We start from the raw sequence: 144,179 nt of genomic DNA on the forward strand, positions 1-144,179 counted from the left end.
AAGTGATGAACACTTAGAAAAAAGGTGGTACATACACATGGCTTGCTTGAATTTTCTGAATTCTGAAGGAGTAAACCAGCCAGACATGCAGCTTCTCATTTACTGGTTTTACAGTCTTGAACACCTCACTCCAGCTGTTCAAGACTTGCCTCTTTCAAACAGGGTTACCCATGTACCTCATTAGGTTTTAAGAATTAATTAAATGAATACTCTGACAACACCCAGCTGAGTAAATTTTGTCCTAACCCATCCAAAAGTTGCAAGGCTCAGGGAGCTAAGCTCATCTCATAGTTCTTCCTGTTCCCTGAAGCCCTTCTTCCTCACCTTTAAGCCTCACCCACAGGACTAGGATCAAATATTTCTTCCTAAGTCCCTCCATACTAAAGATGCCCTCCCCTCCAGACGCTTTCAAGTGTATTTCTGATATTTCAATGTAGATAACATCACAGATCTACCTCAAATACATCAAATGTATCAAAATTACTTAGAAACATTTTTGCCATGACATCAAAACAGTAAGTCACCACCTCCTAGTCTCTTCCAATACCTACCCACTTTGTACACAGAAATCACCATGAAGTTATAAACTGCTCAACTAGTTTGAGCAGAGAAGGGATGTAACGGATAGATGCTATCTCATTGCTCCCTGTGGAATCACCCAGTTCTAATTCTGCTAACACACGTCCACGTCAAAAAAGATAAGCACACAAACCACTGAATTTTTTTAGGGAAAGAAATACAAAACATGTTCCTAGTTAAACAATGATTTTATTGCTTGAGTACAACATACAATTTTATGCAACCAGGGCAGAGGCTGTGGATGACTCGCTGAAAAGGAAAAAAGCGGGGGGGGATGAGAAGAGCTAGATTAATAAAAGTCCTCCATATTCATTCCAAGAATCTCCAAAAACTATGAGAGCTATTTCCTAACAGCTAAAATAAACCCCAAATATATAAATGCACCAAACAGCTCAGTTCCTGAATCAGTTCATTATGATCAAGCATAATATGAAGATGATCACTTAGACATCCAAAGAAGAACTGGCCAACATAAGGAAAAACCTTTCTGGTGTAAACTCCGAATGTCTGGAAATTAGTCATTATAGTGAGCAATCTATGCAAAAATTAAGACAACATAAGCACCTGGGAGCAGAGGTAAGAACTGAAACTTTACCCACAATCTAAAAGCGATTCAAAGGGCTTGCTTGTGTTCTAAATCAGTGGTCTACAGAATTATGGCCCTTTGTCTTTGTAAAAAGTTTCAATGGAACACAGCCATGTCTACCTGTTTATGTATTGTCTATGGCTGGTTTCTTGCTATAATCAGAGTTGAAAGAGTAGTTGACCATAGAGCCACAGTCTAAAACATTTACTGTCAGGCCTTTTACTATAATTATTACTATTTAATATCTGGCCAACTCCTGTTCTTGTTAACAAAAGGGGTCAATACTTACTATTTCCAATTGGGGGGGAGGACTCGTTTGGTCTTGTAATATCGAGCCAATCGGTGAATACGGCTCTCAATCAGAATCAGACGGAATTTGGCATCTTTATCCTAAAAATAAAAATTGACAGAATTCAGGAAAACCACTCAAAACTAAACACTATTTTAACAGTAGAATATACAGACACCACGTACTTTAATGAGAAATTACCCAGTGTCCCTTAACAGAACCACAGGCTAGGGTTCATGTGGCTAGATTAAGTCCTTAAGGGAATTTAGGGAGCCAAAGCTCCCCCTGCAAATCTCTCCCGGTGGAACTTTTATTTCAAAGCAAACAGTGTGATTTGTTTGTGCCCTAATCCACCTTGGATAATTCAAATCACACGCATTATATTTTACTGAAATGAATTAGTACAAGTAGTCCTCTTCTCTTACCTTTCTGTTTCTCTCGAGATGCTTTCGAACAGCAACAGCTTTCTTAATTAAATGATAGAGATCCTCAGGAAGATCAGGAGCAAGTCCTTTGGACTTAAGAATTCTCAAGATTTTATTGCCTGTCACAAAACGTACTTGTGCAACACCATGTGAGTCTCTCAGGATTACACCTGAAAAGGGAATAATATAAATTCCCACACCAAACATACAAATTGAAGCATGTGACGTCAAGGCTCTGAGATCAAGTCACTTTCCAAGTTTCCCATCTGTAAAACAAGGCTTACTTTTATACATCAGACACCGACATTAGACTGCATGCAAAGCTCACTCAGACAGCCAAGGAAGGTTTACCCAACACTAAGGAAAACCTTTCTGGTGGAAACTGCGAATGTTGTAAGACCATCATCATAGTCAGCTGTTGCATTACAGGCCACCAAAGGAATCAAGGAGATTCTTCAAAACAGCACCATCTGACTACTTGACAGTCTATTATGTATCTCCTATTGTGTGCAATACCTCCACTAGTCTGTAAACTCCAGAAGACTAAGTTGCCCTTTTTTTGATTACTTTATTCTCAGGATCCAGAATCACATAGCAGGCAAACATTCACTGAATGAAGCCATTTGCACAAAGTCACACACAGCTGAGGTTCAAACCACATCTAACTGTGAGAAAGTGATGAGCACTCTGAGTAGCCAATCCCAATTCCTCCATTAACACCTGTGTGATTTGGGGCGCGTTACACAGCTGCAGTGTGCCTCAGTTTCCTCAATGTGCCTCAGTGCCTCAACTTAACATAAAGAAAGTATTTATTTGAAAGTATGGCTGTCAGCATTAAACAACGTCAGCATATGTAAAGTGCTTAGAACCATGCACCTAGGAGAGTGCCTAGCCCAAAGAAAATACTCATTAAATTTTGGACCACATTTTACTCACTTTACCGCCTTCCAAGTAAGAACCTGAGAGTTCAGCAAATGAAGACTAGGCCTCGGTCATCATCAACAGTAAAGCAAGGAAAACGAGCAAAAGATTTTCAAGCCACGTGTGAGACGTTTGCCCCGAGTCTTCTTCAGCAGGTTACACGAGGGCAAGCGGAAGGGGCTGCATTAAACAAAAATACTCACCTATTTGCGAGGGAGTCAGGCCCTTCTTGGCCAATTTGTAGATCTGCTCCTTCACGTCGTCAGACGTCAGCTTCAGCCACTGTTTATGGTAAAGAAATCGGCTTTAAGACGAAAAACCAGAGATGGAACCGAAACACAGCGGTCCCCTCCACCTTCAAAACCGCGCTCCTGGGATTCCCTGGTGTCGCAGTGGTTGGGAGTCCGCCTGCCGGTGCAGGGGACACGGGTTCGTGCCCAGGTCCGGGAGGATTCCACATACCGCGGAGCGGCTGGGCCCGTAAGCCATGGCCGCTGAGCCTGCGGTTCCGGAGCCTGTGCTCCGCAACGGGAAAGGCCGCAGCAGTGAGAGGCCAGCGTACCGCAAAAAAAAAAAAAAACAAACCGCGCTCCTCATGCACACGTGGTTCTCATCCCCGCGCCGCTTCCCCCAAGCAACGAATGGCACCCCCTCCCGGCCTCTCCCCGGTCCCCGCGCGCTACTTACAGTGGGGACGCTGCGGCGGTAAGGTAGAGCCGACTGGGACAGGCCCTTCCTGGGGAGAGAAGCAGTCTCGGGGTGAGGAAATCCCTGCCACAGCAGCCCAGAACCTAACCCCCTCGACCCGCTGCCCACAGTCTCTCTTTCCCCCCCCCTTCCCGGGCCCAGCCCTAGCAACCCGTTCACAAACCCGAGCTTACCCGGGAGCATGCATACGGCCCATGATGGCGGCGGTGCGGTACCGAAAAGGAGGGAGACGGTGGGAGCGCCGTAGGAAGCCACCCTACACGCCGGAAGTGACCTCACACGTCCTCGCTTCCTCGCCGGCAGGAGGCGGAGCTGCGCTGCGTGTTTCCCGGCGACCGCATGACTACATATCCCGAAAAGCACTTCAACGTGGACTACACATCCCGGCATGCATCGGTGTTTGAGGCGGTGCTAGACTAGAGAAGGGGAAAAAGAGTCCGCCTCCAGCCTGGGCTGAGGGCTAGTTAGAAGTGCTGCTTGCGCCGAGGTTGTTCAGGTTCGGATGCCGGACTGGGAGTGCGAATGGAACAGATACGGCTGCAGAGGTTGGTAGACTTGGTCCCCGCCCTTAAAGAAGGCCGTTATCTGCGCCCCCGCCGCCCAGCGAATTTGGGCGTCAGAAGTTCAGCCCTACACAATTGTTCATCCACTCACCAGTGCCAGGCCTTGCCTTGGCTCTGGATACCTCAGAGTCTGTCCCTGCCCTTAAAACATTCACATGGGGGAATTCCCTGGTGGTCCAGTGGTTAGGACACCGCCCCCTCACTGCCAAGGGCCTGGGTTTGGTACCTGGTCGTGGAACTAAGATCTCACAAGCTGCGCTGCGGAGCCAGAAAATACATACATACAAAAAATTCGCCGGTACAATACCATGGTGATAAGTGCTACATTGGATGTAATGGTAGTGGCTGCCACCTAGCCAAGAGTAACATTTCTTATTTCTAATCCTAATCTTTCAGGGGAGGGGTCACTGACTACAGAGAAGTCAGGTCCTGGCCTCTGTCATCTCAATGAGGCCCTCCCTGAGGAAAACCATTCCCTTTAAAGTAGTTCTTTTCCCTCCCAACACAGTATCCTATTGATTATCCTCATAACATATAGTCTGTCATTTTCCTTTATTTATTTATTTTTAAAATCCCATACTCCTTCCCTCTGCCTTCGCTATTGGTAACCATGTTTGTTTTCATGTCTGTGAGTGTTTCTGTTTTGTAAATAAGTTCATTTGTACTATTTTTTAGATTCCACATAAAAGTGATACCATGTAATATTTGTCTTTCTGTCTGACTTAGTATGATAATCTCTGGGTCCATCCATGTTGCTGAAATGGCATTATTTCATTCTTTTTTATGGCTAACATTCGATTGCATATATAGATATATATATAGATATAAAAACATCTTTATCCATTCATCTGTTGATGGACACTTAGGTTGCTTCCATGTCTTGGCTACTGTAAATAGTGCCACTATGAACATTAGGATGCGTGTATCTTTTCAAATTAGAGCTTTTGTCTTTTCCGGATATATGCCCAGGAGTGGGATTGCTGATCACATGGTAACTCTAGTTTTAATTTTTTAAGGAACCTCCATCCTGTTTTCCATAGTGGCTGCACCAATTTACATTCCTATCAACAGTGTGGGAGGAATCCCTTTTCTCCGCACCCTCTCCAGCATGTATTATTTGTAGACTTTTTGATGATGGCTATTCTAACCGATGTGAAGTGATACTTAATAGTTTTAATATGCATTTCTTTAATAATTAACGGTGTTGAGCATCTTCTCATGTGCCTGTTGGCCATCTGTATGTCTTCTTTGGAGAAATGTCTGTTTAGGTCTTCTGCCCATTTTTTGATTGGACTGTTTGTTTTCGTTAGAGTTGTATGAGCTGTTTGTATATTTTGGAGATTAAGCCCGTGTCGGCTGCATCATTTGCAAATATTTTCTCCCATAGGTTGTCTTTGGTTGATTTGGTTTATGGTTTCCTTTGCTATGCAAAAGCTTATGTTTGATTAGGTCCCATTTGTTTATTTCTATTGCCTTGGGAGACTGACCTAAGAAAATATTGCTATGATTTATGTCAGAGAATGTTTTGCGTATGTTCTCTTCTAGGGAGTTTTATGGTGTCACGTCTGATATTAAGTCTTTAAGCCATTTTGAGTTTACTTTTGTGTACGGTGTGAGGGTGTATTCTAACTTCATTCATTTACATGCAGCTGTCCAGCTTTCCCAGCACCACTTGCTGAAGAGACTCTTCTCCATTGTATATTCTTCCCTCCTTTGTCGAAGATTAATTGACTGTAGGTGTGTGGGTTTATTTCTGGGCTCTCTGTTCTGTTCCATTGATCTGTATGTTTGTTTTTGTGCTTTCATTTTTCCTTTCTAGTTGTTTGTTTGGTTGTCTGCCTCCAATAAATGTGAACTCTTAGATTGTTCATTGCTTTCACCTCCAGCACCAAGAACAGTGCCTAACTAGGCAGTCAATAATATTTTTAAAGAATGAATCTAAAGAAGTAATTTTTTCCTCATGAAGATGTGTAGACTACAAACTTTATTTCAGGAGGCATAGTGGGAAGAGTAAGATTTGGCAATCTAGACCTGGATTACCATACATCTGTGTGTGATTTGGATCAAATCACTTTCTTAGTTATACATGAGGTTTTTGAGTACTCAAGCATTTCCAGAATGATTTGACCTCAGCCCGCTAACTTATCACACTTATGTCTTGTAGTAGAATGATTTGAAGGATATCTGTGATATAACCAATACTAGTATTGGATTGTTTTGAGAATACCACTCTGGTTTAAAAAAAAATCATTTAAAAAAATTAGTTGTTAAAAAGACCATACAGTTTTTCTAATAAGGATATAGGAATGTTGACTCAAATATTTATTCATGGTATAGGAATTATAACTATTGTTTCAGGGTTTTTTGTTTGTTTTAGTCATGTTTAAGCCCTCCACTAGTTTTCAATTCTTTATCTGGCCATGTTTGTATATTCAGTAATAATAAAGATAAAATATGATGTGTATAAATTTTAATCAAATGATATTTACCTTCTATTGCCTTTAAATGTGGCATGCTTTTTGGAGAACTTGTTAATTAAAACCTGATTTTTCAAAGACAAAAAAGGGGAAATTATAATTTCACGATCTAAAAAAATAGTGTTAACACATTTATTAAAGGCAGAGGTTCCATGATCAAATGGTTTCTAAAAATTGATTGTATGAGCTTCTAAACATTTTATTGAGGTAAAATTCACATACCATAAAATCCACTAGAGTAACCATTTTAAAGTGTATAATCCAGTGTCTTTTAGCACATTTACAGTGTTGTGCAACCATCACCACTAATTCCAGGAATTTTCACTAAAAAGCTTTCTGGGCTTCCCTGGTGGCACAGTGGTTAGGAATCCACCTGCCAATGCAGGGGACGCGAGTTCAAGTCCTGGTCCGGGAAGATCCCACATGCCGCAGAGCAACTAAGCCCGTGCGCCACAACTACTGAGTCTGCGCTCTAGAGCCCGTGTGCTACAGCTACTGAAGCCTGCGCACCTAGAGCCTGTGCTCTGCAACAAGAGAAGCCACCGCAATGAGAAGCCCGCACACCGCAACTAAGAGTAGACCCCGCTCGCTGCAACCAGAGAAGAGCCAGCGCACAGCAACGAAGACCCAACGCAGCCAAAAAAAAATAATTTTTTTAAAAAAGCTTTCTATTCTAGACAAATACCATATATCACTTATATGTGGAATCTAAAATATGACACAAATTAACCTATCTATGAAACAGAATCAGGGACACAGAGAATAGACTGGTGGCTGCCAAGGCAGGGGATAGGAGTGGGAGTTTGGGATTAACAGATGCAAACTGGTATATATAGAATGGATAAACAACAAGGTCCTACTGTATAGCACAGGGAACTATAGTCAATATCCTGTGATAAACTATAATGGAAAAGAATATGAAAAAGAATATATATATATGTATAACTGAGTCACTTTGCTGTACATCAATAACAACATTGTAATTCAACTATACTTCAATAAAAAATAAATCTAAAAAAAGCTTTCTGTTCTTTAAGCAATCACTCTTCAGTATCCCGTCCCCCACAGTCCCTGGCAACCACTAATGTGCTTTGTCTCCTTGGATTTGCCTATTCTGGACTTTTCATATAAATTAAATCATACAGTATGTGGCTTTTTGTATGTTGTTTCTTCCATTAGCATGTTTTCAAGGTTCATCCATATTGTAGTATGTATCAATGCTCCATATCTTTTAATGGCTGAATAATATTTCATCATAGGGATATACCATTTTGTTTTATCCATTCATCAGTTGATGGATATTTGGCTTGTTTCTACTTTTTGACCACTATGAATAATGCTGCTATGAACATTTGCGCACAAGTATTTGAGTACCTGTTTTCAGTTCTCTTGGAGATTACATACCATATGAATTGCTGGGTCATAGGGGTAACTATGTATGTATGTATGTATGTATGTATGTATTTTTGGCTGCGTTGGGTCTTCGTTGCTGCGCGCGGGCTTTCTCTAGTTGCGGCGAGTGGGGGCTACTCTTCCTTGCAGTGCGCGGGCTTCTCATTGCAGTGACTTCTCTTGTGGTAGAGCACGGGCTCTACGCGCGTGGGCTTCAGTAATTGTGGCACGTGGGCTCCAGTAGTTGTAGCTCACAGGCTGTAGAGCACAGGCTTAGTAGTTGTGGCACACGGAATTAGTTGCTCCACGGCATGTGGGATCTTCCTGGACCAGGGGTCGAACCCGTGTCCCCTGCGTTGGCAGGTGGATTCTTAACCACTGCACCACCGGGGAAGCTATGTTTAACTTTTTGAGAACTGACAGTGTTTTCCACAGCAGCTGGCACCATTTTACATTCCTACTAGCAGTGTACGAGGGCACCAATTTCTCCACATCCTCACAAACACTTAACTTTTTAAATTCTAGCTATCCTAGTGGGTGTGAATTGGTATCTCAATGTAGTTTTGTATTTCCGTAATGACTGAGATATTGAGCATCTTTTCATGTGATTGTCGGCCATTCTGGAAAAACGTCTGTTCAAAAGTCCTTTGCCCATTTAAAAAGCGAGTTTGCTTTCTCTTGAATTTTAAGAGCGCTTTATGTATTCCAGATACCAGGTCCTTATCAGGTATATGTGAATATTCTCTCCAATCCTGTGAGTTGTCTTTTTACTTTATTAAGTGTCCTTGATGCACAGTTTGTAATTTTGATGAAAACCAATCTATTTTTCTTTTGTTGCTTGTGCTTTTTGTGACATAAGAAACCCTGTCTAATTCTAGGTTACAAAGATGTACACTTATGTTTTCTTCTAAGAATTTTATAATTTTAGTTATGTTTAGGTCTTTGATCCATTTTGAATTGATTTTTGTATATGTTGTAAGAGTCCTATTTCACTTTTTTGCATGTGGTTATCTAATTGTCTCAGCCCCATTTGTTGAAAAAGAACTATTCTTTCCACACTGATCCTGGCAGTCTTGTGTCTTTTCTGGATCATGATTCAAATAAACAAACAAAAAAAACCCAAATAGAAGTGAAAAATACAATAACCCAAATTAAAAACTCAATGAATGGGTCAAACAGTTGAAGAGAGAAGTAGTGAATTGGAAAAGAAGTCACAATAAATTATTCAGAACTGAAGAAAGTTACTGATCCATAGACTTAAGAATCCTAAATAGAAAAAAATAAAGATAACTACACCTAGGCACATCATCATTAATATAGATCAAACAAAATTAGCCCTAAGGTAATAATTGTTAAAGGTGTGTGACAGGATTCATTCATGGAGTTCATTATACTGTTGTCTAACTTTGTCTAAAATTTGCGTGATAAAGTGTTTCAACACAGTAAGGGTAAAATAAAGTTGTTTTGTTTCTGACACAAACTGAGTTTATCAACCAAAGAAACTGGCTCTAATTAAGTTATTGCTCTTTCATGGTCTCTGGCCCTTTTACATGTTATCTCTAGGATCAGAGAACCACAACCTCACTGGTATCATTCCAGGATGGAAGTATGGTATTAAGAGTCTACATTGTCTGTTCTGAAGATAGTATAGTAATAGCCATGCTATAGACATAGTTAATATTTAAGTAAATTACCAAAGGCCAGGGACCGTACTCACAGAAGCATTTCACTTCTATGAAATGGTGATGGGGCTCTAACAAAGTGGCAATCCAGACCTTCCACGAACCACACTTAGAAGTCAGACACTCTATTTGGACATTTTTAGGGGCAGATCACAGGCCAGTTCTGAAATTCAGGATTATCTGAATCTAATAAACTCCTGGGTTGGATGCAAAGAATAGCAGCAGTGAGCTCATACCAGAGTTTTGAACCAAAAATGTTAATATGTGGATGAGGAAAGAAATCATAGCATGGGGACTTCCCTGGTGGTCCAGTGGTTAAGACTTTGCCTTCCAATGCAGGGGGTGTGGGTTTGATCCCTGGTCAGGGAGCCAATATCCCACATGCCTCGCGGCCAAAAAACCAAAACATAAAACAGAAGCAATAATGTAACAAATTCCATAAAGACTTTAAAAATGGTCCACATCAAAAAAAAATCTTAAAAAAAAAAAGAAATGATAGCAGAGTTCCTTTGTTCCAGAAATATTTTAATACAATTGTAGTACAGTTATGAAGTCATATTCAATCCACTGAATATATTCAAGGTATTAATAAAAATATTATACATCTTTATTAACTACCTTAACATAATTAAAGTATTTGGTTCTTACAGATGAGACTAACTGCCATATTTATTCATATTTGCATTGCTAGTCAAACAGCATGTAAGTAAATCCATGGATTATGGTAGTGGGGCTTGATTCCTTTTTGATCTGAAGTCTAAGTATCAAATTTAATGTTTTCTTTTTTAAATGCCACATGAATCCTAGAAAGAACAGTCAACCAATTTAAGGCAAGATATTGAAACTTTTACACAACATTAATTTGAAAAGATGAAAGAATACTTTATCAAAGATCATACATGCCTTAACATTTAGATACCTACAGATTCTTATAAAGGCAGTAATAAAAACATCAGTGCAAGTTCTACATTGGGTTCCTCAGTAGAGAAAATAATAGGTTCTTCGAGTAAACCATTATTTTCAAATCCCAAAACACTGCGAGGGTAAAAAATTCTTTTGGTGTACGACTTAAGCATAACTATTTTTACTCAGTAAAGATAGGTATAAAACACTGTGATTATATATAAAAATTAGTGTCTTGGCTAGTTTGTTTAAACTTTTGTTTCAGATTTACTTTAATGCAAGCTTTAAAAAGTGTTTAAAAAAACATTTAAAAATTTACTGATGGTAAGTAGTGCAAAGAGGCGCCTCTGTCATTTTTTGTTTGTTTTTGGTAAGGGCTGAAGATTAGCGTTCACAAAGAAATAACATATTTAAAATATATTTAACGTGTGTTTTTTTAATGACCAAAGAAGGCACATAATGAGTTAAATTAAGAGAAAGATTACCACTTGTTTTGAACTCTGGTTAACTATACAGAGTGTGTAATATACATTTTTGGTTAAGAAGTCCATATTTCTTGTAATTGGAAAGTGACATCACATTTTCTAACTCTACTATTTGTATAAAAGACACTGCTATAACAGATTGCAAACAGGCAGTATACACTGAGTCCAAGTAACAGTGACCTTTTACCAAGACAGTACTTTTTTTTCTTTTTTTCCTTTTTTTTTTTAACAGTGGCTAAGTGACAATTCATGGAATGGAATTAGGTCTTAAAAACAAGTGAAAATATCTAGTACTTCTTCACATTTGCAAAGCTACTTACACACTTTAAGGAAATGTTAACTGTATGTGGAAAAAGCAAATAAACAGCGGTGTTTTGATCTGCCTTTTAATTAACTTATTAAATAGACAACACATTTTAATATAAAAAAAGACATTCATATATCATACGGGGTTTCCTACAAGTGGACCATTAGTGTTAGGCACCAAAAATTTCAAGTTTTTTTTTTAACCTGTCCCACTGATACATTCTCAACTCTTCTTTGTCTGCTCTGCAGGTATCACCATTTACATTAAACATTTGCACAGTTAATAAAATTCTGTTCTGGGCAACTGAATCGGAGATTGTCCTTCCTTTCTTGGTATTTTTCATTGAATATTTTGTCAGTTATGTCACAGCAACTAGATTGCTACAGTCTCTTACCACTTAAAAGTGAATACCTATTCTAGCCATGAGAATTAATATTATATATACCTATTTATCCAAACTAAACACAAAATTATGTGTGAAGTTGAATGAATAATAAAAGTGAACCCTGTTCTTAATGGTTACTATAGAATGATTTCAATCATGTCCCTTATGATTCTAAATCTCATTATATTAAGGAAAGTAATTCATGCGAATGTAAAATGTTTACAAAGGTATAAGTAAGACAGTGTACAAGACAAACTGTGCCATAAAGGTCTACATTAAAATTTAGTCTGGACCCTAGAGTTCTTGTCCTGGGCCTCTTGTGAAGAGTCTGCCCTACTCATGGAGTTCTTCTACCGAACAGGAATGGACACTTGAGGGAATATTTTCTCTCGTTTAATGAGGGGTGGAGTATAGATATATGGAGGTAAAATTACCAAACTTCAGTTCACCCTCCTGGAAATAAATGTAGGATTATAATGGAATGATGGAATATAGTGTACATCTATGTTGATTACTCTCATTCAGTTACTGCGCAACGAAAACATAAAACAAATGGCTGATGTTTAAATAACTAATAAGTCACACATCTGAAGTACAGAAAATGATCTATCTGTGGGAAAAGCATTAGTAAATTTACATTAATTTCTTGTCTTTAGTAAAAAGGGAGTCAAAACTACTTACTATTAAGTCAGGAAAAAACTCAGAATGAAGTGCCAGAGAAGCATATGAAGTTAAGGCACCATTATTTACAACTTCAGTGATTGGCACTTATTCTGAAAAAGGTTTTAAAGACGTGAATAATAAAAAGCAATGTTATTTTCCCCTACTTCTATCAACTACTTAGTAGTTCTTAACACAACTATTTATTACTTGTGCTTTGCTTTTCAGCCCTGTGAATAGCAGCTGCATTTTATGGTAACACCCTGCACCTTTCCTCTCCTTTGGTGTTTGTGAACATACACAGTGGTAAAGGCTGTAAAAGGTGCAAAACAGGAAAACAAACATGCTATGTCTGTGTAAGAAACAATGCAAAATAGATGGTTGAACTGACAATACTATCAGACCACACTAAAGCTATTACTCAAGAAAGGATTAACTCCTTCACCAACTCAAAGTCTTTTTCAGGACTTATTATATATTAAGTTTAGGATTTACAGCATTCTATACAATGACTTTAAAACAGCAATGGAGTCAACAAATTCATAAAAGTTAAGTAACTGTTGGTCCAACAGATGTGTTGAAATGCAGCAAGTACATTTACTTTATAATTTCTGTCCAGTATAAAAATATTATACAAAGTTCACGTGTGTCTGCACATGTTTATAACTATTCTTGCTTCCAAAGCTCAGAAATTCACTAGCTTACAAATAGGTTGCTGCAGTCAGCTGATACCACTTAACTGTCTCTTTGCTTAAGTTGAAATCTTTCAAAGGCAGGGTTATTCCACCCAAGAAAAAATTCTCCCGCAGAGATTCTGCACTGAGTACACTTAGCTGAAGTTCTCTCTGTCTTAGGGTTTCTTTGCTATATCCACTGTACACAAGCTATAGCAAAGGCAAAAAGAAACAGCAGATTACAAATTATTTATTTGTCTGGTTTCTAGGATTATTTTACATAAAAACGTAAGTGAGATTATTAGTCAAAGAGTGACTACAACTAATGACATTGATTATGACATATCTGGTAGAATATGTCTCATACTTTAGATTCACATTTTGTATTTCAGGAGTCTTGGATTGTATTATCATTCCTCTGAGTGTCTGACAGGAATGCACAAAGCAGAAAATTATTATTAGCTAAAAACTAAAAACATGGTTTTTCTGAAATGGAGGTATGGGGAAGGAAAATTACATGGCAGCCTGCCTTAAGATAATTTAATAGATCATCTTTAAAAGAGAAATGGAAGGAAGAGAATGGAAGAAAAAGAGAGTAGAAGGAAGCAAGTTGGGATAGTGTAATTGTAACTATTTTACAGAAAGTGAGGGACTAAAATTTCCTTTTGTTGTCTTTATTCTGTTGGATTTTATATACCATTAAGTGATAATTTCTGATTATCCATAATTCAGTGCAAAATCACCAATTACAAATGTAGTTTATAGCAAATCTGGAGTGTTGTAAGGTTATTCTCTTTCAAACACTGCATGCAACACAATTTTTTTCTTTTCAAGAAAGCCTCACCATAACTTCTGAGCAACATCTCCTTAATCTAGTTCTCACTGTTTGACTAAAAGAACTAAAAAAATGACCACATTTCAGTTTCTTCAAAGTATAACACTAACTAGAAGAAATGCCTCTACTACTTTTTGAGAATAATACCAATTGGTCTTCTCCAAACATTTTATGTGCTTTTAAAAAGGGCTGAAAGGGTATTCTGTGGTTTTAATAAATTTATAACCTTGATGAAACTTCAGAATTATTTGCTTCCAAATCTCTATCCAGACATTTTTGTGTGGATATAATGTTAATGTACACAAATAATGTGGTTATTATCCCAAACTAGTAGTTGACTAAGGGTTAGCACATTTTAATAGATTAGTAAATTTATAAGTTGACCATGAGTGGCTCAGCAAAGTCACAGTTCTGCTCCCCACTGTTCAGCTGATGTTTCGCTTACTGCTTTCAGTTCAGATCACTCTATTTTGCAAGAGTTGTTGACAGACTAAGACAAATTAGAAGGAGGATGATTTTGAAACTACCTCCTATCAAACCAAGGTAAAGGTCCTGAAGATGTTTCAACAGAATAAAGAGGAAGGGCATTTGAACTTCAGTTATCTCAAGGGCTGCCATGTAGAAGAACAGAGCATTTGTGTGGATACAAGAGGTACAACTGAGACATACAGGTGCAAACTAGAGGGAGTGAAGATTTCAGCTCAGTAAAGAAAATGATGTAAGAGTTGGAGCTGCCCAAAACAAACTGGATGGCCTGGAAGTATTTCAGCACAGATTAGACATCCACTTTTTGAAAGGGTTTAAGCACTAGAAGGGTAGTTGAATAATGGCCCCTAAGATCTTTTTAAAGCCTAAGGATCTATGATCAAAGGTTCAATTCTGCATCATTTTGTTAAACACCATTGGACTGCTAGTGGTTTGCCTTACTAGTACAATAAATAGTTCAGCTACTGATAGCTAAAAAATTTTAATTTAAAGTGCTTAAAATTAAAAATCTTAAAACAACAAATCTAGGAAATTTTTAGAAATGATTTTAACTTACCATTTCATTGAATGTCGGATTCCTAGTTTTTCGTGAAATTTTGGTTTTACGTTTGGATGTTTTGTGGGTATCTGGAAGTAGGTATGTCTTGACATATGGATTTGGGTCAGCCCCATCTTCAGTAACCTGTAAAGAAAAGCATTCCCTTAACAGTAATGTTTCCTACCAAGGTATAGGTTTCCTCTACAATCATCATTATTTGTAATCACTCACAAGATCTTTGATGTGCATCACCATGATGAAAAGAGTGCCATTTCGGTAAGAGACAGATAATTTCACTGCTCCTCCTATTTGGCCTGGAGTAGGACTGAAGGAACCTGCATCTGAAAATATAAATATGTTCATCTTTATTTTATGTTGCTTTCAGTGGTTCAAGCTGCAACAAAAGTTTTTGCTCTAATTCCAGGACCATCACATGTTGGAGAAAAGAAGGTAAGAACCTGGTAGAACATTGATACACACTTCTTTAGTAATCACACTCCATTAGGAAAATTATGTTTATCCAGAAATCAACTGGCTTAGAAAGAATACCCTCCTCTCATTCTCACTGTTTACAGACAGTAACCCACTGTCACTCTACCACATCCATCGAGAAGTTACAGACTTGCAGGTCATAGGGAAGTCATGAATTATCAATAAAGAGAAAAATATTCTCACCGGCAGACCTAGCTACTCCTTCAGCTTTCTCATCACGAAGTAAAGGGTGGAAAAAGGTACAAACAAGATCACACTAAGGTGGAAGAGGAAAAAAAAAAAGACTCATTAATTTAAATACTATGCAGCACAGAAAAGTATGTTATTATTTTTCATTTAGGATAGTCACCTCTGCTACATCCGTTGAAGCACTCATCAAACTCTGTAAATAACTGTTTAACTCAATTTTTCTTTTGGCTGCTACATCTTTTATGTGTGTTCTCCCTAGAACCATCCTATTAGGAAAGCTACAAAAGAAAAAAAGGAGTGGAATTTAAATTATTTCATCTGGGAGTATTTATAGCATCAAGTATAATACTTAGAAATATTCTTTTATACACTTAAATACAAAGTGGAGTCTTAATTCACTATAAAGTTATTTTTGGATTTCTTTTCCAAGTACTAGAGACGAAACAGTTCAAGTATATATTATCCTTTTATGACCTTGGTACAAAACGTACATTGCTAATATGCATATGTATTACTTATTTCCTACTTATTTCTACTCAAGATTAATCATTCACAAATTTGCAGACCTTATCCTCCAAAATAATCATTATGCAATCAGCCACAGCTATCATTGATACCAGTAAAATCCACAAATGCCACAGGGCTCAAATCAAGTTCATCTTAACTCTGCTTATTTTGGTGGCAGTGGTGAAATGAGACTGCACATGGAAATAAACTCTGATACCCACTTTGCTGCCTCATTTTCAAAATCTAATCTTGAGAAGAATGGGAGCAATTCAACACAGGACATCTACCGGTCATTAGCTACCTTAAAAACTGAAGGTTTCCAAAGGGTAGCAAATACAAACCTAAACACTAACATTTTGATTAGTGATCAGTGCCTCAGTTTATTGTTTTTCAGAGGAGCTCAATATGGCCGTAATAGATTATTCCTGCAGTGATTTAGAAAGCTAGAAATTTACACAAACATGTAAACTTAAACATATTTTAAGTTTAAGATCTTAATCATTCATTCAAGAAAAACTCAGTTCCTTATGTCTAGTACTGTGTCAGGCTCTTGTGATACAAAGGAAAATTAGCTGCACACGGTCCACAGTACAGTATCTTACACTAGCTTAACACAAAGCTTTTGACCTATACTTGGTAATAAATTGTTTCCTATAAAACAAGATTAATGTACAAGGATGAGAACATACCCTGGTAACTTCCAAAGTGGAAAAATAATACTGAGCTTATTGTGAAGTTCCTGAAACTCGTCAAATGTCCGGAACACAAATGATGGCTCAAGCTGTCCTTCCCTCAAAATTCGGACTACGTAAATCTGAAAAGAAATCACACCCCTGACACATTAGATTTATAATATAACTTTTCTTGATAGACAGTTTTCAGCTTGACCATTATATGTACCAAGTGCTTTTCACTTTGCAATATATATGTCACCAACAGGAAACAGCAAATATAAAAGTCAAGGTATTTATAGCATATCTAACTACATTCTAAGAGTAACCTTAACTATTGTCTAAATAAATAAGAACTGGAATGTGAAAGTCATTCTATTTCTAGGGTTAAATATAAATGTCCTTCCAAATTTGTAAGTGTAGTGCATTTTCAGTGAAAATATTAAGTTAATTCATTTATGAGAGCAAATGAGAAGGCAAAACTTAGGGCGACTGGGAGATGGGGGAAAACATGTCTTACTGGATATTTACACTATCAATATATTATAAAGTACTTAAAGAGTAAAATGCTGGTGCACAGAGAGTCAGATATATCTGCAGAAGACCAGAAATAAATTCAGGGATACAAACTTACTTTATTTAAAGGTGGCATTATAAATCATTGGGGGGAAAGAATGGACTATTCAGTTAAATGGTAACCTAAAATACTCAGTAAACATAAAAATTTACTAAGAATAGGTAAAAATCAAAATAGTGAAGTCACTTTTAAAATCTAGCAATTTGTCAAAAATTTAAAGGCTGACAGTGCTGTAAAGTTATCCAACAAAAATATTAGCACAAAAATAACAGCAAAAAAGATGATAATGCTATACTATTTGGGGCGGGGGGAGCACACTAAAGATCCTGTTTTTGTTCAAAAAACCCAACTTTATGTGCATGTTTTATAATCATCCCTGGTGAGTGGAATGAGAACTTAGATTTTTACTTTACGTGCTTCTATATTGGTTGAGTTTGTTACACTGAGCAAGGTTTACCTTTGAAATTAAAAACGAAGATAAGGAAGGAGAAAAGCAAAATAGCACCACCCTTTCAGTCTTGTCTCTGAAAAGAAGAGTATCGTTTGTCCTTCATGCTTCTGGAGCAAATTTACCAAGAAATAAACACCAAAAAACAATTAGGGATGCTCCAAGTATACTTATTAATTTTTGGACCATCCATGGAAGAAAGAAGTATGAAAAGAACAAATGCTTGAACTTTAGCAGAATCCGTGAAGTAAGTAGGAAAGGACAAAAATAATGCACGCATGAGTGTCTACAGATACAGAACCAAACTTACATAATGTTTATCTGGGTTGTACTTCTTATGGTAAGTGAAAACAGAGACTTCTTTGATTCGACCATCTTGTCTAAAGGAGTATGTTTTGGGTGAAAATGAAAGGATGGGCTCATCATTGGAAGGAAGACCAGAAAAACGCAACTGAGCAAGGTTGTGAATGAAGAAGTTAAACTTTGTGGCAATGCTTCCCAAACTTGATTCAATCAGCCTACAAGATAATCAGACAATGTGTTAACATTAAAGTTCATAAGAAAACATTCTCAATTATTTTAACAATAAAAGATGAAAAACACTTTTATTCATTTAAAAATATTGAGTAGATTCTCACTTTGTCAAGGAATGAGAATCAAAAAGACAGTCAAAAAGTAAAGGTCAGGGAACCTCACACAAAGGTTTTTGCCTTGCTATGGAACTGAATGTTTGTGTCCCTCAAAATTCAAATGTTAAAGCCCCAACCCCACAGGGCCTTTATGGAGTTAGTGTCCTTGTAAGAATGACTTTCTTCCTCCTTTTTCTTCTCCTCCCTCCTTCATCTTCAAGCTTGAACCCTCACCAGGAAGCAAATAGGCTGGCACCTTGATCTTGGACTTCCCAGGCTCCAGAACAATGAGAAGACTAATTTCCTTTGTTTAAGCCACCTTGTTTATGGTGTATTGTTATGGCAGGTCAAGCCGACTAATACTTACATGCCTGCTTTATAGTTTTGCCCAGGGGAGCCAACAAATCTCAAAAAAACAAAACAAAACTCATCAATACCTAAATTATCAGGATTAGTTTGGAAGGCTATATAAAAGTCAGCTTCCTTCAATTCAATTCAGCCCAGACTCTTGAGACTAGGGAAGTCCAGTCCAGTGTTTTCTACCTCTTCTCCACTGAGAGGAAGAAGGCAAGAGAAAAAGGAAAGAAAAGAATATGAGCTCATGTGCTCCTCCCTGCTGTGGCGTTTAATGATGTGGTACCACTGGTCTGTGACCAACCTGGTCACCAGACCTTTAGAACATATTTGCCAGGAAGATCTGCTTCTAAAGTAATAATCACAAGTTCAAATGCCACTTGTTGGTACATGTGTTTCAAGTACTACATCATATAACAACAATTTACTACAGCAGTGACCCAGAGTTCACTGTTTTAAGCACTTATGGTATCCATGAAAATTGTTATGGCAGAATCCTGAAAAATACATTAGTAGAGATACCATTTTAGAAAAAAACCTTGTATGTGATACTGTAGAAAATATGTTTTGCAGAAATGATTCATAAATGTCATGTTTAGAATTGAAATCATATACTAAATAAAACTTGAGATCTTTTTTTTTTCCCCCCGGTACGCGGGCCTCTCACTGTTGTGGCCTCTCCCATTGCGGAGCACAGGCTCCGGATGCGCAGGCTCAGAGACCATGACTCACAGGCCCAGCCGCTCCGCGGCATGTGGGATCTTCCCGGACTGGGGCATGAACCCACGTCCCCTGCATTGGCAGGCGGACTCTCAACCACTGCGCCACCAGCGAAGCCCCAAGATGATTTTTTTTTTTTTTTGCGGTACACGGGCCTCTCACTGTTGTGGCCTCTCCCGTTGCGGAGCACAGGCTCCGGACGCGCAGGCTCAGCGGCCATGGCTCACAGGCCCAGCCGCTCCGCGGCATGTGGGATCCTCCCGGACCGGGGCACGAACCTGTGTCCCCTGCATCGGCAGGCGGACTCCCAACCACTGCGCCACCAGGAAAGCCCCCAAGATGATATTTTGAGAGAAGTAAATTTTTTTTTTTTTTGGCCGCGCCACACGGCTTGCTGGATCTTAGTTCCCCAACCAGGGATTGAACCCAGGCCACTGCAGTGAAAGCACCGAGTCCTAACCACTGGACTTCCAGGGAATTCCTGAAATAAATGTATTTTTTAAAGTGCTATTGCCGATGCTTCACATTTATTCAGTAAATAAACTTTTGATAAACCTATTTGCTAGTACTGTGAATCACAATTTTTTCCTATAAATCAGAATTTTGATATATAGCATTTGTTTAAACTAAGGAAAACAAATCAAGGTTAAACAGTGTGTGCCTTCTCTAATATACTTAAATATACCTTACCTAGTAAAGAAAATTGTAGCTTCTGCATCTGTAGTTTGGGGTTGAAGTGCATCTCTAACATATTTCAAATCTTGAATACTTGTAAGTTCTGGTAACCCTGAAGGAATCATCTTTAGAAAGGATAAAAGGTTTGTGAGTTAAATTTTTTAAAAGTCTGTTCCTCACCCCTCCCTAAAAGCTGGCCAAGTAATCAGAAATAAAGCAAACAAACCAAAACAATCACAGTTTTAAAGAGTCTGTTAGTGTTTTAGGGACTGATTCTCTCATAAATAAGAAAAATCTTGGCCAAGAAGATCAATTGTTGCAAGTCACAGCCAGTTTATGGAATAAACGCTGTGAAATCCAGGTCTTTTGTGTAGTCCTCTGTTTCTACATCAATTTCAGTCACAATAATCATAGAGGTTTTTTTTGGTTTGTTTTTACTTAATATACAACCAGAAAAGCACGGAAATCTTAAAAGCACAGCTTAATGAATGTCCAAAATTTGAATACATCCAGATTAAGACATAAAACATTTACCAGCATCCCAGATGATACTCTCAGGGTCCCTTCCAGTTACTATTACTGCTCATCCCCAGGGTACCCACTCTATCTAGTGACTTATTTTTTTATTTTATATAAATGGTGTCTGGCATATTTCACATGGCAGCAATTTTAAAATATTTCGGTAATAATATGACACTTGAAACTACAATAAATTATATTCCAAAAATCACAAAATATCTATTTTTAGATACTGAAACACAGAACCATTCATTTAAAATTAATTAAATGCTTGTAAAGAACAGAGTTACCAGTGAAAGCAGGTTAAGAAAGAGGTTTGTTTGCTTTCTTATCAAGTTGTAGGCTTGACAGCAGAGGTCCACAAACAACTGGAAACGAATGGTGGGCTTCTCACCCCCATTAATGACATATGCCATATCAGAGGTCAGCACAAAAGGAGCCCGATCCCTATTTAAAAAGAAAGTACATACAAAATATTATTTACAGAAGATATTCAAATAAGTGCTATTGCTATTACATGGCTATTGAACTAAAGCTATCTGAGCCATAGCAGTTTCTAAGTGGGTAACTTAGTATCAGGCAGTTCTGAATTTGCATAATTCTTAAAAATTCACATTTCCCCAGGAAAGCCATCATATAATCTCATTATTTAGGTAGAATTTATATATATTTCCAAGGTGATATTTATCAATCCACCCACAGCCAAACAGAGATCAAATATTAGTTACAAACAAATATAGAGAAAAAATTTGTACTCGTTGCCGTTATATAAATGGGAACATTTCTAATAGGTACCACTAACTAGATAAAATAAAATACACCTTAACTCATTTCAAAGGTTACACACACATACTCATTCTTTCTGTTACATGGTAAAGTCATCTTTTAGAGCCTTTTTCATCCCTAGTTACGCTCAAAGGGAGCTACAAGGCAAAGAACAGCAAGAAAAAAAGCAAAGTTTGGGGCATTAACTTGGTTTTTTTTGAAGTTGATTTTTTAAAATTGTAGTTGATATACAATATTATATGTTACATGTATAATATAGTGATTCACAATTTTTAAAGATTACACTCCATTTATAGTTATAAAACTGGCTATATTCCCTGTGTTGTATATCCTTGTAGCTTATTTTATATGTGTACAAGTATATCCTTGTAGCTTATTTTATATGTAATAGTTGGGGACATTAACTTGTGAAGTAGGAAGTGCCTCTATTTTCTTTACAATAATAACAATATTAGTACCTTTTGAAGCTACCAAACATCTGTGCGTGGCCCAAAAACTTTCCAAAGTCAATGTGAAACATGTGTCCTGTGCTTCGAAGCATTATATTGTCATTGTGTCGATCACAGATACCTAAAACATAGGTGGCTACACAGCATCCAGCACAAGAATAGATAAAATTCTCAGAAGCCTATAATAAAGATACAAAATTATCTTAGGAAAAAGATTATTTTTAAAGGAGGCAGGGTAACAAAGATTAAAGTAATTTATCACTCGTTGAAAACACTATTATAATCCACTTTCTCAATAGCTTGTAAACTGGGTTATGGTAGCAGAAGCCAGTTTTTCAAAAGCAAACACCCTTCTAAAGGTGGTTATTGCCCCTTCTCTCTAGCTTTTGTCTTTCAACAAACAGGTAGAGATCCTGTCAGTCCCTACTTAGGGTACACTCTGCCTTTGACCGTCTTTTAAGCATCATGTTTGTGGAACCCTGCTCTTCACAGGCTCTGCTACTTACCACAAGTGGTAACATTGGGACAAAGATTAATCTAAATAAAGGAATATTTTTTCCCCTTTTTTGGCTTGTAGGAATGGCATGTGTAAAGAAAGTAAGCTTATATCTTTAAACATCCAATAATATAATGAATGTGTCTTGCTGTCCATTTAGTGACTCCTTATGTGTCATCTGCAAGTTTCTCAAAGCTGGAAGACCTTCTTTCACTTTAGTCCTGCCTGTCCTGGGGATTAAATTAATAATATAATATCACAAAGAAGGATACAAGTTGCATACAATGAGTATTTGTAAAGCAAATACTACAGCAAATGCATTTAGTTTATTCTCAAGATACTACATTTCTGAATGGAACAGTCATGTGGCTCTACAGGTCCATGTGATTAATTTTATTCCATAACCCCCTAGAAATCTTTAGTGGTGATGATGATGATGACGATAACAGCATATGTTTACACAGCACTTATCACAAAACCAGGCATTGCACTAGTCTCTTTCTACACACACACCAGAGTATATGTGTGTGCGTATGTACATATTAAACTCATTTAAAATGCCACAACAAAACAATGATGTAAATACTATTATTACTGCTATTTTACGTATGAGAGAAACAAAAACAGAAAGATTATTTGCCCAAGATCACATCACTGTTAAGTAGCAGAGCCAAGATTCAAACCCAGGCAATGAGATTCCACTATGTTATATTCCCTCTTATTTAGCAAAGCACACAGAAGAGCCAAGTGCATGAAAGCCATTCAAAGTATGTTACTTGACAATTATTTTGGGTCAAATAACTTATTCAGAATCACAGAGCCAATATTACTGTAAACAAATATTAGCTTCTTTCCCCAAACCACGAAGAATTAAGAAAAGGGAGAGCTCTTAAATAGTGTAAAAGACCAACAAAGAACAAAATTCCTCTACTTTACTTTCATAGGTCAACAGATAGCATTTGTACGTATCTATCTGTAAATACGATACATTAATGATTTGACATAAACTAGGATCTCATTAAAACTGAGAAAAATTCACAACTTAAACTAAATGACTAGTCACCAGAGCTGGAAAATGAAAGCACTTAAGACCTATGTAACACATTTTTGACAGTAATTTAGAATACAGAGACTAGCTAATCACCTTTTCATATTCCTCTTCAGAGGGATTGTATTTCCTCAGCCACTCTGCAAGTGGTTTATCTTTAAAGGATCCAGTCACACCATATTCCACTTGGATTTTCCTGAGGGTATCTGAAGCAGGAACTAGCTCCACCATGCCTTTAAAAACAAAACATTAAGATATATGAAAATGTCTCCCCCCCAAATTTATAGCTTTTGATGTATGACATAAGATACCAGCTAACAACCAACATTTAAAAAAAAAGTCAACTCTGGCAGCCCACGCTAGAAAATGTGAGAAATCAAAATTATTTTTTATTTTCATAAGTACCCAAGATATAGGGCTTCCCTGGTGGCACAGTGGTTGAGAGTCCGCCTGCTGATGCAGGGGACACGGGTTCGTGCCTCGGTCCGGGAAGATCCCACATACCGTGGAGCAGCTAGGCCCGTGAGCCATGGCCGCTGAGCCTGCGCGTCCAGAGCCTGTGCTCCGCAACGGGAGAGGCCACAACAGTGAGAGGCCCGCATACCGCAAAAAAAAAAAAGAAGTACCCAAGATATAAAACTGAATTTGACTATTTCAGACTTTGTCTGTACATCCATGTGCTACCCACACAAAAAATAAGAATAACAACTTTAATTGCAAACTAGATAATACTGACCTCATCAATAAAGTTACTTACAAGATATATGCTGTCCCATTTTGCACAAAAAACTTTCTCTAGTCATGTACTTGCGCAATATAAGAGTGTTTCAGAGTACATTAAGCCCTTTCAAAGGGAAGAACAAATGAAGATTGTCTTTGTGATATGTTTGAGTCTCAAGTACATGTTTTGTCTTCCTTACTGAAATGTAAATGCTGTGCTTAGGTAGAAAAATCTCAAAAATATGTTTTTAAAGACAAAATCCACATAGAGAACTGTACCTTTTGTTTAAAAGAAAGTATTATGCATGTTGGAATATATACAAAATAGTCTCAGAAAGGGAATTCCCTGGTGGTCCAGTGGTTAGGACTCTGCATTTCCACTGCAGGGGGCACGGGTCCGATCGCTGGTTGGGGAACTAAGATCCCGTGTGCCGTGTGGTGTGGCCAAAAACAATTTTTAAAAAAGAATAAAAAAATAGTCTCAGAAAGCTATGTAAGCAGTTATATTTTGAGAGCAGGCTGCCTAGGAGGTGTGGGAGAAAACTAAGATTTACATTCCAATTTATTCTATTACATGCTATGTGGATATTTTACTATGTGCATATATTTTTTATATATTTTAAAAATTAGTTTTATATATTTTAACAAATCAAGGAGATGCACTGTTATCAAAATAAAAGATACAGACACAGAGACCTGCTTTGAAGACTGGAGGACTGGAAATAACCAAGAAGGCCAAGTCCTCCAGGCCATCCCAAAAGAAAGCATGCAGGGTCAGGCTGTAATCCTAGTAGACTGGTCACACATGGCAGAGTGAACTCATTTGGGTCCTTTGTGTTGTTTTGGTTACATTATCTGGTTTATAGTTCACAGTGACATCCTTTTTCAATGAATACCTGCATCTTGATTCTATGAGTATGTTTAATCAAATTTTTAATATACAAATTTCTAATTTCATTATCAAACATACACATGTAGAAATTACTGTGTACAAAATAGTGGATAAACGTTCATAAATATACAAAGTACTACCACCCCCTGAGGGAACTTAAAATTAATCCAGCAGAGATGACGCAATGTCTGGTAAGTATTAAAGACAACTGCTGAGTCTGGAGAAGGGAGGATTACTATAGACTAAGGTGTTTGTTAAAAACTTCACAAAGGGGCTTCCCTGGTGGCGCAGTGGTTGGGAGTCCACCTGCCGATGCAGGGGACGCGGGTTTGTGCGCCGGTCCAGGAGGATCCCACATGCCGCGGAGCAGCTGGGCCCGTGGGCCGTGGCTGCTGGGCCTGCGCATCCGGAGCCTGTGCTCCGCGACCAGAGAAGCCACAGCAGTGAGGCCCGCGTACCGCAAAAAAAAAAAAAACAACTTCACAGAGGATGTGAATGTGATTTTTCATTTGAAAAATAACGACACAGTGAGATAACACGAGTGAAAAGCTTTAGCACAGGGCAAATCACAAAGTAAGCACTCAACCATTAGAAACAACATAAAAAAAAGAGGGAGTTGACTGCCTACAGAGTTACATAGAATTCCATAAGAAGAAAGAAGAGTTCAACTATATGAAATAAGTATAGTGACAGAAAAACTAATCCAGTGAAATGGTAGGCTCTTGTTGATGAATGAGCAATCTTGCTTGATAAAGTGACTTCCATCTTATAAAACTTATTGTCATGCAAGCATTTATTAGGGCTACTCATTGAGTACCTATATAAAACCAGCAAGAATTCTTAAACTGACTTGATTTCCCTTTTTTTGGCCATACCGCGCGGCACGCAGAACTTCCCCGACGAGGGACGTATCCTATGCCCCCTGCAGTGGAAGCCTGGAATCTTAACCACTGCACCACCAGGGAAGTCCCTGACCTGATTTCGTTTTGACAAGATAAAGTCTGCACATCCTTACCTATGAAAGGAAAGTGATAAGGCTGAGATCATAGTGTACCAGCACCAGGACCCTTAGAGCAGGTGCACTCTGAGCTAAATTCAAGGAATAAAATAAGACATAGCTAACATATTTACCTCGATCTCTGCCAGTTGAGAGACATTTGAAAATTACCATCCTCAGATCTAGCCCTTCTTTAAGCCAGATCTTGTCCATAATCTTTATCATTTGTAAAGCTAACATATCTTGCCGAAGATCTTCACCAACCTTGAAATCAAGGAAACAAAATGAAACTTGTACATTTCCAAAAGACTTAATAGGTTACATATAATAAAAGGGGGGTGGTGGGGAGGAGGGAATAGTGAAAAGAGTAAAGAATAAGATGAACAGAACCACATTTTTATTCTTCTGCAGCATTCTAGAGAAAGTTACTTAACCTCTTCATGTCTCAGTTTCCTGATCTGTACACTTTAAAAGGCTGGGTTTTATGGTATGTGAATTATGTTCAATTTTTTAAAAGGGCAATATGGAAGATCTTTGTGTTGATCGAAATATTTCATATCTTGACTGTATCAATGTCAACATCCTAACTGCAATATTGTAGAACAGTTTTGCAAGATGTTACCATTGGGGGAAACTGAGTAAAGGGTATACAGGATTTCTGTGTAATTTCTTAAAATGAACTACAGTGAACTGCAAACTTCAATATACAATGATCTCAAATTAAAAGTTTACTTAAAAAAAAGTTAGCTCTCCCCAAATGAATTCTAACTGGATCACATCAAGTTTTCATTTTCTTTTTAAATTGGATAAGTTTAAAACACATAATGATGAATACATTTTTGAGACTGGCCAAGAAAATTATGGAAAAAAAGAGGTGATTTGCCTTAACAAATATTACAACATATAAAATTACTGTATTCAAACAGATGATACTGTTTTAGGAAAAGGCAAATACATCAACACAATAAAATGAAATCTAAAACCAGATCTGAGTATATGGGAACTTGCTATAGACATATCAAAGGTGGTTCAAGAGAAGCTATCTTGATGAACCTCCACTAAATGAACTCACTGAATTAACTAAAACTCTCCATTCTTTCTTAAAAGTAATACTAATTGTGATCACAACACACAAAACTTTGACTGGTAATAGATTACTCTAAAGTACTCTACTCCTGCTGCTTCCCACAGGTAAGTCACACTTTCCAAAAAGAGTGCCCCTCTCATAGTTTTGCAATATTGCCCTGCACGTCTCTAGGGCATACCATTTCACCTCCAGGTGAAAGGCATTACCTAGAGCTATGATGTACTAACACTTAACTAGCATGGCCATATACAGCAGCTCTAGCCCAGAGTTGCATTTATTACCAAATCCATTTGGGAACAGTTTATCTCAGTAATAATTTTTCACAGTTATTCAATTTAATTAAATTCTAAATAAACAAAATTACTGTTGCAATTTTGAAAAAGGAATTTGAGAAAAGAATTTTTAAATTACCAAAAAACAAAATCACCTTTCTCTGCTCACCTTAAACATGACATTAATTTCTTCCCCCATTGGATCAGCATTCACCATTGTGACTTTCAGGGGCACAGCATTAGAACTGAAGAAGGAACATGACTACAAATACAATATGTTAAGCATTAGAATGATAACACTGAAATAAAAACTTAAAAAAAATTTTTTTTTGTCCAAGGCATTTCTCCTTTCACTTTTTCCTTTGAATTAGGGCAAATGAAATAACGCACGTGAGCTGCTTCTTAGATTATCTGGCAGATAAGAGGTATATAAAGATACTTTTTGAAACTTAAACATAACACATTGTCTAAGCAGAGAAGCAATACCTTAAAAACTTGAGACAAAAATCATTAAAAATTTGAAATATTATGACACTTTAAAAGTGTTATAATCCTTCAACAAAGCACAAAATTTTGTATATGCTTATCTTTCCTCTAAATCAGTAAGATTTGGAATGAGATCTCTACTTCTATTCATGGTGCTAGTAAAATTGATAATTAGCCATGGGATCAAATAGTGACACTAAATTGAACAATTTCATTAGCAAAGATCAAGTCTAATATTAAAATTAAACTGGCTAAAAAACTAATTTAAGAGAGCGAGAGCAATTTAAAGGAAACAGCAAACAAAATCCAAGGGTAAATGTAACCCCCCCCACCTCCAGTGACATAATTATACAGCTCAAGCACCCACTCTTATATTGAGTTGGCCAAAAAGTTCCTTCGGTTTTTTTGTTTGTTTTTTAATGAGAATGAGCTACTTGCTGTTTTTTTTTAAATTAATTTATTTATTTTGGGCTGTGTTGGGTCTTCATTTCTGTGCGAGTGCCCTCTCTAGTTGTGGCAAGTGGGGGACACTCTTCATCGGGATGCGCGGGCCTCTCACTATCGCGGCCTCTTTTGTTGCGGAGCACAGGCTCCAGACGCGCAGGCTCAGTAGTTGTGGCTCACGGGCCCAGCTGCTCCGCGGCATGTGGGATCTTCCCAGACCAAGGCTCAAACCCGTGTCCCCTGCATTAGCAGGCAGACTCTCAACCACTGCGCCACCAGGGAAGCCCTCTTTCGGTTTTTAAGTAAAGACAAAAGACACATTTTTCATTTTCACCAAGAACTTTTTGAACAACACATTCACCATTTTGTTCCACCACCTTCTGCCATTTTTCAGGCAACTATATAATTCCATCTCCCCAAAACTTTTTATCTTCTTGAGCAAAGAACTGTTCCAGGTGCCTTTTTTTTTATACAATATTTTTAAAATATAAATTTATTTATTTTATTTTTGGCTGCATGGTGCGCAGGCTTTCTCTACTTGCAGTGAGTGGGGGCTACTCTTCGTTGTAGTGCGTGGGCTTCTCACTGCGGTGGCTTCTCTTGTTGCAGAGCACAGGCTCAACGCACCGGCTTCAGTAGTTGTGGCACTCGGGCTCAGTAGTTGTGGATTGCGGGCTCTAGAGCACAAGCTCAGTAGTTGTAGCATACGGGCTTAGTTGCTCTGTGGCATGTGGGATCTTCCCAAACCAGGGCTCGAACCTGTGTCCCCTAAACCACTGTGCCACCAGGGAAGCCCGCAGGTGCCTTTTACAGTCTTCCAGGGAATTGAAATTTTTTCCACTCAGAGAATTTTGTAAAGACTGAAATAAATGGAAATCCGAAGGTGCAATGTCTGGTGAATATGGTGGATGAGTGTGAACTTCCCAGCCAAGCTGTAACAGTTTTTGCCTGGTCATCAAAGAAACATGCGGTCTTGTATAATCCTGATGGAAGATTATGCATTTTCTGTTGACTAATTCTGGATGCTTTTCGTCAAGTACCACTTTCAGTTGGTCTAATTGGGAGTAGTACTTACTGGAATTAATCATTTGGTTTTCCAGAAGGAGCTCATAACAGAGGACTCCCTTCCAATCCCACCATATATACAACATCACCTTCTTTGGATGAAGACTGGCCCTTGGTGTGGTTTGTGGTGGTTCATTTTGCTTACCCCACAATCTCTTCCATTCCACATTATTGTACAGTATCCACTTTTCATCTCCTGTCACAATTTGTTTTCAAAAAACAAATTGGGAAATGGGGATTGACATATATACACTAATATGTATAAAACAGATAATAAGAACCTACTGTGTAAAAATAAATTAATTTAATTAAAGTTTTAAAAAAGTAAGTTACAAAATAGTTCATATAGTAAGGGCTTATTTTTATAAAAACATAGTTCATGTAACTAGAAAAAGCCTGAAAGCATATAAACCAAAGTGTATCCAGTCATTTTATGTGCATGGGGGGGTTATAAATGATTTTTTTGTCAGAAAAAAAAAAAGAAACATTTTCATTACGTTTAAGCAGAGAATTGCATGCGGAAATACAGTCAGGGATTTTTTTCGGACTTCCCTGGTGGCACAGTGGTTAAGAATCTGCCTGCCAATGCAGGGAACACAGGTTCGAACCCTGGTCCAGGAAGATCCCACATGCTGCGGAGCAACTAAGCCCGTGCACCACAACTACTGAGCCTGTGCTCTAGAGCCCACAAGCCACAACTACTGAGTCCGCGCGCCTAGAGCCCGTGCTCCGCAACAAGAGAAGCCACTGCAACAAGAAGCTGCACACCACAACGAAGAGCAGCCCCTGTTCACCACAACTAGAGAAAGCCCACGTGCAGCAACGAAGACCCAATGCAGCCAAAAAAAAGTAAATAAATAAATGCATCTATTAAAAAAAAGAAGATTTTTTTCACTTAACTTAGGTGGAACCCAAACATCAAAGCAATGAACATAACCAGGCTGGTGCAAATGATTTTCAACGCTTGATTTGGATATTTTGAGTATGTCGGCTATCTCCCACGTGGTAGAACGTTGATTGTTCTCAATTACAGTCTTGATTTGATCGCTATCGACTTCAACTGGTCTACCCGACCATGTAGCATCATCCAGCGAGAATCTCTAGCACGAAACTTTACAAACCACTTTTGACACGTTCTATCAGTCACAGCACCTTCTCCATACGCCACATAAATCTCTTTTTGCATTTCAGTTGTGTTTTTACCTTTCTTGAAATAATAAAGCATAATATGCCAAAAATGTTGTTTTTCTTCCATCTTCAATATTAAAATGGCTACACAAAAATTCACCAATTTTGATGTTTTTTTTTTAAATGCTCGCTGATATGACAGCTGTCACAATACAATCTAAGAAAATTGTTTCACATGAAGTTAAAGACAACTAAGTGCTACTAGAGCCATCGTACGGAAAAAAACCAAATGAACTTTTTGGCCAACCCAGTATTTCAATGAAGAGTAGCCATATGTCAATTTAAAAAAATTAAATGTAAGACTCCTTTATGGATAGTTGTACCCTAGACTTTCAAAATCACAGACACTAATGGATGAATTAATTGGCTGCTTTTGCTGAACTCATGTTAGAGAAAAATCCACTATTTGTGTTACTATTAGCCCAATTAAAAATATAGTTAACTCAATTTTGATGATTACAACTACTTTTTGATGACTCTAAGAAGTGTTATAAACCTTGGAAGACTCCACCTGGCCATTCACAAGAGAGGAAAAAAACTGCCTACCTGTGACTGGGTACTTTTACCACTGGAATTACAACATATGCAGCTATTACACCATAGCAAAAAATAATTTCAAGGCAGTAAATAATTTTACACTGCTTTTTCTTTCAGGAATGGTGATTAGATAAGAATATACTGAGATAAATATGGATCTTACACAAACATACATCCATAAGTACTTATAACCAACCTATGCAGATATTATCTGCATTTGCCTTAAGCATACCTGCCCATTTGCCTTCTTCCTACACATTATTTGAAAATATAATATGAACTTATAAGCATTCTATGTCACCTTAATATTTAATTCTTTTGCCACAAGACTTGGATTGAGAGGGAGACGGCATTTATTTCTTAGAAAAAAGGACTGTACTCGTTCCATACTCCTTTGGAGGACAACCTATGAAAAGAAACCGATACTGTTAAGTACATAATGAAAATGAAGACCTTTTTATATGACAACATAAATATGATATGGACCCAATTTTTTAAATGCCCAATTGTCAAATGGTCAAAAAAGTTGCTAAAGAGAGTTTATTTTTACTATAATAATTAAAATTATAGCAAAGGCTATAAACATAGGGGGGAATTACATAGGGTCATATTTAACATATTAGTTAATACTCACTAACAAATAGAAATTAAGCAATAACGAGACGCCAATTTTTATCTAAGAGACAAAAAATTTAAGATAACATCCAGTGCTGGCAACAAGGTGGGAAACAGATACTTTCATAATCTACTGGTGGGGAGGGAGGTGTATACCGGTAAGTTTTGTTTTGTTATTGCAATCTAATATAAACCATTATAACTAAAAATATACAAAGCTCTTGATTCAATTATTTCATCTGTAGGAATATCCTATGAAGAAATACTAGCACTAGTGGGAAGCAGCTGCATAGCACAGGGAGATCAGCACAGTGCTTTGTGACCACCTAGAGGGGTGGGATAGGGAGGGTGGGAGGGAGACGCAAGAGGGAGGGGATATGGGGATATATGTATATGTATAGCTGATTCACTTTGTTATACAGCAGAAACTAACACAACAACGTAAAGCAATTATACTCCAATAAAGATGTTTTAAAAAAAAGGAAAAAAAATACTAGCAAAGGGGCAAACACTTATATATTAAAATTCATCACAGAACTGTCTGGGAAAAGAAAAATGTATAAACAACCTACATAGAGGTAACAGTTCATAATTTATGCTAAGATACCTTGTAATACCATGTAATACCATGTACTCATTAAGAAACATGAAGTGTAACTATATGTACTTACATGAATTTTCCAACATAAAGTGAAAAAGAAAAAAGCAATTTACAAAAAAAAAATCATTGCTGAAAGAAATTAAAGATCTAAATAAATGAAAAGATATCCCATGTTCATGAACTGTAAGACTTAATATTATTAAGAGCAACATTTCCCAAATCGATCTACAGATTCAACACAATCTTTATCAAAACTCCAACTGCCTTTATTGCAGAAATGGGCAGGCTGATACTAAAATTCACATAGAATTGTAAGGGACTTCCAAACAGCCAAAACAATCTTGAAAAAGTAGAAGTTGGAGGACTCAAATTCCTGATTTCAAAACCTACTACAAAGCTATGGTAATGAAAACAGTATAGCATAAGGAGGGGCATACAGATCAATGGAATAGAATTCAGAGTCCAGAAATAAACCCATATAACTATGGTCAACTGATTTTCAACTAGGGTGCCAAGATCATTCAACAGGAAAGAATAGTCTCTTCAGCAAATGGTGCAGCAACAACTGGATAACCACATGTAAAAGAATGAAGTTGGACCCTTAACTCATAGAATATTAAAAAAAAAAAAAGAAACTCAAAATGGATCAAAGACTTTTTAAGAGTGAACCTATAACACTCCTAGAAGAAAACAAAGGTGTACCTCATTGTGACCTTCTATTTGACAACAAATTCTTGGACACGCTAGTAAAAGCACAAGCAACAACAACAAAAAAATAAGTTAGACCATAAAATGTAAAAGTTTTGTGCATCAAAGGACATTATGAAGGAAATAGAAAGATGATACACAGAATGGGAGAAAATATTTGCAAACAGTACATCTGATAGGGGTCTAGTATCTAGAATACATAAAGAACTCCAACAATTCAACAACAAAAAGACAAACCAATTAAAAAGGACTTAGAAAAGAAATTTCTCCAAGGAAGATATACAAATGGCCAACAAACACATGAAAATGTGCCCCAAATCATTAGTCATTAGGGAAATGCAAATCAAAACCACCATGAGATACTACAGATACTACTTTACATCCACTAGGATGACTACAGTTTAAAAAAACGGAAAATAACAAATTTTGGTGGTGATACGGAGAAACTGGAATCCTCATACATTACTAGTATTATACTGGAATTATAAAATGGTGCAGCTACTTCGGGTAACAGTTTCAAAAAACATAGAATTACTATATGATACACTAATTCTACTCCTAGGTAAAGTGAAAACATGTTCAAACAAAAACTTATACACAAATATTTATAGCAGCACTATTCATTAGTGGTCAAATAATAGAAACAAGCCCAATGTCCACCAACTGATGAATGGATAAACAAAATATGGTATTATCTATACAATGGGACATTGTTCAGCCATAAATACACATGCTAAAATATGGATGAACCTTGAAAACATTAGGTTAAGTGAAAGAAATCAGACACAAAAGGCCACATGTTGCATGATTCCATTTATATGAAATGTCCAGAATAGGTAAGTCCATAGAGACAGAAAGCAGATTAGTTCTCACCAGGACCTGGGAGGAGAGGGGAATAACAAGTAAAGGGTTAGTGGGTGCAGGATTGCTTTCTGTTGTGATGAAAATATTCTGGAATTAGACAGTGATGGTGGTTGCACAACACTTTGAATGTACTATCAATAACAGCCAATGGACTGTACTCCTTAAAGTGGTTAAAATAATGAAGTCTAGTTAAAAAATAACATACGTTTCTATAAAAAATTTTTTTTAACTCCAAACATTTGTATATATACATGTATATATGTGTAAAGTCATATAAAATGACCAAGCAGGACATAAAGCAAACTGTGAACAAGATACCTACAGGGAGAAAATGAAACTGGAAAAGTCCTAATTTTTTAATCCATAAACTTATTCATTTGGACTTCTTAAACATTAGCATCAATTCATACTTCTATTACCTTTACAATTACAAAAATGTTAAAAAGCAAAATCGTGAAAAAGAAACTCAAGAGAACAATTTTGATCAGAAAGGAATTAATAAGCATGGAAATGAAAGGGAACTGAGTTAGGATATAAAATCTTTTCCGACATGTTTTAAGCAACTTTTGAATTCAATCTGCCCAAAACAGCATAAGTGTGTTAGAGTTCTATTGGATGTCTATTGAAAAAGAATAACAACCGGGACTTCCCTGGTGGCGCACAGTGGTTAAGACTCCAGGCTCCCAATGCAGGGGGCCTGGGTTCGATTCCTGCTCAGGGAACTAGATCCCACACCCATGCCGCAACTAAAAGTTCGCATACTGCAACTAAGGAGCCTGTGCGCCACAACTAAGGAGCTGGTGAGCTGCAACTAAGAAGCCAGCTTGCCATAACTAAGGAGCCCACGTGCCGCAACTACGGAGCCCACGAACCACAACTAAGACCCGGCACAACCAACCAAATAAACAAATATTAAAAAAAAAAAAACAACAACTTGTCAGCACTGTAAAGATCCTTTAACATCAAAATATTTATGTTCCCTCTATGGGTACATACCTGTCTGGCTGATCCACTAGCCTGCCTTACTTTTTCTGCCACTCCTCCTAAAAGCTGTACAAGTTTTGCCTGCTTCAGAAGTTCTTCTCTGAGTCCTTTTCCTCCTACTGAGAGGAGAGCACCCAAAACATGTTCATATCGGGCACCAAACTGTGCATCATGCAGGGCATCCTTGAGGAGCCTAATACAGCAAAATATTGATGTCAGCCACTTCTGAGAAACAGATTAATGTCTCTCAAAATCAATTTAACAAGTTCAATTTTTGGTATCCAGGAATTAATTTTAAGCTATATAAGCAAGTAAAAACTCAGTCATTATTATAGAGCTCTAACATGCCAAATAATTTTGCAATAGAGGGTTTTGTTATTTTCTGGTTTTATTTCTAAAGACATAAAAATTTAGCTTCTTTATAATAATGACTTCAATGAAACAGCTGGTATCAACAGTAAATAGTCCGAGCATACAGTTTAGACTTTGAGTGTCATCTCTGTAAATAACAGAGACAGAAATAAAGTACTTAAGAAAATTTAAATCTTACCAATATAAATTGTGTGCTATCTGTATATTTCCCAATGCCCTGGACAGAAGGAAGCGCACTAATGAACTGTTCAAGTAAATTTCATATTTCAAAGCCTACATGCAAAGAAAAATAAGAATCACTAGTGGTCAAACCCATACTACGTTGTTAGGATAAAATTATCAAAAGATAAACTATATAAATCAAGGATGAAAGGTGATACTGATAAAAATGAAACAGATGAATTAACTTAGGTGAAATTAATGAAATCAAGCAGAAAAGTACAGACCTGGGAATAACATTCATTAGCTATGTTTAAAAGGCCAATTAAAAAAAAAAATCAAAGAAAAGTTCAAGTCTGGTTTGTTCTGAGAATTAAAACCCGAGAATTAAAAATCCAGGTATATATATATATAGTTAGTATTTTAGTAGGGCAGCTGATAATAGTGGAAAAAATTCACACTAAATCCAAATGCAATACACCTCAACATTCCCACACAACAAAAGTACTTTTAATCAAAACAGAAAGGGGATCCCTTAGCAAAGTCCCTACTCATACAAACTGGGGAGAGGGTAAGGAGGGTAGTAACCTCGTAAAAAACTCACCTGCACAAACTGTGGAAGAAGATCTGTTAGCTCGTCATCACTAATAGCCTCAATCCAGGTCACAGCTAGGGACCTCACTTCCTGATCAGCAAATCTAGAAGCATACCACAAAAATCAAGATTTGACAGCGATTTCTTTCTAATGAAGCTGTTTTTCCTGAAAACACAATCTCAATCTATTCCTGACAAAGAATACTCAAATAGCTATTCAAAAGCAATGTGTTTCTTCTCTTTTTCTAGGAAGAAAATCTTATTGTCCTATACACAAATCCAATTTCGTGACTGTTTAGAAACCTTATGAAAATTAATTCTGACCTACATCATAAAAATATAACAAAGTATTCAAAATTTACAACCTCTCTAGATTAGTTTTAAATGATATGATATCCCTTTTTAATAACCTCAACACAAAAGATGTGTTTATAGAAATATGCATTTACACATTTATACTGAATCGAATTGCTTTCATGTTAAAACAAAGGGAACTAATCCTGCAACATAATATCTTACTGGAAAAACAATAAAACAGAGCAAATAAATTCAGCCACAGTTAACTTACTTTGAATCAAGAAGCTCCAACGCAGTCAGTGGGTGCAATGGAGGCCACTGCCGAAGCAATGAGTAAGTTCTGGCAAGATTAACCCATTTCCAGTTTGGGGCACTTGCTAGTACTTTAGGAAGACAATTTGGGTGTTTGAGGCAATAATAACGTTTCTCCCACAGAAAGGCTTTATCTTCTTTAGAAAGTCTGAATATGTAACAGAATTACATCATTTCTTAGTGATATCATAATGACAGTTATAATCTCAATGATTAAAAATACAAAGAAGAAATTTATTCCTTTTAGGACAGCCACTTCTTGGTAGAATCATTAATACTAATTTGGAATAGAAAAATGCAATGTACAGCAAACACCACTAATTTACCCTAATTTGGGGGATGGAAAGAAATCATTCTGCCTTGATAAAAGAGTCTTAGTTAAGAAAAAGAAGGATAATTCAGCACAATAAAATTTATTGAGCTCCAACCAGATGCCAGGCACTGGAAATCAGAGTTGGCTACGCAGAAGCTACCCTAAGAGACAGCAAGGATTTCATCATTTTATAAAAGTAAAATCAAATGTCATGCCAAAAACAAATGCTATTACAAAATTTTAGAAGATGACTATATAGCTCATTTGAGGAATATTCAAAATAAAAAGAACTTGTCTTGGAAATTCTAATTTACTGTTAATGACAGATGTTTATGTGAATGAAATATTTCACTACTCATCTATCTACCCTTGTGTATATAATCCATGCATTGAATTGAAATGTATTTCACATGGAATACTAAAAAAAAAATCAAGTATTGCAAAAAGGTACACAATTAAGTTTCTCCTTCCAATTCCCCTCCCAGTGGCAACTGCCTAAGCTCGTATATTCTTCCAGAGGTAGTCTATTCATATAGAAGCATACACAAAGGTGTATGTAGATTCTTTTTTTCCTATATGTTAATGGTAACACACTATACACACTATCCTGCTACTTATTTTCTTCATTTAACATCTTACATATTAGTACATATAGCTATAACTTCATTCTTAATAGTTACATAGTACTGTTGGATAAATGTACCATAATTTAACCCGTTAATGAACATTCCCTATCAGTTTTATAATAACCCAAATAAACACTGCAATGAATATTCTTGTCTCCACAAGCAAATATAAAAGGGTTTTCTCTAAAATACACTATAACTAACTGGAAGTGGAATTGTTAGGTCAGACTATGGACACTGCGACCTTTATAGATTTTGCCAAACTGCTCTCCAAAAGCTTTTAGAGTCCTGCCAATAGTATAATTCCCATTTTCTGTATCCCATCAATACCTTATATAATGAGACATTTTAATTTTCAACAATCTGATGTGTGAAATGGTATCTTGTATTAACTTATAATTCCTTGATTATTGAGAGGTTGAACATATTTTTTCAGATGTTTAAAAGGTACTGTATTTCTTTTCCAAAGAATTACCTATTCATATTCTTGTCTACCACTGTGTTGTCCGTTTTTCTACTTATATGAAAAGGTCCTTCATATATTAAGGATACAGATTATAGTTCCCAATCTATCGTTTGCCTTTTGATTATGTAAAAAAATTGACCTGTACAAATTTCTAAATTTTATGTAGTCATATAGTCTTTTTATACAATTAAAAAAAGAAAAAAAAAAAACTTTCCATATCAGGAACATTGCTAAATCATGAACTAAATCAGGGCATTTAATAAACCATTAACTTGAACTTTACATTGTAAGAGATACCCAGGCAAAACAGAATCAAAGGAATGTACCCAAGTGATGAGTCTCTGTGAAGAATATCAAGAAGTTTCCCTTTTACATCATTCTCCAATGTTTCTAAGTTGTGTTGCTGTATAATGCTTCTGTCAACTTGAGGAGTGGTATAAATGATATCAAATGTAGGAGAAGGAAAATCAACCTTAAAAATTAACAGAAGATTAAATTATAGCTGAAAAGTCCACATATTTGCTACATTAACTTGTTTTTGATTTTTCTTAGCCAACAGGGTGATAATACCAAATATTAAATTAATGCTTCTGTCCTTTTATTAAAAGTGATTACCATTACTGGTAATTCTCAATAGCACGTGTACTACTTGGGATTGGTGTAAGTGCATCTTTTACTGTTTCTCAGAAATAGGAAGTGGTTTATTGACATTTAAATTAAATATAGATCCTAAGATCGAAACAAGATCAATTAGGCTTCTTTAGTAACAACCCAGATCATGGTACACATATACTTTTCATAAAGAATTCAAATTTGAACCTTTCCACGTGTCAGGAAGTATCATTACCTGTAACACTATTCTTTCCATCACATATCCTTTTTTGGGGACTGTTCCAGGAACAAGATTTGTATGTGATGAAGTCCAAAGATACAGAAGTTTAGTTCCACATGTTAAAAACCTTCATGAATGTAAACAGAAGAATATTGTGGATTTCATCTTAAAAATTACTTCAAAACTCACAACACACGGTAATGAATTTGAAATGTTAATAATCAAATATTTATTAAGCATCCTCTATATAAAAAGAACATATCAGAAGGAGTCACTCTCCATAGTGTACTTTCACTTCAGTATTTAGGTACTGAAGTATGGGAGTTAGAACAAAAGGAGGGAAGATGAAGCAACATTATCTTGGGAGAATCGGGGCTCAGGATAGAAGACAAGATGGGTAAAGTCTCAGAGTCACCTGTCCCCAAAACAACTTCTATAAATAGGAAGGTGAAGGATAGTCTTTGAAGATCATCTACAGAGGAACACATCTCAAGATGGTGGTTTGGATTTCATAACTGCTCCTTGACTTTTACCATAACAACAAAAACGCATGCCAAGAAAACCAGTATCTACTTTGTGCCAAAGCACTAATCATTTGAGATGAGAAGTTTCATCTGTTTGTGACCAGGGGTCAGCAAATTTTTCTGTAAAGGGCCAGACAGCAAATATTTGTGGCTTTCTGGGCTATACAATCTCTGTCAGAGACTCAACTCTGCTAGTATAGTGCCAAAGCAGCCATGAACAATACATTTCAAAAAATGTGTGCTGTGTTCTAACAAAACTGTATTTACAAAAAACAGGCAGTGGTCCGGAGTATGCTGACCCTTGCCCTAGACTACCAATTTATTGTCTACTGAAATTAAAAACATTTACCAATAAAGATACTGATATATCTTTACACAGAAGAAATTTCTGAAAAATAACATGAGACATAAAAGCAGGAAACTATAAACTTCATCACACTTTGCTTATTTTATTCAAACAGCAAATATCCTTTCCAAAACTAGACTCCAGTCTTAATGTTTTCTCTAGCAGGTTAACAGCCTTTGAATCTTTGGCACAGGAATTCCCTGGCAATCCAGTGGTTAGGACTCCGCGCTTCCACTGCAGGGGGCCTGGGTTCAATCTCGGAGAACTGAGATCCTGCAAGCTGCGCGAGGCGGCCAAAAAAAAAAAAATCTTTGACACATACATTCTGTCTACTTTAGAACCACCCTGACCCTCAACTAGATTATTGGAAGGCAAATTCTGATATTATTTTATCTGCAAATACTTTTATGTATCTCTAAATGATAAACACTTTAATTTAAACATAATTGCAACAGAAACTTCCCTGGTGGCCCAGTGGCTAAGACTCCGCACTCCCAATGCTGGGGGTCCGGGTTCAATCCCTGGTCAGGGAACTAGATCCCACGTGCCGCAACTAAGAGTTCGCATGCTGCAACTAAAGATCCTGCATGCCGCAACTAAAAGATACCGTGTGCCGCAACTAAGACCTGGCGCAGCCAAATAAATATTTAAACATAATTACAACAGAATAATTAAAAATAATTACTCAAAGTTATTAGCTATCTAGTCAGCACTCAAATTTCTCTGATTGTCTCTAAAAAAAAAATTTTTAACAGTTGGTTTGTTTGAATAAGGATACAAGCAAGATCCAACATGTGCATTGGTTGATATGTCTTTTAAAGTATCTTTCAAATCAAGGGTCAACAAACTCCAGACTGTCACCTTGTTTTGTAAATAAACTTTTACTAAAATAAAGCCACACTCATTCATTTACATATTGCCTATCTATCACTGCTTTTGCCTTTGCTTTTACATTTGTGACAGAGACTACATGACCTACAAAGCCTCAACTACTTCTATCCGGTCCTCTTAACAAAGTTTGCCAACTCTTGTTTTAATCCATACATTCTTCTTTTTTATCCCCCGTTATTTGTTGAAGAATCCAGGTCTTCCGTTCTGAGAATTTTCTACATCCTGGATTTTACTGATTGCATTCCTCTGGTATCATTTAGCATGTCCCTTTATCTTCTATATTTTCTGTAATAGATCTAAAGGTTTGATCTGATTCAGGGTTAGTTATGTGGCAAGAATACTTAATACTTTGTAGGTGGTATTGTATACCACTAGTTCCTGATGCATCAAATAAAGAAGCACACATTGGTATATCTCTCCTTCTGTGATGTGAAGATAATCGGTTTGTTCAAGTGCTATCAGTCTAAATCATCCATTATAAAGTTCCAGAAAACTTAATCACAATGGTTTTAAACAAGCATTAATAAATCACTGCTTAAATCAATGTCAACCAAGAATGCTTTTGACCACAGTGGATATTTGGCAATGTCTGGAGACTTTTTTGTTGGCAACTAGGGGGTACTACTGGCATTTAGTGGGCAGAAGCCAAGGATGTCACCAAACATCCCACAGTGTACAGGACAGTCTCCCACAGCAAAGAATTACCTGGCCCAAAATGTCAACAGTGCCAAGACTGAGATTTCCTGGCCTAAATCTACTATTTCAGTAGGGGCTGCAAAACTGTAATATTCTGTCATTCCTTCTGCATCTATTAGCTGGAATTTTTCTGTAAAAAACTTTCTCACGTCAACTATTTGGTAATCCTGAGACACAACTATAAAGGAACAGCAGCTTAAATGCTTGATTCAGTTTATTTAAAAATGAGTTAAGAACTCATTTATCATTGAGGTTGACTGAAATGCCTGTAAATCATTTGGCTTTCATGATAGTAACTTCATCAGGCTGTATGCAGGTTATACCTTAAACATAAATTAATTTTAAAAGAATTTCAAGACCAGGACTTCTGATCACTGTACTACAGTACGTTAACAGACTAAATCATTAACACTTTCTCTATATGTATTAATATAAAATCATCTCCCCTCTTAATTTCTGAGCATTTTTTGAATGTTAAATCCTAACATTACCTAGATTGACTACACTACTTGCCAAAGTCTCAAGATTAACGGCATCAGCTCACTGTTTTAAACAGTAGAGTGCTGGATGCAACTATTTAATTGTCTAACAAAAGTCGGGGCTTCCCTGGTGGCGCAGTGGTTGGGATTCCGCCTGCCGATACGGGGGGCGTGGGTTCTTGTCCCGGTCTGGGAGGATCCCGCATGCCGCGGAGCAGCTGGGCTCGTGGGCCGTGGCCGCTGGGCCTGCGCATCCGGAGCCTGTGCTCAGCGGCGGGAGGGGCCGTGGCAGTGGGAGGGCAGCATACCGCATAAAAAAAAAGTCAACTGCCCTTCCCCTTACTCTTTTGAATTTTGAAAGAATGTCATTCATCCAATAAAAAACATTTATTAATAGTCAAAAAAAAGTTGCAAAAAATGATAGTACTTCTCAAATGAAGTAAAGACTCCTGGTGCTTTCAAGAGCACGAAGGTTTTCAAAACTGACTCATTTATAAAAATTAATGATAATGATATAATTACATTTAATTTTCTCACATAACTATTCCCTGACACTAATTTATCAAAGACAATTGAGGACTTCCCTGGTGGAGCCCTGGTTAAGAATCCGCCCGCCAATGCAGGGGACACAGGTTTGACCCCTGGTCTGGGAAGATCCCACATGCCACGGAGCAACTAAGCCAGTGTGCCACAACTTCTGAGCCTGTGCTCTAGAGCCTGCAACCCACAACTACTGAGCCCGAGTCCCACAACTACTGAAGCCCGCAATCCTAGAGCCCATACTCCGCAACAAGAGAAGCCACCGCGTTGAGAAGCCCGTGCACCGTAACGAAGAACAGCTCCTGCTCATTGCAACTAGAGAAAGCCCACGCACAGCAACGAAGACCCAATGCAGCCATAAAAAAATAAATAAATTTATAGGGGTGGGGGGGAAAGACAACTGAGAACACAATTCTCCTCCTTTATGGGGCCAATATTCTGTTTTAGAGTAGTCATGGATTATATTTAGCAAACGGTTCTAAATATACATCATTAATAGCAATTTCTTTTTTTAAAATTTTTAAATTTTTTGGCTGTGTTGGGTCTTGGTTGCAGTGTGCGGGCTTTCTCTAGTTGCGGCGAGCAGGGGCTACTCTTCGTTGCGGTGCGTGGACTTCTCATTGCAGTGGCTTCTCTTGTTGCGAAACATGGGCTCTAGGCGCACGGGCTTCAGTAGTTGTGGCATGTGGGCTCAGTAGTTGTGGCTCGCGGGCTCTAGAGCACAGGCTCAGTAGTTGTGACGCATGGGCTTAGCTGCTCTGTGGCATGTGGGATCTTCCTGGACCAGGGCTCGAACCCAGGTCCCTCTGCATTGGCAAGTGGATTCTTAACCACTGTGCCACCAGGGAAGTCCTAATAGCAATTTCTTCAACTGCTTTTATCTAGCCTTTGGCAGTTCAGAATTATGTCAGGTGTCAAATAAAATTTGAGCCCAAAAGAAGTTATAGAATAAAAAAATCTTAAACTGCCTCCTCACATATAGGGGGAGTGACTATAAGAAAAGAAAAATGTGTGAATAAATGCTATATTTAAGTACATAAGAAAAGAATATTTCAAAAACAAAACTTATGAAGTCAGTGTTTCAAACACCACATGATTTTTAAAATGATTACTGGAAATTCAAACTGTGTTTGTCATTTAAGAGGAAAAAGGAAGTAGAACTAGATTAGCAGAATTTTTTAACTCTTATTTTTTAATTGTTTTATTGTAGGTTAAATAGATCAGTTATTAAGTCATTTCCCCAAAACTGTCCCATGGGACACAATGTTTTAAAAGATGTATTCTAGAACAAAAAAAGTACTATGGTATCAAATAAGTCTGAGAATGGTAATATAGGATAATGTTAAGAACACAAACCCTGGGGCCAAACTGCCTATATTCAAATCCCACTTCTGCCACTTACTAGCTAAGCGCCCAAGGGCAAGGCACTTTGATTCTCCCCTCTGTAAAAAGGGATAATAATAATACCTACCTTCATAGGGTTGTTGTGGGGTATATAAGGCTATGTATACAGCACTCAGACTAATACCCAGCATACAGTAAATGCTATGCATTTATAATTACAGTAATATTATTATTAAACACAGTAGGCTTCTTGACTGCAGAACTTTAGAGATTCTTTAATATGCTAATGTCCTTTATCATGCTCCAAAGTGTTATCACGTGCTATATCAAACATTCCAAACTTATTCAATTAAATTTTTTTTTCATTTAGGAAAACACTTGATGGTCTCATGGAACATATTATTACTTAAAACATAATCAAAATAGCTGAAAGGCCAGCTACATTATCCCAATGGCTATTAGTAGACACAAAGTTCAAAAGGAATTCCTTTAACCCTAAGGATCAATTAATTTTGCATACATGTGGGACTTTTGAAGATTAAAGGCCAGGGGTCCATAGCAGTAAGGGTAGATCAGTTAGGTAAAGGGAATAATATGCAGTTGTAGACTCTCTTAAACTGGAGAAGGATGGGGAAGAGATGCGAAGAGGGAATTCGCATTGTGGGTTTTTTTTAAATATATCAAAGGAACTTGTAAGACCACGAGTATTATGTCATAACATAATGCTTTCCATAAATTACAATTAAAGAACGAATTGGCTGCTGCTTTTCTTCTGGAATAGTGAGTGGCAAACAATCCTTTGAATACCCATATAGATATGTTCAAACTATAGCAGTACAACTTTGGTTTCCTCTGTGTCTCTGAAATGACCTCCTTTAATCACATCAGAAAAAATTAGGCAACTCATTATCTCATCACGTACGTCACTGTTCCCCACTCCACTCTCTACCCAATTCTCATGCTGCAGGTGTGTCCACAGTAACTCACCATTACAACTCAGTAACACTTACCGTTTAAAGTCAAAAAGAGGTAAAGAAACTTTGCCCAAAGCTTCTGGCCCCTTTCTCTGCTTATTAGAATCAGGGGAACTTCCACTGCTCTGATTTAAAATTCCAAAAAGAGTAAGGTGAAGTAGTGATTCTAATGGCAATTGTGATATCTGGATGGGAAAAATGATTCTATGGGGGGAAAATGTATTAATAGAAAAAACAAATTAGACTGAATATGAAGTTTAATGCTTTAACGAGACTGACAATCTCAGGTATTTTATTTGACTCATCAAATAATCTTTAATCCTGAGTAACCTTTACTTAAGCAGTAAGCTTCGCTAACAAATACTATAAAAATCTTAAATAAATTTCATTATAATTTCAAACACATAACATTTCTCTCTTCAAAAATTTGTTAATACCTTTACTTAAGACTGGCAATGTCAATTTCTAGGCAAAATAATAATCATTTTTATTTCCTTTAGGAAAAGCTAGATGAATGTTTGAGTATTTCTGATTCGAGATTTACGTGTGCACATACATACACAGACAGACATATATGTTTACCAGTGTTTTGTTTTTGTTTTTTTTAAATCTGAAAGGACACATAAGGCCAACAGTGGTCACTCTGAGGAGCGATGAGATGGTTAAGAGTGAAAAATAAAGTGACACTTTCCACCCCACATGCATTTTTGTATTATTTGATTGCTTTCACAGACATGTGCTATTTTTATAATTAAAAAAATAAAAGAAAAATAGGAAACCATTAAATAAATGCAGAAAAAAAGTAAAAAGTTCTGCAATTGCCTCCTTGTCTAAATAATGAAAGCATTCCCTTAGTTTGAAGACAATATTTTAAAAATATTAACAGTGCAAAATATCATCTTGTACATGGATTTAAGATAATTTTAAAAATCTGTTAACCAAGAACTAGGCTTCCTATATACAGTGTTACAGAATAAATACTGAGCTAAAGCAATGTTATAAAAAACCATCTTTGTAGAATTATACGTAACTTTAACTTGACAAAGCCCAGTAAGAATTGATGTCACCTTCTGCAATTTAACAATATGAAGATTTAAAAGAATATTTCAGAGTTTTAAATGAGAATTTCAGTCCATTTGATAGAATTGTATCTAGAAGAGACTTTAAGATATCAGTAAGAATTTAATGAATTTTAATGGAACTTGTAATTAAAACTGAAAGCTGTATGCATAAATGAATAAAAGTAAAGAACACGGCATACTGAAAGAATAAAAAGCCAGAAATTTCACTTACAGTTCATCCCATTTAATAAGATAGAAGAAATTCTTATAAGTGCCAACCTTCTTTGATTGAATAGGTTTAAAAAGATCCTTTCCATTGTAAGTCAGGGAACATATCAAGAAGTATTTTTCATAACTGAGAAAAGAGATTAATTTAATTTTTATTTGATAATACAAATTAGTTAACTAATCAAATATGTATCATTAGCCATTCTTACCTAAAAGTGACTATTATCTGAAATAATTTGGTTACCATTCACTTGAATTTATGGAAAAACATCTAAAATTTAACTATTGCAAATCCTACAAAAATAGAGGCATAGCAAAGGGAATACCGAAGGGAACATATATCACTAGGTGCCAGTCTAAAGGAGCCGTATTGATACCAGCTGGAGAATTTATCTCAATTTTGTGCTCAGTTAGTTACTAGCTTTAGATTTTAGTTAAATGACACTGAATAATTCTTCATTTCTAGGTAAATTCTAGGAAGTAATAGTACAAACATTTATCTCCCCTAGGTGCTATTTTCCTTTGCTAAGCCACTGAAATAGAGTCGGTTTAGCATATTAATGGTGCATGGGCCTGACTTGCACTGAGCCAGTCTTCCTACTCTATTAGGAGGCTTCCATCCAAGGGGACAGATGCTATTGCATTCTTTCACTGGACAGCAATGATTTAGCCCCTAACTGCTACAAGTACAAAGCCGGGTAATACAGTCAGGCAATCTTGTAGAGCAGGAGTTTTAGGTTCAATAAAACTGTATTCTACTAGTACTCTAACTTACTGCTAGGCTTACCCATTAACCATTTTGTTCATACAATCTGTTAATCATTCTAAATATATTTCAAATCTAATCTCACTGGTTCACATAGCTAACTATTTAATTGCTTTTCTCAACCTTCTCCTTTTTTTTTTTTTTTTTTTGGCCATGCTGCTCGGCTTGCATCATCTTAGTTCCCCAACAAGGAATTGAACCCATGCCCTGGGCAGTGCAAGCACGGAATCCTAACCACTGGAACCACCAGGGAATTCCCTCAACCTCTTTTTAAATCAGCATTGTATTGGGAGTTCCCTGGTGGGCTAGTGGTTAGGATTCCAAGCTTTCATTACTGTGGCCCAGGTTCAATCCCTGGTCAGGGAACTGAGATCCCGCAAGCTGTGCGGAGTGGCCAAAAAAAAAAATCAGCATTGTACTAACTTTCTTTCCATCTTAATTATCACTGTGTTGTTTTCTACTGAGTATTTGTTCTCCTCATTAGTGTCGCTAAATTTAATTGTGTGTATACATGGTTTTGTATGGAGGATGTGGAGGGTATTATCTCCGTAACTATTTAAAAGAATGAAATACCTTTAGACACCAATAGTACCCATTTAAATGCAAGTTCCAAGAGGGCAAAGATTTTTTGCTGCCTTGTTTACTGCTGAATCCCTAGTACTAAGAATACTGCCCACAGATGGTGCTCAGTAAATATTTACTGAATGAATTAATATACCACTTTCAAGTCATTATATTATATATTACCTAATGCTCAGTTTATGTTCTAAAGCAGAATTTATGTTTGGTATCTATAATTAGGCTTTATTTTATAGCTATTATATATATATATATAGCTATTATAAAACAATTTCATTAAAAATATTCAATTTGGGGGCTTCCCTGGTGGCACAGTGGTTGAGAGTCCGCCTGCCGATGCAGGGGACACGGGTTCGTGCCCCAGTCCAGGAGGATCCCACATGCCGTGGAGCGGCTGGGCCCGTGAGCCATGGCTGCTGGGCCTGCACGTCCAGAGCCTGTGCTCCGCAACGGGAGTGGCCACAACAGTGAGAAGCCCGCGTACCGCAAAAAAGAAAAAAAAATTCAATTTGGGCTTTTCAGTTTATACTAGTCTTTTCCAAATAAGTTGAAGGTGGCAAACTTTTTGGCATTGACAAAAAAATCAAAAAGGAAAAACCCATATTAAAAATTCAATAGAAGAAATATGCTCTTGCATACTTCAAAGTCTAGCAAAGAGTAAATTGTAAACTACTAAAGAGGGACAAAAATGTGCTACAGTCCCATTACCCTGGTTCTAAAGGAAAGGCAGAAACAGCAGTCATAAATTGACTAATTTATTAACTAGCATTTGCCCTTGTAAGTTTAAACATATTTTCCTGCCTTTTCTATACGTAGTGGGGGTGATATATTTTATTGGAACAGCATCAAACATCTCTGTAATTTTTAGGAAAACCACAAAGGTATCTGGTGGATCACGTATCATCCATTTAAATGCCAAGGTAACAGTGGATGCTGACATTTTTCAAGATTAGATTAGCTTCTAGGTGAAGCTATACATATCTCCTTTTAAATAGTTACTTACTTTGATACCCAGTTACTCGAAATTCCATGTGCAGCAAAAATTGTAAACTGGAGCTGTTCCATTGTGGTCCATGCTTCCTTGATGTTCCTGTTACTGTGGGCACAGTCTACAGAACCCCTACCAGAATTTGCATGGAGTCTGAGAAGATCATAAATTGCTGCAGTTAACTGGTCCATGCTTACTTGAACAGGATTTTCAGGATTCAGTGAGCCTAGGTTTAAAGAAATTGTTAATATAATTCTCTGAAAAAGCAACAATTAGTCCTAAAATTTAAGGAACTTCAATACATACCTCTAGTTGAACTCTTGCTAGTGTCTCCTCCTCCAGACAGTGAAGTCACCTGCTTACATACATACAAATTAGTGAGAAAATCACCCATGAGGTAATATAAAATGTTTACCTTTTATCTCAATACATTCATTAAATTCTATATCAAAGAAATCCTTCATAGGAGAAACTTCCCAAGTGTCCGCAGAATAAAACAATAAAAAAAGACTGCAAAAAGAAAATGAATATCCCAAATCAAATAAAGAGATGATTTTTTTTTCTTTGCGGTACGCGGGCCTCTCACTGCTGCAGCCTCTCCTGTTGCGGAGCACAGGCTCCAGACGCACAGGCTCAGTGGCCACGGCTCATGGGCCCGGCTGCTCCGTGGCATGTGGGATCTTCCCGGACCAGGGCACGAACCCGTGTCCCCTGCATCGGCAGGTGGACTCTCAACCACTGCGCCACTAGGAAGCCCAGAGATGACTTTTAATATGAAGAAAATGCATTTCCATTACTTGCTCTACTATTAGCATGATAAGCATATCCTTAAAGAAACTAGACTCTACTTATTACCCTTTAGTGTCTCAAAAAAAGCTCTTATAATTATTCGAATTGAGCTCTCCTACTCTCTGCTCCTTTATCCAGCAAATGAATATAATGAGTAGAAGCCTCAGACAACATTAGGACCATGGCAGTTTATCACCTCCAAGTGATTTCAGACATATTTTTTAATTTATAAAAACAAGCACATAATAAGAAAGGAAAAAACAAACAAACAAAACACAAGAGATCCAAATTTCTATATACCATAAGAATAGGCTCTCTGTGAGAATGAATGGATTAAGCTAGCTCCTAAACATTTGTTGAGGAACATGCCAACAATATAACTTTTCCTTTCTTTAAATTTATCATGTCTTGTGATCCTTCTCTCATCCTTGCAATCAAAGCTATGAACATCCCTCTGAAAATAGTTAATTAAATCCCGGTGGAAACATCATGGGGAGAACTTTTACTAAATGCAACAGTATGATGTCAAGTGAGGGCTCCTAACCTGGTTGCCTCTGAGGCAATTTAAGTCACTATTACTGAGGCTCCTGGGTCTTTCCAATAGGAAGGAGGTATAGTCCAAAGTAGAACTTCCCCGTTGACAATCATGAACACTTCCATCCAGAGGGAGGGAAATGTTAGCTATTACTATCCAGGTCCTTCAAGCGTAGTATTACCTTAAAACCCCAAACCAACTCATTTTTGCCAGAGTTACTCTCTACACACAAAAAGTTCAGTTGGGCATCCACCTATTCAGTGTCAACTCTCACAAAGTTCTTCAAGGCAGTCCATCTCCTCTTAGGAATTCTCCACCTTACCAAGTAAGTGACCAAATCAGCTCAAAAGTAAAAGCCAAAGTTAAAACGGTAACACTTGGGCTTCCCTGATGGCACAGTGGTTAAGAATCTGCCTGCCAATGCAGGAGACATGGGTTCAAGCCCTGGTCCGGTTAGATCCCACATGCCGCAGAGCAACTAAGCTCGTGTGCCACAGCTACTGAGCCTGCACTCTAGAGCCCACGAGCCACTACTACTGAAGCCTGTGCGCCTAGGGCCCATGCTCTGTAACAAGAGAAACCACCGCAATGAGAAGCCTGCGCACCACAACGAAGAGTAGCCCTCACTCGCCGCAACTAGAGAAAGCCCGCACGAAGCAAGGAAGACCCGACGCAGCCAATACATACATACATATATACATAAATAAATAAAATTTATTTTAAAACTAAACAAAAAAAAAAGGTTAACACTTTGTCTAGCAGTAGCAAGAATCTCCCAGTTTAAGTGATAGATGCTCACTTTAGTACATATTTGCGCGTGATAAAATGCTAATTACTAAAAAATACTCACTTCAGCACTTTTACTCCTTGGAAGATTAACTGCTCTCTTTAGCTTCTTTACTGATTCTGTAATGGCAGGAGTCTCCACACCATCTAAAGCACTGCAGATTTTTCTTACAGCTTTAATTACTTGATCTACCACTCTATGTTGGTTCTTTAAAAATAAAAAGTAAAATAAACATAAGCATATGAAATTTAAAGGATCTATTTCAGAGATGAAGTAAAAAACCAGACATTTCAGATGTGCCTAAGAACAGATATCCTTTACTCTTTTGTGATTAAAAAGAAAAGAAACAAGATAGCTTTTCAATTACATAAGTTACTTTGAAATAGGAAAAAAGCAGGCCTGGTTAATTTTCACTCTGCCTGTACAATTATTCATATGCAAATGCCTTTAATTTCTTATTAGAATCAGAAGCAAAAGCAATAAATCACTAACAAATTATGAAATCACTTAAAAAAGCTAGAGTTCTTTTTAATTTTCATTTTGTGAATAATTTCCACATTAAAAACATCAACACTTCTCGCTCTCCTGCAAAAATCTGGTATCAAAAACCAGGTTGTTCAGAGACTGGTCACAAATTAATAACACTGGGCAACAGTTACTAAGAGTGAGTCAACTTTTCAGCATCATTTGCATCTATACAACCAACACTTTCTAAGTCCTGTCTGATGAAAAAACTTCTGTGAGGACAATCCCTCCTTACTATTCAACCACAGATCATTTCACCATGTAAGTATACATGTACAAATATATTATAAAATAATTTACCTGATGAGGATGATTCAAAAATCCTTCTCCACTCCCCCATCATCGTTTTAAAGTACATATCTCATTAAGAAACAAAAACATTCTTATATAATGGATTAATTCATCAAATATTTACACCAAACTTAAATGCCAAGTACTGTTAGAATGGGCTGAAACTCAGTACTGTACCATCCCTTAAACATTTAAAATTTTCCACCTTTGAGGCTTGGCTACCATAAACCAAATGTTCTCTTCATCTTCACGTGTAAATGAAACCACCTCATTTTCTCAAATACCCAATTACCTTGCAGTCCTCAGATCCCGAAGGTCCCAATTTTTGCTTACTTGACTTGTATTTCTTATTTTTGCTCTTCCACCTTCATGCAAAAACCTTTCCAGTTTTGAGGCTCATGCCATTCTCCTATACTATTCTCCATCATTTTTTATATGCCAGTTATCAATTTATTGTCTATCAGTTCCAAATCCACCCTTCTTTGCTCTACTCTGTGATACAAGAACTTGACCTTACAAACATTTCTCCTTTGCCAGCTAGTACAATGTTAGGTTTTGTCAATAGAGGGCCCTGAAAGGACACTCAAAGGCAATAACAGCAGGAAGGTACTTCTCATCAGGGTTCCAGTCCTCTATTTTTAAATTCAGTATGGAAGCCCAGTGGTCCTCAACTACCCGCTCCAGCTGTACCCTCAAGCCATGCTCCTCCAATCTGACAGCTCTACCAAATTTCTTTGCCATAGGCAACCTGTGTGTTCCTGTGATAGCCATACCCTCTTCAAAGAGGCCAAATTTCAGCCTGGGGCTGAGGGAGAGGCTCTATCATAAGTCCTCAAAGTTCCTTCACTATCCACATTACTCCTCAACTGTAGAATTGATAATTGCGCTTCTTTGCACCTGTTACTTCTGGACCCCTCAGAGCAAGGCTGGCACTTTTTTAAGGCCTGACAGCAAATGTTTTAGGCTCTGTGGGTCAAATAGTGTGTCACAATTCAACTCTGCATGAAAACAGACACAGATAACATAAATGAATGAGTAAGGCTGTGTTCCAATAAAACTTTATTTACAAAAACGGGCCAGATTTGTCATGTGAGCCATAATGTGCCAACTCCTGCTTCAGTCCTCTTTTACCCCTTATAGTAATTAATTACCTTTTACTAATTAACAATTCTTTAAATTTCCCTGTTCAAAAAACTACACTATAGTTTCTGTTGCCTGACTTGGCCCCTGACTGACTGATCTGCCTTGCCACTGACATGTGGTCACTTCCCCTACTACATGCCTTATTTTTGCTCTGGACGTTTATCTCTATATTCTATAAGAAGCCTCAGTTACACAAATGTCCATGTGGGGCTTCCCTGGTGGTGCAGTGGTTGGGAGTCCACCTGCCAACGCAGGGGACATGGGTTCAGGCCCTGGTCTGGGAAGATCCCACATGCCACAGAGCAACTAAGCCGTGAGCCACAACTACTGAGCCCTCGTGCTACAACTACTGAAGCCCGTGCTCCTGAAGCCCGTGCTCTGCAACAGGAGAGGCCACCGCCGTGAGAGGCCCGTGCACGGCAACGAAGAGTGGTCCCCTGCTCGCCGCAACTATAGAGGGCCCACACGCAGCAACAAAGACCCAACACAGCCAAAAAAACCTGTCAATGTTGAAAAATTCACAGCATCTTCAACCCCATAATTGTACCCTATCAGAATCTTAACCACAATACCATATTCTGATCATAATCTCCTTTGCTTCCAGCCCTCACACCCTCATTCTGACCAAACCTGTTCTCTGAGCTCAGAGACTTCTCTGCTTTTTCTACCAGGCAGCTAGTTCTTCTAAAGAAAATCTCACAACCATAAAGATCCAACAGTCTCCAATTTCAGCAGGCATCTGCATGCCATTTAACATTCCTTTTACAAGCCCTGGTCAGCTCTCTTTCCCATTCCCCTTAGAAGATGAAGCCAACCATTATTCCTTGCCTCAAAACCCCTACTTGCCACCCTAACTTCATTTTAGTGAAATAAATTAACATCTTATCCCTAGAAAACTAAGACCAGGAGGGATCAGAACTTTGCAACTTCCTGACCTCTCCCATAAACCTACCTAAGAGAAATCAAGACATACATCCACACAAAGACTTGTACATGAATGTTTATAGCAGCATTATTCATAATAATCAAAAACTACAAACATTCAAAATGTCAGTTATTGGGTAACTGGATAAATAAAATGTGGTATATCCATACAATGGAAGTATTCAGCAATAAAAAAAAATTGTGGATACATACTACATGGACAGAGCTTAAGAACAGTATGGTATGTGAAAGAAATCACATGTAAAAGATTACATAAGGTATGATTCCATTTACAGGAAACCTCCATTAAAGGCAAACCTACTGAGACGGGAACCAGATCAGCAGTGGTTTGGAGCTGAGGATGGGAATGGGGAATGACTGGAAAGTAGTACACGGAAACTTCTGGGAGTGATGAAAATATCCTAAAAGTGGACTGTAGTGACAATTATACAACTCTATGCATTTGCTAAAAGAATCATTGAATTGTACACATCCAATGGGTAAATTTTACAGTACATAAATTATACCTCAATAAAGCTATACAGAGTCACTATTATTTCTGATAAGATGGTCAGTGAAGAGCTCTCTGATTAGACAACATTTGAGCACAGACGTTAATAAACTGAAAGGGTAAGTCATGCAAGTATCTGGGGAAAGAGCATTAAAAGAAGGGATAAGCACAAGGGTCCCAGCTGGGGAGCATACCTGCAGATCAGCTAGAACAAAGAAGAAAGGGGTAGGAAGCCAGATCAGAGAGGTAGTGGGTCAGAATGTGTAGGGCCTTGAAGCAACAATTAGGGATTTGAATTTTACTGACTGAGGTGGTAAACAGTATTTTGAACAAAAGAGTGGCATGATTTAATATTTTTAAGGGTTTACAAATTTTATTAATTTTTTCAAAGAACCATCTTTTGGCTTTGATTTTCTCTTATTTTACATTTGCTTTCTGTGATTATATTCATTTTTTTAAATTTTTTTTTATTTTGGAACAATTTTATATTTACAGAAAAGTTGCAAGAATAGTAAAGAGAGTTCTCATTCAACATTAAAGGAAAATGGGTTAAGTAACTTCTTACATAACCATGTTAAATTTGTCAAAACTAAGACATTAACACTCATTAAATTACTATTACCTAAACTGCAGGCTTTCTTCAGATTTCACCAGTTTTTCCACTAATGTATTTTTCCTCTTCTAAGATACAATCCAGGATACCACATTGCATTTAGTGATTTATTTTTAAAAGATAATTTTGGTTGCCTATTGAAGACAGGCTATAGAAGGACACGTAGAAGCTGGAAGACCAGTAAGGAACTGCTGTTAACTACTATAGCTGACTAGGAGTATAGTTTTGGTAGTGATGAAGGGTGGTCACATTCTGAATGTATTTTCGAGGCAGAGCTGACAGGAATGGGACTGCATATGGGATGTGAAATATCTTTTTCTTGAGAAATAAAATATGACTACAAGGTTTTGGCCTGAGCAAATGGAAGGACAGAGTTGCCATTTATTAAGAAGGGGAAGACTGATGAATAGATATGAAGGATAGCATAAAAATTCAGTTTCATATATCTTAAATTTGAGATGTCAGACACTCATATAAAAATATCAAGTAATAGACACTTGAATCTGAAGTGATGATCAACATATGTAGGGTATTTAAGGACATGAGATTAAACGAGATCACCTACGATGTGAATACAGAGAGAAGAAGAGGTCCTAGAACTGAGCACCCTGGGCATTCTAATGTTCTGGAGGTCAGGAAGATAAGGAGATCATAAGGAGCTTCGAAGCCACAAGTAAGAGTGAACACAGAGCAGACACTGGAAGTAGGAGAACCAAGAATGTGGTATCCCAGAAGCCATGTGAGTGTTTCAAGAAGGAAGAAACGATCAACTCTATCAAACACGATAGAAAAGTTGAGAAAAAGAAAGACTAAGAACTTATTACTGGAATCCTGATCATTGAAGTCCTTGATGATCTTAAGTGCAGTTTCAGAGAACCGTTGAGAATGAAAGCCTGGTTGGAGTGGGTTCATAAGAGAGTGAGAAGAGAGGAAGTATAAGCAGAAAAAACAGATTAACTTTCAAGTTTTGTTATAAGGAGAACAGAGAAGTATAGGGTGATTGCTGCAGGGGGATGTGGATTTTTTGTTTTATTATAAGATGGGAGTATACCCATGGCTCCATCCTTGAACTTTTTTTTTTTTCTCTACCTGCAGTGGTTTTCTTGGTGATCTCATCCAGTTTTATGGCTGCAAAATATTTATATTCTGATGATTCCCCAGTTTATTATCTCCAGCCTGGATCTCCTCCATTAAATTCCACACTCATATCCAACTGCCTACTCAATATCACTACTTGGATGAATAATAGTCATCTCAAACAAAATGTCCAAAACTGCGTTCAGGTCTTCCCCACAAACCTGTTCTTCTCTCAGTTTTCTACATCTCACTAAAAGCAACTCCAAATTTCCAAATGCTCAGGTAGAAAACCTTGGAATTATGCTTCTCTCTCTCTCTCATGCTCCACATCCAATCTATTGGTAAATCCTCCTAGCATTAACTTCAAAATTGTCACAGAATTCAACCCCGTCTCATCACTTCTGGTCCAAGCCATCATTCTCTCTCCTGTGACTAAAAAAAAATCTTCCTCATTCATTTGTTTCCACTATTGCCCCCTTCCTCACTCTATTCTAGCCTAGCAGACCTTATACATACCAGGCACACTTCTCCCCCAGATAACCAGGTAGCTTCTTCCTCTCCTTCTCCAGTTCTTTACTCAAGTTCATTTTCTCAATGAGGCCTTCTCTGATTACCTTATTTGAAATTGCAACATTACCCTCCTCTATGTTTCTCTAATAGCACTTACCACCTGATATAACATATACCTTGCTAGTTTATTTTACTCTGTTTCCTCTAACTAGAATGTAAATTCTCTAAAGAGCAAGGATTACAGTTTCTTTTGTCCCCTGCCACATCCTCAGCACCTACAACAGTGCCTTGAGAGAGAAGATACTCAGTAATATTTGTTGGATAAATCAACATAATTATATATTGATAAAAAGTATAACAGTAGCTAGAAATCTGGAGGTCATCCTACACTATTTCTTCTTCTCTTACATCTCATTACCTATCAAAATCTAACCAATTTTATCTACTAAATATTGTTAATCAGTCCCTCCTCTTTACCTGTACCACACTCACTGTCTTTTACCTGGACTACTATCAAAAACTTTCCTAAGTAGTCTCCCTGAAACCAACCCTGCCAAGTTTAAATTTAACTTCCACAATTTGGCCAGAGTGACTTCAGAGCTCAAGACTAAACAAGTCACCCACCCCACCCCACTCCACTTCCTACCCTCTGCTTAAAACACCTTGAATGGCTACAGGAGGGGTCAACAAACTCTTCCTGTAAAATGAAAATAGTAAATAGTTCAGGCTTTGCAGGACATATGGTCTCTGTCCCAAATACTCAACTTTAGTATTAGAGCACAAATGCAGTCATAGAAAATATGTAAACAAATGAATGTGGCTGTGTCCCCCAAATTTTTCTTTACAAGAATGGGAAGTGGACTGGATATGGCCCCCGATCTGGAGAATAAAGTAAAACTCCTTCACATGAATTATATGGTGGTAATTTATATCTGGCTATTTCCAATTTCATCTTTCAACCTTCACTTCACACTTTGTATCAGAGAAGTGCTTACACTTCCACATATGTATCGCACCTATGTACTTTTGTTCACATGCCCTTCCCAACTATCTTCTAGCTAACTCATACTGTTTAAGACTTGGATCCGGCAGCATCCCTTCTTAGAGGCCTTCCTTGAACCTTCAAGTTGGGAGAAGTGCCCCTCATCAATCTCTCAAAGGACGCCAAAACATACCTCTATTCTACATTTACTATGTTGAAATTCTGTTTAAATCTTTCATTGCTAGTTTTAAGTTCCTGGTAGGTGGGGATTAGGTCATTCATTCTCATAACTCCAGCATCTAGCATATAGCAAGTATTCAATAAATGCTTTTTGAATTGAAGTGAAGGTTCCTCTTAGTAATAAAGCTCAGGTAACTCAAGCACTACTGAGAATTTTTGTTAATATGTTGGGTCAGAAAACAAGTTATCAAATATCAACTTCAAGAATATAGTTTAAATAGTCCTTCTAAAATATTTAATCTAATTCCAACATTAGTATTTAAGAGTGTACAGAGAAAAGAATCTTTAAATCATCAAGCCAAAATGTGAGTTAAGACTTACTTCAATTTGAAGAGCCAGTTCCACTTGGTTGTGATAAGAATCTAAAAGTTCTTCAACAGGATGTCTGAAATAAAGAAGTTATTGTGGCTGAAAGATACCATATGCAAAAATGATTGTTTTATTCACCAAAATAAGTGCATTCACATCCAAAAGTAACGTCTGAAAACCTGAAATTAATGTTTTAGATGCCACACCTTGTCGTGACTTCTTTATAAGGTTTTTCTATTTGATGCAGGTGTTTGTTTAAATCCACAGGTGTTTCATCATCTTCTGCCTAAATAAACATACAGACAAATGTTTACCAAATAATGAAATCCATTCTTTGGTCTTTCTATTGCCAAATTAAGTAAGGTTAAGCGTATGATAAATTCTTGAAATGAAAGTGACTTTTGAGAACCGAGGCCTCTGCTATAGAGAGAGAATGGAGAGCTAAAAGCACTTTTAAAGATGGCGGACAGCCAAATGAAGGTGGAGTGGGAACCAGATGAGAAGAGATCATCTGAATTTCTGCATTTTTTATAATGATAACCAAATTTCCTTCTACCTTACCTTCAATAAATAAGGCACTGGTCTCTTCAACCATAACCCTTATTATTCAAAATACTCAAAAACATCATGCCTTAAGAAACTGAAAACAGAAGTTACTAATGATTGTTAAAATGTACTGAGTTTTGTGAAATAGTTTCCACCCAAGTGAAATAAATTCTACCTAACATAGGAGCAAAACCTAGGAAAATAAAGAAAGGAGAAAGTAGAAATGATTGATATTTTTCCTCCTAAAATTCTACCAAATGAATGATTCTCTTTAGAGGTTAAAAGTCATCAAGTGTTTATACAGTAATAAAATGGCCTAATTTCTTGCATTCTATTTTGCTTTAACCTCAAAAGAAAGTACTATAGTTTTAAAACAGAGAATTAGTTTTCATTTTGTGAAAAATAATATATTTTTCTCAGTTTGGTGCAAAGGTCAATGTGGATCTTTTTCTCCCCAAAACCATATTTAGCATTCAAAATCTTTCTTCTTCCTCATTTCTCCTTGACTGACCCTGATGTTTTCATTGTGTAACTTGTGTAAAACTATTACAAGCCAAACTTTTATAATTCCTCCACTTTGATTTTCAAACATGCCTCCAACTCTGAGTAGTATGCTACCTAAACCTCCATGATTGAAAGTCTCCCCCCGGTCTGCTAAAACTCTCCCCACATCTGCTTTATCCTGTAGGGGATAAAGCGTGCCTCACTCCCAGTCAAACCCAAAACTCTCAGAGCACGTACACATTGCAAATTGGCTGATTAGCAATTATTTAGAATTACATATTAATCCAAACTAATATTAATCTAAAATTAATATTTAATAATTAATATCTAAATTAATCTAAAATTATTTAGATTCAACCAAATGCAATTCAGTTATAGGGTACACACTTACTGTTCGGGCCAGATTTTGGCACATTGCGCTGAAGGTCAAAAGTTGTAGTTTAATCTCCGTGTCCCATTTTCGACAGTTTTGAATATGTTCATGACTTCCAAGACAATGATTACTGTTAAAATATATCAATTATTCATCAGTGTTATTCTCCTCAAACTAGAAATTATACAGGTGAGAGTAAAATGTAAATTTTACTCATCAGGAATTGAAGAGAATGGTAAAATACAGAGACTTTTTTAACCAAGTGTGAGCATTTAAATAGAGAAATAATTCTACATGAGAAGAGTTAAAGCAAAGAAGAAAGAAGATGAAGACAAACAAGGAAAAAAAACAGGGACAGAGCATCTCTAGTAGGTTCAGAAAAAGATTCATATAATGATTATTTCAGGCAACTAAAAGGAAATCACAACTAAACACTGTGTATAAAGTAATACTGCATGCTACAAAGGGAAAATGGAGTCCCTAATGATGTAACTATTGCCTCTCTGCAGAAAGAAAAACAACTTTAAATTCACTTGTCAACCAATTGCCCACCATTCTTCCCATCTAAGACTATCAGCTTCTTAAGGGCAAGATCCTCTACTGTCTTAGACACAAATGTCTTGGACAACGTATATCTTAATATAAGTTAACTGATCCAATAAACCAATTCACTAGGACCCAATGTGGTTTTAGATTATAAATTTAACTTGAAATTTTTCTAATTTAATCCATTAAAATGAAATTTCCAAAAATGTTGCTCAATAATTAAATGAATACTTACTTCTGTAGCACTTCCTCTTGACCACAAACTTTAAGAACATAGCTGCCAACATCTACTTGATTCAAGTCATCATGTACCCAGCAAAGGGCTTGCATTATTATGATTTCTACAGTAGAACTCACTGTAAAAGAGTTAGTCATCATTTTCATTGTATACATTCAACACTAAGTATATACCTATTCAGACTGTATGTCTTACAATCTAAAACAGCACTATATAAGAGAACTATAATGCAGGTCACATATGTAATTTAAAATTTTCTAGTAGCCACGTTGAAGAAAGTAAAAAGAAACAGATGAATCTAATTTCAATAATATATTTTATTTAACCTAATATATCCAAAATATCATTTCAATATATAATTGGTATTTCAAAATTACTAATGGGATATCTTACATTCTCTTTTCAAAGTAAGTCTTTGAATTCCAGTGTGTATTTTACACTTATAGCACATCTCAATCTATATTAGCCATATTTCAAGTAATCAATAGTCTCATGTAGCTAGTGGTTATCGTATTAGACAGGGCAGATCTAAGCTAAGAAAGCCACCTCTGTATTACAGACTCCTCCAAAAAGGATGACATTTAGCAGTGTCTAGCAAACAATTATTTAAACCAAATCATAAGGAAAAAGAATCACCTTAAACATTTGACATTTGCCTGGTAAATTATCCAATGAAGAATAAAAATATAGAAAGTAGGAAGTATTATTCAATTATCATTCTTCACAATAGCTGGATACTAAGATTACAAACCATTAAAAACTAAAGTAACCTATTTCTATACTTAGAGCTTTTATGTTCAACTTAGAAGACAGTGACTACATTCAGAATTCATGAAAATTAACAGCTTGGCAGAAAAGGCCATAAAACCTCTATCTAATACAATAGCTACATTTCTGAACACATTTATATGTATCATAACAGTTATTAAACACACAAAGCACTTCTACTATAAAATGGTTACATTTCTTAAAAGAGATGTACACTATAAATGTGCACATTTATGAAGCACCAAACAATAGGAATTTGATATATTTTTAAATGAATCAGATCTTGATATATCAAGTCAAAATTTGATACAAATCAAAACATTTGCTATCAATGCTTATCCATGCTTATTTCAATCAAGAAGCTTATTGACCTTACTTTCCTTCAATTTTAGTATTAATTCTTACTGCATACGATTCCCCAAACCAAAATTTAAGGTATGTTTAAAGAGAATAAGTCTTCCTTTAGAATATAAAGAATAGGACTATAATTAGCCTTGCTAGCTAATGCTTTTGGGCTTTGGCCAAGAGCCACTGATTAACCAAATTACTCAGCATCTTTCAGAGAAATATGTAGTTATAAAAGTAAACTGGTTTTTCTCTAACCCAAACCACAGAACTATCCATATGAACGCCAATTTCTAGAAAGGGATAACTAATGCATGTTAAGTATTTTACCCCCCCCCCGACACACACAGAGATTTTTAAAGGATACCTAATGATAACTGAGTCAGTTTATTAAAAGAATGATAACATTAACATTTTAAACATTTTCTTCCTAATCAGAGCAAAACAAGATCGTTGGGGAACTATGAACCTACCATCGCATGTAAAGGTAACTGGTAGCTGAAATCCTTCAATTTCAATGGAGACCTTCACGCTAGCATTTTCTCCACATATGTTTCTTTGCACTGTGACTGGACTTAACAAATAGCCTGGATTTGTGCAGTGATTGGTATATGGAAAACTGGTCTTCAATCTATTCACAAAAAACAAGAAATTAAATTCTTTTTTTGAAAGTTGCATTTGAGAGCTCTGAACAAGGCTTTGCATGCTTATAGCCATTCAATTCTGTGTTACTGTCCAATTCTAGAGCAGCTCAGGAGAAATGTAATGAATGGACCCCTGTCAAAACTCCAAAACACCGGCATTTGCCTTTTAAAAAACAGAATCCAAGGAAAGAGATTAAGTACTGCCAGGACCGCTTTGGTAACACTATCAACATCAACAAAACACACACTGGATACACAGCATTAAATGAGGTTCTCTGCTTCAGATTTTTGGCGAAACAGTATAATTTCACAAAATGTACATTTTTAATGAACCACTGACAATACAGGTGATAGACCTAAATTGTAATTGCCAGAGGGATGAAAAGTTTGTTGTCTTTTTAAAATCTTTTTTTCTGACATCCTTTTTCCTACACAGTTTTTGGTTGTTAGCATGATAGAAAAACATAGACAATGGGTTTTTACAGTGCTATGAGGCCTTTATTCCCTCAAAGTGATTTCTAAGACTTAGGGAATGGCAAAAAAATTGCCTGTGAAGTGTTCTTGGTATTCATAGTAGCAAAATAGTTTAAATTTAAATATATAAGGCAGGTGTATGGCTCATCTCCAGATAGCACTTCTATTATCTGAAGACAAAGGAGGATTTGATGCCTTCTTTAAGCCTGTGGGCTTCCCTTAACTGACTTTTTTCTGGAAGTTAGAAGACAAACTCCACTTCTCCCATCTGCTTTTCACAGGGCTATAAACGGAATGAATGCTGGAAGTTTTATCTATTCGCTCTGTAGAGATTAAAATAATCAAGTTATAGGAACAGAATAAAATAGTTTGAGTTGACAATAAGAAAGGTTCTGGAGAGGCAGGCAGCAAGTGTAACTATTTGTGCACTACTGCTAGAGTCAGACTTCCCAAGTTTAAATCCTGTTTGTACTACTTACTAGCTGTGTAATCTTAGGCAAGTTATTCAATCTCCTTGTTGCTTCAGTTTCCTCTTCTATAAAATGGGGATAATACTACTACTAACTTCATGGGGTTGTTGTGAGAATTATGTGAATTAAGTTTATAAGGACACTCAGAACAGTGTCTAGTACATGGTAAGCGTTATAAGCATCTCGTCAAATAAATGAATAAATGAATACATCTGGTTTCTGCACTGTGATCTTAAGTGCCACAAAGGATCCAATATTAAAAAGAAATGTAATTGAAAAAAAGGTAATAGAAAGTAATAAACTTAAATTGATGTTGGAAATGCACCTTTAGATATGGACACATTACCTTCAAATATTTGATTGCTGCCAAGCTTACCCCTCTGTAACACAATGACAAGACCTTCACAGGACCCAGCCTAAGATTTTTTATTGTTTCTCACATACTTGGTATTCTTGTTTCCTATGAAACAAGAAATACCACATGAAATAAGATACTCACAGCAAATCACGTAGCTAACTAATATATAAAACGGTAAAGAACTTTATCTATATCCAAGGAAGCCTTCAATTTTCAGAAATCCTTAAGGATGATAAAAGGAAAATCAGAAATTCCTGATGACAGTTCAGAAAACAAGAATTTACTGGACAAAAATTCTAGTGATAAAAAGTTACATATAAAAATGAGGGTTTTCTTCCCTGGTGGCACAGTGGTTAAGAATCCACCGGCCAATGCAGGGGATGTGGGTTCGAGCCCTGGCCCGGAGAAGATCCCACATGCCACGGAGCAACTAAGCCCCTGAGCCACAACTACTGAGCCTGTGCTCTAGAGCCCGCGAGCCACAGCTACTGAGCCTGCGTGCCACACAACTACTGAAGCCCGTGCACCTAGAGCCATGCTCCGCAACAAGAGAAGCCACGGCAGTGAGAAGACTGCGCACTGCAACAAAGAGTAGCCCCTGCTCACAACTAGAGAAACCCCGCACACAGCAACAAAGACCCAACGCAGCCAAAAATAAATTAAAAATAAAAATAAATTTATTTTAAAAAATGAGGGTTTTTAATTGAATTGACACTACTTTATAAGAAACTTGAGTCAGCGTCATTTAGAATAAAATTAACTAAATGCAGAGGTAAAAACCTACAGGGAATCCTTGGGATCAAGACATTTTTGTAGAATATAAGTATTAGATTGGAACCATATATGAGGAAAGGAAATTAAAGGCTATTCAGAATGACAAGTGTAAAGTGTAGTTTTTCATCTTACCCTAGGGGACCACAAATGAAGCAGAAAAAATTTCCACTGGTATCTAACATTCCTCTGAGAACTTCCTCTGGACCTATTAACTAGTAGATACAGCAAGTTTTGTCAATTATGATGAGTGTGAAAGGAAAGAAATAAAAGAAATAAAAACAAGAAAAATGCAGTAATAATTAAATGTCCCGATTCAAAGTATTTTACAGAACTTTAAACTGAAAGTGACCCTTGAGATCACTAGTGCAACTCCCTGATTTCACAGAAGCAAAAAAAACAAGGCCTAGAAGTAGGCTTAACTGTAAACAAATATCATCCTGACAATCTTATACTAATGTCATAGCTGAATTAAAATAATGAAATTAATCATTTTAGGAGATTTCAAAAAATGAGGCATTTACTAAGAGTATAAACACTTGTTTTTAAAATCTGCACACTGGAAAAAATAGAAAGTGACATTAATTTCTTCAAGACATCAAGACTTCTCCTGACTCCAATCTCCAAGGTCAGAGGGGAATGAAAGAATTTTCTAGAACATGGCTTCAAAAACACCTCTCCCTCTTACTTCTCTGAAACATTTGTTGCAATCCCACTCTAACAGAAATAAATTACAAAAAGAATTCACTGTCTCTAGTTCATCTGAGGTTTTAATATTACAGAAGCCATTTGTGTGTGTGTGTGTGCGCGCGCGTGTGCACACATAAATAAAAATGATCATTTTAGCTTAGTGGCAGAGTTTGTGTAAATAACACTAAGATTCAAATGCAGAAAAAAAGGCAGATCACAGAGAGCCTAATTTCTCAACATGCAAAGCTTAAATGCAATAGTCACTCAACACAGTCTAATAGACAAGGTTTGTTTGGAAAGAAAATTTTAAAAACTCGATGAACACATATCAGATTAATACCAAACCATTAAGATAAAACACATACCAGATTAATACCAAACCATTAAGATAAAAGATTATTTCTAAACTGTTAACCACACATACATAATGGTATAATGGAATAAAGGCACAGGTAATTTCTAACACATGCAATTTGCATTCTCAGTCACCTAAATGTCTCTTCTATTTTAAACGTCTACTGAAAAATATGAGTTTTAAAAACACAGTTAAGAGTAACCTTTGGGCTTCCCCGGTGGCGCAGTAGTTGAGAGTCCACCTGCCAATGCAGGGGACGCGGGTTTGTGCCCCGGTCCGGGAAGATCCCACATGCCGCGGAGCGGCTGGGCCCGTGAGCCATGGCTGCTGAGCCTGCGCTCCGCAACGGGAGAGGCCACAGCAGTGAGAGGCCTGCGTACCGCAAAAAAAAAAAAAAAAAAAAGAGTAACCTTTTCAGGAAAGAAAAAGTGACTCTACTGATATTTTTCTTCTTTTTTTTCCCTAAGGTATCCTGAAGAAAAGGAATGCTGGTTAAAAGGTGACACACAAGAAGATAGAATTTTAATGAAATGTTACCAATAGTCTAGAAAATCTAGTTAAATATAATAAGTCCCATATCATAAAAATGATGAATATACTCGAAAATGATCTGGGAACCCCAAACTCTGCTTTGCTTAAACCACACTGGGGAAAATACTGGATTCAGAATAAATCTCCCAGTAGTGATCTATTTTTCCTTCTTTTTTTAAAAAATAAATTTATTTATTTGTTTATTTATTTGTTTGTTTTTGGCTGCATTGGGTCTTTGTTGCTGCGCACGGGCTCTCTCTAGTTGCCGTGAGAGGGGGCTACTCTTTGTTGCAGTGGGTAGGCTTCTCATTGCGGTGGCTTCTCTTGCTGCGGAGCACGGGCTCTAGGTGTGTGAGCTTCAGTAGTTGTGGCATGCAGGCTCACTAGTTGTGGCTCACGGATTAGTTGCTCCGTGGCATGTGGGATCTTCCCGGACTAGGGATCGAACCTGTGTTCCCTACATTGGCAGGCGGATTCTTAACCACTGTACCACCAAGGAAGTCCCTACTTTTCCTTCTTTTGATAACAGATCTCATCCAGTTGGCCACAATGTTTGTTGTTCCACTCCCTCCTTCCGTGGGATTTTTCTATCTGGTGCTGACTGAAAGGACTCTCTCCTTTCTGTTAACAAGACCATTAGAATATCAAAGTCTAAGCTATCGGTGGTTATATTCCCTGCCTTCAAAACTCCATCTCTAGTAGAAGCCAACATGCATGGTGAAAGGGTCCAGGGAGAAAAGGGAGGAAGAAGAAGAGTCCAAAGGGAGTAGGGATCAATTACAGAGTGTGAATTCCTGGATCTTGCTGTCACTGAGCTCTGCCCCATCCTCCCTCTTTCTGCTATACGGGTTTGTGAACCAATACATAACCTTCCTTGATTTATGCTAGTTTAAGATGGGTTTCTTGCACTCATAACAGAAGTCCTCACTAATACAGTGAAATGATGGAAAGAAAACACACCAAACCAGAGGTAATGGAGACCTCGCTCTGTTACAGACTAGCTGAGTAAACTTTGGTAGGTAACTTCTCTGAGTCTCAGTTTCTTCATGTATTAAGAACACTGGACACATTTAGGATTAAAAGAACATTTTAGAAATGCATTTTTCTAACCTTCAGAAAATATATTTGCTCCTCTAATCTTGCCTGTTATATCATCTCTTAATTCTAAGTAGGACAATATTTTGAATGCTAGAAAGTTTATGGCAAAACTAAGTCTCCCTATAAAGGCAAAAAAGGCAGGGACTTCCCTGGTGGTCCAGTGGTTAAGAATCCGCCTGCCAACGCAGGGGATATGGGGTTTGATCCCTGGTCCGCGAAGATCTCACATACCATGGAGCAACTAAGCCCGCACGCCACAACTACTGAAGCCTGTGCGCTGTAGGGCCCACGCACCACAACTACTGAGCCTGTGCACCTAGAACCCGTGCTCTGCAATAAGAGAAGCCACTGCAGTGAGCAGCCCACGCACCTCAACGTGTGCAGCAATGAAGATCCAGCACAGCCATAAAAAAAAAAAAAAGGCATTTTCTGGGCTTCCCTGGTGGCGCAGTGGTTGAGAGTCCACCTGCTGATGCAGGGGACACGGGTTCATGCCCTGGTCCGGGAAGATTCCACATGCCGCAGAGCGGCTGGGCCCAGTGAGCCATGGCCGCTGAGCCTATGCGTCTGGAGCCTGTGCTCCGCAATGGGAGAGGCCACAACAGTGAGAGGGCTGCGTACCGCAAAAAAAAAAAAAAAAAAGGCATTTTCTAATTCTAATGAAACTTCTATGTTTAAGCCATATTCTCCCTCGGTAATAGACTATCAGAAATCTACTGTCTGACCTCAATTTTTTCTTCTAAATACTCAGAACACTAACAGGTTCAACTGTAGTTTGTGTTAATGTACCAATTAACTGATTGTTTTGACATTTTAGCCACAGGGAGAAAATAGTTAAAACTTAAAAAATTTTATAATTAGTAGCACTAAGCTGGTTAAGATAAATTTTAAAAAATTACTTAATAAAAAATCATCTTTATAAAGAAAAATTCCTTACTTTGTAATGGATTGACAAAAAGCTGCCACTTCCTCATTCTGTACTTCAATTTCTTGTAGAAGAGAACTTTCAGCTGGCAAAGTACTGGTCCCATTTGGGCCTTTCTGTAATGAAAAAGAGTGTTTTTATTTTAAAAGTAAAAGATCCCCAAAACGCTAAATAGCATATAGCACAAACACATTTTTATAAAAACATGTACAAAAATATGGAGGTAAAATAAATCATATCAGTAACAAAGTTTTAAAGTATGGATTTCTATCTTTGTAAAAGTAATGCCAACTAAGTCTTTTTTTTTTTTTTTAATTTTGGCCAGGCCGCATGTCATGTGGCATCTTAGCTCCCTGACCAGGGATTACCCTGCGCCCCCTGCATTGGAAGCGCAATCTTTAACCACTGGACCGCCAGGGAAGTCCCAAGCCTTATTTTAAAGTTCATTGGTTTTACTTGCTCAGAAGTAGAAATAGGCCTGGGAGTCTGGACTACTACCCTGCACCGAGTCCTCCCGCTGCTTTCCCTGCTGTCCGCCCCCCTTGGCTCCGTGATGCTCGTGGACCTCAACAAGCAGTCTGGGCCTTTGAGCCTGCAGGAAGTGGATGAGAGGCCGCAGCACCCACTGCAGGTCAAATACGGCGGGGCAGAGGTTGACGAGCTGGGTAAAGTGCTGACAACCACGCAGGTGAAGAACTGGCCCACCAGCATTGCATGGGATGGCCTTCATCCAGGTAAACTGTATATTTTGGTCTTGACAGACCCGGATGCTCCCAGCAGGAAGGACTCCAAATACAGGGAATGGCACCATTTCCTAGTGGTCAACATGAAGGGGAACGACATCAGCAGTGGCACAGTCCTCTCCGATTATGTGGGCTCTGGGCCTCCCAAGGGCACAGGCCTTCACTACTACATCTGGCTGGTTTACGAGCAGGACAGGCCACTGAAGTGTGATGAGCCCATTCTCAGCAACCGATCTGGAGACCACGGTGGCAGATTCAAGTTGGCGAATTTCTGCAAAAAGTATGAGCTCGGGGCTCCAGGGGCCGGCACGTGTTACCAGGCCAAATGGGATGACTATGTGCCCAAACTCTACGAGCAGCTGTCTGGGAAGCAGAGGAAAGCCAGGAGATGGACATCGTCCCAGAGTTCCCAAGCAGTGTTTCAGTTTAGTGATGCATGTAGATTTCTTCTCTTCCCCCTGCCCTGAGGCCTGAGCAGTAAGATTTAGGTTTAGGGTGTCTTTTCCTTCTGCCTGTCCTCTATAATTCTAGGGGGTTTATGTTTTGATCAAATTTGAACTCCGTTTTGGTGGGGGATACTTTGGTACTAGGATGGGGTCATCAAAATGTTAATATAACAACCCAGACGTTAAAGAGGAAAAAAATTCTGGTAAAAAGACGAGGTCTGCAGTATTAGAACAGAGCATCAAAGAATCTTTAAGGGAGGTTGAAAAAACGAAAAGATTGATTGCCTCTGCCTTTGTGAGCCCGAGCCCAGGGCTGTGTGTGATGGCATCTTCTGGCATTTGTTTTCAGGGCCCTGTCTCTCACTAAGACAACCAGGGGCTGGCATGTCCACTAGCCCCCAACGTGATACATCTCAGGCTGGTTATTGGCTGTCAGTGTCCCGCTCTGGTTCCTTTAAAGAGCAATACTGGAAAAAGCAATAGGGAGAGAGTCACTTTGCTGTTAAAGCTTGGCCATCCAGATGAGCTGCGGGGCTGAGTGAGAGGTCATCAGAAATCCGAAAGTCTGTACGTGTTAAATTGATCACTCGTCGGTGTAAGAAAGGCTGGTCTGGAGTTGCTGAATGTTGTGTTAATTCTGCTACTTGCTTATAGTTGAATAAAAATAAAAACGTGTAGATGGAAAAAAAAAGTAGAAATAGGCTGTACTTTGTATCAGTCAATAAGAATGGAACGCTAAAGACATTTCCATTCAAAATCTTCCAGAAATGAACACTTCAGAAAGTTAACAGCTGAATGAAATTAAAGGACTAGGCTCTGTTTTAAGAAAATGAAGATATCAAGCCCATTTGGGACTCCTCTAATAAACCAGGAATTCTATATATTCAACTTAGGTCTCAAATTCCAAGAAAGCATCTGGTTCTTTATATAAGAGAATGAGTTTTAGGAGTTAGTGGGCATTTTCTACGTTAATAAACTTGTACAAACACCCTGACATTCCTTCAAAAGTTAAGTTTATGTCTGATCAAAATTTGTGTGCAACATTTAGGAAGATAAATTCACTACCCAAGCACAGCCAAGCAGCAGAGTCCATTTAGAGGTGTTTTGACTTACTACGTAAAAATACTTGATTTAGCACAAATTCCAAATGTAAATTTCCTTTAAAATTAAAATGGGAACATTCTCAATTAAAACTTGAGTGAATGAGAACATAGTGTATAAATTTCAAGAGTTGTAATGGATTTCCATAACCATGACAAACAAGAAGGTTTTGTCAGAAAATTAAACTGAAAATTCAGGACAACAACTCCTTTATTAATTTACTGCTTTTATAATGTGGCAGAGCCCCTTCTGCTAGAATGTGATATGTACATGGGGAAGTGGCCAGCCCTGAGTTCTAGAAAAATCGCTACTACAAATAACAGAGCTCATGGGAAAAACAGAGTTAAGGCAGACTACTCAAAAATCGGTGTAATCGGGCTTCCCTGGTGGTGCAGTGGTTCAGAGTCCACCTGCCGATTCAGGGGGCACGGGTTCGTGCCCTGGTCCAGGAAGATCCCACATGCCGCAGAGTGGCTAGGCCCGTGAGCCATGGCCACTGAGCCTGTGCGTCCAGAGCCTGTGCTCCGCAACAGGAGAGGCCACAACAGTGAGAGGCCCGCGTACCACAAAAAAAAAAAAAAAAAGTGTAATCAAAGCCCTAACTAAAACAATAAGTCTTTACAGAAACACTAGTGCAGTTAAATCTCCACTTGAATTTGCACCTTGAATTATGGTCTTTGATCCTCTGAAGCCTCCTTAAACCCTGGAGCTCCTGCTTCCTAATTTGTTATATGGATTCTGAAGGGCATTTGCTTCTAGCAAAGACCAATTTCAATGAAGTTAAAAATATACCCCAGGATGTACACTTCTTCACCAAAGTTCTTAATGCAAACAGAAATGTCTTCTCAGCTTCTCTGTCTGCACTTACTGTTTCATCAGAATGCTTAACCCTGTGGAATGTGGAACTGTTCTTGTAGCCACCATTTTCACTTCTGCAGAACTTTCAGTGTTTTCCTAATATTTTCCTGCATTACTAAGATATTCCCTTTAACTATGAGAGTTTGTTCTAGATTGCTTTGAAATGTTGATATGCTGGGAAAGATTATTTTTGAACGAATGCTACCTCCCCATTATACTGACATCAATCCCATATTTACCAATTACAGAAGTTAATCTGTGTTACATAAACAAGTATCGTAGCAAATAGACCATACTACCTGAAAAATGGATTTTTATATTTCTAAAGAAATCCTCTGGTTTGCCACTCCAAGTTTGCCACAATCTAATCCAATAGTATTTCCCAGAACTTCCCAAGTGAATATTATGTCCAAGTTAGTTTGACTCATATCCTGTTCCTATGAAACACAAACTGAACTATCTTGCCTCTGAATCTGTTTGTCTTCAATGTCTTCCTCCTAACCTTCCCTCACAAGTCAAAGATCTATTAATTTTTTAAGGCCCAATGGAATGCCACTTCATCTACAATGTCTTCTATGAATATTCAGTATGAAGCATTTCTTCCCTCCTAGAATTTCTAAGTACTTAGTCTGAACCAAACACCAGTATCATTACATCCTGTTTTATATTTGTCCTAATGTGAAAGCTCCTTGAAGACAAGAATCAAATTTAACTGAATTTCATATTTTTGTAAAACTTTATATCCAGTTCATAAGGAACCCAACCATTGGTTCAATTTGTTAAATGTTCTGCTCCCTCTAAAAACAAGTTAAAATTTACTTCCATAGAACCAATGAATTTGCCATAGCAATCATAAAACAATGAAAAAATATAAGGCACTATGTAGTTCCTTCAACTGTCTCCTAAAAAGAACAGCAGTAATTTTCATAATTAATATCTGATTCTATAAAATATTTTTCTAATTATTATTATTATTAAAAATAATATCTAAATTACAGTGAGATACCACCTCACACTCACTAGGATAGCTACTATTAAAAACAAAAAACAGGGCTTCCCTGGTGGCGCAGTGGTTGAGAGTCCGCCTGCCGATGCAGGGGACACGGGTTCGTGTCCCGGTTCGGGAAGATCCCACATGCGGAGCGGCTGGGCCCGTGAGCCATGGCCGCCGAGCCTGCGCGTCCGGAGCCTGTGCTCCACAACGGGAGAGGCCACAACAGTGAGAGGCCCGCGTACCGCAAAAAAAAAAAACACAAAAAAACAAAAAAAAAACAAAAAACAGGACTTCCCTGGTGGCGCAGTGGTTGGGAGTCCGCCTGCCGATGCAGGGGACATAGGTTCGTGCCCCGGAGCGGCTGGGCCTGTGGGCCATGGCCGCTAAGCCTGCGCGTCCGGAGCCTGTGCTCCGCGGCGAGAGAGGCCACAATGGTGAGAGGCCCGCGTACCACAAAAACAAACAAACAAACAAAAAAACAGAAAACAACAAATGTTGGCAAGGATGTGGAGACACTGGAACCCTTGGGCACTGTTGGTAGTAATGTAAAATGGTGTAGCCTCTGTGTAAAACGATGTGGTGGTTTCTCAAACAATTAAAAATAGAATTACCATATGACCCAGCAATTCTACTTCTGGGTCTATACCCAAAAGAATTGAAAGCAGGTATCAAAGAGATATTTTTACACCCATGTTCATAGCAGCATTATTCACAATAGCTAAAACATGGAAGCAATCCAAGTATAAACCAACAGATGAATGGAAAAGCAAGCAAACTGAGGTATACAGTGGAATATTATTCAGCCTTAAAAATAAAGAAAATTTTACAATATGCTACAGTATGGATGAAACTTGAGGACATTATAAATGTATAAGACTGTCACAAAATGACAAATATTATATGATTCCACTTATATGAGGTACTTAAGAGTATTCAAAATCATAAAGACAGAAAGTAGAATGGTGGTTGCCAGGGGCCAGGGGGAGGGGAGAATGGAGTTACTACTTAATGGGTATAGAATTTCAGTTTTACAAGATGAAAAGTTATGGGGATGGTTGGTGGTGATGGTTGCACAACAATGTGAATATATTTAATACCACTGAACTGTACACCTTAAAATGGTTAATCTGGTAATTTTCTTATATGTATTTTACCACACAAAAATATATCTAGCAATTACTGAGCGTTTCTTACATGTAAGGTTCTGCTGTAAGAAATTTAGTCATGGATGTATGTGTGTGTGTGTGTATATATATATGTATGTATATATTATTTATTTCTCACAAAGCTCTAGTAGGTGGGTAACATTACTATTATCCCCATTTTACAGATTAAAAAATGAGGCACAGAGAAGTTAATGAGGCACATGAGGTCACATGACTAATATAATCAGAGTTAGGATTTCAACCCAGGCAACCTAACTTATTCACTATGCCATTCTAGTACCTCACAACAAAGTCTCCTGAAAAAAAACCTTTAAAACACGAGAGAAAAACAGCATTGTGACCTTTGCAGGAGCAATGCTATAAAAAATTCGTATTTTTGTTGACCTAGTAACCATCTTTCCTTCTTTAACTCTGTCTGTTTTTCATGTTCCACTTATTAATAGATTTTGAATCTCCTTAGTGGCATTTCTAGATGCTTTTTTTTTAAAATCAAAAAAGTATTTTTTACAGTGCCTTTCATGTATTAGGTCCTTCCTTTCAAGCAAGTTATAAGTTTCAATTGATGGTGACAGAAATAGATTATAATAACTAATTATCTAGTCATACATCAAGGTAATAATAGAATCTGGAAAATTAACACAAATGTTCTGCTCACAAAGTAAAAAACAGCTGGGCTGCCAATGATTTCATCTTTACATTAACAGTAGCATTTTTTTGTTTTTTTCCACTCTTTCTGGAACCAAAAACAATTTTTTAAAAAATTTCACACCTATTCCCTCAACTCTTGCTCCTGATCCCTTCCTCAAACTCCAAACAACTTAAGCATCAAATCATCTCTTTCCTCCACTGATCTTGCACAAACTTTTATGCAGCACTCCCGGCTTTCTATTACATACTGCAGTTATATGCACATACATTTTGTCTCCCCCTTCTAACCCGAGTTCTTTAAGGATGAGGTCTGTGAATGGTTAATATTTGTAGCCCACACATTTTGTCCTCAAATTTTTTTTTATTTTTTTTAAATAAGAGTCTTTCTTTTTTTTAAATATTTAAACATTTATTTAATACTTATTTAAGACCCAGCTTTGCCGGGTCTTAGTTGTGGCATGCAGGATGCTCATTATAGCACACGGGATCTTTTAGTTGCAGCATGTGGGCTTCTTAGTTGTGGCATGCGGACTTCTTAGTTGCGGCATACAAACTATTAGTTGCGGCATGTATTCAGGATCTAGTTCCCCAACCAGGGCCCCCTGCATTGAAAGTGCAGAATCTTACCCACTGGACCACCAGGGAAGTCCCCTCAAATATTTTTCAATGAATGAAAGAGGCAAATGATAATAAGAAAAAATCACTAATGTCATTATCCAATATATGAAACAAAGAGGTTTGTGGGGGAAGATACTGAGTTCTCTAGTAAACATTTTGGGTTTGGAAATCCATGGAGATGTTTGGTCATCATCTAGAAATACTCTATTACAAAATTCTATTCCAGAGCTAAAGACAAAGAACTGGGAATCATCCAATTTCTGCACTTTTCTACAGGGAAATTTCTCTCTGCTAATTGTTGTCAGCATCTATATGGATCACTGACAGAGCAATATCCCAACCAAACGGACTTTGGGTCCAAGTTCCATCAAAAGGAAAGTCTCTTCAGGAGGCTGAGGAATACCTAAGGGACTGCACCTACTGGACATCAAGCTGGGACATCTCTTTATACACATATGAATGGAGAGAGAGAGATTTATTATAAGAAATTGGCTCATGTGATTATAAAGGATGCCAAGTCTCAAGACCTGCAGTCAGCAAACAGGAGACCCAAGAGAGCTGATGTTATAGTTCTAAGTCTGAGTATGGCAGGCTCAAGACCCAGGAAAAGCCAATGTTTCAGTTTGAGTCCAAAGTCAGGGAAAAAACCCCAATGTTCCAACTCAAAGGCAGTCAAGTTGAAGGAATTCCCCTTTTTTGGTGGTAGGGTCAGCCCTTTTGTTCTATTCAAGCCTTCAACTGTTAGGGTGAGGCCCACCACTTTAGGGAGAGCAATCTGCCTTTACTCAGTCTACAAATTCAAATATTAATTTCATCCAGAAGCATCATTACAGACATACCCAGAATAATGTTTGACCAAATGTCGGAGCACCCCATAGCCCAGTCAAACTGACACATAAAATTAATCATCACTGCATCTCAACCATAGACAGCCAAGGAGTCTAGATCAGTAGCTTTCAAACTCTATCTCAGAGCCTCAAGAATAAAGCACTGACCGAGAGAGAACAGATATATTAAAAACAACCAAAAACAAAACCTTGGGGGAGTGCCTATATTTAGAAACTAGACAAGGAAAACAATTCAAAGATTACAGGAGGAAAACTAGGAAGTAGATTTAACTACGGCAATACAAGAGAAGTTTCAAGAAAGGAACGTGGTCAATTGTTGCAAATGAAGCAATAAGGATGGACAGTGAGTATGGTCACTAGATTGGCAATTAGTATTCATACTACCAGAAACAAGTTTCTGCAATATAGTAGGAACAAGAGAGGATGTTGAGGGACTGGAAAAGCAGTAAGTACAAATTCCACTTTGAAGAATAATCGTAAAAAATACTTTGGGGAGACAGGAACAAGAAAAGAGGTGAAAGAGTTAAGTTTGAGAAAAGAGAAGGAATATCTCTTCCCTGCAAACCAGAAAGAAGAGGCAAATAAATCTGAGGTGGGCAAGTGCATACAAAGAATAACCATAACTTCACTATTTAAAAAAAAAAAAAAAAGGTAACTGGAAGTCCTAGCCAGAGCAATCGGACAAGAAAAAGAAGAGGAATCCAAATTGGAAAGGAAGAAGTAAAATTGTCACTGTTTGCATATGACATATGATACAGAGAAAATCCTAAAGATGCCACCAAAAAACTGTTAGACCTAATAAATGAATTCAGTAGGATACAAAATTAATATATAGAAATTTGTTGTATTTCTATACACTAACAAGAACTGGCAGAAGGAGAAATTAAGAAAACAATCCCATTTACAGTTGTGTCAAAAATATTATAATAAAATACCTAGGAATAAATTTAACCAATACAGGTAAAAGAACTGTACTCGGGAAACTATAAGATACCGATGAAAGAAAGTGAAGATGACACAAGTGGAAATATATACTGTATTCATGGATTGGAAAAATTAATATTGTTAAAATGGCCATAATACCCAAAGCAATCTACAGATTCAATACAATCCTTAACAAAATACCAATGGCAGGACTTCCCTGGCAGTCCAGTGGTTAAGACTCTGCGCTTCCACTGCAGGTGGCACAGATTCGATCCCTGCTCAGGGAACTAAGATCCCGCATGCTGTGCAGCACAGTCAAAAAAAAACACCAAAGGCATTCTTTACAGAACTAGAACAAACAATTCTAAAATGTGTGTGGAAACACAAAAGACCCCCCCAATAGTCAAAACAATCCTGAGAAAGAAGAACAAAACTGGAGGTATCATGCTCCCTGATTTCAAACTACCCTACAAAGCTACAGTAATCAAAACAGTATGGTACCAGCACAAAACCAGAAACATCAATTAATGGACCAGAACAGACAGCCCAGAAATAAACCCACACGTACGTGGTGAATTAACCTATGACAAAGGAGGCAAGAATATATAATGGGGAAAAGGATAGCCTCTTCAATAAATGGTGCTGGGAAAACTGGACAGCTACATGAAAAAGGATCAAACTGGACTTTCTCTCACCATATACACAATTAAATTCAAAATAAATTAAAGACTTAAATGTAAGACCTGAAACCATAAAACTTTTGGAACAAATCAGGCAGTATGCTCTTTGACATCAATCTTAGCAATATTTTTTTGAATATGTCTCCTTAGGCAAGGGAAACAAAAGCAAAAATAAATAAATGGTACTACACCAAACTAAAAAGCTTTTGTACAGCAAAGCAAACATCAACAAAATGAGCAGGTGGTCTACTGAACCGGAGAAGATATTTGTAAAGGATACAGCTGATAAGGGGTTAATATTCAAAATATACAAAGAACTCATACAACTCAATATCAAAAAAACAATTTGATTTAAAAAATGGCATTTTTCAAAAGAAGGTATAGTGGCCAACAGACACATGAAAAGATGCTTAACATCACTAACCAGCAGGGAAATGCAAATCAAAACCACAATGAAGTATCACCTCACACCTGTCAGAATGGCTATTGTCAAAGAGACAACAAATAACAAGTGCTGGTGAGGATGTGGAGAAAAGGGTACCCTAGTGCACTGCTGGCAGGATGTAAATTGATACAGCCACTATGGAAAACAGTATTTTTTTCCGCAAAAAATTAAAAATAGAACTACCATATGATCCAGCAATTCCACTTTTGGGTATTTTTGTGAAGAAAACGGAAACAGTAATTTGACAAGATACATGCACCCCTATGTTCACTGCAGCATTATTTACAACAGCCAAGATATGGAAGCAACCTAAGTGTCTACTGACAGATGAATGGATAAAGATGTGGTATATACATACAATGGAATATTACTCAACCATTAAAAAAAGAAAAGAAATCTCACCATTTGGGACAACATGGATGGACCTAGAGGTTATTATACTAACTGAAATAAGTCAGACAGAGAAATACCGTATGATTTCATTTATATGTGAAACCTAAGAAACAATACAAATGAATAAATATAACAAAACAGAAACAGGTTCACAGATATAAAGAACAGAGGGGAGGGACTTCCCTGGTAGTCCAGTGGGTAAGACTCCATGCTCCCAGTGCAGGGGGCCCAGGTTCGATCCCTGGTCAGGGAACTAGATCCTGCATGCATGCTGCAACTAACACTTCGTATGCCACAACTAAGAAGTCCACATGCCACAACTAAGTCCCAGCACAGCCTAAATAAATAAATCTTTTTTTAAAAAAAAGAAGAAGAAAAAGAACAGAGGGGAGGTCAGGGGCGGGGGTTGGGAGTGGGGGAATGAAACAGGTGAAGGAAATTAAGTGGTACAAACTTCCAATTACTAAATAAATGAGTCAGGAGGATAAATGTAAAGCATGAGGAATACTGTCAATAATATTGTAGTAACTTTGCATAGTGACAAATGGTAACTAAACTTATCATGGTGATCATTTTGTAATGTACAGAAATGCCAAGTCACTAAATTATGTTGTGCACCTGGAACTAACAGTGTTGTGGGTCAATTATAATTCAATTTTTTAAAAAGGTAGTGAGGTCAAGGAGAGGTGGAAAGGGTAAATTAAGGGTTTAAGGAAAGTGATGCAGGTTTGCAATAATTCACAAAAACTTATCAGTGCATACTCTATAAAGCAGTTATAAGAATATGGGAGGGCCTTCCCTGGTGGCGCAGTGGTTGAGAATCTGCCTGCTAATGCAGGGGACACGGGTTCGAGCCCTGGTCTGGGAGGATCCTCCCACATGCTGCAGAGCATTTAGGCCCGTGAGCCACAACTACTGAGCCCTGCGCGTCTGGAGCTTGTGCTCCGCAACTAGAGAGGCTGCGACAGAGAGAGGCCCGCGCACCGCAATGAAGAGTGGCCCCCGCTTGCCGCAACTAGAGAAAGCCCTCGCACAGAAATGAAGACCCAACCCAGCCAAAAATTAATTAATTAAAAAAAAAAAATGAAACCATGTCCAAAAAAAAAAAGAATATGGGAAAGCTTTACACCTAAACAACTCCCAGGTTCATGCCATCTTATCCCAGAAATTAGATGGAACACCAAGTTTTCAATAAATGTATTTTAAGCATTAAATATAAACATTTTATCAGCTGCTTTTCAGAACAAAGTTGGTTACTTCGTTACCAAAATTTTATAGAGACTTCAGTAATCTACTCAACTAATGTACTATATTCAGCTAGACAATGAAAAACCACATTTTATTCAACTTTACCTCTTCTTTAAAATTAACGTTAGACGTTGTGCTAATGGGGATATACATGTTTATAGTGTTAATATAATCAACTTTTAGAAAAAGTCAATAGCCACAGAACTTTGCAAAACCATTTCTATGAAAATAATTTCATTCACTACTAAAATCTTTGGGATCTATTCAAAGTAGCTAAATTATAGCTATTAACTAAAAGTGTGATTTAAACTTAAATTGCCAGAAGACAGTTTTAAGTACTATGCCTTTTCCTGGTTTTGAAAACAAAAATTTGAACTAAAGTATTTAGATTATTATGGACAAAAGACACTAGAAGGAAATAGGAAGTAAGACTGCTGAGTGAGAAGAAAAATACCCTTCAGAGTTTTTACCACAAAGCATAAAATTCTTACAGGAAATGAACACTTAAGTATGTAATGTAATTATAAAGAATAGGCATTGCAATCTTATTTCCCAACAAAAAATATGAACCTCAGGGAAAAGTTTTTAAATAGAGATGAATGGTGTGTGAAAAATTAAAAGTTCCACGCCAATGTTTGTGTCACAGACTTCTTAAATCAGCCTATTATTAGTGTTCTGTTTACCTCCCCCTTTTGGTCTAAATCAAACCAAACTTTATCTTCTTGTACACAAACAAAATGATGAAATTTTAGTGTTAATAAAAGGGCTTAGAACTTTTCTTAAAATAAAAATCCTTTTATAGCATTTGTAACAAGTGCACACTAAACCTCTGATTAAAGACCTCCAATAACTATGCATTGACCACCTGAGAGGAACCATTACCAAATGGCTATTTATAAGTTCCTTTATTGATATTTAACTGTATATCTGCCTCTGTGAGTTTTATTCCCCATTGGTCCTTGTTCTACTTTTTGGGACAATGAATTTTAAAACTAAGTTACTAAACTGAATTTCTCAATTCATAGAGAAAAATATAAACAACTAGGACTTGCGTAATTTTAAGCTTTCTATGAAAGGTTATTTTAACTTTTACACCTGCTACCACTTGTCTATTAAAATCTAGCACAGGGCTTCCCTGGTGGCGCAGTGGTTGAGAGTCCGCATGCCGATGCAGGGGGCACGGGTTCGTGCCCCGGTCCAGGAAGATCCCACATGCCGCAGAGCAGCTGGGCTCGTGAGCCATGGCCGCTGAGCCTGCGCGTCCGGAGCCTGTGCTCCGCAACGGGAGAGGCCACAACAGTGAGAGGCCCGCGTACCGCAAAAACAAAAACAAAATCTAGTACAACGTACCATGTAATTTGCACAAAGCAACGCACTTAATGTATTGGAAAACTTAGAACATAACTATTTCACCTTTGTTTTACAAGAATACCATGATTTTCAGGTATTCTACTTCCTGAACTGCTTTGAGAACCTATGTCCCAAACATAAAACTTTAAAAGAAAAAAAGTCAACTTCCTCTTTTACAGGGCAACTTTCCAAACTTTAAATATTATTCCTGAAAGGATCTCAGAAATTATCTAGTCCAACTAACTTTATATTATAGATGAAGAAACTCAGATTCAGAGTGTGAATTAGCTCCAATTAATATTTGCTTCTTCAGGCAAAATATCTCCAATCTTTTCAACAGTTCCTTAAATAGCATAGCTTCTAGATTCTGAACACTGTAGTCTTCTCAAGACACACTCTAGTCTACCACTGGTCCCTTTTAGAATGTGGTGCTCAAACATAATTATTACATGGGGTTTTAAAAGAGCAGAGGGGACTTCCCTGGTGGCACAGTGGTTAAGAATCCGCCTGCCAATGCAGGGGACACGGGTTCGAGCCCTGGTCCGGGAAGATCCCACATGCCATGGAGCAACTAAGCCCATGTGCCACAACTACTGAGCCTGCACTCTAGAGCCCGCGAGCCACAACTACTGAGCCTGCGTGCCTAGAGCCCGTGCTCTGCAACAAAAGAAACCACCGCAATGAGAAGCCTGCGCACCACAACGAAGAGTAGCCCCCGCTAGCCGCAACCAGAGAAAGCCCGCGCACAGCAGCGAAGACCCAACGCAGCTAAAAATAAATAAATAAATTTATTAAAAAATAAAAAAAATAAAAGAGCAGAGTATAACAGAATGATCAACAACTACATACCTCCTCAGCCATGCCACAGTTAAACTCCTTTAAGGAGCCTAAGCCACCTCAATTCAGACACTGTGCCATTTAGTAAAGCTACTCATGTACACTGTAGTAATCTAGCTCCCGTCTCTGATTGATCAGCTGATCAAGTCATGTTATTTTTGCTTACCTGGCTTTGACTCATGTCTCTCGCAACCAATTTGATTACTCCTTGATCCTTCCCCCTGTACTTTAAACAAAATCTAAGAACATGTTTCTGCTAAAACTTGCCTAGAAGCCTGATTCCTGGAGTTTGAACAAGCAGTAATTCTCTGCAACTCCCATGTGATCTGATTTCCCAGATCTTGTTAGGGGAATTCTTTTCTTATCTTTAGGAAACTACCTATCCTCATCAGTCCTGCAATATGATTTCTGAAAGTACCCCAAATAGGGAAAATATCAAGATGATACTGTGACAAATATTAAAAATGAGTAGGAAAAGATGTATGCAGAGAGACAATGAAGGGGATATAAATGAGTATCACAGCCCTGCCCCCACCAAAGGAAGGGGTGGAGAAAACATCGGTTGAACCAGAAGTGACCAGTCTAAACTATAGAGGGCAACAGGGAAAGGAAGCAAGTGTTTTGCAGCAAAAGCACTGGCAATCTATGCCACAGGTTTTAAGTTACAAAGAAACTGAAGAAGAAAATATTAATTGGAGATAAGTCACCCTCTGGATCTAAGTTTCTTCATTCATGAAATAAAGTTGGTTAGACTAGATAACTGTGGTTATCATCTTAAATATCTCTAAAATACGAGTTCATTTAACTAATTACAATACCATTATTACATGAAAAAATTAATAATTCCTTAACTTCTTCACATTTCAGTTTCTTCAACTGTGAAATAGGTATGGGTCACTCTGATCTCATAGGATTCTTAGGAACTCTCTATTGTCTCAGTGATTATTAAAAAAAAGAGTTCAGTTTGAACATTTACAGCACAGATAAAAAGCATGTAGCTCTTAGGTTCTGAGTCCAGTCTTGGATCATTGATAGCAAGTAATTCTGGTAGACCCAGAAACCTCAACTAGTTTAAGATGATAACCAGAGTTCACCTGGAATGGTAATTTCAGCTCATCTGGAATAATCTATTTCCCTTAGTGAATAAATGAATTTCCACTGCTGGGAAAGTTAGAATTAGAGATCCAGAGATAATGAAATAAACCAAAGTCATTTATAAATATTTTATTAAATTCAAGATAACCTATGTATTGTGGCTACAATGCATATATTGTAGAGGTGCAAATGCATACCCATGAAGGTGTGATGCAAGGAGCAGGAGTATTATTTGAAAGTGACCTGGATGCTCACTCTGGGTTGCCTGGACAATCAGGGGCTCTGCCTTCTACCAGTGGGAGGGCTGAGCCTAAACTCAGCTCCCTTTAGGACCAGGGGCTTCTTTTTCCCTGATAGCAGAGACTGCAACTTTCCCTAGCTCCTGAGATCTCCAGTTACTGGCAGCTGCCCTTCCCAAACTACTTCTGATACCCCTAATCCAGACTACACGGTGTCAAACACCATGCCTTCATGCTAAATCCATAAAAAGAAGATCCACAGTTAGAGAGGGATCTCTCTATTGGAACACTGACCCAAATGTGAATCCGGCAGTAACCTGGCCTGAGCAAGATGGGAGGATCAGGGGGACCAGTGTCTTCCTTTAAAAAAAAAAAAAAAAAATGAGGTAAAGTTCATAGAACATAAAAACTGCCATATTAACCATTTAAAAATGTACAATTTGTTGGCTCACAGTACATTCATAATGGTATGTGACCATCACCACTATGGTAAGAACACTGAAATGTTCTAATTCCAGAACACTTTCATCACCCCCCCCCAAAAAGATCCCTGTACCCATTAAGCAACCATTCCCCATTCCCTCTTTCCTCCAACCCCCCCAACAAACACTAATCTGCTTTCTTTCTCTATGGATTTGCCTTTTCTGGACATATCATATAAATTGAATCATACATGTTTTTTTGTGTCTGGCTTCTTTCACTTACAATGTTTTCAAGGTTCATCCATGTTGCAGCATATATCAGGGCTTCATTCCTTTGTATGGGTGAATAATATTCCATTGTACAGACATACCGCTTTTGCTTTTACCCATTCATCAGCTGATGGACATTTTGGGTTGTTTCACTTTTTGGCTATTATGAATAAAGCTACGAACAACCCAATTTTTAAAATGGGCAAATGACAAATAGACATTTCTTCGAAAAAGATACAGAAGTGGCCAATAATCATATGAAAAGATACTCAACACTACTAGTCAACAGAGAAATCAAAATCAAAATCACAATGAGATATCACTTCACATCCATCAGGATGGCTATAATCCAAAAAACTGTCAAATAACAAGTGTTGGCAAGCATGTGAAGAAATGGAACTCTCATACATTGCTGGGGGGAATGTAAAATGATGCAGCCACTATGGAAAAGAGTTTGCTGGTTCCTCAAAAAGCTAAGCACAGAATAACCAGCAGCTCCACTACTAGGTATAAGCCCCCCGCCCACACTTCCTGATTTGGCTTAAAGTTTTCCCTTCTCCTTTCAAATACTTTAGGAAATGACTGTTATTTGTAAATACAAAGACAAAAATCATGACAAGATGACATAGAATATTAAGAGTAAATAATATGACATTAGAATAAATATTTATGATTCCAATTTAAGCTGTGAAATTAACCTGTGACTTTTAAATTGAAAGGTGTTAAGAAATTCTGTTACTAAATTTGTAAACAGTACTGAAAAGCTTAAGAGACCTTAATAACAGGTATTTCTTAGTGGGGAGCGGTAGTCAAAATACATTTGGAAAACACTGCACTGGTTAAGATTTTTCTGGGTTCTGATTGTGTTATCCAAAGAAATCCTCATCCTTTTTTCTTAACCTTCTTAATATCTGCTTTTTTCTCCCAAGACATCTAAAATGGTTTTTAAGAATCAACAATTCAACATAAACCCATCCAAATCATGCAAAATTTGCTTATCCTCCCCTAAATGCTAGTTGAATCTCAGTGCCTAAACAGTAGCCAAATGCTGATCTAATTAGCTGAATGATATGATTCACATTAAGGTAAGAATGAGGCTTAAACATTCCTAGAATCCACAGATACCATAAGAGCAAAATACAAATCTTCAGTGGTATACTATCTATGGAAAGGAAAAGTCTAAACCCTGCTGCTTCTCTTCTAAGAGAAGACATCCTGTCCCAGGCACCCTTAACTAATTTTTCCAGACAGTAAGACTATATGAACTCAGCAACTATGCTATATAGACTACAGTTCTTTTCTTCACTTATATCAATACAGGTGTTTAAAGAGAGTCCTTTAAATGGCTTTTCTCCCATCTCTCTGGGGCCTTCCTTCCTTCCTTCCTTCCTTCCTCCCTCCCTCACTTCCTTCCTTCCCTCCTCCCTCCCTCCCTTTCTTCTACTCATTCATTCATTCATGGTTAAAAACAACAAAACAATATACATGAGAATTTCTATAATGGGGTTAAAAACCAAAATTCCTTATTTACCCTGAAAAATAAAGGCAATAAGGAAAAGAAAGTAGGACCACATATAATGAATGGACAAGGAGAGACAGATAAAAATTATTTTTAATGCCTATGAGTGAAAGCCAGATCCTTGATTATAGGTTTTCAAAATCCACAATCCTAGAAAAGATAATATTAATAGTAAGCAATTTTTCAATCTGCCTGGGACTTCCCTGGTGGCGCAGTGGTTAAGAATCTGCAGGGGACACGGGTTCAATCCCAGGTCTGGGAAGATCCCACATGCCGCAGAGCAACTATGCCCACAAGACACAACTACTGAACCCTCGTGCCGCAACTACTGAAGCCCGCACGCCCTAGAGCCTGCGCACCACAACTACTTAGCCCATGAGCCGCAACTACCGAAGCCCGTGCACTCTAGGGCCCACATGCCACAACTACTGAGCCCACACATTGCAACTACTGAAGCCTGCGTGCCTAGAGCCCATGCTCTGCAACAAGAGAAGCCATCACAATGAGAAGCCTGTGCACTGTGACAAAGAGTAGTCCCTGCTCACCGCAACTAGAGAAAGCCCACATGCAGCAACAAAGACCCACCACAGCCAAAATTTTTTTTTTAATTTTTAATTAAAAAAATTTTTTTTCAATTTGCCTAAACACATTTAATCCTTTTCCACACAATCTAACATTCACAGTATACTTAAGAAAACAAGATTCAACATAAAAAATATTTCTTTTACCAAATAAATTATGTACACAAATATGAATTCTCTGTTACACTAAGTTTGAGAAGTGAGTAAGAAAAGACTATACCTGAGATATTTGGCCCTGGACTTTTGTAGGCTGAGTTGTTCGAATATTTAAAGACTGGCTTCTTGTTACTGTTGCCCCAGAAAGAGATTTTCCATTCACCTTTCTTTCAAGGTGACAACTTGCTGGTGATCTCTCTTCAAGAAGAACAGCATCCCAAGGATCGTCTGCTAGCAAACCTGGTATATTTTTCTCTTCTTCATGGTCCAATACCTCTACACTGTCCACCTTAGGCTTACTTAGAGGATCCAAGTCTAACCAGTCAAACTTACTGATATCTTCAGACTTTGGAGACACCTGTAGATTGCTGATAGTAGCTTTTGAATTTGTTATCTCCAAATCAGTCCTTGCTTTTCCATTTTTTAAAAATTCTGATGTACTAGCTATTTTGTCAAACAGCTTTGCCATGTCAGGACTGACTACTGGACGATAGATAGGTAAGCTTCCTTGTGGATGAAAGGGTGTGGTGGGTGTCAAAGGATATGAAAAATATGGAGACTGCCCTGGAAGTCTTAAATATATAGGTTCTGTGGATGGAAAAGTAGGCATTCTTGGATTGAAGCCATTTTGGAATACAGTCTGTTTACTACTGTAAGTTGACTGGTAAACAGAAGGTAAAGAGTAACTGGAAGGCCCAGATAATCCAGGTGGCCACTGTCCTCTCTGAATAGCAGGTCTAAGATACAGCTGTGCTGAAAATGAAGGGCTCAGAACAGGAGTAACTGGCAATACAGGTGTTCTTCTAGTCTCGAAACTGTCATCCAGCAATAGTTTCTCAAGTTCAGCTTGGGTAAGCTTTTCTACATCAATATCTACTGCTCTTTTTTGGGTATCTGATTCAGGAAACACCATGAGATCATAATCCTGTTTGCTATAAACTTGTGCTTTTTGTCTGGTGCTGCTTGACCACTCACAGCCTCTCTGGTTATCGGTCACCCGTCTATCCTTTTGCAGTTTTGCTAAAGCCTCTGCTTCCATCTGTAATGCTTCTTCTTTGCCCACATCTTTTGTTCTTGTTGGTTCCAGATGTGAAGATGAACACTGCTTAAACCCATTGTTGTTGGATATCTGAGCCATGTCCACTTAAAAGACCAAACCTTCTCCAATCTATTTTTTTTCTTGTAGCTTCCAAAATAGCAAGACCTGCACGTAAAAATAAATATAACACTCGATTAGATTTTTAAAACACGAATTTGTTTTGTTTGTAATCTACCACATATGATTTAGGATTTAATGCCACTTACAAACATACCACAAAATGAAATGAAATAGGGAAAATCTTGGTGAAGGAACACTTTTAAAACACCTTATACACTGTTGGGTTAAGAGACATGTTTAGACATACATGACTTTATCCCATTCCCTGACCTAACAGGAAAGCTAACACAGTAAATGAACTCAAGAAGCTGTCACTTCAGTTGTCACACTGGCTGCCATTAACCAGTTGCACTTCTGGCAGAATTGTCGGCATAAAATGGCTTAAGTGCTAGTCACAAATTTTCAAGAGTTCAGACACAGTTTACTGTTATGCAAATAGCAAGTCAAAATGGTTTCAATCTTTTACTATTTGTAAAATTGCTCAAAAGCCAATTAGCAATAAAAGTATTCAACACCTAGTAAATAAAATCAAGTAACTATTATTTTATCAAATCATCGTATAAAAAATTTAGGGCTTATAATATTCTAGAAATTTTAAAAATGTATACTGTAACATAGATTAGAATAATATGATAAGTGTTAAGGCTATAAGAAACTGTAATACTGCACTCAAAGGTTAAATTATGGCTGAATCTGTCACATAGTTCTGATCACACTTCTAATTATCTGCAGTTAAATCAATAGTTATGATACTAAAATTTCTCCTTTTCCAATTGCTAAAGTATCTATTCATAAACTAGAAGATAGTTTAGTAAACTTTCTCATGATCAGTTAATAAACATTTATAGTCCTCTATTTAAAATAAACACTTAATTCAGATCAAGACTACCCTATGAAGCAAAATGACCAATTAAAGGGTTAGTTATCTACTGTGCAACAGAGGGCATATTTCCTGCTTCTAATCAATAAGATACAGGGACTAAATGTGGGTTCTGGAGTCATATCACCTTTATTTATGATGCTGTAAGGCCTTGGGCAAGTGATAACTTTTCCACATGCCTAGTTTCCCAACTTTTAAAATATGAGAAAGTATCTATTTCCCAAATTACAAAGAATTAAAAATGAAACAATGCAACTAAAAGTGTCTATCATAGGCCTTAAGCGTAAGCATTAAATAAATGGCATCTACTGTTAATCTGATCTGATTTGAGATACACCTAGTTTGAATATAAAGCAAGAGAGCTCCTGTTTACATCCTTTTTCTAGTACAGTGCTTATCTACAATATGTGCTCAATAAATGCTTAATGAAAGTATGTAGGGAAATTCCAAAGTGAATTCAAATTAATGTAACACAAATGAAAATCCTAAGTGTTGAGGTATACTAAGTGAAAAAGTTATTAGTGATGACATGAAGAAAGGCAGTCAAGAAAGACATCATCTGCAATTCTTTTATACAACTACAGTTGAGTTTCTGAGGCATTGCACTGAAAAGCTATTCCAAATTTTTCCCTTCCCTGGCAGGCTGCAAAACTAGGTATGATGTACACTTAAAGTCTGTACACATCACTGTATATAAATGTTTTGTGAAAAGAAAAAACTGAATACTGACTTGCTAAATATGCATGAAGTACTTAGAGAAAAGTACTAACATCTACAATTTATTTTGAAATGCATCAAAAATAAGATAAATTGATAGAGGGATGATACATGGATAAATAATGATAAAGCAAGTATAGGAAAATGTTAATAGTAGAATCTAGGTGGTAGATATGTGGGTATTCACTTTGAAATTCTTTCAGCTTGGCCTCATGACTGAAAGTTTTCACAATAAAATGTTGGGTGGGGGGGAATGGGTACAAATTCTTCCCATTCCCATATATACAGCCGCTCTGCAATGCAACTTTGTTGTTCCTCCCATAAAGAGGTGGGGTCTATTTCTCTACTTGATCTCAGTCGGCCTTGTGACTTGCTTTGACCAACAGAATGTGAAAGAATTGACGTTGTGAGAGTTCTAAGCCTATCATAAGAAGCCCAACTGCTTCAGCTCTTCCTTACCTGAGTGCAGCCACTGCCATGTAAATGCTCACATAGGATGAGAGAGCACAAAGAGAAAGAGATCCAGCCAACAGCCAGCATCAACCACCAAGCATGTGAGTGCAGACACCATCTTAGACCATCTGTCCACAGTTGAGATGACCACAGCCACCTGAGTGACCCAAGGCAAGACCAGCAGAAGAAACCACCCAGCTTGAGTTCAAGTCAAACTGCTAACCCACAAAATCATTTTGGAATGGGTAGATAACATACACCTTTTCTTCTTACTTTTAGAAAACAAAACTGAAGTCACTTACATATTTAATAGAAAATTTCTGTTTTAACCTCCACAGTTACCACTACTACCTTCCTTCACACATCCTCAGAGAATGAATAGCCCCTTTTCCTTTCTAAGGATGCCTCCTCCACTTATATCCTTAATCCTATTGAATTCCCCTTCTTTATCAATGACTGCCTCCTTTGTATTATCAATCTCTCCTTTACTTGCTTCTGCTCCTCTACCACAAAAATGCTCAAGTTTTCTCCATACTGAGGATAAAAAATCTAACATTCCCCTTTAGACTCCAGTAGCTTTCAATTTAATTTTCTCCTTTCACTGCCAAACTTCTTGAATGAGTGACCTAGAAAGTCCTTTCTTTACTTACTCTGCCTTAGAAAAATTCTACTTGTCCTTTAGGGCCCAATTCAAAATACAGTCTCCTGTCTGAGGCTTTACTTAAGCAGCTCCTACCAGAATTTATCTTTTTAGCTCAACTAAAAATTTTTATCTTTACTTTGTATGCTGTTTTTGCATGCTCAGCATCCTTTCTTCTGGTAGTAGAATCTATAACTTTTGGACACCACTTATCTTTCTTTTGTTTCATCTACTTTGAATTAAGCTGGACTATCCTTACTCCCGCTCTATCCTACCCCAACTCCAGAAGATCCAAGTCTGGCCAGAGCTAACTACAGAATTTCTGGAACTATTTGGAAAAGAAGCTTATCACTGAGGTTGCTAAGCTGATAGGATGTAAGGCTGGAGCTGTTTTGGCCATCTTTGCCACCGCTTGAGGAGATATTACCTGAGAATGAACCCAAGCCAGAAGAAAGCTGAGCTAAGATAAATTAGATAAATTCTAGCTATTACATTAAACATCTGGATCCAACCCATGTCTAAGGCCAGTCTTTTCATTTATGTAAGCCAATAAATCCCTCTCCTTGCGTAAGCCCGTTTAAAATTACTTTTTTCCATGATAACCAAAAGTATTTTGATTAACACAGAAATCTCTACCCAGACAGACTAAAATAAGCTTCTTAAGCAGGGAAGCCTAGTTTGTTCATTTTTTTTTCCCCACTACATTTAAAAGCACCTTGCTTAATAAACATGGAACTTAATTTAATTAACATGTGTTTTAACAGGAGGGAATGAAGGCTATTGGAGTCTTGGAGAAGGGATTTCAGGTGGCACAAGTGTATGGATATATGACAAGAGAAATGAGTCATTTCATTTGTGGTGTTTTTATACAATTGGTGATGTTTTTATACATCACCAATACATTTGCTTGCTCTATCCCTAGCTCCAACTCAAAGTAGTATATGCTTAAGTAAATACAACTCTAAGTAGCCAGTAACAGCTGTCTGTTAGCAGCTAAATACCATATTTTAAAGTTTTGGGCCTTAAAAAAATACCGTATTTTAGTTTCCCAAAAGATTATTATGCATGTATACTCAGATAATAATAAAGGACTTAAACGGTTGTCCAAAAGTAACCTTGTGCCTCAGCTATTTTTCTAAGGCTGCTGCACTGACATGCTCCATTAATTTTTGAAAATAAAACTTCACTTGATGACAAACATTTAGCAGGAAATAACTTCCAACATGCTCATTCAAAATGAAATGTTCCATGCTAATGTTCCCCCAATTCAAGCAGGGAAAGACAATATAACTTGTTTTTGAATGATGATTGTATACCATCTGCCAAAAATTTCCCAACATAAAGTAACTCAGTGCAGATCACAAGGCTGTAGCTGCTTTAAAATTCTTCAAAAGAGGTCAATTAAACTATTCAGTTAAACTTTTGGATACCATTTGCAGACCCAAGTGAATTAATTTAAAAGCTCTTGGCTTCTTCTAACATTCATTTACAATTTAAATTTAAATCTCAGACAAAAATAAAACAAGTCAGTCCTGCTACCCATCTAAATGCTTTCTGATCTTAAAATTCAAGAACCTAAGAAAATGGAAAAACAATTATTTGAGTTCAACAATATTCTCCTTTAAAATGAAAATGAATCTCAAAGAAAAATAAATTATGGTACCTCCATGGATTGAATATTATGCCACTACTAAAAATAAAATTATGAAGACTGCAGTTAAATGTTTGTTAAAACTCTAGAAAATATCTACATCTATCTATACATAGACCTGTGTTTGGAGATATATAGATACTATATGCCAAAAATTGCATATATTTTGCAAAAATTTGCAAAAATTGCATATATTTTCAAAAATTGCAAAATATTTTAACTAATTTAATCCTCACAAATTCTATTAAGTAGCTACTATTATTATCCCTAGTATACAAACATATAATCTGCCCAAGCTCATAGCAGCTAGCAAGTGGTGAAATTAGGACCCAAATCCAGGCAGTGCTAATTCACTACAATATATTTTTATGTTAACAGTTATGTGGAATCAATAAGTGTCTAGACACATCTTATCCTTTATAAATACCAACTTTCTTCCTCAATCCTAGGGTTATTTCTGTCTGCATTAATAAATTTTCTTTTAATTCTATCATGAAGTAGTTAATACTGCTATTTAGCTATAATATGTATCAATTTATCAGTTAATTATCACCAGATGACTAGCAAATTTATAATTTCATTGCAGGCATGAATTCTTATTTTATTTATCCTCTACTCTCAAACTTATACTACAGTTGTTGAATGAATGCATAATGCATCAATGACTAGAGAACTTAAGACACCATTTCTTTTATCAGAGAAACTAAACTCTGAAACAAACAGACTGAAAGAACTCATTTATTAATAATTCAACTAAAACTGAAAAATCACATGGTTGAGTTTAGAATAAACTAGTGGTGGGACTTCCCTGGTGGTCCAGTGGTTAAGAATCCACCTTCCAGTGCTGGGGACGAGGGTTCGATACCTGGTCGAGGAAATAAGATCCCACATGCCGCGGAGCAACTAAGCCTGCGTGCTCTAAAGCCCGCTTGCCACAGCTAGAGAGCCCGCATGCCTCAACTACTGAGCCCATGCACCACAACTAGAGAGCCCATGCACTGCAACTACTGAGCCCACATGCCACAATGAAAGATCCTGAATGCCGCGACGAAGATCTCATGTGCTGCAACTAAGACCCAACACAGCCAAATAAATACCTAAAAAAACAAACAAACAAGAAGTGGGAGAAAATTATCTTGAAAACTAGGAGGGAGAGAGGTGGCAACAGAAAAGTAAAAATAGGAGAGAGGGGCTCCATCTGTGCTTAAAAACAAACAGACAGACAAACTGCATTAGAAAAGCATATTCTATCTCTAATTGATTCATGGAGGGGGAAAGAACTCACATGACCAAAATAATAATAATAATAATAATCAAGTACATTGTTATTAGACACTATACAAATCTGTCAAAAAGACAAAAAAGAAGAATGTCCAGGTTTTGGATGAGATAAGGTTAGAGTAGCATTGTTCAACAGAAATAGAATGCAAGTCACATAGAAATTTAAATTTTTTTATAGCTACATTAATAGAAACAGATGAAATTAATTTTAATAATAAACTTTGTTTAATCCAATATATCCAAAATATTATAAAGAGGTAATCAATGTAAAAAAATGAATGGGATACTGTACTTTCACTTTTTTATACTAAGTCTTCAAAATCTGGTATATATTTTACACTAACCACATTTCAACTTAGACTAGCCACACACCAAGTGCTCAACACAAAGGTGGCTAGTGGACAACACAAGGTTAGACTTTATGAGGAAAGAAACAAAAAGCACGGTGAACAAGCATCATTACTTTCTGGATGGTAAGGAAAAGTTTATTTTACCAAAAGTTGCCCCTTCCCTCAAGTCAATAACATATCTCAATTGCCCATTAGTTATCTTTCAGGAGAAGAAAATTTTTATTTCTTTATGCCCCATAGATAACACACAACCTTTTAACAAAGGCCTTATCATCCCTTGTAACTTTTGTATTTTTAAAGTACATAATTTCCAATTAATCTTTTTAAAACATTTATTTATTTGGCTGTGCCAGGTCTTAGCTGCACCAGGTCTTAGCTGCACCATGCAGGATCTTCGTTGCAGCAGGCGGGATCTTCAGTTGTGGCATGCAGGATCTTTTAGCTGTTGCACACGGGATCTTTAGTTGTGGCATGCAAACTCTTAATTGTGGCATGCGGGATCTAGTTCCCTGACCAAGGATTGAACCCGGGGCCCCTTGCATTGGGAGTGCAGAGTCTTAGCCACTGGACCACCAGGGAAGTCCCTCCAATTAATCTTTTTACAATTAGAAAACTGTTAACATTTCATAGAGAAATGTTTCACAATCGACCACACAGGATAAATTACAAAGAGATTAAATATTTAACTGTTAAAAAAAGAATCATAAAACCAAAGAAACAGAGAATTCCTACATAACACCAGCATAAAAAAGGCTGCTGTAATGTGATTCAAAAACATAGAAGCCATAAGAGAATTCAAGTACATAAACATTTTAAAAAATAACTTTTGTTTGGCAAACAAGCACCACTGAATTTATTCATTTCCTCAGTAAATATTCATTGGGTGTATATTATGAATCAGGCACTGTTCTAGGTGCTGAAAAGTAAAATAAAAATAACTTGACTATTAAAAATGTCAATGAAAAAACAAACTGGGGAAAAACATTTGCTACTCATATCACAGAGAAAGAACTTATTTTAGTAATATATAACATAAAGCCCATAAAGGAAAACAACCCTATGGAAAGATGGACAAAGAGTTTGAATAAGCAATTCACAAGAGTAAAGACACTTACCTTTACTCATGTTGAGGCAATAGCAATTTAAAAGTTATACTAAACCTAATTTTATACTAAACTGATAATAAACACACAGATAAAGGAAAAAAATATTCATCATACCAAAATTTGCTGGATACATGCAACAGTAGATAAAGGAAAATTTAGAGTTTTAAATGATGCTAGAAAACTGGAAAGGTTGAAAACTTAATGAACTAAGCATCCATCTCATGAAAGTAGAAAAGTAACACCAAAATAAAAGTAGAAAGGGAATAGAGACCACAGAAGAAATTAAGTGGCATAAAAAATATACAAAAAATATATAAATATACAACAGAGGGATTCCCTGGCAGTCCAGTGGTTAGGACTCCAAGCTTCCACTGCAGGAGGCCCCAAGTTTGGGGAACTAAGATTCTGTAAGCCATGTGGTGCAGCAAAAAAAAAAAAAAAACAAACAACAACCCCAAAGCAAAGCAAAACAAAACAAAACAAAACACCAAAAATATACAACAGAGAAGATCAACAAAACTGAAAGTTGGTTCTTTTGAAAACACTAAGAAGATATCTTGTGATGCTGATCAAGAAGAAAATAAGACAGGAATAAACAATATCAAGGGACTTCCCTGGTGTCACAATGGTTAAGAATCCACCTGCCAATGCAGGCGAAACAGGTTCGAGCCCTGGTCCAGGAAGATCCCACATGCCACAGAGCAACTAAGCCCCTGTGCCACAACTACTGAGCCCATGTGCCACAACTACTGAAGCTCGTGCGCCTAGAGCCCGTGCTCTGCAACGAGAAGCCACTGCAGTGAGAAGCCTGCACACCGCAAGAGTACTCGCTGCAACTAGAGAAAGCCCACACACAGCAACAAAGACCCAATGCAACCAAAAAATAAATAAATAAATAAATTTATTTTTAAAAAAAAACAATATCAAGAATAAAAAAGGGACATCCAACACATGCAGCAGACATTAGAAAGATAACGAGGATATTATTAAGTTTAACCAAATAAATTTTAAAATGTAGACAAATTCCTAGAGGACAGTAACTTACTGAAACTGACTCAAATAGAAAATATAAAGTTGAATAATCTTATAACCATTAAAGAAATTGAATTAGTTGCCAAAAATTTTTTCATCAAAGAAAACTGCAAGGCCAGATGTCTTCACTGGCTTCATATAATAAACAATAACAACCTTTCACAAACCCTTCCAGAGAACAGACAAGAAGGTATGTTCCCCAAACATTTTATAAAATTACTCTAACTTTGATAACAAAACCAGGCAAGGATGAGACAAGAAAATTATAAACCAATCTTACTCATGAACATAAACACAAAAAGTTCTAAACAAAATAACAGCAAACCGGGCTTCCCTGGTGGCACAGTGCTTGAGAGTCCGCCTGCCGATGCAGGGGACATAGGTTCGTGCCCCGGTCCGGGAGGATCCCACATGCCGCACAGCGGCTGGGCCCGTGAGCCATGGCCGCTGGGCCTGCGCGTCCGGAGCCTGTGCTCCGCAATGGGAGAGGCCACAACAGTGAGAGGCCCGCATACCGCAAAAAAATAAAATAAAATAAAATAAACAAAAATAACAGCAAACCAAACTTAGTAGTAAATACAAAATGCAATTTACCACATCAATAATTAAAGAATTAAATTAGGAAAAGCATATATTCACCTCAACAGATATTCTTAGCCAACTATGAACAGAAGGGAAGTTCCTTATTTGGTAAGTATCAACAAAAATCACAATTAATTGTAAAACCTTTAAAGCTTTCCCTCTATGAACAAAAACCAGGATGCCCACCACCATTTTTATTCAACATTTTATAGACTCCTAGACAGCACAGAAATGCAAGAAAAAGAAATAAGAGCTAGGATCACGTAGGAAGAAACAACATTACATACAGATAAAGTAAAAACTCCAAAGAATATGCAGATAATTAACAGAATTACATGCCAGAGTTCAGCAAGATTGCTGGATATGATACAGAAATCAATTACATTTCCATATACCCACAAGAAATAGTTAGAAAAAGCAGTCTTCAAAAAAGCAATATTTACACTAACACATTCAAACACATGAAATCCACCAACTAATAATACATGTAATAAAAAATTCTGGGGTTTCCCTGGTGGCGCAGTGGTCAGGAGTCCACCTGCCAAAGCAGGAGACACAGGTTCGAGCCCTGGTCCGGGAAGATCCCACATGCCGCAAAGCAACTAAGCCCGTGTACCACAACTACTGAGCCTGTGCTCTAGAGCCCGCGAGCCACAACTACTGAGCCCACGTGCCACAACTACTGAGCCCGCACTCCTATAGCCCATGCTCCACAGCAAGAGAAGCCACCGCAATGAGAAGCCCACACACTGCAACGAAGAGTGGCCCCCACTCGCTCCAACTAGAGAAGGCCCACGTGCAGCAACGAAGACCCAACGCAGACAAAAATAAAAATAAACAAAATAAATTTTTTAAAAAAACCACAGTAAGATACCACAACACACATATAACCCCGGGGAAAAAAATTAAATCTTATAATACTAAGTGATAAGAATATGAAACAATGGGAAAATCTAAGTTGGTACAACTGTTTCAGAAAACACAGATCAGGGACTTCCCTGGTTGTCCAGTGATTAAGAATCCGCCTTCCAATTCAGGGGATGCAGGTTCAATCCCTGGTATGGGAACTAAGATTCCCACATGCCGCGGGGCAATTAAGCATGCTTGTTGCAACTACTGAACCCATGTGTTCTGGAGCCAGCTTGCCAAAACTAGAGAGAATCCCGCATGCCGCGACGAAGAGCCCACATGCCACAACAAAGGATCCCACATACCACAACTAAGACTTGACACAGCCAAAAATAATAAATATTAAAAAAAAGAAAGAGGGGCTTCCCTGGTGGCGCAGTGGTTGAGAGTCTGCCTGCCAATGCAGGGGACACGGGTTCGAGCCCTGGTCTGGGAAGATCCCACATGCAGCAGAGCGACTAGGCCCGTGAGCCACATCTACTGAGCCTGCGCATCTGGAGCCTGTGCTCCGCAGCAAGAGAGGCGGTGATAGTGAGAGGCCCGCGCACCACGATGAAGAGTGGCCCCTGCTTGCCGCAACTAGAGAAAGCCCTCGCACAGAAACGAAGACCCAACACAGCCAAAAATGAATAAATAAATAAATAAATATTTTTTTAAAAAAAGAAAGAAAACGGATCATATATAGAAAAATTGAAGATACCCTTACTTTATGGCCCAGCAATTACATTCCATTGTATATACCCTAGAGAAATTCATGCATATGTGCACAAAATATGTACATAAGAACCTTCAAATAACGTTGCACATATTACCCCAAATAGGAAATAACCCTAATCTTCACCTGTCCGAACACGGATGAAGGAGAATACGTTGATGGTCTGTTTCTACACACATCACTTCTGACACCAAATGTACGGGTTTTTCCACACCAACAACCAGTTCTCCAACTCTCCCAGACACCAAATGGATGTTCACAATTCAATTCAATTCAGACACTACCCAGAGTTAATGTCAGACTCCACAGGTTAACAGGCACAGTCCCGCAAGACTGCTCTCATTGCAGATGCCAGTCTCAAGTACTGGATACCCAGGTTACCCACACTTCTGTCCAACTTGGGTTCAAATCAGGGGCTCCCAGGATCCCACCTCAGGTTTGATAATTCGCTAGTAAGGTTCACAGAACACGTGAAAATAGCTTACTTACCATTACCAGTTTATTATAGAGTAAACAAGTCAGGAACAACCAATGGAAGAAATGTATAGGGCAAAGTTGGGGGTGGGAAAATGCTCGGAGGTTCCATGGCTTCTCTGAAGTACCACCCTCCCAGCACCCCAGTGTGTTCACTAACCTGGAAGCTCCCTGAAACCCATCATTTAAGAGTTTTTACAGAGATTTTATTATATAGGCATGGTTGATTAAAACACTAGTCATTGATTAAAAAGAATGAAATAATGCCATTTGCAGTAACATGGATGGCCCTAGAAATTGTCATACTGAGTGAAGTAAGTCAGAGAGAGAAATAGAAATATCACATATCCTTATATGTGGAATCTAAAAAGAAATGATACAAATGAACTTATTTATAAAACAGAAACAGACTCATTGACCTAGAGAACAAACTTATGGTTACCGGGGGGAAGGGTGGAGGGAAAGTTAGGGAGTTTGGCATCAACTCTATACTCTCCTGTATTTAAAATGGATAACCAACAAGGACCTACTGTATAGCACAGGGAACTCTGCTCAATGTTATGTGGCAGCCTGGATGCGAGAGCAGTTTGGGAGAGAATGGATACATGTATACGTATGGCTGAGGCGCTCTGCTGTGCACTGAAACTATCATTGTTAATCGGCTATATTCCAGGGACTTCCCTGGTGGTCCAGTGGTTAAGACTCCACGCTCCCAATGCAGGGAGCCCGGGTTCAATCCCTGGTCAGGGAACGAGGATCCCACATGAGGCAACTAAGAGTTCACATACCACAACTAAAGATCCTGCATGCCACAACTAAGACAGGGCGCAGCTAAATAAATATTTTTTAAAAATCAGCTATATTCAAATATAAAATAACAAGTTTTTTTTAAAAAGAGTTTTTACGGAGATTTTATTACATAGGTATAGCTGATTAAATCACTGGTCATTGATTAGCTCAATCTCTAGCTCCTCTCTCTTCCCCAGAGGTCAGGGGGTAGGGTTCAAAGTTCCAAACCTGCAGTCACACCTTGGTCTTTCTGGCAACCAGCCCTCATCCAGAAACTATCCAGGGATCCCAGACAACAGTCATCTTATTAACATACAAAAAGACAATGGTCTGGAGATTCCAAGAGTTTTAGGAGTTGTATGACAGGAACCAGGGACAAAGACCAAATGTTTATTTATTACATTGTAGTTCATTCAATGGAATTCTGTACATCAATGCCAATGAACGAATTAGAACCATAAAAAATGGCTAAAACTTAGAAACATAATGTTAAGCAAATGGAGAGACAAAAATACATACAAAGATTCCATTCACATAAAGTTCAAAAACATGAAAAACTAAACTACATTGTTTAAGAATGCTTACATAACGGTATAACTTCAAAGAAAAGGAAAGGATTATCAAAAGTTAGAATAGTGGTTACTCATGGAGGGAGGAGAGATTTATGGTAAGGGAGAAGTACACTGGGGACTTCTGGAATACCAGCAACATTCTAGTTTCTAACATTGCAACTGGTTACACAAGTGTTGGTTTTACAATTATTTGTTAAACAATCATATACGATTTATGCACTTTTTTCTGTTATTTCACAATATAAAAGAATCCACTCCCCACATATTTTAAATACATTTTCATGTCTATATTATACATGGTATGTGAAAAATAAAGAACACCTGCATTACGAATAGTATGTTGGGATTTTTCTTACCCACACGTGGCAAATTATGTGAACACAAGAAGTTCAACTTTTTAGTGATGCCGTAAAAAAATACAAGAGCTATACTGTCCTTTGTCATTTGCCAATCTATAGGCTAAATTAAGGACACTGCCCTAACTCATTAAGGGATATGGGGAAAGCGTTAAGACTGTAAAATAAAACAACAAACTATAAAATATGGTTTTTCAAGTTTTCACCATCTGTGAATCACTTAATAGGCATTGCACATAACATGATCAATTTATGTAAAAAAATATACATTGCATTTAAAAACACAAGTAAAACATTTAAAAATGAATAGTAAGATATTCCTATCACTGAGATAGATGACTGCACACTCTCACCATTGTATGTATACCCAGTTTATTTATTTTGCTTATTTGAATTAAATTAGAAAATCTTAATTCAATCATAGCTTGTCAGGAAGGCAGCAATGTTTGGTAGTGGCTCTATGACAGCGGTCCCCAACCTTTTTGGCACCAGGGACCACTTTCCTGGAAGACAATTTTTCCATGGATGGGGGTGGGGCGATGGGGGGGTAGGGAATGGTTCAGGCGGTAATGTGAGTGATGGGGAGTGATGGGGAGCAATGCGGAGCGGCAGATGAAGCTTCGCTCCCTCACCCACCACTCACCTCCTGCTGTGCAGCCCGGTTCTTAACAGGCCACGGACCGGTACTAGTCCGCGGCCTGGGGGTTGGGCACCCCTGCTCTATGAGATAGTTACGGATATGTACATAAAATCTTAGAGGCGTTACCTTCAAATATTTCTGAATTTGAGCATTTCTTCATTGTATTCCTGCTACCACCCTAGACCAACCATCATCTCTTGCCTGGATTAGTGAAATAGTCTCCCAATCTGTCTCCAGCACCCCTCCATCCTGCCCCTTCACACTATTCTCAACACAGCAGCCAGAGTGATATTGAAAAAGATCATCTCACCCCTATGCTCAGAACTTGCAACAGCTCCTATCTCAGAGAAAAGATAAAATCTTTACAATAGTCCACGAGGCACTCTAATATCTGGTCCCCTATTTCTTCTCTCCTATAACTCTCCTCTCTGCTACTGTCACATGAGCCTCCTTGTTCCTCAAATACATCATGTTTCTCACTCAGAGGCTTTGCTCTTCTGTTTTCTCTGACTGGACTGTTCTTCCCCTGGATAGCTGAATGACTCGCTTTCTCGCCTCCTTCAAGTCTTTATTGAGAAGGTAACATATGAGTAAAGTCCTCCCTGATAACCTAGTTATAACCACAACTTTCTCTGACTCAACTGCCTATGCACTTTACTTATTTTCTTCTTAGCATGCAGTACCATCCAAAATACTGTATATTTTAGTTATTTATTTTATTGTCTATGTTTCCCCACTAGACTATAAAATTCATGAAGCTGGGATTTCTCTGTTGGGTTCACCCTTGTATCCCCAAGCACCTAGAACAGTCCTGGAACAAGGAGGAAGCAGTTCTTCACTGTGGAGTGTCTTCGGTATTCTGTAACATACTCAAGAGTACACAAAAATAGACTCAAAATTAATATTTTAACCTAAGAGATACAACAGATTTTTAATCCACTCTTGTTGCATTCATTTTCATTTAAAGTACTTAGAAATCATCTTAAATGTGCCAAATAATAAACCATTAATTTCATTCTCTGAGGGAAGAAAATCATGTGTATATATTTTCAGAACGGTTCTTCAGAGCCCCATGTTTTTTAGACAGACTGAAACACATTACCATTTTAAGTACTTGTGGGAAATACAGTTCATCTCTACTTGCTAATTTAAGATACTGGCCTTGGTGGCTCAGTGATTGAGAGTCCGCCTGCCAATGCAGGGGACACGGGTTCATGCCCCGGTCCGGGAAGGTCCCACATGCCGCAGAGCGGCTGGGCCCGTGAGCCATGGCCACTGAGCCTGTGCGTCCCCGCAACGGGAGAGTTCACAACAGTGAGAGGCCCGCGTACTGGAATGAATAAATAAATAAAAAAAATACTGGCGTTGGGCTCAACAGAGCGATTTGGCTAGAGATGAACCTTCTTATCTATGCAAAACTAAAGAACTGAATAAAGTCATAAAAGTAGAGACTGAACTGGGATAATGCATAGAGCAAAGAGAGAAAAAAAGAAATCATGAGGGCCACAAATACTTAAACAGGAAACAAAAGGTCAAAGGAAAACAACAGATAAGTATAAAGACTGGTAACAGAAATAAGGAAATAGGATGTCCTAAAATGGAGATGTCACTATTGTCAGAAACTACAGAGATGACACAGGATGAGGACTGAAAAAACTCTAGATTTAAGACCTCATTTGTGATTATTTTAATAACTTTACTGAGATCTAATTAACTTATTATAAATTCATCCACTTAAAGCATACAATTTAGTTGTTTTTGGTATATTCAGAATTGTGTGACCACTACCAGATTTCAGAACATTCTCATCACGCCCGAAAGTAACTCTACCCATTAGCAGTCACTCCTCATTCCCCATCCCCAGATCCTCATTAGTGATTTAGATAAGTATAGAAAACTGAAAAAGTAAGGAATTAGAAGTAAAAAGGGCATATTCTTTGACAGTAAAAGGAACTAGGTAGACAGGAGGAGGTGTCAGGAATGGCTGTTTAAAATGGGAAAGGATTTCAACATGTGGTAGGTTGAAGAGAAGGATTCAGGGCACAAAGATTGAAAGGCACAAGAGACAGGAGATAAATACTAGCTCAGATACCGGGTAGTGTTGAAAAAGAGAATCAGAAGCATAGTTGGAAGGGTCTGACTTGCAAAGGAAGAGAAACCTTAGGAGACTGAGGTGATAGAGGTAAGAAACTACTAAGTCAATAACTAAAAAGGGAGGACTGGGAAGAGCCAATGATGGAAAGCAGATTTACCTTTTTTTTAATATAAATTTATTTATTTATCTATTTATTTTTGGCTGCGTTGGGTTTTTTTTGCTGTGCGCGGGCTTTCTCTAGTTGCGGCGAGCGGGGGCTACTCTTCGTTGTTGTGCATGGGCTCTAGGCGTGCAGGCTTCAGTAGTTGTGGCACGTGGGCTCCGTTGTTGTGGCCTGTGGGCTCTAGAGCGCAGGCTCAGTAGTTGTGGCGCATGGGCTTAGCTGCTCCGTGACATGTGGGATCTTGCCGGACCAGGGCTCGAACCCGTGTCCCCTGCATTGGCAGGCGGATTCTTTACCACTGCACCACCAGGGAAGCCCAGATTTACTTTTCACTATCTAAACTTTGGTAGAGTTTTAAATATTTCATCATTTGCAGGCTATTTTAAAACAAAGGTGATAAATATGTAATAGAGGGTTTCTCTCTTACTAGGATATACAAAGTGGCAAGAGACTGTCACTCTCACGCCAACAATAAAAAACAATCTAAATAAGCTAAAAAAAAATAGTTTTAAGACATCAGAGAGTAGAGGACATTAAAAAAACAAATAAATTAAATTCCAGAAAGTGATAAACCCTTCACAGGAGAAGCAGTCCCATCACTACTCTCAACCCTGATACAGCAGGAGGAGGAGGAATGCACTGTAGACAGGAATAAGGAGAAATAAGCCAGACTTTTAACAGTCACATGTAGGCTAGCATGACAGATTACCATTCTGAGAAGAGATAGAGGCAAGTCTGAGTGGTCTAAAACACTAGATTAAGAATTATAAGGGCTTCCCTGGTGGCGCAGTGGTTGAGAGTCCGCCTGCCGATGCAGGGGACACGGGTTCGTGCCCCGGTCTGGGAAGATCCCACATGCCGCGGAGCGGCTGGGCCCGTGAACAAGTCTGTACCCACCCACCAAATCTTTTCCATGGGTCTTCACTAAAGGCACAGCTAGCATAGTGAAAGCTGGGGACATGGCAGAAGAGCTGAAAGAGATCCCCTGTGAGGTTCGTGGGCCTCCCTGAAGTACAAGGCAGCCACCTGCCCCTAAAAAAGACCGGGGAGGTGAGCAGGGAGAAATCCATCATAGCACTCCAAGCTCTCAGCTACCAGTGGCTCAGGACACAGCAGGAGAGCTGAGAAAAAGCCCCCCAAGGCATTCCAGGCCTTTAAGACTGTAAGACAGCTGCCCTCCAGAGGCTGGGGTAATGGAAGCAAGACAGAGATCTCATGAGACACAGAAAGCAGGACTAGAGAACAAAGAAACTTCCCAGCAACCTAAAAAGCTGGCAGCTAGGCTGCAGAACAAATCTCTGGAATCAAGTCAATGCTCAGATCCCAAATCCTGCTAAAGAGAAAGTTATAATTCTGCCCCAAAGTATTTCAATGTAGTGGTGAATCGAATCAAATTAAAGCTGCAACAGAGCACGGACACATTTTACTTATAAATCAAACTTTCTCAATTTAACGGCCTGACAGAATACAGGGCATTTTGGAGGCAAATATTAAGTAAATAATAAGTAAACTTCAGTATCTACTCTTGTTTTATATAAGTTGTCTGGCATATAATCAAATTATAAGACAAACAAGAAAATGTGGCCCATGGTATTAGAAACAGTCAAAATAAGCAGACACAGAGATGGCCCAAATGCTGAAATTGTCAAATAGGAATTTTAAAGTAATTAGCATGAAAATGCTAAATTTAGCACAAGAGGTAGATGATATACATGAAGCAGAGGAGGATTACAGCAGAGTAATACAAATTATTTAAAGAATGAAAAAGAAATATCAGAAAGGAAAAATATATCAGAAATGAAGAATTAATTAGATGGACTTAACAACAAAGAAAAGACTGGTAAACTCAGAAACAAATCAAAAGAAAATATTCAAACTAAAAGAGAAAAAAAGAGGGGGAGAGGTAAAATAGCATGCCTGAGTTCTATGGGACAATTTCAAATGGTGTAACATACATGTATTTGGAGTCCCAGGAGAGGATAGAGAGACTGAACAGAAGAAATATTTGAAGAGAAAATGGCCACAAACTTTCTATAAGTGAAGAAAGACATCACCAAGCAAATCTCAAGTTGCGAAGACAAAATAAGATAAAAATATACCAGACAATTAACCTAGTGGGGTTGCAGAGTAATACGATTAAACAACTACCTGAAAGAAACGGCTTCAGGTTTTACTAACATTGGTGGAGTTAAGGTCAAATCAATATAATATCTAGGGACTTCCCTGGTGGCACACTGGTTAAAAATCCACCTGCCAATGTGGAGGACACGGGTTGGAGCCCTGGTCCAGGAAGATCCCACATGCCGTGGAGCAACTAAGCCCATGTGCCACAACTACTGAGCCTGTGCTATAGAGCCCACAAGCCACAACTACTGAGCCCGCATGCCACAACTACTGAAGCCCATGCACCTAGAGCCCCTGCTCCACAAGAGAAGCCACCGCAATGAGAAGCCCGCACACCACAACGAAGAGTAGCCCCCACTCGCCACAACTAGAGAAAGCCTGCATGCAGCAATAAAGACCCAATGCAGCCAAAATAAATAAATAAAAAATTTTTAAATATACATATAATATCTAGAGAGTCTGTTCCTAAAGAACCAGGGAGGTTTCTATAATAATTTCACTTGTACAATTTAATCATTTTTTTCCAAATTTAGATACGTTAAACGTGCAGAGTTATATTTCTATGTTTAGGGTTATGCCACAGTAAAACTTCCTTACTTCAACCTAATTTTAGTGGAATTTTAGTGAAATGTTTTTTGACAAGAATCAAGAATAAGTTAAACCACCAAGCTCTATTATCCAAAATCAAAAATCTTCTCTCAAAAAAATAATAATCCTAAAACCTCCATCTATCAATATGAACTTTTATAATTAAATTTAATATACCTCCAAGGAGGGGAAAACTAGCATATTCAATTATTAGGCGTAATAGGAAGCCAAAGGTGTGTTTTATGCAAAGACATTTACGTGATTTGCGTTGTTCAAAGATCTCTATTTGCTCTATGGAAAACAGATGTAAGAAAAACAAAAATGGAAACCAGGAGACCAATTAACAAATAACTGAAATGGTACAGGAAAGAACCAGTAATAACTTGAATTAGGATGACAGCAATGGAAATGTTAAGTGGCTTGATTTAAACAAGCAAACAAAAAAGATAAGTTTAGACAGTAAATAAAATGTGGAGAAAAAAGTAACAGAGAATGATTTAGATGGGGGGTAATATTTTTAATAGTAGAATGAGAGAAAAGATGAAATTGGAACCATAACCTGGACATAAGAAAAGAGTGAAGTCATGGGAAAAGCTAAGAAAAGAGACTTCCCAAGGTTCTTCACAAGTTTAAAGATGTATGAGCTGAGCCTGGCTCTCGCATTCTTTAACCTCTATACCACACTTACAATTATGCTTTGCCCAATATTATAAGCAATTAATAAAGGGCTTAATTCTCCCATTTTGACAAAAATCAACAGCTACGCTGTAGTCCAATAAGCAACTAGCAGTCATTATACCACCTTCAGCTCTTACGAGCAGCATTCTACACATAAGGGGTTCACAACCAGAGCATTCATCCAGAACAACTTTCTGTATCTGCTTATGCGTATCACTGTATGTGGCTGGGAATGGGACAAAGGTGGGGATACTGTCACAGCAAGAGGTTCCTGTTCAAAGACATTTTACTGACAAAGCGGTTTTCAATCTAACCCAGAATCCCAACAGTAGTATTGTTTTGTGAAGATAATTACTGAACTTTGGACTACTTTATTGTTCATTCATTTAACATGAATCATTAAATATACCCTGACATTACCCCAATTTCAACATGGCAAATAACAGTAAGCTTCTGTGCTGTTATGGTATATGCCTCCATTTCCAACATGGCTTAAGGTAGGAGAAAATAAAACTGGATTGCAACTGAGAATCACCAAATGGGGAATAATAATGAAAAACTGACATGAATACTGCTGGAATTTTTCTCCTAAACTCCATCAATTTCTATGGCTAACAAAATTCTATTTTCACATGACATCAAATGCATGAAATTACTAGTTTTATAGAACAACAGTGATAACAAAGAGAAGAAAATGAAGTAGCAGCAAGACCCAAGCTCAAATATCAGACCTTCCTCTTACTGTATATTCCTAAACAATTTACTTAATCTGCCTTTGTCTTAGTTTTCTCATCTGTAAAACACAGGTATCTTACAGCGTAGTCAGGGTTAAATAAAATAATATACATATGCTCTTAGTATATAACAGGCATAAAAAAATACATGTATTACGGGACTTCCCTGGTGGTGCAGTGGATAAGACTCTGCACTCCCAATGCAGAGGGCCCGGGTTCGATCCCTGGTAAGGTAACTAGACCCCACACGCATGCTGCAACTAAGAGTTTGCATGACAAAACTAAGGAGCCCGCATGCTGCAACTAAGGAGCTGGCAAACCGCACTAAGGAACCCTGGTGTCACAACTAAGGAGCTCACCTGACACAACTAAGGAGCCCATGTGCTGCAACTAAGGAGCCCACCTGCTGCAACTAAGACCCCATGCAACCAAATAAATAAATATTTTCAAGAGACATGCATTACACCTGTTCAATTATTGGAACAACCATCAGTACATTCCTACCTTTTTTTTTTGCGGGGGGGACTGCATTGGGTCTTCATTGTTGCATGTGGGCTTTCTCTAGTTGCAGCGAGCAGGGGCTACTCTTCCTGCGGTGCACGGGCTTCTCACTGTGGTGGATTCTCTTGTTGCGGAGCACAGGCTCTAGGCGCGCAGGCTTCAGTAGTTGTGGCTCACAGGCTCTAGAGCACAGGCCCAGTAGTTGTGGCACATGGGCTTAGTTGCTCTGCGGCATGTGGGATCTTCCCAGACCAGGGCTCAAACCTGTGTCCCCTGCATTGGCAGGCAGATTCTTAACCACTGCGCCACCAGGGAAGTCCCATTTTTTAAAAATATTTATTTATTTATTTTTGGCTGCGTGGGATCTTAGTTTCGGCATGCGGGATCTTTCAGTGCAGTGTGTAGGTTCCAGAGTGTGTGGGCTCAGTAGTTGCGGCGTGTGGGCTTAGTTGCCCTGCGGCACGTGGAATCTTAGTTCCTCAACCAGGGATCGAACCCGCATCCCCTGCATTGGAAGGTGGATTCTTAACCACTGGACCACCAGGCAAGTCCCTGTTCCTACCATTTAAAAAGGCAGCTTAGGGACTTCCCTGGCGGTCCAGTGGTTAAGACTCTGCACTTCCACTGCAGGGGGCGCAGGTTTGATCCCTGGCTGGGGAACTAAGATCCCACAAGCCTCGTGGCATGGCCAAAAAAAACCAGGCAGCTTACTGCCAATAAGCACATGAAAAGATGCTCAACGTTATTATTCATTAGGGAAACGCAAATCAAAACCACAATGAGATACCACTTCACGCCTACTAGAATGACTATAATTTTTAAAAAGGATAGGGACTTCTTCCCTGGCGCAGTGTAAGAATCTGCCTGCCAATGCAGTGGACAGGGGTTTAAGCCCTGGCCTGGGAAGATCTCACATGTCACGGAGCAACTAAGTCCGTGCACCACAACTACTGAGCCTGTGCTCTACAGCCTGCGTGCCACAACTACTGAAGCCCGCATGCCTAGAGCCAGTGCTCCGCAACAAGAGAAGCCACCGCAGTGAGAAATCCACACACCGCAACAAAGAGTAGCCCCACTCGCCACAACTAGAGAAAGCCTACGTGCAGCAACAAAGACCCAATGCAGGCAAAATAAATAAATAAATTAGTTTAATTTTAAATAAATAAATTAATTAAATAATTTTTGGCCACGCCACACAGCTTGTTGGATCTTAGTTCCCCGACCAGGGATTGAACCCGGGCCCTCAGCAGTGAGAGTGTGGAGTCCCAACCACTGGACCACCAGGGAATTCCCCACAATTTTTAAAGGTTACATTCCATTTATAGTTATTATAGACTACTGACTATATTCCCTGTATTGTGCAATATATCCTTATAGCTTATTTTATACATAATAGTTTGTACCTCTTAATCCCCTACCCCTATATTGCCCCTCTCCCCTTCCCTCTCCCCACTGGTAACCACTAATTTATTCTCTATATCTGTGAGTTTGTTTCTTTTTTTGTTATATTCATTAGTTTATTGTATTTTTAGATTCCACATTTAAGTGATATCATATAATATTTGTCTTTCTCTGTCTGACTTATTTCACCTAGCATAATATCCTCCAAGTGCACCCATATTGTTGCAAATGGCAAAATTTCCTTCTTTTTATGGCTCAGTAGTATTGTACTGTGTGTGTGTGTGTGTGTGTATACACTACATCTCTACCAATTCATCTGTTGATGGACACTTAGCTTGCTTCCATATCTTGGCAATTAAGTAGTTATACAGACAGAAAGCAGATTAGCAATTACCAGGAGCTAGGACGAAGGGGAATGGGTAGTTACTGCTTAATGGGTACAGAGTTTCTGTTTGGAGTGATGAAAAATTTTGGAAATAGTGGTGATGGTTGCATAACATTGTACATATGTCACTGAATTAACTGTACACTTAAAATTGGTTAAATGACAAATTTTGTTATATATAATTTACAATAAAAGTCATTAGAAAGTCATCATGACAGAAACCTTCACACAATTTCCACACAAAAAACTTAATTCTAGAATCTTGTGTTTTTGACAATTAGCAAATATAGTTTACAAACATAAAAAAAAAACAATAAGGGAAGCCAGGTCCAGAGTTTATGGGAATTCTCTGTACTATCTTAACAATTTTTCTGCAGTCTAAAACTGTTCTAAAAATTAGTTTGGTTTCTTTCTTTTAAAGGGTTTATTGAATCTCAAAACATTATGCTAAGTGAAAGAAGCCAGACTTAGAAGGCTATAGGTACCGTAGGATGCCAATTTACATGACATTCCTGGAAGGCAAAACTATATAAATGAGGGGGCTTCCCTTGTGGCGCAGTGGTTGAGAATCTGCCTGCTAATGCAGGGAACACGGGTTCGAGCCCTGGTCTGGGAGGATCCCACATGCTGCGGAGCAACTAGGCCCGTGAGCCACAACTACTGAGCCTGCGCATCTGGAGCCTGTGCTCCGCAACAAGAGAGGCCGCGATAGTGAGAGGCCTGCGCACCGCGATGAAGAGTGGCCCCCGCTTGCCACAACTAGAGAAAGCCCTCGCACAGAAACGAAGACCCAACACAGCAAAAATAAATAAATTAACAAACTCCTACCCCCAACAACTTAAAAAAAAAAACAAACTATAGAAATGAAAAAGAAAAATCAGTTGTTGCCAGAGACTGGAGGGTGAGTGGGAGGAAACAATTACAAGGGGCAAAAGGACACTTTCTAAAGCGGCTGAATTATTCCATATCTTAATTGTGGTGGTGGCAGTTACACACTGTCACTATTTCTCAAAATTTATAGAGCTGTACACCTAAAACAGATACATTTTACTATAAGTAAATTATATATCAATAAATCTGAGTTAAACAAACAAAAACATGACATGACACTGTAACTGTTCAGGTTTTTTTTTTTTTTTTTTTGGCTGCGTTGGGTCTTTGTTGCTGAGCGCGGGCTTTCTCTAGTTGCAGTGAGCGCAGGCTACTCTTCGTTGCGGTGCGCGGGCTTCTCACTGCTGTGGCTTCTCTTGTTGTGGAGCACAGGCTCTAGGTGCGCGGGCTTCAGTAGTTGTGGCACACGGGCTCAGCAGTTGTGGTGCACGGGCTTAGCTGCTCTGCGGCATGTGGGATCTTCCCTGACCAGGGCTTGAACCCGTGTCCCCTGCATTGGCAGGCGGATTCTCAACCACTGCGCCACCAGGGAAGCTCCCATGTCATGTATTTTAATACAGGCAGAATTCCAGTCTGATAAATGTCATCATGAGATCCAGTCAGATGAAACCAGGCTATAGTCTCGAGACAAAGAGCACATTTCCCAACTCAGCGCTATAGTCTAAAAAACACTTACACACTAAACTAAAAAGAAGGGACTTCCCTGGTGGTACAGCGGTTAAGAATCCTCCTGCCAATGCAGGGGACATGGGTTAGAGCCCTGGTCTGGGAAGGTATCACATGCCACGGAGCAACTAAGCTCGTGCGCCACAACTATTGAGCCCGCGTGCCACAACTTGCCACAACTCCTGAAGCCCACATGCCTAGAGCCCGAGCTCCGCAACAAACAGAAGCCACTGCAATGAGAAGCCGGAGCACTGCAACCAAGAGTAGCCCTCGCTGGCCACAACTAGAGAAAGCCCACGCTCAGCAACGAAGACCCAACGCAGCCAAAAATAAATTAAAAAGAAACAACAACTAAAAAGAAGAGTCAGAACAGTTATAAATTACATTATGAACACATATAAAGTGACTTAATAAATCAATCTGGTTATGGCTACTCACAGCACTATGGTTTTGTTTACAGGTAATTAGGTCTCCTTTAGAGTTTACGGGGGGTGGGGGATACCTGCTCTGCATAATTTCCAAAACTGCAAATAAAACATTTGAAAAAGTGTTTTCCTGGTCCCTAATTAGGCAGGTATTTAAGTGCACGTATCTCTCCCATCAACATCCATGTTCTTTTCCCACCTCACCAGAAGGTAAGAACCTCTTACCTTTGATTTCATTCTACTGTCTCCTCTCATATTCCCCACCCCTTTATCTAGAAGGACTGCCTTTGCTTTTTCCCCACATTCCACAGTAGAACTTTAACAATACTTAACGTCTTCCTGCTTCTACTAGTATTTTCTGAAAGTAAACTGCCAATTTCAGTTTTTATAGGAAAATACTCTTTTAAAAAATGACCTGTTTCAATTAGAATTACCCATATTGAAAATTTTTTAACCGATTTTCCTTTATGAACACTGCCTATTCTTTTCTCATAGTAAAATTCTTATCAAATCCCTACTCATTTAACCAGAACTCACATTACTCTACTGCTCATTATAGTCAACAACCTCTCTTTCCGTACTCTTAGCCACGTCTTCCACACTACTCAAGCCTCAACAAGTTCATAGCACGTGCTAAGATTTCCTGAATCATCCAAATAATATAAAAGTTCTGACCACTGGCCTCTAAATTTATATTGCAGATGTCTATTCTCATTTCCTACTTCACCTCTGTCTTGCCTTTATCTTTTTAAATAAACTTTGCAAATCCTTCCTTAAAGCTATACTTTCTCTCTTATCTAAGTTTTTCCCCAAGTTGTTCCCGGTACACTGAAATAATTCTGTCCTTAACACTTCATCACCTTCTTCCTACAGTAACAGTTTAAGATCTAAACCCTCTACTCAAAAATCAAACATCTTGCCTGGTTAACTCATCTATTTTAAATGTAACTATACTATCCCTTACATTTTTTCTTTCCCATTAATAATTTTTAATAACGAAATTACTTTCTGCTATATGTATTGTAGTTGGTCTCTCCAAGTTGGAATATAAATTCCTTAAAGGCAGGAAGTACCCATTAATACACACTCCAAAATCTGTTAAGTGCTATGTATCTAAACACTGAAGTACTACAGAAGAGATGCAATGAAAAGAACTCTAGGCTTAGCATTGTAAGACACTGTAAATTCAAGCAATACCGCTAATGTGTTATTCTAAACAAGTCACAACTTCACTGGGTCTCATTTTCCTCTTCAAGAAAATGAGAAAATACCTGCCCCATTTAGTTCAGAGAATAAGGTTTGGGGGAGAGGGGGGCATTACTTACTCTATAATCATTAATCAATACAAATGTAAGGATATAATTTATCATTTTTAAAAATTTTTTAATTTAATTTTATTTATTTATTTTTGGCTGCATTGGGTCTTTGTTGCTGTGTGCAAGCTTTCTCTAGTTGCAGCGAGCGGGGGCTACTCTTGGTTGCGGTGCTTGGGCTTCTCATTGCAGTGGCTTCTCTTGTTGCAGAGCACGGGCTCTAGGTATGTGGGCTTTAGTAGTTGTGGCTTCAGTAGTTGTGGCTCGCGGGCTCTAGAGCACAGGCTCAGTAGTTGTGGTTTATGGGCTTAGCTGCTCCACAGCATGTGGGATCTTCCTGGACCAGGGCTTGAACCCGTGTACCCTGCACTGCCAGGCGGATTCTGAACCACTGTGACCAGGGAAGCCCACTTTATCATTGTTAGTCATAGTTATCATGACTAAAATAAGCCTCTGTTGTTTTTTTTAAACCAAACTCAATGCACAACAAATTAAGTGAATCAGCACTGTACATCATTTATCAATAATGTAACTTTTGTACTGTAAGACTAACAGAAAGCCATATGTTTAACAGTAGGGATGTTCATTTTATAGTATCTTAATTCATTCTCAAGGTTAAAAGATAAATACACTGCTAAACCAATAATAACTGCCTTCTAATCTATTAAAATCAAGAGTGTTTAAAAACGCCATTCACTTTTGTACCCAAATAGCTGAAATAAAAATTTTAACAAATCCAAAATGTAGTTTAAAATTGTACAAATCTCCATTTTTAACTGCCTAAAATGTCCACGTGCACTATCTCACTGTATTTTGAATCCATCACATGTTATAAATAACAGACTGCACAGACAAGGAGAGATACAAAGTATATATAAAAACACAAAATAAAGATATTTCAAAATGTGACTGCACCAGACACAGGGAAAACAAAGTTTCTTCTAGTCCCAACCAAAACCCTATGAACAACCTGAAAAATCTCCTACAGCAACATCATTTTCAAGTATGACTATAATTCCAATCAAAAGAACATCATATATGACTACTATCAAAATGACTAGAAATTATAAATTACTACATTTATACATTTCTCATAGGAGTTGCTTTTCCTTTTCAAGCAGGAATCCAAGACAGAAAAGCAGAATTTTCATATGCTAGATCTGCATTGTCTAAGATGGTATGTACTAACCACAAACACCTATTGAGTGCTTGACAAGTAGCTAGTCCAAAGTAAGATATGTTTTAAGTGTAAAATGTTCACCAGATTTCAAGATTTACCAAGAAAATGTACAATATCTTACATACGTGGCTGTCATTTAATATTTCTACTGGACATCATTGATTTAGATGTAGTCCAACTCTCAAATGAAAAAAACAAGGTACCAGAGGTATTAAACAGTAGCAGGGTCTGGAAGCTGATAACCTCTATCCTGCCCTCATTAATAAAAGGAATTCACCCTTTGAGACTCAATTTGAGCATCTCTGTCCTCATGAGATGCACTCATTCCCTCTCCATCTCTCAGCCCAGGTGATCACATCCTTTTTAGTGTTTTGGATCCACAACCCTTATATGCCCTTATAACCATACTGTTATAATTTGTGTTTGTCTCCCCCAGATGGACTAGAGAACTTACTGGGGACAAGCACTATCTCATTCATTTTTCTATTACTAGAACCACTGCTGTACCAGACACCCCTATAGGCCATCTGAAAACAAGATCTTCCATACGGTCAATTCTTAGCCTTACTCAGGTACAACTAACTAATCACATCGTGTACTGTGTGAATGAACTGCACTAAAACATTCACCTTTATCATTTACCTGTCTTAAATTATTTTTGGAATACAGCAAATACAATAAAAATGGATAATTTATATTATCAAAGAAACACAAGTTACAAAACATTAAAAAAAAAAGTGCTTCACCCTGTTGCTCTGAAAAGTTTGCTCTGATGCTCTGATAAGAACTCTGAACTCTTGGGAAATTCAATACTCTTGGTTAGGTATAAGTTCATTTATTTAATGTGCTTACTAAGTGCAAAAGCATTGGGCTAGATAAAGAAGGATTCCTGGACATGGAAACTGATGCAGCAATCTCCAATTAATTGAAAATTTTAGAACCATTTACAGAAGAGAAAAACAAAGAATCATATGCTTAACATACAACTAATTACATAAAGTTATAGTTTCTAGAATGCAAGCATGCCAACTTTTATATTCCGTGAAATAGAAAAAGTTGTGAAACCTATGGACGGAAACACTATATTGCTTGCCAAGAAAAACTGCAAGCAACACTGCATACAGAACACAAATCACAACAGAGATTTTCGTAAAAAAAAATTGTTTTAGAATCTATTAATTTAGGCAAAATTACTTCAAGCCTATGTAAAATCACTCATGAATTAGGTTTGAGTTAAGTAATTCAGTCAAAATGCTTTTCAGTACTCAAAGACTGGTAATATTCAACAAGCAGTTATCTTCGACGGTACAGACCTCAACCAACGCACTTCGGTCTAATTTGCTACTACGAATAAGAGCATCAGCCCCAGCCCTGGCAGAGTTGCTGAGAGGTGTCTTATGTGGAAACTTAATCACAAGCCAAGGAGGCAAAGGTACAAAGTCTCTCCTGGAATCAGTGTTCCTGGAGCCCCCTATGGCCGTTCCTCTTTTTATACTACGTCTTCACCACTCTTCTAAGAATAGCTTTCTTTTTTCTGCATCTCTTCTAATCTGTGGCTTTGCTGCTCCAGTATGTTACACAATTTTCCCAACAGAACTTTTCTGCCTGACACCCACCTGGAAAGATTTTAGGGTACCTCTCTAAGAAGTAATCTTGTTCACAGAGAAAGGCCTCCTTCCTTACACCCAATTCAACACCCACTGTTCAAAATAAAAATATAATTACAACCTGAACTTCCATCAGGCTAATATAGGGAAAGAACCACCACAGGCTCTCTCTTCCACGTTCTGTATCTCCAGACTTTACTCCTCACTTACTTTTCTCCTTCCTCATTTCCCTCCTCAATCCCTGCTCCCCCCAGAAAAAATTCCACAGCTGGAGAATCTCGTTCTTAAAGCCAAACCATTTAGTGAGGAAAATAAGCATGCGCTTTTTTCCCTTCAATTATTTATTGTTCCTCCGTCATTCAGGAAGAGTTAAGCAAATATTTTTAATCTGATCGCCCTCCCAGAAAGATGATGCACTAAATACACACTGAAATAATACTGTCTTCCCCGAAGCAAGTGGATTCGCGGCAAAAAAAAAAAAAAAAAAAAGGAACCGGGGTGGGGGTGGGGTTGGAGAAAAAGGATCGTTCGCCCCCAAAGCCGGAGATGGGACAAGGAGGAGAAAAGCAGCGGGGGTGGGGGGTGCGGGTCACAGCTGAGAAGTGCAGCACACACAGTCGCCAGAATCCAACAATTCGACCAGAGGGTAGGACCGGCCATCGCGGCTCCGGCCGGGTCCCGAGAACCAGGGGGTGGCTTCTCCTCCCCCCTTGGGACAAAACTAACTCCCAGGCGCGACCCCCTCCGCCCCCGACGAGAGGGTCCTGGTGGGACGCAAGCACCTTCGGAGGGGCAGCTGGCAACGGCCTGGATGGAAACAAGGCCCGGAGGGAGGTAAGTCGATTAGGTCAGCGCCGAGAGTACGGGATGGAGGGTCAGAAGCGGGCACTCGGGGGACTCGGGGCCGCGGCAAGAGACCCTCCCAAGACCCCCGGGGCCCTTCGCCGCATTTGCAGAGCAGGGTCCCAGGTTCCGGCCCCCGCCGCACCTACCGCTCCTCACCTCACGCTGCCTGAGCCTCTGCCTCCACCGCAACCCAAGCCTCCACAGCCACCACGGTCCGATCCATTTTCCACTCGGCCGCCTCAGCTGCTGCCGAAAGCATCGGCGGAGTCTGGGGCCAGCCAAGCAGATACGTCACTTCCGGCCGGTTAAGCACCGCCTTCCGTGCCCAGGCTTCTCGTGGATTGGCTGGTGTGGACGGCCTACCTGAGGAGTGGGCGGGGCTTGGGCGCGTCGCGTGAGGCGCTAGCTGGGGGAGTGTGGGGGTGACTCCGGCTCCCCGGGAGGAGTGCCGTGCGGGTTCAGGACGTCTCTCTGTGCAGCCCCAGAACAGTGGAGGGGGTCTCCGGGGACCCCAGTCGGCCACCTCTCAGGCCCGGCGTCCAAAGTCCCCCCCCCAACCACCGAACTGTTCTATTGTTCCCGTGCCCTCTCCTGGGACTCTGCACTCGCCTGCATCCGGGCTGCAGCTCCCAGATTCGTGGTTTTGGCCCCAGGCCCGAGGAGATTAGTTTGTGATTGGAGGACTGAAGGGAACAGGCAAGATATAAAATCGTTCACTCCAACCAGCGTTTACCGAGTCCTCACAGTGGATCAGGTGCTGCGGGGTGTGTAATTAGTAGTCAGCCCATCACGTGGATCGTTTAAAGTGCTTTCACATCAGTGTCTCATCTAATCTCACAACAGCCAGGTGAAGAAGATGGCCTAATAATAACTCACAGCCAGACGGCTCTTTTCTACATTACAAAATATCTTCACATACAATCTCCATAATAACACTTTCCTCATGAGAATTGAATGAGATTATGCTTGTAAAGTTTTAGCCCTCAAATGTTAGATTAAAAAAATTACATGACCATGTTAAGCAGATAGGAAAATTAAACCCATTTACAGATGGTGAAGCTGGGGGCATGATTCAAACTCAGTTCTGACTCTAATCCATAGTATTTTTGTCCCTTAAACAGTAAGAGAAGAGCTCCTTCCAGAGGTTCCCAGTCTAATGTGATAGACTAGTATGGGCTGCAATTCTCCGACAGAAAAAAAAAAAAAGTGAGAAAGCTGTAAGAGAAGTAAAAACTCACTTCCAACAAGTAGTGGAATATAAATCCGATTTTTCTTTCGTCTTTTTTTTTTTTTGGAGGGAGGATTTGAAGTGGATGAAGCCCTCTAATCACTGTTAATAAACATGCCTATGCCTCCCAGGAAATGAGAGTGGCTGGAGTTGCTACTCTATGAAGTCTAGAAGCAACTATATGATTATTCCTTGTGTCTGTGGCTACCAGCTCTTGTTCCACCCACCCTTCCTACTCCTGGTTTTCCACCAACTCCCCTCCTCCCCCCATGTACACACACTTCCAGGCAGGCTTTACACACTCTCGAAGAATGTCCCTTAGGAATCTGCTTAGTGCTACAGCATTGTTCTGCTTTATCTTCTGATCAAAGGAGGAATTTCTAGAATTGGCAGCTCTTCCAGGAGATTAAAAGGGGAGGGGAAAACCAATTGTCTCGGGCTCATTTCCTATCTTCTGCCCCAGAATTGAGTGTGCCTTCCTTCAGAAAAGAAGGACGGGGACTTGAGAGAACACTGTGTCTTGAGGGAAGATTATCTGTTTGACTTTTTTGTATCCTTCTTACATTTTTCTTAGGAGAAATATTTTCTCTGGTTCCCAGCAGCAGAGGGCCCTTGCTTGAGTGAGTTCCTTGTTGCAGTTCAGACTTCATTATTTTATTACTGTTTTATTATGGCTCTTGAATGGCCAATACTTCATAGGCTTTGATCAATCAGAAGGGTCCCAATAAGAAGAGGAAGAAAGGGAGCTTGATGGTTCTCTGGATTCCAGAAAAGCAGCATTCACAAACTACCAGGTGTCAAGAATCTGAAATGGTAGCTCTTGCTTAGCTTATCTCATCTCTCTGGCAATAGGCATATGAAGATGCACGTGTGAACAATAGAAACACAAACTTCTAGGAGAAAGTGCAAACTGGTGCTGCTGTCATTTGGAACCAAATAGAACATACCTGGCAGCTGTTTCTCCTCTTTCCCTTCTCCCACTGGCTTCAATATTAAGGTTTAAAGGTAGAGAAAAGAATTGAGGAGGAGGCATTATACTTTTAAGTGTTCCAATCCTAACCTCCCACAGGGAACTTCACAGCACCACAAATATTCCCAAACTTCTTCCAGTACCAAATGAGAAATGGGCAACCTTGTTTTACCACAGATAAAAATAGTAGCTGACATTTATTGAGCATTTGCTAAGGCCAGTCCTTGTTCTTAGTGCTTTACAAGTCATGGAGAGGAATTTACAAGAATCCCTCCAACAACCTCATAAAACGGTACCATTATGATATCCTCATTTTATAGCTGAGGAATTTGAGGAACAGAGAACATGAGTAATTTGCCCACAGTCACACAGCTACTAAGTACTGTAGCTGGGATCCGAAGCTGGGTGGGACTGCATGCCTCATGCTCTTTTAACTTCACACTGCCCCCAACAGGCCAAAGAGATATTAACAGCAATAAAGTAGCTACAAAAGGCCGTTAATAAGTAAACCTATTCTCTTTCCTTTCCCAAAGCTGTATCCCCACCTCAGTAGGAGAACTCTGCTGGGTCCTATATGATACAACTTAAAAGCTGTGATCTCTACCTCTCAGAAGTCATTACCTAAGGTAGATAACACTGTCATAGAGGAATGACACTCAGAAGGTTAAATGTGTAGATGATGAAAAGATTTGAAGAAGGAATAGGAAATGTTTGTCCTGTGTTTCATTTAGCAAAAAAGAAAAAGAAAAAAAAGTATTGAGCCCTTATTTTCAATATGTCAGGCACTATGGTCTGTGCTGGGGATAAAGTAGTGAACAAGACAAAGTGTCCCCTCCCTAACAGAGCTTAGAGTCCACCAGGGGAGACAAATATTAAACACCTAATTAAACAATCACTTAATCTCAATTGTGATAAGTGGTATGAAAGAAAACTATAGGGGTCTTTGATTTAGAATGGAAAGCAGAAAGGCATTCCCTGAGGAAATGACATTGAATCTAAAGGATGAGTAGAAATTGAGTGAGGAGGAGGGGAAAAACATCCCAGGCAGAGGGAACAGTGTGAGCAAAGACAGTGAGGGAGGAAGGGGAATGGTTCAGCTGAGGAAATGAAAAACCAGTGTTGCTGTTGTGCTGGGAACAAAGCGGAAGTGGCTTTATATGTGGTGATGGGGCAGGCAGACCATGCCAGGCCTGGGAGGCTGTATTAAAAATTTAGGTCTTTATCCTAAGAATGAGGAGAAGGATTTTAAGCTCTCAAATAACCCAAGTTGCATTTTAAAAAGGTTTCTTAGGGCTGGGTAGAGAATGGATCAGAGAGAGGCTAGAGGGGATTTGGGCAGCCCAGTTTGGAGGTTATTGCAAAAATCTAGGGAAGTGATGATGTTCTAGCTTGAACTTTGCATAAGACATGGTAAATATAAAGCTAACTGGGCCAGGATTCCTGTCCTTGGAGATAGTCAAGTAGGGGAAAGAGACTTAGAAACAAGTATGATACAGTGTTCTAAAAGCATTACTAGAGATATCTCTAAGTAACTTGGGAAGCTCTGGAAAAAGAGGAGGAAAGGATGAAGGTATATTAGTTATCTATTGGTGCATATCAAATTATCCCAAAGCTTAACGGTTTACAGCAACAAAAATTTGCTATCTCACAGTTTCTTTGGTCGGGAATCCAGGAATGGCTTAGGTGGGTACTTTCGCCTCAAGGCTTTTCTCATGAGGTTACAGTCAAGCTATCTGTTAAAGGAAAAAGCCAGGCTGCAAATAATCTGTGGAATGCTAGTATTTATGTTTTAAAAAACAGAGTGTGTAAGGGCTTCCCTGGTAGCACAGTGGTTAAGAATCTGCCTGCCAATGCAGGGGACACAGGTTTGAGACCTGGTCTGGGAAGATCCCACATGCCGCAGAGCAACTAAGCCCATGTACCACGACTACTGAAGCCCACGCGCCTAGAGCACGTGCACCACAACACGAGAAGCCACCGCAATGAGAAGCCTGCGCACCACAACGAAGAGTAGCCCCTACTTGCTGCAACTAGAGAAAGCCCTCACACAGCAACGAAGACCAAATGCAGCCAAAAATAAAAATAAGTAAAATAAATTTATTAAAATAAAAAACAACCGAGTGTGTTGTAATAGCATAGGATACCTCTGGAAGGATACAAAAGAAGTTGGTAGTAGTGACTGTGTCTATAAAGAGGACCTGGGAGGCTGGGAGTCAGCAACAGAATGGAGCCTTCCTTTTAACTATATATTCCTTTTATACAGATTGGCTTTGTTACCATAAGTGTGTATTCCTTTCAACTTAGAAGAGAAAACCATGAGAGCTTAATAATTTTGGCATGAAGTATAGTTAGACAGCACTGGATGCTAATAAATTTTGATTAGAAGCTGAATGATCAGAAACAAGATTGTTTAAAAAGTGTATTGGGAAGTGTTGTAAAACAGCTCAGGAAGTATGTGGAATTGTGCAGACTCAGAGGGAGTGAGGAAGGATGGGGTCCTGAGTAGTTCTCATATTATAAACCTGTTATAAGATTACGGTGGGGTGTTTAAGCTAGTTATCAGTCATTCAAGGACTTGTGTCCAGGATATTCCAGCATAGTCCTAGTATCAGATTCTGTTGGGTTCAGTAGACATTGATTGAGATCAGCCATAAGCTGGGCTAAGTGCAAGGGAAAAAACGGTGAATACAATCTTGACACTGCCCTTGGAAAGCCTGCAGTTTAGTAAACCCCAAAACAGCAGAAAAAACCACAAAAGGTACACAAATACAAAATGTCAATACAGTGTGGTAAAAGCTATGGTAAAATTGTGCACAAAGGGGCTTCCCTGGTGGCGCAGTGGTTGAGAGTCCGCCTGCCGATGCAGGGGACACGGGTTCGTGTCCCGGTCCGGGAAGATCCCACATGCCGCGGAGCGGCTGGGCCCGTCAGCCATGGCCGCTGAGCCTGCGCGTCAGGAGCCTGTGCTCCGCAACGGGAGAGGCCACAACAGTGAGAGGCCCGCGTACCGCAAAAAAAAAAAAAAAAAAAAAAAAAAAAAAAAAATTGTGCACAAGGTCCCAACACAGGAGCTCCCAGCCCCGCTGGAGGGGAGGGCAGGACAAGGGAGGCTTCCCAGAGGAAGTAACCCTGAAGAATGAGTAGGAGTTAGTCATGTAAAGGTGGAGAATGGTGTTTCAGGCAGAGCGAAAAGCAAGAGCACAGGTACAGAGGCCTCAAAATGGCTCAGGGTATTTGGGGATACATGGAACTTAAGTATCTCCAATATAGGCAATTGTTTAAGTAGGTGGCTGAAAGTTTTTTTAAATCTTAGACCTTTGCAAATTTGTTCACATAAATATACTGACAGATTTTTTTTTTAACCTACTGTCATATGATGGGTCCTGAGTTTTAACTGGGAAGTATGGTCGCTGTGGCTGACAGTAATCTCTCCATTTTCTAAAATCCTAACATTCAATTACTTACTCAGTTTAGTCCTTAATTACTGCCTATCTTAGAGTGCTTTCAAATTGTTTTGTAATTATAACTTCCGTTTATTGAGTTCTTACTGTTAGGCATCGTGCTCAGCATTACAGATGCTGTTTTATTTAATCCAAAGCCTAAATTTTTTGCTACTGCTATCCTCAACTTCTCCCAGATAAGATCATAAACTCCCTGAGGGCAGCAACCAAAGTTTAGACCTATGTTTTCCTTTCTCACAACTTCCCTACCCAGCCCTCCTCATTGAACCCCCTTACACACATAACTTCCCTCTCTCCCTTGATCTTACACCGCCTCCAGCTTCTGCCCGATTTTGGTGCCTCAAAAGAACTGTCTCATATTCCCCAACTCTACTTTCTCATCCCCCTGGACTTTCATCCCCCTCCACTTTCATCCCCCTCCACATACTGAAACATCTCCTATCAAGTCACTACTGACCCACATCTCGCCAAAGACACAGGTCAATTCTCTGTCCTCACCCTTCTGGACCACTCAGCATTTTCTGACACTAGTTATCACTCCCTCCTGGAAGCACTTTGTTCTCAAAGTTTCCATGATGCCAGGTTCATCTTGTTTTCCTTCTATCTTCCTGCTTACTTCTTAGTTTCTTATCAGTTCCTTCCCCTTTATCAGACCTCCAAAGTTAGGAGTGCCCCCAAGACCTAGTCTTCAACTCTTTTTTCTTTGTTTATACTGTCTGACTAGGTGAGCTCATCAAGTCCCGTGGTTTTAAATACCATTCCTAGGCCAATGATTCTTAAACTTATATTTCCAGCCCCTGCCTTCTCCCCTGAACTTAAAACTTGTGTAACTGTATATTTGATATCTCCATTTGGATGTTTGATAGGCAACTCAAAATTAAGATGAGCACTAAATGAGAAATTGCAACTCATTATCTCACATCTGTTCCCACTTCCTCATCCCCTCATTCCCCCAGGATTTATCCATCTCTACAATTGGCACCATCAGCCCAGTTACATAGGCCAGAAGGTCAGGAGTTATCCTTGATTCCTCTCATTTCTTCATGTCCCAATCAGTAAGTATTACTGGCTTTACCTCCAAAATATACTCTAACGCGTAAACTGACCATCTTTGCCACCTCTCTGCTGTAATCCTGGTCTAAGCCACCATCCAACCAGTCTTCCCATATCTAGTCTTGCCCCACTAAATTCATTCCCCATGAGTAAGTGGACTTTATTTATTTTCACCTCTCCTTCCCTGTCTTGGAGTGCTTTTAAATGGTATATCAGATCACCTCGCCTCTGACTAAAACTCTGTAGTAGCTTCCCATTGCACTGAAAATAAACCTTGCCTTTACTTGCAAAACCTCACAATATCTTATCCCTGTTTAACTCTCCTGAATGGCTCTGCCCTTTGCACACTATGTTCCAGCAACAGCAGCCTTCTTTTCATTCCTAAAGAGATAAGAACAGGTAAGCTCAGTCCTGCTCTAATGAATTTGCACTAGCTCTTCCCTTTGCGTGGAATGTTGTCTCCTTATTGGCTAGCTCTGTTTTGTCATTCAGATCTCTGCTTAGATGTCGCCTCTTTGGGGAGAACTTCCCTGACTACCCAATATAAAATAACCACCTAGTCCTTATGTATGTAACATCACTTTATTTTAATGCTCTGTGAAGCATTGATCACCTCCTGATACTTTTAGTTCATTGTCCACACTAGAAAGTAAGCTCAGTGACAGCACAGACTTTGTGTTGTTCATCACTAAGTCCTCAGCATTTAGAGCAGTGCCTGGCACAGAGCAGGAGCGTAATAATTGTTAAATGAATGAATGAATGAATCTACTTTCATTTATTTTTAATATTTTCTCCCCTTCAGTTAAAATGACATAGCCAAGATTCACCTCTTAAAGTGCTTAGAAAGGAGCATGAATTATGAAAGACTAATATTATTTAAATGTAAGCCCTGCTTTTGTAAACCAAGGGCAGGGAGCATTTGTACTGCTACGGAAGCATTAAAAAAGATTCAGTTGGGACTTATTATATAAAACATAAAATTAAATTGGAAACTTTTCAAGGAAGAACTATGCGTGCTTTAAAAAAGGATATTAACTTTGTGCATCATAAAAGTAATATGTGTAGGCTATGACTCACAAGAGGAATGTCTAGCCTACTCTTTTCTTTCTTCCTCTCCCTTCCCTATAAATATCATAAAGAAACAGCTGTGACAGGCACTTGAAAGAGCAGCTAACATTTTCTGAGAGCTTACTATGTGCTAGACTCTAAGAGACTTAATGGATTAACTTGTTTATTCTTCACAATAACCCTATGAGGAAGGAAAAATTATAATTCCCATTTTACAGACATGAGGCACAGAGAGGTTAAGTAACTTGCCCTGGGTCACACAGTTAATAAGTGGTAGAGCAGGACAAGTTGACTCCAGTGCCCAAGCTCTTAACCACCTACCAAGCTGTCCTAGGGGATGGCATTTCAACGTGTCTGAGTGTTTTTCACCCCTATAGTCCTCTTCAAGACTACAGAGGAGGGTGAGTAAGGAAAAATACATGGGGGTGTGGAGTTAATGTCAAACCCAATAACCCAAAGGTTTTTCTTTTTTGTACCATGGACCCTTTTGGCAGTCAGGTAAAGTCTATAGATTCCTTTCTCAGAACAATGTTTCTACATACAAACATTTGGAAGCCAATTATATTAAAATATAGTTCTCAGAATATTAAATCAGCATTTGCTATAGTAATATACATCCTTATTAATGTACGAAATAAGACAAAAGGGAGGACATTGGCAGATCTAGTGACTACCATAATTTCATGGTAGTGTGAGCATAAATGCTATTTCAAAATATTTTTAACTGCTATAATGTAACATAGAAATATCTATTAGTATATCTGTTGGTGACAGTCACAGGTACAGCTAATACTACTATAACTTGTTGCCTACATTAGTAATGAAGGAATTGCTATATTTCTATTAGAGATTAGTAATATATATATATATATATAATTTTTTTTCCCCCATCCAAGATCACAGGCCTCTGAGTTCTGTCCATGGATATCCTGGGGATTATTTCAGCTGGGTAGGGAGGTCTGTGGGCCTCAGGTTAAAAATCCCTGTGAGCCAAACCTAGGAGCAGTTTTGGGGTAAACTGTGGTGACCCGCTGTATGGACAAGAAGTGGGTTAAGAAGAGGCCCAGGCACCTCACTGAGAATTCCTGGATTCAGTGGTGTGGACTGTTTGCCCCTTCCCATAAGCCTGTTGACTGACAATGGAAAATTAAATGAATTAAAACTTGTTCTGTGTTATCTGAGAATAATTCCTTAAATGTGTTTCTAACATTTCCTGAAACGCAGTATATTATTACACAAAGTTTAAAAATTAAAGCAAATTTGAGAAAAAACAGATACAAATGGATGGGAGTCTATTCTGGCACTTTGAGGATTTATAGCTTTGGGACAAATGAGAGGCAGCACACCGTGACGTCAAGCCTTCCTCATTCTGCCACCCCCTACTTCCCAGTAACTTCAAAAGTGGTTAGCAGACAACAAAATGGAGATCAGAGAATAATTTCAGAGCATGTATGGGACAACCCAAGGTGACCAAGAAATGTACTGAAATCCTGCAGTGATTGGGGCACAGATCAGCACAGTGCAGATAGTAACATGAATGTGACATCACTTGTTACTACAATCTGAGTAGTCAGAGGAAATTTGAGTTATATGGAACTTAATTCTACTAGGAAGATTTGTACTATTGTAATAACCATAATAGTTAACATGAATTGAATGTTTACTATGTGCTAGGCACTGTTGGACGCATTAACATGAATTAACATATTTAATTCTTAGAGCAAATTTATGAGGTAAGTGCTATTAAAATCTACATTTTACGGTTAAGGAAACTGAGGTACAGAGAGGTAGAAGCATATTCTTGACTTGATTTAAATGTTGTATTGACTGTACACTAGCTGCTGTAACAACAAACTTTGATATCTCAGTGGCTTAATGCAATATAAAGTTATTTCTCTCACACATATGCCCAATAAGAGCTTGGGTGTTGAGTGACCCAGACTGATGGAAAGGTCCATCGTCTTCGGTACACTACACCCAAAGTCACTCTGAGGTTTCTTGCACCATCCTGAAGGTGAAATACATCCAATTCAACTGGCCAGAATTCTCTTGCCTACACCTAACTGCAAGGGAGGCTGGGAAATTTAGTTGAACTGTGGGCCCAGAGGGAAACAAAACCAGTTTGGCAACCAGCTAGCCAGTCTCAGTCAAACTAACAGATCAGATAACTCTACTGGTTCAAGCAGAAAGCTTCCGCTTTTTCTTTCAAAATGTGCTCCTTAAAGAACTAAAACCATTTTTTATTTCCGGCCATGTCGCAGGGCATGTGGGATCTTAGTTCCCTGACCAGGGATGGAGCCCATGCCCCATGCGGTGGAAGCATGAGGTCTTCACCACTGGACCACCAGAGAAGCCCCCTAAAGGCACTTTTAGATGAGCTTAGTGCATGGCTTTTTTTTGTTTAAGAAGGGAAAGATAATTATTTGCCTCTATGCTGAGGATATTACCACTAAGCAGGCTCTGAATCTTTCTACATAATTATCGTCAGAAAGCATGGCTTGAAATCAACTCTTTTTATATTCAAATATTGTTTTAGGTCGCTGTCCTCCAACATTTAATTGATTTATTGACAAAAAATTTATACAGCACATGCACTATGCAGTTACCTGGAAAGTAAAAATTTTTAACTAATTTATTGAGTTCTCTTGACTAATAGAGGCTAGAATGATCTTTTTTTTTTTTTTTTTTTGTGGTATGCGGGCCTCTCACTGTTGTGGCCTCTCCCGCTGCAGAGCAGAGGCTCCAGACGCGCAGGCTCAGCGGCCATGGCTTATGGGCCCAGCCATTCCGCGGCATGTGGGATCTTCCCGGACCAGGGCACGAACCCGTGTCCCCTGCATCGACAGGCGGACTCTCAACCACTGCGCCACCAGGGAAGCCCAGCTAGAATGATCTTGACCACATGTGTGTGGAAGTACTTTGGGGCCTGAGGCATTATCTGTCCATGCGATTATGTGGGTTAAGATCTATTTTTCGAGGAAAGTTTTAAGTCCACTTCCAAATGGCAGTAGGATAGCCTTTTTTCAAGCTATCACACTGTTAGACCCCTTACTTCTCTAAAAGATTGTTAGTCCTATCTTCAGTGCCATTGATTTTCAAAACAATTACTAATTAGCAGCAAGATCATTTCCACTCTAGTCTCTTGCCAGAGAAATGACTTCAATTCTCTCCTACACATTATTTATCAAAAGCTCAGGTGAAAGAAGTAATATTCATTGAGGATTACCTGAAGGATAAGTAATCCATCCATTTCTCTAGACATTCTGTTATCGCTGATTCACAGCTGCTAGTATAAGCTGAGTAGCTGGATTGCCTCTGGTCCCTTATAGAACTGCTTTTACTGAGCTGCACTTTGGTTTTATGCATTCAAGCTAGTTCTGAGAGATGGCCCTGGGAATCTTGCTGTTGTGTTTACTGCAGGGATATCGTTGAGGACTTTGACCAGTATGTCACAGAGTGACTCATGATGAAGGAGTATTTCTCTCAGATCTTAATACCAGGAAGCTAGGAAGCTATATTTCTCTTAAGAACTACTTCATTTTTTTTTTATTATGGGCACACTGAATTTCATAATTGTTCATATTTACCTATTGCTCTGTTCCTGGAAGCTCAGAATCAAATATACAGCCCAGATCTAGTTACTGTTTAGAACTGTATAATATGCACTTTTGTATGTCAGTCCTAACAATTGACTTCATTTTCCTTCTCCTGTTTGTCTTTACTTTTATTTTTTTTAACATCTTTATTGAAGTATAATTGCTTTACATTGTTGTATTAGTTGCTGCTGTATAACAAAGTGAATAAGCTATACGTATACATATATCCCCATATCCCCTCCCTCTTGCGTCTCCCTCCCACCCTCCCTATCCCACCCCTCTAGGTGGACACAAAGCACCGAGCTGATCTCTCTGTGATATGCGGCTGCTTAAAAATATGGAACGCTTCACGAATTTGCGTGTCATCCTTGCGCAGGGGCCATGCTAATCTTCTCAGTATCGTTCCAAATTTAGTATATGTGCTGCCGAAGGGAGCACTGTCTTTACTTTTCACCTTCATCCTAATTTCTGAATTATTTCCTGTTATATTTCTATAAGGTGCTTCGAATCCTTTTGGGAACATATAAACTATTTACATGTTTCAGAACGTATTTGCATGTGTATGTTTTTATATGAAGTAATGCTCAAATATTTGGAATAACAAACAAAAGATTTTGAGCTAGATATTTGCTTAAACACAAGTTTTACCTTGGAGTTCATGTTTGTTTCTTTCCTTGTACTTCACTGATTCTAACATCTGTCCTCCAATTCATGCTTTAAACCCCTCCCACCCTTACTTTTTCTCAAGCTCCTTTTTTTTTTTTCAAGCTCCTTTTTGATGGCTCCTCAGAGAGGCTTTCTGACCCCCGTTCTCTCTAAAGCTGATGTTTGTCCCCTACCTACCTCACCTCATTATTCTCCCTCCCAAGCACCCTGCCTTTTTCTTCATAGCACCATCTTTTAAGTTCATTTTATTAATTCACTTGATAGTTACCTGTCTCCTCCACTAGAGAGTGAACATGTGAGGGGAAGTACTGTGTTATTTGCTTCATCTAGGTCTTAAGATGAATGAATCAACGTTTCAGCCCCAAAACTGCAGAAAATCTCTTCTCACTCTCTTATACCCTAAGGATAGTTCCCTTTTCTGAACTCCTGAATTTACTCCTGTCTGACCACAATCACCCACCACATTTAAAGGCTTTGATTCCTCTTTGTTTCATGTTTCAGGATGGATTTCCTCAATTACATTGTGAGTTTTTAATTATTTGGTTAATGGATTAGAGGAACACTGGAGGTACAGTCAGTAGTACCTAGATTTCAGCAAGGGGTTTAAATAGTCTCTTGTGATATTCATGAGGGCAATGATGACAGAAGGGCATGAAGGGGAGGTAGAAAGAGAGCCTACATTTATTGAGAACTATTTAGATTAGAGAAGAGAAGAACCAGTGAATGCAAATGACAGGGAGGTAGATTTCACTTCACTTCTTTAACAATGAGGGTAAGCCAAAAATAGAATGAGTTTCCTTGGAAGATCCTTCACTCAACAAAATGTACTGAGCACATTTCATGTGCCAGGCATGGTCCTGGTTACTGGGGATGGAGCATGAATAAGACCTGGTCCCTATTCTCATGGCACTGACAATCTAGGCAATCTAGACAATCTAGATGGGAAGAATCCATCACAGAAAATGTTCCATCAGGCCTGAAATCAGGGATTCTAGCCCTGGGCAGAAGCCAGATTCAGAGGTGGAAGAAGGAAGTGAATGTATGTTTTTTGAAGACTTAAAACTGTATATCAGACACCATTCGAAGCACCACACACAACCTCCACGTTCCCTAAAGACACACAGATCCTTGAGGGGAGGAACATTATACTGCTCTTCGGTTCCTCAGGGCCCTGAGTGTTGCTGTGCACATAGGAGACATTTGGTATTCAGTTGACAACTGATATCATTCAAGTGCTTCAATGGCAATGAGATGCTAGTAGCATTCTTGTGCCGGCACACAGACAGTAAAATAAAAATTAACAATTCCATAAAAAACAAGTTAAATTATTTGCCAGAGACCAATTTTTGCAGGTCTTGTCAAAGTTGGATATACACTCAGGACTTCCTGGCCTGCAGTCCTGGGCTTAGATTTCAAAGCCACACCTCTCCCTCCAAATACATGAGGTAACTGTAATTGTTATGTAGCCAGTCATTACGGGGATAGCTACAACTATGCCATCTGTAATAAGAGCCTTGATGAAAGCTCTCGGTACTATTTTAAATATGCTATGAGTTTTGTTTCCTCTGCCTTTACAGAAATGAATTGACTTTTTAAATTTAAGTATGGTTGATGTACAATATTATACAAGTTTCAGGTATACAACATAGTGATTCACAATTTTTAAATGTTATATACTTCATTTATAGCTATTATAAAATATTGGCTATATTCTCTGTACTCTACAATATATTCTTTTTTTTTTCTTAAAGGAGAAGTGTCCCAAATCAGTTTTTTTTAAATAAATTTTTTATTTTTTTATTTTTTTTTGGCTGCCTTGGGTCTTCATTGCTGCGCACAGGCTTTCTCTAGTTGCGGCGAGCGGGGGCTACTCTTCACTGCGGTGCACAGGCTTCTCATTGCGGTGGCTTCTCTTGTTGCAGAGCACAGGCTCTAGGCACACGGGCTTCAGCAGTTGTGGCTCATGGGCTCTAGAGCACAGGTTCAGTAGTGTGGCGCACGGGTTTAGTTGCTCCGCAGCATGTGGGATCTTCCTGGACTAGGGCTTGAACCCGTGTTCCCTGCATTTGCAGGAGTATTCTTAACCACTGCACCACCAGGGAAGTCTACCAGGGAAGTCCCTGTACAATATACTCTTGTAGCTTATTTTTTAGGCTCTGGACATGCAGGCTCAGCGGCCATGGCTCATGGGCCTAGCTGCTCCGTGGCATGTGGGATCTTCCCGGACCGGGTCACGAACCTGTATCCCCTGCATCGGCAGGCGGACTCTCAACCACTGCGCCACCAGGGAAGCCCTGTAGCTTTTTTTAAAGTATTTATTTATTTATTTAGGCTGTGCTGGTCTTAGTTGTGGCATGTGGGGTCTTTAGTTGCAGCATGCGGGATCTTTTAGCTGCGGCATGCATGGGGGATCTAGTTCCCCGACCAGGGATCGAACCCGAGCCTCCTGTATTGGGAGCGTGGAGTCTTATGCACTGAACCACCAGGGAAATCCCTGTAGCTTATTTATTTTATACATAGTAGTTTGTATCTCTTAATCCCCTACCCCTATCTTGCCCCTCCCCCCTTCCCGCTCCTTGACAGTAATCATGTTTGTTCTCTATATCTGTGAGTCTATTTCTTTTTTGCTATATTCACTAGTTTGTTTTATTTTTTAGATTCCATATATAAGTAATATCATATAGTATTTGTCTTTGACATTTCACTAAGTATAATACTCTCCAAGTCCACCCACGTTTTACTCTAGATCCAGCAGGGGGAGCCAGGTCCATGTTAATTAAAGGCAAAAACCAAACCAAAACAACACACCTCCCCAAAAAAACACTAAAAAAAACCCCTTCTAATTTCCAAAGTATTCTATTTCCACCTTCCATTAAGTGTCCGTGAACAGCTCTTTCTTTCCTCTCTGAGAATTTAGGGCATAAAAATGAACTTAATACATGTCACAACAGAAAACTTACACTTTTTTGAATTCCCTTGAAAACATCAGTATTCCATTTACCCATTTATTCCCACAAGCACGAATTGTTGCCTGCTCTGCCTGCTGGTCTGAGGCAGGACAAGAGGCAGTGAGAGCAGGGAAGGGTCAAACTAGAGATCTGTGATGGGGCAGCTAATAGGAGACAGCAGCCACCTTCAGGGAGGAAGAGATCGTTGAATTGTATCTTGAAGGACAGTTAAGCATTCTTCAGTCAGTCATGGTTGGAACTGGCATTCCAGACTGTGAGAATAATATGAGCAAATAACAGATGCAGTGTATTTGTAGAATTACAGATAGGAGAGGAGCAAGGTTGAGGGTAGGTAAGATAATTCTGAAAAGTAACCTAAGTAGAGTTTATTTCAACAGTGTTGGATAATAGCTAACCATAATAACTAATATTTGTGTTAAATAAATATCTAATATTCAGCGAATACTTATATGGCACTTAATATATTCCAAATGCAGTTGTAAGTACTTTATAACTATTAACTAATTTAATCTTCACACAATCTGATTATTCTCCCCATTTCCAAATGAAGAAACTGAGGAAAAGTGAGGTTGAATAATTTGCCCAAGGTCACACAACCTGGGAGGGGTGGAGCTGGCATTTGAGACCTGAAAGTCTTGCTCCAGTCTCTGCCACTGATCTAAATATTTGACCCTTGGGCTTTCCTGGTGGCGCAGTGGTTAAGAATCCGCCTGCCAATGCAGGGGACACGGGTTCAAGCCCTGGTCCGGGAAGATTCCACCTGCCGCGGAGGAACTAAGCCCGTGTGCCATAACTACTGAGCCTGCGCTCTAGAGCCCGCGAGCCACAACTACTGAGCCCAAGTGCCACAACTACTGAAGCCCGCCCTCCTAGAGCCCATGCTCCACAACAAGAGAAGACACAGCAATGAGAAGCCTGCGCACCGCAACGAAGAGTGGCCCCCCTTCGCCACAACTAGAGAAAGTCCGCGCACAGCAACAAAGATCCAATGTAACCAAAAATAAAAATACTAAATAAAATTAATTTAAATAAATAAATATTTGACCCGTGTGATCTCCTTTAATTCTCACAACAACTCTCTGAAATCAGTGCTATCATTATACCCATTTTGTAGATGTGGAAAGAAACATAAAGTTAAGTAATTTGCCTGAGGTCACACAACCAGTAAGTGATGGAGAAAGGTTTAAACCCAGGCAGTCTGATACCAGAGCCCATGTTTTTGTGGTTGGTTTGTTTGCTTGTTGTTGTTGTTTAAATTTTGATTTACAGTCAAAATGATTCCAAAGGTGTAAAATAGTATACAACGAAATGTGTCTTTCCATTACTGTTACCAGAGACCTAGTTCTCTCCCTAAAAACCAATGCTATTAGCTTCTTATGTATCCTTCTATACACAAACAAAAAATATATGTGTTATTTCCCCATATTATCACACAAACTGTGTATACAGTACATATTTTTCCACATTTATTTTTTATTTTATTTTTTATTTTTGGCTGTGTTAGGTCTTTGTTGCTGCACGTGGGCTTTCTCTAGTTGGGGTGAGCAGGGGCTACTCTTCGTTGCAGTGCATGGGCTTCTCATTGTGGTGGCTTCTCTTGTTGCGGAGCACGGGCTCTAGGCGCGTGGACTTCAGTAGTTGTGGCGCACGAGCGTAGCTGCCTCGCGGCAGGTGGGATCTTCCCAGACCAGGGCTCGAACCCATGTCCCCTGCATTGGCAGGCAGATTCTTAACCACTGCACCACCAGGAAGGCCCCACATTTGCTTCTAAAACATAATGATATATCTTCTTAATGGCTGCACAGTATTTCTGTGTATGGATGTATTGTATTTTTGTTTTACCAGTCCATAACTGTTAGTTGGTTTCCAATCTTTTGCTATTATAAGCAACGAATGGGGGACTTCCCTGGTGGTCCAGTGGCTAAGGCTCTGCACTCACAATGCAGGGGGCCCAGGTTCGATCCCTGGTCAAGGGACTAGACCCCACATGCCACAACCAAGAGTTCACATGCCACGACTAAAGATCCCGCACGCCGCAACTGAGACCTGGCACAATCAAATAAATAAATATTTTAAAATTAAGAAAAAAAAATGAATGGCAAGGAATAAAGACTTGTGTATCTGTCATTTCCCACAGGTGTGGGCCTATATGCAGGATAAATTCCTAGAATGTATTTACTGGTCAAAGATACCTGAATCTGTAATTTTTTTTTTTTAATTTGGCTGTGGTAGATCTTAGTTGCAGCACTCAGGATCTTCGCTGCTGCGTGCGAGACCTTTCAGTTGCAGCACGCGGGATCTAGTTCCCTGACCAGGGATCAAACCCAGGCCTCCTGCATTGGGAGCACGGAGTCTTAACCACTGGACAACCAGGGAAGTCCCTGAATCTGTAATTTTGATTGAAGTTGTGAAATTGCTCTCTGTAGAGGCAGTACCAGTATATATGCCCTCCTACAACAGGAGTATCTGTTTCCCCATTCCTTTAGGATCACAGTGTGTTAAGTGAAAAATTGTTATCTCCATGCAGGTTTAATTTGCATTTCTCTTATAAGTGAGATTGAACATCATTCCATGTATTTAAGAATCATTTAACATTTCTTCTTCTGTGTGGACCATTTGATCATAATCGTTGTCCATTTTTCTATTGGGTTGTAGAGGAAGAGAGATATATTCCAGCTCCTGGCCAAAAACCTACATGTAATTTTTTCAGGCCCAGGTGTAGGCAATTACAAAGGCTTTACTTGGCAAGTCTCACAGGTGAATACTGCCCCCACTAGAATTGCACAGGCAGTACGCTGCAGCCTCTGAAGGGAGTTTTACTCAAGGACTCAGGACCCTCTCTGACCGCCCATGGTCTTACATATCTGCATTTCTAGACCAGGAGCCTACACTTGGAGGTCTCTTTCATTAGGACTTTCCTCGGGGCCTCAGCTTAGGCTTCCTTATTGGTGGGAGAGGAGGGAGGGAGAGGCCATGAAGACACTTTCTCCCTTCTCACTCAGTACTAGTACTTTTCCACTCTGACTCAGTACTCAGTACTTTACCACTCCTAGCCCTCCTATAATCCCCCTTACCCCCCCACCCCGACCCCATATCTGTGCTGATCCACCTGACCTGCAATGTTCCATGAGGGAAAATGCAAGCAGATGGAGTCAAAACTTTCTCTGTTTTAGCCTCTTGCTTATACTATCACAGTAAGTGATGAAAGGCTTGACTGTTTCATTTTAGCCTGTTGCTTTAATGGAGCACTCTGAACATCTGGCAGCTCAGCTCTCTCCTGCTCTGCTGAGCGCTTGACTTTATATAAATATATCAACACACACACACAAGATCAAGATAGACAATGAGAAGAGAAAGCTGAGAGTTAGGATGACCCCAACCTCAGGACCAAGGGGGTTCCCAGAACATGGGACTTAAACTGCTAAAAGTGAGTTTGCCAAGTACTTTCTCGGTTTTAAAACTGAATCACATAATGATTTGACAGCTGTTCCAATATACACATCTCTGGAAGAAGATTCCACATGGAAGTTTCTCAGACTAACTTTCTTTCTTTCTTTATGGCTGCATTGGGTCTTCGTTGCTGTGCGTGGGCTTTCTCTAGTTGCAGCGAGCGGGGGCTACTCTTTGCTGCTGTGTACGGGCTTCCCGTTGCAGTGGCTTCTCTTGTTGCGGATCACGGGCTCTAGGTGCTAGGGCTTCAGTAATTGTGGCTCGTGGGCTCTAGAGCGCAGGCTCAGTAGCTGTGGCGCATGGGCTTAGTTGTTCTGTGGCATGTGGGATCCTCCAGGACCAGGGCTCGAACCCGTGTGCCCTGCATTGGCAGGCGGATCCTTAACCACTGCACCACGAGGGAAGGCCCATCTCAGACTGATTCTTGACCTCTCAATGAAAGTATTGAAACAGGATGGGAAATATTTTACACAGGGGAACTGTGTCAATTTGACAGAAGCCCTGTCACTCTATGAAGAACAGCTGCGGTGCCTGTATTGTTCTGTGGAATTCTCAAAGGAGATTGTCTATGTCCCTTCATACTTGGAGTTGTGGGTATTTTACACTGTTTGGAAGAAAGCTAAACCTTGAAAATCAATTTCCCCTAACCCTGTGTGCTGCAAATAGCCTTCCTGACCTTCGTAGGCTGTACATGACATCGAAGCGAGTCAGACAATTGATTGTGAATCCCTTCAAGTTTTCTTTTTTTAATTATTTTTTTAATTTAAAAATCAAATGGAAAGTGTATATTTTGATGAGCTAGACTGTTATTTTTTTGAAAGTCAGCTGAAGGATGATTAGACAGCACAGTGAAGGCTGCTAAATGCACTGAACCCCTAGAATGTGATTTTTGTCTTTGTTTTTCTGTGTGGGCTTTTTGTTTGTTTGTTTCTGTTTTGGTAGACTTTGAATTTGGTTGTTTGGAGGAATGAACATCATTGTTTTCTTCTGGAGGGAAGTTGTTGATGGAGTTTCTTTCCCCCCAAACTTGACATAGATATTAAAATTTGGTGCTTATAAGGAAAGACTTTTAAAAATGAATAGCAATGCTTCGATTAAAATTACAAATGAGAAAAAAACCCCAAAAAAACTGAATCACAACCCGAGAATCTGTTCAGTCCTGGGGCAAACTGGAACAGTTAGTTGGTCTGTGTGAGATTAGACTTGTAGTGAACACATCAACCCCGACCCCTGCAATCCAGTGGGAATATGAAAAGGAGACTCAAAACTATAGAGCAGAAAATTGTGAAAAAGAATGTATAAACATCGGGCTATGGGAGTTCAGGAGGAGCTGGGGGTGGGAATTGCAAAGAAAAGTTATTAAAGCAGAAATTGTCAACTAGAAAGGTTTTTAAGTAAATGTGATTTGAAAGATGGGGTATACTTATATATGTATTCTTCAATAATAGACAAATCCATTCTATGTTGACTGGAAAAAATATCATAGACATTCAGGAAGCTTATTTCATAAAAGTGATTTGCTTACAGCTTGACAGCTAATGAAAAACACACCATCGTGTGCAGCTTGGTGGAGATAATGTGTATAAAGCTGGCATAGGGACTTCCCTGGTGGTCCAGTGGTAAAGAATCTGCCATGCAATGCAGGGGACGGGGTTCGATCCCTGGTCAGGGAACTAAGATCCCACATGCCGCAGGGCAACTAAGCCCATGCACCTCAGCTAGAGAGAGAAACCTGCACGCCACAACTTCTGAGCTTGCGCGTCTCAACTAGAGAGAGAAAAACCCACAGGCCACAACTAGAGAGAAGCCCACACACCAAAACGAAGATCCCACATGCCTCAACAAAGATCCCACGTGCCGCAACTAAGACCCAATGCAGCCAAAAATAAAATAAAATAAAATAAATAATAAATAAGTCTTAAAAAAAAAAAGCTGGCATAGTGCTTGGTACCCAGTAGGGGCTCAGACTCTGCTCTTCCTGACTTCATCCCTTTCTCTTTCTGAAGTTGGCTCATGAATTACAAGGTAGTTTCATTGTCTAGTACAGTGCCTGGCACATAGTCAGTGCTCAATTAACACTTGCTGAATAAATATGGAATGTATACATTAATTAATTTGACATTGATTTTGGCTTGATGTCAAGCCAGTTTCTAGGCATTAGTTAGGATGACCAAAACTACCTCCTTTTATATTCTAAATTTAGTCAGGTGTTGTAAGCCGTATTCATCACTTAATCTTAAAAGGAAAAATATATTATGTTCTCTTGGGCTATGTTTATCACTTCTTGATATCTTAAGATGTGCAGTTGCATTGCAGAGCTCAGCTAAAGATTATTACACCCACAAGAGAGTATAATAGCAGAGCACATACCATAGTCATATGTAGTCTGAATTCCAACTACTTTGGTTAAACTACAATTTTTTTAAATTGCAGTAAAATACACATAACATGAAATTTACCATCTTAACCATTTTTTAAATAAATTTATCTATTTATTTATTTATGGCTGCGTTGGGTCTTCGTTGCTGTGCACATGCTTTCTCTAGTTGAGGCGAGTGGGGGCTACTCTTCGTTGCGATGCCTGGGCTTCTCATTGTCTTGGCTGCATTGGCAGTGGATTCTTAACCACTGCACCACCAGGGAAGTCCCCATCTTAACCATTTTTAAGTATATAGGTCAGTGGCATTAAGTATATTCACACTGTTGTGCAGCCAACCTCCAGAACTCTTTTCACCTTGCAAAACTGAAACTCTATATTCATTAAAGAACAACTTCCCATTCCTCTTCCTTCCAGCTCCTATCAATCACCTTTCTGCTTTCCATCTCTATGAATTTGATTACTCTAGGAACCTCATATAAGTGTAATCATACAAAAGTGTTTATCGTTTTGTGACTGGCTTATTTCACTTAGTATAATGTCATCAAGGTTCATCCATGTTGTAGCATGTGTCAGAATTCCTTTGCTTTTTAAGGCTGAATAACATACAATTGTATGTATGTAGCACATTTTGTTTATCCCTTCATCTATTCATGGACACACGGGTTGCTTCCCTCATTTGGCTATTGTGAATACTGCTGCTATGAACATGCATATACAAATATCTCTTTGAGACCGTGCTTTAAATTCTTTCGGGTATATACCCAGAAGTAGAATTGCTGGATCATATGGTAGTTCTATTTTTAATTTTTTGGAGGAACTGTCATACTGTTTTCCATAGTGCTGCACTATTTTACATTCCTACCAACAGTGCACAAGGGTTCCAATTTCTCCACATCCTCATCAACACTTGTTATTTTATTTATTTATTTATTTGGTTGTGTCAGGTCTCAGTTGTGGCTCACAGGCTCCTTAGTTGCGGCTCCCAGGCTCCTTAGTTGTGGCATGTGAACTCTTAGTTTCAGCATGCATGTGGGATCTAGTTCCCTGACCAGGGATTGAATCCAGGCCCCCTGCATTGGGAGCATGGAGTCTTAACCACTGCGCCACCAGGAAAGTCCCAACACTTGTTATTTTCTGATTTTGTTTTTGTTCATTTTACAGTAGCCATCGTAATGAGTATGAGGTAATATCTCATTATGGTTTTGTGGTTAATTTAAAAATCAAAATAAAACCTTTTTAAAAATGGCTGCGTGAGGTTAAAAAGTCAAATAATGAAATTCTAAAAGGGTTATAATGTCCCCATTCCTATCCCATCCCTCTTTGCTCCCCAATCCTGCTCCTCAGAGCAGCTTTTTTTTCCAACTATTTTAATTGTTCTTCTGGTCCTCCACTCCATAGTCCTAAATAGTGTGGTAAGATGGTTATTTCTCGATTTATCTGTTTCAGTCGTTATTATTTTGTAATTATGGCAGACAGAGATTCAGCATTCTTCAACCATTCTCTTCTTCCACTCCTCCCATATAATTGTGTAAGCAAGTTAATTCAATATGACTAAGCATAATTTACTATTGAAGCATATATCATACATAAATTATGTTTCCTTTCTTACATATATTTCTGTTTCTTCCAGATTTAATAACTGTCTCATCTTCTAATTTGCTCAATTTTCTATATATCTATTGCTAATTCTTCCCATATACTCCAACAGCTTCTTATTATAGGCTTCTATAGAGTCAAACATATCAGACAACGCATGGTCTCCATGCTTTCCTAGAGATACTCCTTCTGGAGCCCTCTGTTCTCATACACCTCCAATCTAGTTGTGTTGTTTTATAAGCCTGCTACATAGTTGTTGTCTAGGGACTTCCCTTCCAACTCCCTCTGGAAGTTGGAGTTACAGTAACTTTAAAAAATTCTAAGCAAATTAAAATTTCACATGAAAAACAATGTCTGACATTAGTTAGCTTTGGATGCATCCTACCTGAGTTCCTAGGATGGTGAGTTCTAGTCTCTGTTTCTTTAGTATTGTACTCGCTCCTCCACAGCACAGCTCCTTGAGGGTGCTATTGCTCAGGGCTCTAAGAATTATGTAAGGATAATAAGAACAGATGAAGAAACATCAAGAGGAAAATATAGTGTGCTCATTACAAAAAAAGTTGCAAAAATACCAACACGTGGAAAGAATGAGGGACAGTAATCTCAGCCCTCTCATACTCCCACAACCGAAGACAACCCCTATTAACATTTTTGTCTATTTCCTTCTCATCTTTTTTTTAAGCCTAGATTTGGTTGTTGTTGGACTATATTGTATATCCTATTTTATTTTCCGCATTTTATTATTTTTTTAAATTTTTATTTATTTATTTTTTGCCGCATTGGGTCTTCGTGGCTGTGCGCGGGCTTTCTCTAGTTGCGGCAAGCAGGGGCTGCTCTTCGTTGCGGTGCACAGGCTTCTCATTGCAGTGGCTTCTCTTGCTGTGGAGCACAGGCTCTAGGTGTACAGGCTTCGGTAGTTGTGGCTTGCGGGCTCTAAAGCACAGGCTCAGTAGTTGTGGCGCACGGGCTTAGTTGCTCCGTGGCATGTAGAATCTTCCCGGACCAGGGCTCGAACCCGTGTCCCCTGCATTGGCAGGTGGATTCTTAACCACTGTGCCACCAGGAAGACCTATTTTCTGCATTTTAAACAAAAATTTTATGGAAACATTTTTCTAGGGGCTTATATTCAGAAATATCATTTTAAAAAATGACTGCATAGTAGCCCATCCAGTTGAAGTACCGTAATTAATAGATCTTCTACTGTTGTATCCTTAGATTGTTACCTATTTTCCACCATTATAAATAATGTTTTGGTAAATATTTTGTCATAAAAGCTTTTGCATAATTGGAATTCTTTCCTTCAGATACATTTTTACTAAGTCAAAGGATATGACATTTTTAAGGCTGAAAGACGATTTTTTTTTTCTTGACAAGCTTTCTTCAAGGATGTATATTCAGAGACTGACACTCTTATACTAAATGGTCATGATGTATTTTGTACTCTTCACTGGCTACACTTCAATATGGCTGGGACTAGAGGATTAGATGGTCAGACATCCAGATTTAATTATGTACAGTTCAGGACAGAAAGAAAAAATCAAAAGTCTGAGAAGATGCCCAAGATAAAGTGGTTCAGAAATGCTACAGGTAGGATCAAATACATGTTTATCAGTCCTTACAGCTCAGAAGTGCTTTGTCCTCTGGCACATCATGAAGAAAATCCGTCTCTGGGCTTGTGTTTATAGTTTCCCTCCCTCCTTTCTCCTCCTCCTCCTTCTCTCCCTCCCTTCCTCCCTCCCTCCTTCTCTCTCTCTTTCTTTCAACAACACATCATTACAACTTACAACAGCACATCATGTAAGTTCTAGTAGCTATTGGACCTCCAGGGTATGCTAAACCGCTATTAATCAGAATACTGATGTTTATGTTGTACACCTAAAATGAATACAATGTTATATGTCAATTATGTCTCAGTAAAACTGGAAGAAAATAAAAAGAATCCTGCATCCATAATTTCCCTGAGTCTTAAACTCCTCACTTTTCAGGCTGCATTTCTGGCTCTAAAAAAGGGCTGAACTCCTCCTTGTATTATGAAGCTTCTCTCCTGATTGCTCCCAACAGTATAGGCACTCAATAAATGGAGTATCATACAACAGGATGAAATCTAACAGACTCTCATAAGACAGGATTTCATTTTATATCCTAGACCAGGAGAAACAACTTATCTGACCCAGAAAGTCTATCTGTATGGTGACAGACGATTTTTTTTTTTTGAGTATGCACTATATCCGTGTAACATGTTGGACTCTTTACAAACATTATCTCATTTAAATATTAACCCTATATAGTAGGTATCCCCAGTTTACACGGGAGGTAACTGAAGTATAAGAGGTCAAGCTATCTGGGTGAAAGTACATAGTAAGAGGCACAGATGGAATCTGAGGAAGTAGAAAACTGTCCTGCCATTCATCAAGTTGGCAGGCAAGTTGGGGGTTGGGGGGACGGACACAGATAAAGCTAGCTGCAAAGTTGGCAAGAACCATTGTTTCTCTTAAGGATACACGGTAACCATAAAGTGTTACAAATGATCCGCTTCTAGAGGGACCACTGCTTTCTTACTCACTGAAAAACCTTGTTTTCTAAAATCACAGAGTATCTAAAACGTCATTGTTTGAAATTATACCAGTAAAAAAGAAACACCCTATTTTTGCCTAGAGGTTCTTAGTCGCTTTGATACAGAGAGACTGCCTTGATTTTCAACCTAGGTGAGAGTTTCAGACGAGTTCTGGACACAACAATCCATATCTACCTTAACTTTGTAATATCCAAGGAAACAGGACCCTTGGTCCATTAGCAGTCCTAAACTGATGTTAACCCATTTACAAATAGCCCTGCTTCACTCCAAGCTTAATCAGAACACTGCTTCCCTCAGTTACAGCTAAAATTCTGCCCTTTCCTCAAATCCTACAATAATTCTATATTTTCCTGCCCCATAGCTCCTTTGGTGTGCAGTCTCCCTCATAGTAAGGAGTCATTTTACCTGACTTTGGCACCTGCATGCTTGTCCCTGGTGGTTTGGGGCTGACTGGGCTAGTGACAGGTTTGAATCCAGGTTTGCCTGTAGTAGAGTCTAATGTGTAAATGCCAGGCTAAACTGGAGATTATTTAATCTTTATCCATATATTTTGTCAATGCTCTTCAGCCAAATACCATCAAGAACACTCCTGTAGTTGAACAAGTTTGGTTTATAACTCGTTGCAGCAGGAGAGAACATATACCATGGGGAACTGCAGGGCATCTCAGTAAGACGGTGTTAGAAAGGACTCATTTAGGACCTGAGCTCTGGTTGGATGATTTTGAGGAGGGTACAAAGAAGACAGTGTTCACCCAGGCTGTTAGAAAGTGGGGACAATTCTATCATTGAGTATCACAATAAATCTTATTTATTAGAAGGACAGATTAGAGCAAAGCTGAAGCAGCATCATTCACATTAGTCAGGATAGGCGGATGTGTGGCATTTTATGGCTTGCATACTGTTAACGTTTTGTCTGTGTTCAGACATGATTATGAAGTGGTCTTGTTTTTGTGTTGATGTATCATGGTCACAGAGTGGCCTCGCCTGATGTTGATGGTCTGTGAAATAGTTCATGTCCAACAGGAGAACATTAAGACCTAGCTGTCAGGCCAGCTCATAGCAGTAGTACCAGTAGTAGTAGTACCAAGAGTACTACCAGCTGGGAGTACCAGGTCAGTTCCTGGATGTCAAAGGATGCTCTTCTTCCTTCTCAGTACCTACATATATATATGCATGTGTGTGTGAATATGTGTGCATATGCATACATGCATAACTCTATTAAAATCATCTAAAATTCCAACTATAAAATTCAAACAAAAACTGACATTTGAGATGTTTTCCATTTTATTAGGGGTGGCATATATATTTATGACTTAGGTATGGGTTATATTTTTTTTCTGGAAGTGAGATTATATATTTACTTTATTGAATATGTAATACATTCACATGATTTGAAAAATTTTTTGAAGTACAGAGAAAATCTTCTTTCTGTCCCTCCCTTATCTGTTCAATTCCCACACTCTCCCAATAGGTAACTACTATTATTAGCGAATTGTATATCCTTCCAGAGATACTCTTTATGTTGATAATACATAGAAATGTGAAATATCTCCTGGTGTTTCTTCTTTAAACTTAAAACAGATAACAATGCAGTTTTGCCTCTTCCTTTTCTAATCCATCTAGGAAATATTTCTGTTTTAGTACATAAAAGCTTCCACATTCCTACGGAAGTTTTGTTTGAACTTTATTTAATGATGTACATTTTATCTGTTTTCAATCTTCGCTAGCACAAAAATTGTTGCAATGAATACCTTTGTCCATCGTCATTTCACACATTGGGGAGTACAGCCTTACAATAAGTTCCCCAAAATGAAATTATTGTCTCAGAGGGTGCACTCACTTGTAATTTTTTTTGTTTGAATTTTATTTATTTATTTTTATACAGCAGGTTCTTATTAGTCATCCATTTTATACACATCAGTGTATACATGTCAATCCCAATCTCCCAATTCATCCCACCACCACCTCTACCCGCTGCCACTTTCCCCCCTTGGTGTCCATACGTTTCTTCTCTACATCTGTGTCTCAATTTCTGCCGTGCAAACTGGTTCATCTGTACAATTTTTCTAGGTTCCACATATATGTGTTAATATACGATATTTGTTTTTGTCTTTTGACTTACTTCACTGTGTATGACAGTCTCTAGATTCATCCATGTCTCTACAAATAACCCAATTTCATTCCTTTTTATGGCTGAGTAATATTCCATTGTATAGATGTACCACACTTCTTTATCCATTTGTCTGTCAATGGGCATTTACGTTGCTTCCATGACCTGGCTATTGTAAATAGTGCTGCAATGAACATTGGGGTGCATGTGTCTTTTTGAATTATGGTTTTCTCTGGGTATATGCCCAGTAGTGGGATTGCTGGCTCATATGGTAATTCTATTTTTAGTTTTTTAAGGAACCTCCATACAGTTCTCCATAGTGGCTGTATCAATTTACATTCCCACCAACAGTACAAGAGGGTTCCCTTTTCTCCACACCCTCTCCAGCATTTGTTGTTTGTAGATTTTCTGATGATGCCCATTCTAACTGGTGTGAGGTGATACCTCATTGTGGTTTTGATTTGCATTTTTCTAATAATTAGTGATGTTGAGCAGCTTTTCATGTGCTTCCTGGCCATCTGTATGTCTTCTTTGGAGAAATGTCTATTTAGGTGTTCTGCCCATTTTTGGATTCGGTTGTTTGTTTTTTAAAATTGAGCTGCATGAGCTGTTTATATACTTTGGAGATTAATCCTTTGTCCATTGATTCGTTTGCAAATATTTTCTCCCATTCTGAGGGTTGTCTTTTCATCTTGTTAGTAGTTTCCTTTGCTTTGTAAAAGCTTCTAAATTTCCTTAGGTCCCATTTGTTTATTTTTGTTTTTATTTCCATTACTCTAGAAGGTGGATCAAAAAAGATCTTGCTGTGATTTATGTCAAAGAGTGTTCTTCCGATGTTTTCCTCTAAGAGCTTTAGAGTGTCTGGTCTTACATTTAGGTCTTTAATCCATTTTGAGTTTATTTTTGTGTATGGTGTTAGGGAATGTTCTAATTTCATTCTTTTACATGTAGTTATCCAGTTTTCCCAGCACCACTTATTGAAGAGACTGTCTTTTCTCCATTGTATATCCTTGCCTCCTTTGTCATAGATTAGTTGGCCGTAAGTGCATGGGTTTATCTCTGGGCTTTCTATCCTGTGCCATTGATCTACATTTCTATTTTTGTGTCAGTACCATATTGTCCTGATTACTGTAGCTTTGTAGTACAGTCTGAATTCATGGAGGTCTGATTCCTCCAGCTCTGTCTTTTTCCCTCAAGACCGCTTTGGCTATTCGGGGTCTTTTGTGTCTCCATACAAATTTTAAGATTTTTTGTTCTAGTTCTGTAAAACATGCTATTGGTAATTTCATAGGGATTGCATTGAATCTGTAGATTGCTTTGGGTAGTATAGTCATTGTCACAATATTGATTCTTCCAATCCAAGAACATGGTATATCTCTCCATCTGTTCGTATAATCTTTAATTTCTTTCATCAGTGTCTTATAGTTTTCTGCATACAGGTCTTTTGTCTGCTTAGGTAGGTTTATTCCTAGGTACTTCATTCTTTTAGTTGCAATGGTAAATGGGAGTGTTTCCTTAATTTCTCTTTCAGATTTTTCATCATTAGTGTATAGGAATGAAAGAGACTTCTATGCATTAATTTTGTATCCTGCAACTTTACCAAATTCATTGATTAGCTCTAGTAGTTTTCTGGTGGCATCTTTAGGATTCTCTATGTATAGTATCATGTCATCTGCAAACAGTGACAGTTTTATGTCTTCTTTTCCAATTTGTATTCCTTTTATTTCTTTTTCTTCTCTGATTGCTGTGGCGAGGACTTCCAAAATTATGTTGAATAATAGTGGTGAGAGTGGACATCCTTGTCTTTTCCTGATCTTAGAGGAAATGCTTTCAGCTTTACACCATTGAGAATGATGTTTGCCGTGGGTTTGTCATTTATGGCCATTATTATGTTGAGGTAGGTTCCCTCTATGCCCACTTTCTGGAGAGTTTTTATCATAAATGGGTGTTGAATTTTGTCAAAAGCTTTTTCTGCATCTAATGAGATGATCATATGGTTTTTATTCTTCAATTTGTTAATATGTTTTACCACATTGATTGATTTGTGTATATTGAAGAATCCTTGCATCCTTGGGATAAACCCCACTTGATCATGGTGTATGATCCTTTTAATGTGTTGTTGGATTCTGTTTGCTAGTTTTTTGTTGAGGATTTTTGCATCTATATTCATCAGTGATACTGGTCTGTAATTTTCTTTTTTTGTAATATCTTTGTCTGGTTTTGGTTGTCAGGGTGATGGTGCCCTTGTAGATTGAGTTTGGGAGTGTTCCTTCCTCTGCAGTTTTTTGGAAGAGTTTGAGAAGGATGGGTGTTAACTCTTCTCTAAATGTTTGATAGAATTCACCTGTGAAGCCATCTGGTCCTGGACTTTTGTTTGTTGGAAGATTTTTAACCACAGT

At 38.6% G+C, this 144,179-nt stretch overlaps 3 protein-coding genes across 4 annotated transcripts; 1 reads left to right on the plus strand and 2 right to left on the minus strand.

The window, feature by feature from the left end:
* Nucleotides 1-748: 748 nt before the first annotated feature.
* On the minus strand, nucleotides 749-3,790 carry RPS13 (ribosomal protein S13). Its single transcript, XM_082659411.1, has 6 exons — nucleotides 3,682-3,790; nucleotides 3,488-3,536; nucleotides 3,004-3,082; nucleotides 1,880-2,049; nucleotides 1,455-1,555; nucleotides 749-828 (listed from the first exon to the last, which is right to left on the minus strand). Exons 1-6 carry the CDS (start codon nucleotides 3,702-3,704, stop codon nucleotides 795-797), a joined length of 456 nt encoding a protein of 151 aa, XP_082515537.1. The 5' UTR covers nucleotides 3,705-3,790; the 3' UTR covers nucleotides 749-794.
* A 6,353-nt stretch (nucleotides 3,791-10,143) lies between these two features.
* PIK3C2A (phosphatidylinositol-4-phosphate 3-kinase catalytic subunit type 2 alpha) lies at nucleotides 10,144-114,913 on the minus strand. Of its 2 annotated transcripts, none has more exons than XM_082659409.1 (33): nucleotides 114,815-114,913; nucleotides 84,820-85,959; nucleotides 67,187-67,290; nucleotides 61,332-61,489; nucleotides 59,743-59,863; nucleotides 58,980-59,091; nucleotides 57,745-57,824; nucleotides 57,551-57,614; nucleotides 50,477-50,620; nucleotides 48,609-48,657; nucleotides 48,318-48,528; nucleotides 45,974-46,096; nucleotides 44,717-44,884; nucleotides 38,902-39,013; nucleotides 38,381-38,526; nucleotides 36,609-36,797; nucleotides 36,051-36,144; nucleotides 35,466-35,560; nucleotides 34,928-35,108; nucleotides 31,445-31,549; nucleotides 27,593-27,685; nucleotides 26,199-26,328; nucleotides 23,552-23,688; nucleotides 21,921-22,090; nucleotides 20,967-21,123; nucleotides 20,173-20,282; nucleotides 18,090-18,297; nucleotides 16,773-16,897; nucleotides 15,737-15,854; nucleotides 15,571-15,643; nucleotides 15,127-15,236; nucleotides 14,914-15,039; nucleotides 10,144-10,425 (listed from the first exon to the last, which is right to left on the minus strand). In XM_082659409.1, exons 2-33 carry the CDS (start codon nucleotides 85,891-85,893, stop codon nucleotides 10,408-10,410), a joined length of 4,905 nt encoding a protein of 1,634 aa, XP_082515535.1. In that variant the 5' UTR covers nucleotides 85,894-85,959; nucleotides 114,815-114,913; the 3' UTR covers nucleotides 10,144-10,407. The 2 variants fall into 2 exon arrangements, with proteins under 2 accessions (XP_082515535.1, XP_082515534.1); XM_082659408.1 differs by lacking the exon at nucleotides 10,144-10,425 and adding an exon at nucleotides 12,901-13,246.
* On the plus strand, nucleotides 67,728-68,384 carry LOC309825621 (phosphatidylethanolamine-binding protein 1-like; the record flags this gene model as incomplete). Its single annotated transcript, XM_082659270.1, has 1 exon — nucleotides 67,728-68,384. One exon carries the CDS (start codon nucleotides 67,728-67,730, stop codon nucleotides 68,382-68,384), a length of 657 nt encoding a protein of 218 aa, XP_082515396.1.
* Nucleotides 114,914-144,179: the final 29,266 nt, after the last annotated feature.

This window comes from Grampus griseus, assembly GCF_964374135.1.
Source record: "Grampus griseus genome assembly, chromosome: 8".
In the NCBI taxonomy this organism is placed as follows: Eukaryota; Metazoa; Chordata; class Mammalia; order Artiodactyla; family Delphinidae; genus Grampus; species Grampus griseus.

What these genes read in the sequence shown, in the direction of transcription:
- PIK3C2A (XM_082659408.1), bottom strand. Translation starts at nt 85,893, where the DNA reads ATGGCTCAGATATCCAACAACAATGGGTTTAAGCAGTGTTCATCTTCA. An exon ending in AAATTAATGTCATGTTTAAG is followed by an intron (nt 26,329 to 27,592) that starts GTGAGCAGAGAA and finishes CTTGATTTCAAG; the next exon opens with GTTGGTGAAGATCTTCGGCA. An exon ending in TGATGCACATCAAAGATCTT is followed by an intron (nt 15,040 to 15,126) that starts GTGAGTGATTAC and finishes TTTTCTTTACAG; the next exon opens with GTTACTGAAGATGGGGCTGA.
- RPS13 (XM_082659411.1), bottom strand. Translation starts at nt 3,704, where the DNA reads ATGGGCCGTATGCATGCTCCCGG. An exon ending in GGCCGTATGCATGCTCCCGG is followed by an intron (nt 3,537 to 3,681) that starts GTAAGCTCGGGT and finishes TTCTCTCCCCAG; the next exon opens with GAAGGGCCTGTCCCAGTCGG. An exon ending in ATCTCGAGAGAAACAGAAAG is followed by an intron (nt 1,556 to 1,879) that starts GTAAGAGAAGAG and finishes TTTTATTTTTAG; the next exon opens with GATAAAGATGCCAAATTCCG.